The 117,261-nt window shown below is 43.0% G+C and overlaps 3 protein-coding genes and 1 non-coding gene across 7 annotated transcripts; 3 read left to right on the forward strand and 1 right to left on the reverse strand.

The window, feature by feature from the left end:
- Positions 1-9,091: 9,091 nt before the first annotated feature.
- CKAP2 (cytoskeleton associated protein 2) lies at positions 9,092-30,287 on the reverse strand. 2 transcript variants are annotated; one of them, XM_068984513.1, is made up of 9 exons: positions 30,175-30,287; positions 29,042-29,126; positions 18,044-18,122; positions 17,064-17,923; positions 16,183-16,387; positions 14,594-14,764; positions 12,532-12,601; positions 10,649-10,901; positions 9,092-10,220 (listed from the first exon to the last, which is right to left on the reverse strand). In XM_068984513.1, the coding sequence occupies exons 1-9, from the start codon at positions 30,242-30,244 to the stop codon at positions 9,965-9,967; spliced, it is 2,049 nt and encodes a 682-aa protein (XP_068840614.1). In that variant the 5' UTR covers positions 30,245-30,287; the 3' UTR covers positions 9,092-9,964. The 2 variants fall into 2 exon arrangements, with proteins under 2 accessions (XP_068840614.1, XP_068840615.1); XM_068984514.1 differs by lacking the exons at positions 29,042-29,126; positions 30,175-30,287 and adding an exon at positions 24,343-24,358 and having other exon boundaries at positions 18,044-18,114.
- Positions 30,288-35,963: 5,676 nt separating this feature from the next.
- On the forward strand, positions 35,964-65,619 carry VPS36 (vacuolar protein sorting 36 homolog). Of its 2 annotated transcripts, none has more exons than XM_068984452.1 (14): positions 35,964-36,070; positions 45,271-45,339; positions 46,366-46,436; positions 50,185-50,299; positions 51,726-51,815; positions 52,537-52,623; positions 58,598-58,630; positions 58,751-58,828; positions 59,444-59,578; positions 60,920-60,985; positions 62,523-62,587; positions 63,200-63,284; positions 64,429-64,505; positions 64,603-65,619. In XM_068984452.1, the coding sequence occupies exons 1-14, from the start codon at positions 35,975-35,977 to the stop codon at positions 64,694-64,696; spliced, it is 1,161 nt and encodes a 386-aa protein (XP_068840553.1). In that variant the 5' UTR covers positions 35,964-35,974; the 3' UTR covers positions 64,697-65,619. The 2 variants fall into 2 exon arrangements, with proteins under 2 accessions (XP_068840553.1, XP_068840554.1); XM_068984453.1 differs by having other exon boundaries at positions 35,975-36,043.
- Positions 65,620-75,380: 9,761 nt separating this feature from the next.
- THSD1 (thrombospondin type 1 domain containing 1) lies at positions 75,381-99,802 on the forward strand. Of its 2 annotated transcripts, XM_068984544.1 has the most exons (4): positions 75,381-75,490; positions 78,933-79,895; positions 92,903-93,061; positions 98,308-99,802. In XM_068984544.1, exons 1-4 carry the CDS (start codon positions 75,433-75,435, stop codon positions 99,675-99,677), a joined length of 2,550 nt encoding a protein of 849 aa, XP_068840645.1. In that variant the 5' UTR covers positions 75,381-75,432; the 3' UTR covers positions 99,678-99,802. The 2 variants fall into 2 exon arrangements, with proteins under 2 accessions (XP_068840645.1, XP_068840647.1); XM_068984546.1 differs by lacking the exon at positions 92,903-93,061.
- LOC138089380 (U8 small nucleolar RNA) lies at positions 96,750-96,885 on the forward strand. The gene has a single exon (XR_011145808.1). It is a non-coding gene; the product is annotated as a U8 small nucleolar RNA (small nucleolar RNA).
- Positions 99,803-117,261: the final 17,459 nt, after the last annotated feature.

The raw sequence follows: 117,261 nt of genomic DNA on the forward strand, positions 1-117,261 counted from the left end.
CCTGAAAAAATCTCACGGCCCCAGCCATCACTCACATTCCAGGTGAGACCACGGACCTCAAAAATGCAGGATAGGGGGTCTTACAGGAAAAGCCACGCTGGCCTCTGGTAGAGGTATCCTGGGGAATTAGGAAGATGATACTCAGGCTGAAGCCTGAATGGAAGATATCTAGTCAAAGAGGAAGAGTGATGGACGCAGGAGGGAATAGCCTATTTAAGAGCAAAAGAGATTGTTTCAATTCAAGGAATTGAAAGAGGGCAGTAAAGCAGGTAAGGCAGACTGGGCCTAGTAAGCTAAGCTCAGGTTGGTGGATTTTTATCCTGTAGTGATGAACGAGCTCTCTGAATGGTTTAAACTGAGACAGCAGGTTTACATCTTAGAAAAATTACTCATGCTGGCTGCAGAGCAATGGACCAGACAGGGGAGAGGGGAGGAGGGCCAGAGCAGGACTCCTACCATAGAGAAGGCAGGAATGTGATGACGGAACGGAATAGGGTGGTGACAGTGGGGATGAAGGGGGTTTCCCTGGTGGTATAGGGGGTATAGGTGGTAAGGGGGTTTCCTCAGTGGTATAGAATCTGCCTGCCAATGCAAGAGACCTGGGTTTGATCCCTGGGTCAGGAAGATCCCCCAAAGAAGGGAATGGCAACCCACTCCAGTATTCTTGCTTGGGAAATCCCATGGACAGAGGAAGCTGGTGGGCTACAGTCCATGGGGTTGCAGAGTCTGGCACGACTGAGCGCGCACACACACACATACACACACGAAATGGGGATGAAGACAACAGGAAAGAAACATGTGAAAGAACTGGCAAGATTTTGGGTAACGGATTTCTGGGAGACAAGTAGGGAGAAGGGGACTAAGGAGACTCTGGTTTCTGGTGTAAATTGGGCAAGTATTGATACCATTCTCTAAGAAAAAGGAAAGGTATGATGGTTGCACGCCTGTTTTTTTGGTTTGATTTTTCTGACCGTGGGAGTCTGGTAGGGTGTGGTAGGGAAAGATGTGGAGGAGACGTGCTTCTTTGGGGATATGCTGAGTTGGATGTGCCTGGGACAAAGACATGTTAAACAGAGTCCTTGAGCCTCAGTCTTCCTTTATATTTCCTGGGTGAAGCAGCTTCTCGATCTCCTAATACATTAGAGAAGATGAATACTCCCTGGTACATAGGGGGCCCTGAATAAATGGCAGCTATTATTAGTATTTGGGGGCTTCCCAGATGGCACCTAGTGATAAAGAATCACTGTCAGTATAGGACACAGGAGACACGGGTTCCATCCCTGGGTCGGGAAGGGCCCCTGGAGAAGGAAACGGCAACCTACTCCAGAATTCTAGAAAATCCCACTGACAGAGGAATCTGCTGGGCTACAGTCCCTGGGGTCACAGAGTCAGACACAACAGAGCACACATTATTAGTATTAAACTTTAGAAAGGTGATGCTTTTTTTTTTTTTCCCATTACCAAAACACACTGGAATGAGCTTATTCAGTTGTCACAAAACTTACTTGGAGTGTTTTATTTTCATAAAAATCATATCACAAAGATTTATGAGGTCCGGTAAAGCAAAACCACAAACCAAAACCTACAGTTCTTACTAGGAAACTCTCACTAGGAAAATAGAAATATTTTCTCCATATAACAAAATCAAGTGCACAGTCTTCAAAAACAATTCCTTTCTAAGACAGGTCTCTCAGCATATGACCTGAAGGGAAAAAGTTCTTTGCCGCTCTTCTAAGTGACCCCTGGCATTACATGATTTGACAAAGAGATCTAGTTTTCCCATATATTTTGTTATTGTTGTTTACTTGGGGTCTTTATTCCATGAATGGACAATAAATAATAAGCAAGAGCAACCTCTGACTTTTCTTAGCTGAAAATTACATTTGGCCCCTGCTGCCCACATTTGCCCCTGTTACTCAGTGATACGCCCCTAAATTCATTAAGGGCTTCCCCAGCAGCCCCGATAAAGAATCCGCCTGCAATGCAGGGGATCCCTGGGTCGAGAAGATCCTCTGAAGGAGGAAATGGCAACCCACTCCAGTGTTCTTGCCTGGAGAATCCCATGGACAGAGGAGCCTGGCGGGTAAACAACAAACTCATTAAAAAACAACAAACTGTACAGTGTATGCTCTGAATGTGACAAAAAATGTCCCTTCTCAAGACTATACCCATCAAAAGCTAATACAGTGATTTGCAAATGCAAATACAGGATGCCTATGGGGTCGCACAGAGTCGGACACGACTGAAGCGACTTAGCAGCAGCAGCAGCAGCACAGAATGTGTGCGCGGGCCGATCCTCACTGCACGAGAAGCCGCTCCGCCTCGCAGCCCGGCCCGCGCTCGCCCCGCCACCCCTGGGCCTGGGTCCGCAATCGCCGAAGCGCGGGTCCCGCTTGCCCCCTCCCCGCTTGTGCGCCCCCCGCCGCTCTCGCGCCCGCGGAGGGGGTTTGTCCGGCCGGACCGCTCACCCGCTTCCCCTGCGACCCGGGTCGGCTCCCGGGTCCCGAGCCGGGAGCGCTTTTCCGGGGGGCGGGCCAGCGGGTAGTCTCTCGGGTTGCCGGCGAAGGAAGCGTCCCGGGTCGGTCGGGCGGGCGGCGCTGTTGTCAGCGCAGCTGGGCCCACGAAGGGTGCGTTTTCTAAGAGGTGTTCCACGTCGCTCCGTAACAGTGCCAGTAATATTGAGCAGAAGTGTCCTTCTCATAACCTAAGTTCTGTCTCCAGTTTAAGCCAACAGTGCATGTAGGTAAGTTTCATGGGCGCAGCACTCAAGTTCACCTAGTCTCAAAAGTTGGCCGAGTTACAAAGTCTGAAGAGAGCCTATCGTGTTTAGCAACAGAACGTCATAGGTGATCTTGAAGAAAGTAGTCTGGATGCGATGAGGGAGAAGATTACAATAGTTGAAGTGAGACTGTCAGAGGAATCCAGGAGCGTAGGATATTTTCAAGCTACTTGGCCACAGGGATTGGCCATGTGGTCCAGTGGTTAGGACTCTGGGCTCCCAAAGCAGGGAGCCGGGATTTGATCCCTTGTCAGAGGAATAGATCCCACTTGGTGCCACTAAGACCTGGAGCGACCAAAAAAAAACCCTTAGCCATAAAGAGAAGGAGAAAGGGTGATAACCATGGGGTAGAGGAAAGCACAAGCTTATATACAAGTATTCTGTTAATGGGGAAATCGTAGTTATGTGTTGACGGATAATATAAACCGATGAAAAGGAGAGAGAGGCTGAAAATGCTAGAGGCAAGGGAACCAGGACGGTCTGGTTGAGATGAAGAGGTGGCTTCCAGAGCCCAGGAAGAGGGTTAGCACTGGACTAGATGAGGAGCAAACACGTTTGCTTTGGAGACCAGCAGAGGAAGTAAAAATGTGGATGGATGTACATAATATTAGAGAAAAAGAAGGAGAAAGAATCTCGACAGTCTCTGTTTTCTCTATGAAATAGAAAATTGTCATCTATAGACTATGGAAATCTTGAAGCAGATTTTTTTAAGTCAGGATGTTTTTTTTATTTTCTTATACTTATTTATTTTATACAGTGAAATTCTGAGTGGTGAAGTTTTGAGTATTGTTTCCAAAACACAAAGTGAAGCTATTGTGGGCAAAGGTGATAGAGCAGCTAAGAGGTAGTTCCAGTCCGCAGTTATGTAGTTGTTTCCAGGAGTGAGAATTTTGAATCATCCTGAACCTGAGATTATGCAGTTAACAGAACTATACTAGGACTGGGCTTCCCCGGTGGCTCAGCGGTGAAGAAACTGTTTGCAATGCAGGGACCCAGGAGACGCAGTTTTCAAACGCTGGGTCAGGAAGATTCCCCTGGAGAAGGGCATGGCGACGCACTCCAGTATTCTTGCCTGGAGAATCCCATGGACAGAGGAGCCTGGCGGGCTACAGTCCATGGGGTTGCAGAGTTGGACACGACTGAAGCTACTGAACACAAGCATATTAGGACTAGGGAGCTAAGGGTGCTGATGTTAGGGTGACTGACGTGACACACCTCAGGGTCTAGACCAAATATCCCTGTGAAGGAAGTGAAGTGGAGAACGGCACCATCCAGTCTGTAGGCTCTAGACATGCATGGCTCGTGAGCACATGGAAAGTACTGCTGGTGCAAACAGAAATGTGCTGTAAGTGTAAAATACACACAGGATTTCAGAGTGCCCCAGCACTTAAGAAAAAATCAGGTGGTGATGGCTGGCCACAGAATTCCTCTCCGGTGGCTGGGAACAAGGCAAGAGTTCTTGCCAGCCCATTCCTATCAGCATTCTACCGGCCGGGGCGGGGGCGGGGCGGGGGCGGGACGGTGTAACTTGCTCATAAGAGAAAAAAAGGCATAAATATTAGAATGAAAGAATATTGTCATTGCTCACAAATGAGAAGATTATATGTGTGAAAAATAACCTACAAATGTTAGTTACTAAATGAATTTGGCGAGATTAGTAGATGAAAGATAATGCTCAATAAGTGTTTATTTATGCCAGTTTAGAAAAAAGTAAAATATCAAAGTGAAAGCGTCGGTTGCTCAGTTGTGTCCGACTCTTTGCAACCGCCTGGCCTGTAGCCTGCCAGGCTCTTCTGTCCACAGAATTCTCCAGGCAAGAATACTGAAGTGGGTTGCCATTTCCTTCTCCAAGGGGATCTTCTAAACGCAGGGATGGAAACTGAGTCTCCTGCATTGCAAGCAGATTCTTTACCATCTGAGCCATCTGGGCCCAAAATTCAAAAAAAAGAGTAAAATGTTCCATTGATCATTTTGTGTATTGATTAATGAGCTTCCTTGGTGGCTCAGACGGTAAAGAATCTGCTTGCAATGCAGGAGACCTAGGTTCGATCCCTAGGTCGGGAAGATCCCCTAGAGAAGGGAATAGCTACCCACTCCAGTATTCTTGCCTGGAGAATCCCATGGATAGAAGACCCTGGCGTCCATGCAATCACAAAGAATCAAACATGACTGCATGACTTCACTTCATATTGATTAATACTGAACTGACATTTTGAATAAAACATGATGAAATTTAATTGTATCTGAGTTTTGTTTATCTTTTAAAAAATACTAGAGGGAATTCCTGGTGGTACAATGGTTAGGGCTCTGTGCTCTCACTGCCAAGGGCTCAGATTTAATCTCTGGTCGGTAAACTAAAATCCCACAAGCTACTTGGTACAAACAAAAAATAAATGAAAATAGAAATTGGCCTAAATGGTCTCGATGATGAACTAGGTTTGAATGAAGTCAAAGAACCACCATGGAGGGGGCAAGGGAGACAGCTGGCAGGAGAGGAGTCATGAAGAGAAAGGGACCATAGTCTTAGGATTTCAGAGGTGGTGCCAGTCTTTGGGACCCAAAATCCATGTAGGAATCCATGTAGGAATTGCTGAAGTGGGAGGCACAGTTCATTGAAGTGAGAGGGGAGGTTCATCAGAGGGCATTACCAGGGAGAGATGAGCTGGTTCGGGGTTCTCTCAGTCTTGTTGACAGTTTGGACTGGATAATTCTTTGCTATTGTGGTGGGGGAGGGGTGGTTGCCTTGTGCTTTTTAGGTTGTTTAGCAGTATCTCTAGGACTTCCCTCTGGAGAAGGAAAAGGCAACCCACTCCAGTATTCTTGCCTGGAAAATCCCATGGTTGGAGGAGCCTGATAGGTTACAGTCCATGGGGTCGCAGAGTCAGACACGACTGAGTGACTTCACTAGGACTTCCCTGGTGGCTGAGGTGGTAAAGAGTCGGCCTGCGATGCAGGACACCTGGGTTCGATCTCTGGGTCAGGAAGATTCCCCTAGAGAAGGGAATGGCAACCCACTCCAGGATTCTTGTGTGGCGTGTTCTATGGATAGAGGAGGCTGGTGGGCTGTATCTGTGGGGTCGCAAAGAGTGGGACCCAACTCAGCAACTGAACAAGAAATAAGTCTTATCCACTAGTCGACCGAAGTAGTCCTCCATACATTTCAAAATGATCACCACTGTAAGTCTAGGAAAAGAAATGTTCTTTAGGTGGTAATAACATAGTAGGCGATTGCATAGTAGGCGTCCCAGGTGGCGCTTGTGGTAAAGAACCCACTTGCCAATGCAGAAGACACAAGAGACCCGGGTTAGATCCCTGAGTCAGAAAGGTCCCCTGGAGAAGGAAATGGCAACCCACTCCAGTATTCTTGCCTGGAGAATCCCATGGACAGAGGAGCCTGGCAAGCTACAGTCCATGGAGTCGCAAAATCAGACACGACTGAAGCGACTGAGCATGCATGCAGGCAGTTGCAGGCACCACCTTCAGCTTTGCAGCAAATGGGTATACAATGAGCAAGTAGGATCCAATATAAGCCATGTAGTTGCAACATTTTCAAAATATTAAACTGATAATGATGCCTAATGACCTCTGAATCTCAAAGTTAATTTTCCTGAGTTCCTCATGAGATAATAGTTTCAAACTCCAGGCCTTATTGGAAAAAAAAAAGATTGTCTTAATTTTATAAGCTCCACCCTGTGTATCAGGTGAGTTAGGTGATAGCATAGTTTCACTGGAAGCGATGTATTCAGAAATGAGGAAGGTTAGAAGGGCAGTTTCAAGCAAGCATGAAACTTCTGTACTTCTGCAACACTGACAAAAAGGAAGGGAATTGTTCAGACTTGAGGATCAGCTCCACTTGGTGTCAGCTGGGGTAGCTTGAAGGCTGGGAGCTACAGCCATCTGAGCGCTCGCTCACCCATGGCTGGCACTTGGGCCAGGGGGCTAGAGTGGCTGGCGCTAAGCCTTCTGGCTCCGTGTGCTTAACTCTGGAGATGAAAACCCCATCACCCCAAATACCTGCTCCTCTGTAGTGGCTGGAGTTACATTATTTTTTGGTTGGGATCCTTGTATTTTTAAATATAAGGGTATATTCTTTAGAGGTATTGTTGTTTTAGTTGCTAAGTCATGTCCTCTTTGCAACCCCATGGACTGTAGCCCACCAGGCTCCTCTGTCCATGGGGTTTCCCAGGCAAGAACACTGGAGTGGGTTGCTGTTTCCTTCTCCAGATCTTCCTGACCCAAGGATCTAACCCACATCTCCAGCACTGCAGGTGGATTCTTTCAGTCAGCTCATTCGCTCAGTCATCCGACTCTTTGCGACCCCATGGACTGCAGCACGCCAGGCCTCCCTGTCCATCACCAACTCCTGGAGTTTACTCAAACTCATGTCCATTGAGTTGGTGATGCCATCCAACCATCTCATCCTCTGTCGTCCCTTTCTCCTCATGCCTTCAATCTTTCCCAGCATCAGGGTCTTTTCCAATGAGTCAGAAAACAGGTGGATTCTTTACCACTATGCCACCTGGAAAGTCCCTTTTGAGGTATATTTTACATATAAGAAAAAATACTCCCATCTTAAGTGTACACTTCCGTGAGTTTTGACAAAAGCATAACCGTGTAACTACCATTAAGGTACAGAACACTTCCATTTTCCCCACAACTTTCATCTTGTCCTTTTGCAGTCTCCTCTCAGCACGAGGTAACCACTGATCTGCTTTACCAAGATATGGAAATTCTTGTCTTTTCTAGAATTTCACATAAATGAAATCATATAGTATGTAATTTTTCTCACTTCTTTTACTGTTTTTGAGATTCATCTATATTGCTGTGTTCAGTAGCTTCTTTTTCTTAATGCCTGTTTTCTTTTGCTTAATTTCCATCAAATGGATATAGCATACAATCTCAAGTACCAGTTGATGGGCTTTTGTGTTTTTTTTTTTTCCAGTTTGGGCTAATATAAAACAATTATGAATAGCTTTGTGTACAGCCTTTGTGAGGGCATGTTTTCATTTCTCCGGATACTTAGGGATGGAATTGAGTCATCTTACTCTTTATAACACTTAAATTGCTATTAGATGGTGAGAGTAAACATGAATTTCTGTATCCTGCACCAGAACATGACAAGCTTGTTGGCAAGATAATTAGTTTCAATTCTTTTGTTTCTTCTTCCACACCTCTCCTGTTGAAATCATTGGAGTATTTTCATTTTATACAATGTTTTATAGTCTATGGTTAGATAAACTTCAGTTTATTTGATTTGGTGTACTTACTGATGCTTTTAAATTTCACAGGAGGAAAACCTTTAAGGAAACTTTCAGGTAAGATCATGAGCGGTCAACTGAATCTTCGAATGTTTGAAAATGCCCTCAAACTTGAATAATAACTTGGGCATAGAATTCCAGCTTCAGACTCCAGAGGAGAGATTTTGAATGTAGATCTGTTGGGCTCCAAGGTTCATACACCATCCATCATATTCTTGGGAGATATTTAGCTTGGAACAAACCTAGATCAGACACGTGTTAACTGTTCTTAAAATGAAAGAAAGTGAAAGTGAAGTCGCTCAGTTGTGTCTGACTCTATGCCACCCCGTGGACTGTAGCCCACCAGGCTCCTCCGTCCATGGGATTCTCCAGGCAAGAATACTGGAGTGGGTTGCCATTTCCTTCTCCAGGGGATCTTCCCGACCCAAGGTCTCCCACATTGCAGATGCTAAGTCCCAACTTCTTAAGCATATGAAAAGAAGTTATATCTCTTAAGTGTTAGAACTATGACTATTTAGATAGATTTCCCCTCAGTTGAAGGAAAAAAACCCACTCTACAAAACCTATTCAAACAGAGAACAGTTTAGCTCTCTTTCACTGAGATATTATAAGCTATGTTACATGGCCTAACGCATATGGTATGGATTGTGTAAAGGTGACAGTATAGGCCAGCTACATTTCGGAAATTTCTTTCAAAATGGCATGTTTTGCACCATTTATATAAAATATGAAAAAAGAATAAGGTAAAAGTTTTGATAAATAGATTAATTTTTCAAAAGGAAACACACCATTAAACACACACTTTTTTTTATAAGTGTTGAAAAACCTAAAGTCCAGTCTGACTGTAATGTATTTCAAAAGGCAAGGGTTCAAACTTACTCAGTGTGCTTAAATTGCATTTTATATATGTTGAAGGAAATATCATTCCAATATCGTCATGGAGATATTTTACTTTATTGTATATATAGTAGATACATAGTTTAAAAGGAATAAAACTCCTACTCTCTAGAACATGAGACAGTAAATAGAACTAAGATTGGCACTATTATATAAATGGAATTCATGAACATAAATAAGTAGTGATTTTTAACTATATTCATATTATGCAGTTTTAAAATTATCTAATCTTTTACAATGACCAAATCCTTATTGAAACTGTAGAGCTGATGAAGGATATATGCCACTTAGGTATTTGGAGACTTTCAAAACAGCTTTACTTGGTGGTATTTATGTGTGAGAGGAGTCCTACTACTGTGTATGATTATCATGCTTTAGGAGATGTGATTTAACAGCGAAGTTTTTATATTGACATTACAAGGAAGAAATCAGTTTGAAGTTATTAGTTATTTTAGAAATACTACTTAAACTAGAATGACATTTATGAAATAGTATATATTCCTTCTCTAATTCCATTTTAATAGTCTATATAAACTGTTATCAAACGAAGCGATGGGGTTAAAATTTTTTTAGCATTTTAGATAGTCAAGTTAGAAAAGGAACTTAAGAAAGGAACTCAGATTTAAAGTTCCAAAGACCCATCAGCTTTGGCACATTTTCTTCCTTACCACAAATCATTTTCCCTTAGAAATGGAGTAGTTAACTATCCTTCTTATGACCTTGGCTATAATAAAAAGAAAGCAGTCAAGAGACCACAGATGCAGCCACCGGCGCTGATGGAGAGCGGCAGTGAGCAGGCGGGGACACAGGAGACCACAGAACTGGGCGACAGGGTGAGCTAACTCGGCCTTAAGAAATCACTATCTCAGAGAAAAACTCGGTCTGTTGAGATCAGCAAGGCAGGATTAACTTTTTGCCGTGAATACTTAGGTACTTGGCAACTCCTGACCTAAAGGACATACAAAACCACAACCAACCAACCAGCCAACCACTCTTGGAATATAATATAACTCCATTCCTTATTAGAACTTCACTCCTCTTCTGTTGGGTCATGTTCAGAGAACATTCTGCACAGGGCTGTGTTGGGGCGGCACACGAAAGCATCAGTTTCACGTCCCAACTCTGTTAACTGTTCCAACGAAGACACGCAAGGATAATGGTCTTTTAACATATCTGGCAATTTAGAAGTCTTCTCTTGAAGACGTCGAGAACGTCTAACTGGTGTTAGAAACTTTAGCTCTTTATATGCTGAATTTGTTTCATCAAACTGCATCTTCTTTTTTACACTAAAAAAGAATGACCCACAAAATTATTTCCATTTTCACTTCATATTTTTATACTAAATATTTATCCATGTGACTTGTCCTACAGAGAGGGCCTGCCAGCTCCCTGAAATCAGGAACTTTTTCATTTTTCCATTTGTTGTTTGTTACAACTTGGACACACGAGATACTTGAATACCTATAGAATTGGCTAACTGCTCAATTCCAAAACCCACTGTTATTAGTAATACCCAGAAATTAAAGTTTTTCTTTTTTAAAATGGTAATATTTAGGAAAAAGCAAAGTAAGTACAGGTGAAATGTTCCATTCACATTTTGTTTGAAACCTTTCTATTAACAAAGAGTTCTAATTGGGAGCTTAAAGATTTCAAAATACCACATGCACGATCCCTAAGCATAAAAACAAGAGCACATTACATTTTAAAAGTTTACCTTTGCAAGTATGGCGTAGTAGACACGTTATATTTAATTAAGCAACCTGCCCTAGTGTTTGTACTTGGGGTTTTAACATCACTGGTTGGGTCTTTTACTTTGTCATCTTCCTCTTTCTCACAGTCTTGAAACACCACATTTCTAGGATGCTTATTTTCCATTTCCAGTTTTTCTGGTTCTAGATCAACACCTGTATCAGTGTGGGCTTCTTGGATTTCTTCTTTGGCTGCACAAGTCTCCTCAATATTTTCTCCTACAGAGAGATTTATAGACGAAATTTTTGTTTGAATATAAAGAACAAATTCAGAAGACAAGTTTATTTACAGTTAGCCGAATTTGCAAAATCAAAGAACCACACTGCCATCTTGTAACCATTTGCTTTTTCTAAGCAGATACTGGTAACAATTATTTAACAAATATCTAATATTTCCTATGTGTCAGGGATTACAGAAATGAATACCAAAAGGAAATCACCCACACCCTTTAAGAAGTTCACATTCTGTGGAAGAGACATGCTTTAAAATAATTATGTGGAAAATGCGATACATGAGGTTAAAAAAACAAAGGTCACAAGAACCCATACAAAGAAATAACTGAATTTGCTTGAGGGACAGGGAGATGGCAAAGGAAGGCTTCACAAATGACATTTACATGGAGTCTTGAAAAATGAGTACAAGACAGAAGGAAGACAATCTTGGTATGAAGCTTAAAAATGGTCTACTAAGACAAAATTAAAGGGCCAGCGTGCTTAGAATATATAAATTTTAAAAAACTGCAGTATAATTGACATATAATATTTGTTTCAAGTGTACAACATAATGATTTGATATTTGTATATATCATGAAATGACGACCACAATACATTGTGAAATGATAACATCTGTCCCCATACAGAGTTACAAATCTTTTTCTTGTGATGAGGACTTCTAAGGTTTACTCTCTCAACAACTTTCAAATATGCAATACAGTGTTATTACTTCAGATACCACACTGTATTTTGCATCCCCTGGACTTTTGTATCTGTTGACCTCCCTTCACCCATTTCAGTGGGTTAGGCTATTCTTAGACCTTTCTCTGCCCTTGGTTTGTGATACACTAGTCTTTCCTGGTTTTTCCTTCTGTCACCCTGATCACTCCTTCTTAACGTGTGTTATTAGTTGCTCAGTCGTGTCTGATTCTTTGCACCCCACGGACTGTAGCCTGTCAGACTCCTCTGTCCATGGGATTCTCCAGACAAGAATACTGGAGTGGGTTGCCATTCCTTCTCCAGGGGATCTTCCTGACCCAGGGATCAAACCCAGGTCTCTGCACGGCAAGCAGATTCTTAACCATCTGAGCCACCAGGGAAGCCCATTCCCTCTTAAGCTCCTTCATTAAATACAGCCTTTAAGATCAGATCATATACATCTCCTGTATGTGCCACTGGTACTTATTGACAGCAATCATAAATAGAAATATTCTCTGTTGAACTAAAAAATCTTTATAGAGATCATCTAGTCAAAAAAGTGAAAGTATTAGTCATGTCCGACTCTTTGCAACCCATGGACCGTAACCTGCCAGGCTCCTGTCCATGGGATTCTCCAGGCAAGAATACTGGAGTGGGTTGCCATGCCCTACTCCAGGAGACCTTCCTAATCAAGACAGGAAAAGGCTTAGAGAGGTAAGGTAACTTTCACAGATACATGACAACAATTTTGAACCAGATCTCCTAGTTAAGAATTACTTATACTATGTAGTCAATGAATTTCAGAGGTAAATCAACAGAAGTATGAGGAAAGAACCAACTTAAATATTAAAAAGTTTAAAAAGATAAAAATAATTCAGCAAAGAAATTTAAAATTAAATCACAATTTACCTGAAGGAAAGAAAAGAAACTAACTTACCAAATTTAAGTTTTTCTTGACTCTTCTTTGTCAGAATGTCAACAATTGTATGTCGCATCTCTTCGATGGGCTTAATTTTATTTTAATGAAGAAAGCAGACCCATATAAATTTCATATTCTCAGACATTAACTAGGTTATCCAAGTTGAAAATATTAAAACCAGTGATTAAGTTACGTATTTTAAGAGAAAGCAATGGTTCTTAGACCATTTTTCTCAGAATTCTTGCTGCTGCCGCTAAGTCACTTCAGCCATGTCCGACTCTGTGCGACCCCACAGACGGCAGCCCACTGGGGTCCTCGTCCCTGGGATTCTCCAGGCAAGAACACTGGAGTGGGTTGCCATTTCCTTCTCCAAGGCATGAAAGTGAAAAGTGAAAGTGAAGTCACTCAGTCGTGTCCGACTGTTTGTGACCCCATGGACTGTAGCCCACCACGCTTCTCTGTCCATGGGATTCTCTAGGCAAGAATACTGGAGCGAGTTGCCATTTCCTTCTCCAGGGGATCTTCCGGACCCAGGGATTGAACCCAGCTCTCCCATATTGCAGGCAGATGCTTTACCCTCTGAGCCACCAGGGTTAAGGGATAGAATTTCATCAGTTTAAAAAATTTCCCTGTTAATTTTTCTTAAGCCTATGGTAACTATTACTGCTTGCTTGACAGGAACAAAATGAATGAACAAGTAGCAAATTAAGACTATTAATATCTATCAAAGAGCTGATTATATTTTTTACTCTAAATTTGTATTACTTTATTCCTTTTCTCCTACATTCCAGCCCATGGTTATATTTTTGTTTCACATGCTATTAAATGCATCTTTGAAGAGTTCAAAGTAGATTAGTCTAACATTTCATTTATTCAAAAATTCAGCAGTTCAGCAACTACGCATTAAATGTCATATAGTGTAAGTACTTACTATATTCCCTTGAACCACAGTGCCTACTAATGGAGTATATTCAAAGTATGATACAAAAGGGAACCTCAGGGTCACATTGTTAATTCTTGAACTTAGTCCTGAAGGACTCACCCATCAGGTGTTCAGTTTTCTTGCCCAGTTTTGATCCCTGTTCCCCAACTTCTGCTCTGGTCTCACATTTCTTTACTGCTTTCTCTATGAATGCCTGGCTCTAGTTTTGCATCCTAGCTATACTGTCATAAGCACCATTAAGTAACGTCCCTTCTGGCTCAAGTAGTAGGGACCTAACATTCTCTTCCAGGTAAAGTTCGGTGGAATACAGTTATCCTTCAGCAAAGTGTCTTACACATTTAGAGAGAATACCTGCTGAATATATAATATTTTAATTCAGGTGAAAGATCAAATAGTATTTGTTGGCTTTGCTGATACTAAAGGATATAGACCTTTCTTAAGGAAAGGCTGAAAAAGAAAAGTTTTTAAAAACTCTCTTTGTAAACAATTTCCAAGAATGCACTTCCGAGAAACTTGGCCAGAAGGAAATACATTTAGGAATATCTGCCCATAAAAACAAAAAACCAACCAAATAAAAGCTCAGATATGACTTATTCTATACCCCAGGGCTTTTTTGTAGTAGCACAATGGGAAGAGGTAACAGATATGGAAACTAGTTTATTGCCATTTTCTATATGTGATTAGACCAAACATATGGCATAAAAATGGGAGTCCACAGACTTGTAAAGTGAGAGTTCTCTGGTCAGAGAGCTTGCTAACATTTTAAAAGTTAATTTAATTCCATTTGCTTTCTATTAAATAAATACTTTTTAAAACTGAAAATTCAGTCTTTCAGTAGATTTCTCCACTAGAAGATGTCCAAAATGACATGTTGTGGTAAACTATTTCTCACATCACATTTTAGGGAATGCATATTTCAGCTTATATCCATTTTCTAAGGTCTGACTATCCCTAGTACATGAGCAAGTTTTAGAAGGGTAAGAAACAGCCTCTATAATATGTAATTCTGTGGTCTTTAAACATTCATTACTGCCACATAAATAAGCAAAATTGTATCAAGTTATATGGTGATGTGTTCCAAAATAATTCTGAATTATTTACACTGAAATAATAATGACCTGTAAGTTATCATCTCACCTGAGCTCCTGCCAGAATGGCCTTCTCATAGATTGCGATAATATTTTCAATAGGACTTGTGAGTGATTCAATATGTGCAAGGCATATCCAATATTTAACAAGCTTTTTGGCATCCGGAATATTTCTAATCAGGTCATTTAGTGTAACTAATACTTCTTCTTTTGGGCACCCCTAAAACAGCAAGAAATAAAGTGAATGAGGCTGTTTAGTCTACAAATTATGAACAATTAAGTAAGCCTACTACAATCAGGATCAGTGGTAAAGAGAAAAAAAGGCTGGTAGAAAATTATTCATAATATAGTCACCATTGTTTTCCTTACTCCAAACTTATTCTGAATGGTTAGCAAGAAGTAGATCAGTCAAGAGTCAGAAAAAAGAAACATTAGTTGAGAAAAAAATTAGTAACAAAAACAGCTAACACGCTGCTCAGTCTTCATGTTTGCCCTCTTGTGTGTTACGGAATCGATTTGTTGGTGTGTGTCCATATACACTTCCTTCCGCCTGTGCCTGGTCTCTGCTGTGGCTTGCAGGATCTTCTCGTTGCAGCAAGTGGGATCCAGTTGCCCGACCAGAGATGGAATGCAGGTTCCCTGCCATTGGGAGTGCAGGGTCCTAGCCACTGGATCCCCAAGGGAGTCCCTATTTGTTATTACTTTATAATTTTTTAACCTACCAAATGCTTGTGGAAACAGCTCACTAGTTTGTTTTTTTCCCTAATTATCTTTGTCAGGTTTTGATAGTAATATTTTAAAAATGAATCTGTAATGGCTTATGTAATTAACAGGTATATATAGGTAAGTAGTTGGGCAGAAAATTCCACAGTATCAATAAAAAACCTCAGTAGAGTAGATGGGAATAGAATCAGTTTCCCTGACCATAATTTTCACTGGCTTTCAGAACTACAAAAAGTTTAAAGGTATTCATAAAGACTAGAGAAAGGTTTGAAATCACACTCTGTATATTCATTAGTTTTGCTATGTTTAGACACTAGTGAGTGACCAAAGCAAGATTAAGGAGAAGTCAGGAGAAAAAAATACACACACACACACACACACTCTGAAATTATCATACTCATAGGATTCAGGTCCAAATCATTAAATTCTACAGTTCAAGACCATGTTGGTTTAGATTAATGCGATTTGGTTTGCAAATATTTTAGTTAAATTTAATCTGTGATAATAATTTGTGTTGCTAATCTTTGGTAAAGTATAGAATGAGTAGAAAAAATAATTTGTAAATATGTTGACTGAATGTAAAAAACTGAAGTATCAGAGCAAATACCCACCCCCAGCCCACTCTATATTAATATCTTAGAGAAATACAATATTTATAAACTTAATGGAAAAAAAAATCTAAGTATCCCTTTGATACATTTATAGGAACTCAATTAGAATGTAGCCTATTAAAGGCTAAAGACACACAATTTCACAATTAAGTCTCCGTAACACTGCTGACACATTAATTGGTCAAAAAAGACTGATGATATAATTTAATGAGATAACACTGATGAAGGTAATTTGTAAGCTATAAACTTAATTTGTAAGCTATTAAGTTATAAGCTATAAACAAATATAAGATAAAGACTCTACCTCATTAATCAGGTTCAGGCATTCGGAAAATGTCTTGTTCACTTTTTCGGTAAACAGTCGTTGCTCATCTTCTTCTGCCATGGTAGTCCAGAAGGATCCAACAGGTTGTTCATTTTGTGTTTCGGGCTCAGGCCGGGTAACTGCTGAGCTCGGAGGACGCTTCAGAATTCTTCCTTTGCCAGCTTTCCACTCACTCAAACGAGCTCTACAGTCAGAAGCAGCATATAAACACTACTGTGACACTGATGACAGAATTCTGTCAAACACACCAAAAGCTGAACAACACTTCCAGTCTTTAATCCTACACTAGTGCACATATATAGTTCACATGTTTGAAGATAAACAGGGAACATACCAATGTTAACTATATGCACAAAGACCCCAAGAATGCATTTTTAAATGGAGAGGTTATAAATCATTTCCCAATTTCATTAACCATTTTAACTTTGATTACATAAAACAACCTAATTAAACATGTTTTGGTTTGGTTTTAGTCGCTAAGTCATATCCGACTCTTTGCGACCCCGTGGACTGCAGCCCACCAGGCTCCTCTGTCCATGGGATTATCCTGGCAAGAATACTGGAGTGGGTTGCCATTTCCTTCTGCAGGGTTTCTTCCCGACCCAGGGATCAAACCTGTGTCTTCTGCATCGCAGGTGGATTCTTTACCACTGAGCCACCAGGGAAGCCCCATTAAACATACTCAAGCATAGTAACTTAGGATATACTGTTCCACAACATAAATAGGCTTAGACTGATCTGCATATGAAGAGAATCCATGTACAAAAAACTTGGAATACTCTAATATCAAGGAAATGATAAGCCGAATTTACAAATGGTACTCTACTGAAAATTGCGCTAATAAAATCACATCTACTTACTTTCTCTCCTCCGCAGTTTCTTTGGGCTGAGTCCATCTACTGTCAACAGCAGCTTTCACCATAGTGTGTCTGCGCTGCTCAGCGCTCTTTGACTTTTCTATCAGTTTAGTATTAGAAGATGAAGCAGGCCTGGCTGCCATTCCAGCTGCCATGCTTTTTGATAGTGTCTTATCTCCTTTCATGTCCTGTGAAGAACTGGTCTTGATGCCAGACAAAACTGTATTTAACTCTTTCTCTCGAGGCCCTTTCCGAACTGTGACATTGGCTGACATCCTGCTGTTGCCCGGTTTCATGGCGTCCTGGGCTTTACTGTGCTGACTTCTAATAGGAGGTCGCACAAGGTGTCGGATCTGAGATGTAGTGCTTGCAAATTTAGTGGCAGATGTCATATGTGAGGCTCTATCACTTTTCACTGTTACGCTGCTGACGTCTCCAGGCTGAGGCTTTGTGGCTTTAGAGATAGTCGCTGGGAGTTTCTTGGTTGTTGCAGAACTCTCATATTTGACTTGCAATGGTTTTCTAAAGGAATTAATCTTAGACTGAACAATTTGGCCACGATATGCTCCAAGCACAGGTTTCTTGGGCACGTTAGCATCGTGCTTTGGTTTTTCTGTAATCACTGGGTTTTTTTTACTGTTGTTTTTAAGGTGAAATGTTTGGCTTAATGTTCTATGTTGACCTTGGGGGTCATCTTTAACTGGTAACAATGGCAGAGTTTGATTATTATCCTCAGAATTAGGTGGATCCGTGGCTATGGTTGAATTGGTTAATTCATTAGAAGGTTTTAAAGGAATACAGTTTTTTCCCACTGTTAAATTATTTTTGATCCCGATAGGTCTACCGACATTCTCTTTATCAGCCTAAAAGAGTTATTTAAGACAAATCAGTATTTTAGAATTTCTTTCTTTTAGAAAGAGTGTAGGGGAAAAACCTTCTTTAGGGATGAGGGAAAAGGGATGGAGAGCTACTCCGTATCTTACCATTTTTGTCTTTATTTTCAGAACTTTTTTCCCTTCTTGGATCTGGCCTTCAGATGTCCTGACTCTCTGATCTCCATCACTTTAAAAAAAAAAGAAAATCCACATGCTTTTAGATAATGCTTCCTTTTTGGGGGGAGGTATAGGATCATGTAACTATTCTCTGACTTGGTAGTTCTAAATTGAGGCAAGAACTGAGCTGAGATTGACTTGTTCTAAGCAAAACTTTTCTTTATTGTAGGGTGATTTAAAGCGTAAACAACATGGCTAGGAAAAAAGTAAAGATATTTTCTTACAAGATCTTAAACCCTCCCCCCATAATCTCATTCTAAACCATTCTCTAGTTGTTCAAACAAGTCTTCAAAAATCTTTGTTAAGCAACACTTTCTTTGGTTAGTTTTAAGTACCTGATACCAGACTTACCTTGAAAAAAATTCTTTTAAAACAGCTCTCCCAAAAGAAATCCAAAAATTTTCAAACACACAATTTATTAATTAATGTGCATTTTAGTTTCTAGATGGCACTGCATTTAGACTATACATCCCAAGCAAAGGGTTCTTCAAGAATTAAACCTAGGAATAAGATGGCAGATGAGTAGGTGGACGTGGAGTCTCTCTCTCTCCACGGATACATCAGGAACACACCTTCAGACACAGAAGTGCATGCAGAACACCAGCTGAGAGCGGACAGGAGTCCCTGACCTGCATAAAGAATATACAGACCCAAGCAAAACTCAGTAGAATGAAGGAACTAGAAGGAAAAACAGGAGTGTTAGTTAGGACAGGGCCTGCCCTAGGTGGGTAGGGGAACTACAGCAGGGGTCTGATCCCCACACTGGGGCAACTGTCTGAGTCAGAGGAGAAACATTTAAGGCTGAGAGTGAAACAGCTGATCTCTCGCAGCCTAAATGGAACGAGACTCAGACAGTCCTTGCTGCAGCCATACATCCCCCAGACAGGGCCGTAGATCCCCTGGAAGGCACAGTGGCTGGGAGCTGGAGCAATCCCAGGGCAAGGGCTGCTGTTGACTGCAGAGAGATGGGTTGAGGGGATGTGAGGGAGGAGATTGTGGTGGGAAATGCCTGTGGAGGAAAGCCAGGCAGCCATGGAAGCAGGGCGATACTGCTGAGTCATGTGAAGGAGGTGGAGCCATCACCATAGCCTCTCTCCCACCACGTGCCAGCACTGTCCGCTGAACAATAGAGAGGCTGGCCCGTCAAATGCTTGATGCACTGAACTAGAGAGCAGGATCCCACCCAGGGTGCCCCTTTAAGTGCCTGATGCACCAGTCTATAGAGTAGGGCCCCAGCCAGGGGGGGGCCCCTCTATGTGCCTGATGCCCCGAACAACAGAGAAGGGCCCCAGGCAAGGGAGCCCTCTAAGTGCCTGAAGGAACGGAGGTATGGAGACAGACTGGCCAAAGAAGCCTTCTGATCGCCAGCTACAAGAGGCTTGAAAAAAGACCCTGATAGGGCCATAACTCCTGTGACAGAGGCAGTCCGTGTCCCTGCACACTGGTGCCACGAGGGTCCCCCAAGTCAAGCAGCTGTGCCACCTTCACGCTCAACTCTCACAGGGGCAGAGCTGCCACAGGCACAAAAAGCCTTGTGTCTTTCTGCACAGGGTTGCTTTGGTAGTGTCCAACTCTGCAACTCTGTAGACTGTGGCCTGCCAGGCTTCTCTGTCATGGAGGGGTTCTCCATGCAAGAATACTGGAGTGTATTGGCCAGGGCGGGCTGCCATACCCTTCTAGAGCACGATATTCCCTGCTGCCCTAGCCGCCAACTCCCGAGTACCTGGTGCTGCCAGGACCCCTGTGACCCATGCACCACCTCCACACGTGGCCCTCACAGGGGCAAACCCAAGTCTTCCAGGGCAGCCTCAGGAGTAAACCCCAGTGGACGACCCACATGCAGAGGTGGAAATAAAACCACAATGGAAACCCAGGGGCAGTGTGGCGAAGGAAGAAGACCCAAAACCTTCCCACCAGCTGTACAGCTGCAGATTAAATCCACAGGATCAACTATGTAGACTCTATCTATGGAATATATAAAACGTCATTGAGAGCTCCCACAAAAGAAAACGTACTAGTTCTGATAGCTGTGGACATTGGAGGCAGGAACACTGAGTCGGACCAGATTAGCATCTGAGCTCACAGTAGGTCCAGAGATCAGCACAGTGCTGGAGGGCATCCTAGGCAGGTGAGGTGGACTGTCACTCCCAGGGAGGGAAAGGACTCTGACAGCAGCGCCTCAAGAAAAACATTTATTATTCTTATGTTTTGACTTGTTCTGTAGAGTCTTTGGTATTTTTTTTCTTTTCTCTCCCCTCTTTTGTAGTTGTCGATTTTATTGGCACTATGAAATCTAATTGAGCTTTTGAGCTTGTTTTGTTTTCCAGTTTGTTCTTTAGATAGTTTTGTTCTGGTAGAGATAATTTGTGGTTTCCTTTGTCTGCTGGGTCAATCTGTTGTATTTTATTTTTGTTGGACTGTTTTCATTTTGCTTATGGGTATATATGTGTATATTCAGTCACACTTTTATTTTTATTATTGTTACAAACCTCTGCCTTTGCATTGGGCTTTTGCAATTCTGTTGAGTTATGCTTTTTTTCTTTCTTCTTTCTTTTCTTTTCTCTTTTTTATAATTTTAACTTAAATTTTTTTAACATTATTTTTTTCTACATTTATTCCTTTGTTTGCCTTTCCTACTGTTCTTTCCTCTTGCAATTAACCTTTCCTAATATACCTCTATTTAACTTTGCATATCTATTCTTTCTTTTCTTTCCTCTCAACATATTTGTTAGTTTTGTTTTCATTGCTTTATTACCCACTTGACACCTTGCTTTAGTTTTGTTTTCCAGTTTGTGCTTTAGTTAGTTTTATTCTTAACTGGTAAATATAATTTTTTATTTCCTTTGTTCTCTGGGTCAATCTATTGTACTTTACTTTTGTTGGACTATTTTGATTTTGCTCATGGGTATATTCCATTTATTATATTACAGTATATGTATATTCCATTATTCTAATTATTATTTGACTGATTTTGTAACTGCCGTTTGTCTGGAGTTCATCTTTGGTCCCCCGTTTTTGGATATTTGTTTTCATCTCACTTAATGCCATAACAAACCACTTGTAGAATCTTCGATCCTGACCGGAGATCAAGCCTTGAGCTAAGCTTAGGAGTGGGAGCACTGACCCTACACTACCAGAGTAACCTCAGGGAGTATCAAACAGTGAGAACTCACACAAAGGAAACCACCTGAATACAATTCCCAACCAACAGTAGCACACTGTGCAGGAGGCCTCATCTAAACAACAAACAAAACAAAAATACAAACCCAATCATCAGCAGGATTACCACCTCACTCAGCCTTGCCCATCAGAGGAAAAACAAAGACTCAGCACAAATCTCACCCTGTAAGAAGCTTACACAAACCATTGGACCAACCTTAGAAGGGCAGAAACCAAAAGGAAGAATTCAACCTTAAAGCCTGGGAAAAGGAGACTTCAAACACAATAAGTTAAAAACAAAATGGAGAAAATGCAAGAATCAATTAACAAAGACCTAGAAGAATTAAAGAATAAACATACAGAGACAAATAACACAATTAATGAATTTAAAAATATTCTTAAAAAAAAATTCTAGAAGGAATCAATAGTAGAATATCTGAAACAGAATAATGAATCAGTGAGCTGCAAGATAAAGTGGTGGAAATAACTTCAGAAAAGAACTGATATTCTCAGAGACATCTGGAACAATATCAAACGCACCAACATTCAAATTATATGGGTCCCAGAAGAAGAGAAAAAGAAAGAGTATGAGAAAAATTTTGAAGAGATTATAAAAATTTCCCCAACGTGGTAAAAGAAATAGTCAATCAAGTCCAAGAGGCATAAAGAGCCCCATATAGGATAAACCCAAGGAGGAATATGCCAAGACACATAATAATTAAACTGACAGAGACGAAACACAAAGAAAGAATATTAAAAGCAGCAAGGGAGAAGCAACAAGTAACATACAAGGGAAACCCCTTAGGCTTAACAGCTGATCTTTCAGCAGAAACTCTGCAGGCCAGAAGGGAATGGCAGGACATATTTAAAGTACTGAAAGGGAAAAAGAAAAATCTATAATCAAGATTACTGTACCTAGCAAAGATCTCATTCAAAATTGATGGAGAAATAAAAAGTTTCTCAGACAAGCAAAAGTTAAGAGAATTCAGTACCTGCTTTACACCAAATGTTAAAGGGGCTTATATAGTCAAGAAATACAAGAAAAAGAAAAAGATTTACAAAATCAACCCCAAACAATTAAGAAAATGTCAACAGGGACATATGTATTAATAATTACTTTAAATGTAGATGGAGTCAATGCTCCAACCAAAAGACACAGACTGGCTGAATGGATACAAAAACAAGACCCATACAAATGCTGTCTATAAGAAACCCACTTCAGACCTAAAGACACATATAGATGGAAAGTGAGAGGATGGGAAAATATATTCCATGCAAATGGGAAGCAAAAGAAAGCTGGAGTAGCAATCCTCGTATCAGACAAAACAGACTTTAAAATAAAGATTACAAAATATAAGGAAAGACACTGCATAATGATCAAGGGATGGATCCAAAAGGAAGACATAACAATTGTAAATATCTATGCACCCCACATAGGAGCACCTCAGTACATAAGACAAACACTAACAGACACAAAAAGAGAAATGGACAGTAACACAATAATAGTAGGAGACTTTAACACCCCACTCACACCAATGCACAGATCATCAAAACAAAATTAATAAGAAAACAGAAGTCTTAAATGATACACTAGATGAGCTGGATCTCATTAGTATCTTCAGGACATTCCATCCAAATGTAGAAGAATACACCTTCTTCTCAAGTGCACATGGAACATTCTCCAGGATAGACCACATTTTGGGTCACAGATCAAACTTCAATAAATTTAAGAAAACCGAAGTTGTAGCAAGCATCTTCTCTGATCACAATGCTATGAGACTAGATATCAATTACAAGAAAAAAACTGTAAGAAACATAAACACATGGAGATTAAACAACACGTTTCTAAATAACCAACAGGTTCCTGAAGAAATCAAAATGGAAATCAAAAAATTTCTAGAAACAAATGACAATGAAAACACAAGTCAAAACCTATGGGAGCAGCTTTTGCTGTAGTTCTAAGAGGGAAGTTTATAGCAATACAATCCTACCTCAAGAAACAAGAATAACATTGAATAGACAACCTAATTTGACAACTAAAACAACTGGAAAAATAAGAACAAAGAACCCAAAAAATTAGTAGAAGGAAAGAAACATAAAAATCTGAGCAGAAATAAATGAAAAAAAAAAAAAAAAGAAAGAAACAATAGCAAAGATTAATAAAACTAAAAGCTGGTTCTTTGAGAAGATAAACAAAATTGACAAACGTTTAGCCAGACTCATCACGAAAAAAAGAGAAGAATTAAATCAACACAATTAGAAATGAAAAAGGAGAGGTTCCAACAGACAATGCAGAAATACAAAGGATTATAAGAGGCTGTTATGAACAACAATATGGAAATAAAATGGATAACTTGGAAGAAATGGACAGATTCTTAGAAAAGTTCAATCTTCCAGGACTGAACCAGGAAGAAATAGAAATTATGAACAACCCAATTACAAGCACTGAAATTGAAGCTGTGATAAAAAATCTTCCAAAAAACAAAAGCCCAGGACCAGATGGCTTCACAGGAGAATTCTATCAAACATTTTGAGAAGAGCTAATGCCTATCCTTCAAAAAACTCTATCAAAAAATTACAGAGGAAGAAACACTTCCAAACTTAATTCTATGAGGCCACCATCACCCTGATACCAAAACCAAAGACAACACAGAAAAAGAAAACTACAGGCCAATATCACTGATGAACATAGATGCACAAATCCTCAACAAAACATTAGCAGACAGAATTCAGCAACACATCAAAAAGCTCATACACCATGATCAAGTTGGGTTTATTCCAGGAATGCAAGGATTCTTCAATATACGCAAATCAATCGATGTGATACACCATATTAACAAATTAAAAGATAAAAACCATATGATAATCTCAACAGATGCAGAAAAAGCCTTTGAAAAAATTCAGCACCCATTTATGGTTAAAACTCTTCAAAAAAATGGGCATAGAAGGAACCTACCTCAACATAGTAAAGGCCATACATGATAAGCCTACAGCAAGCATTATTCTCAATGATGAAAAACTGAAAGCAATTCCCCTAAGATCAGGAACAAGACAAGGGTGTCCACTTTCACCTCTATTATTCAACATAGTTTGGAAGTCCTAGCTACAGCAATCAGAGAAGAAAAAGAAATAAAAGGAATCCAGATCAGAAAAGAAGAAGTAAAGCTCTCACTATTTGCAGATGACACGATACTGTACATAGAAAACCCTAAAGATAGTATCAGAAAATTACTAGAGCTAATCAGTGAATTTACAAAGTTACAGGATACAAAATCAATATACAGAAGTCACTTGCATTTCTATATACTAACAATGAAAAATCAGAAAAATTAAGGAATCGATCCCATTCACCACTGCAACAAAAAAGAATATCTAGAAATAAACTTACCTAAGGAGACAAAAGTACTGTACATAGAAAATTATAAGACACTGATGAAAGAAATCAAAGATGACATAAACAGACGGAGAGATACTCTATGTTCCTGGGTAGGAAGAATCAATATTGTGAAAATGACTATACTACCAAATGCAGTCTACAGATTGAGTGTGATTCCTATCAAATTACCAATGGCATTTTTCACAGAACTAGAGCAAAAAATTTCACAATTCATAAGGAAACACAAAAGACCCTGAATAGCTGAAGCAGTCTTGAGAAAGAAGAATGGAGCTGGAGGAATCAACCTTCCTGACTTCAGATTATACTACAGGACAGTATGGGACTGGCATGAAAACAGAAACATAGACCAATGGAACAAGATAGAAAGCCCAGAAATAAACCCATGCACCTATGGGTACCTTATTTTTGACAAAGAACGCAAGAATACACAGTGGGGAAAGACAGCCTCTTCAATAAATGGTGCTGGGAAAACTGGACAGCTACATGTAAAAGAATGAAGTTAGAACACCTCCTAACACCATACACAAAGATAAACTCAAAATGGATTAAAGACCTAAATGTAAGACCAGAAATTATAAAATTTTTAGAGGAAAACATAGAATACTTGATGACATAAATCAAAGCAAGATCCTCTATAACCCACCTCCTAGGGTAAAGGAAATAAAAACAAAAGTAAAGAAGTGGGACCTGATTAAACTTAAAAGCTTTTGCACAGCAAAGGAAACTATAAGCAAGGTGAAAACACAACCTTCAGAATGGGAGAAAATAAAAGCAAATAAAACAAATGACAAAGGATTAATTTCCAAAATATACAAGCAGCTCATACAACTCAATACCAGAAAAACAAACAACCCAATCAAAGAGAGGGAAAAAGACCTAAATAGACGTTTCTCCAAAGAAGACCACAGATGGCTAACAAACACATGAAAAGATGCTCAACATCGCTCATTATTAGAGAAATGCAAATCAAAACCACAATGAGATACCACCTCATACCAGTCAGAACTGCCATCATCAAAAAGTCTACAAACAATAAATGCTGGAGAGGGTGTGGAGAAAAGGGAATGCTCTTGCACTGCTGGTGTGAATGTAAATTGATACAGCCACTATGGAAGACAGTATGGAGATTCCTTAAAAAACTAGGAATAAAACCACCATATGACCCAGCAATCCCACTCCTGGCATACACCCTGAGGAAACCAAAATTGAAAAAGACACATGTATCCCATTGTTCATTGCAGCACTATTTACATTAGCTAGAACATGGAAGCAACCTAGACGTCCATGGACAGATGAATGGATAAAGAAGTTGTGGTACATAAACACAATGTAATATTACTCAGCCATAAAATGGAACGTATTTGAGTCAGTTCTGATGAGGTGGATGAACCTAGAACCTATTATACAGAACGAAGTGAGTCAGAAAGAGAAAGACAAATATATTCCAATGCACATATACAGAACCTAGAAAAATGGTACTGAAGGATTTATTTACAGGGCAGCGATGGGGATTCCCTAGTGGCTCAGAGGCTAAAACGTCTGCCTGCAATGCGGGAGACCCGGGTTCAATTCCTGGGTTGGGAAGATCCTCTGGAGAAAGCAATGGCAACCCACTCCAGTATTCTTGCCTGGAAAATCCTATGGGCAGAGGAGCCTGGTAGGCTACAGTCCACGGGGTCGCAAAGAGTAGGACACAACTAACCGACTTCACTAACGGAGACATGAAGAATAGACTTACGGACATGGGGAGAGGAGAGTACAGAGTGAGATGTATGGAAAGAATAACATGGAAACTTACATATGCATATGTAAAAGACAGCCAATGGGAATTTGCTGTATGGCTCAGGAAACTCAAACAGGGGCTCTGTATCAACCTAGAAGGGAGGGATGCAGAGGGAGATGGGAGGAAGGTCTCAAAAGGTAGGGGATATATGTGTACCTCTGGCTGATTCATGTTGAGGTTTAACAGAAAACAACAAAATTCTGTAAAGCAATTATCATTCAATTGCAAAAAAAAAAAAGAATTAAACCCAAACTTCTTTTTACAGAGTTAGTACAGGCCGTGAGACTCTCTTAGCAAGTGATTTCGTAGTCTGTGAATAAAGTGGGGAAAAAAAGGGTCAGTTGGACATCCCTTTGATTCTAAGTCAGATTTCAACTTCAGAGATAAAAATGTGAACAAACTGTATATTTTATGGTCAACAGAGTTTGAGAGCTCTATAGTTGAATTTAGAATGTTCTTTTCTTCCCATTATGTATAAGAGTACTCTAAACCCCATAACCCAGTTGGATTCCTTATTTAAATAAGTACTTGAGAGTCACAGTCACATTTGAATTAATGTTCTTTCTCTGCTTTCCCTCTATTAATTTAATTCCACCTCAAGGTCTTAAATAAATACCATCTACACATTGACAACTCCCAAGTTTTTATCTCTCACCCCTGAACTTCAGACACATCACTGTTTGGCATCTCCACTTAGATGTCTCCTTGCTACCTCAAACTTATCATGGTCAAACAGAGCTCTGGATTCTCCCAATCTTCCCTCACGCTTCCCATCTCAATATACAGGATCACCATCCACCCAGTTATTCAAATCAAAAGTCTAGGATCATCTTTTTGTCTTGAACAAAAAAATTGGGATTTGTGAAAGAAAATGTTTATTCTAAAGTAAAGAAACTATATGCAGGTCAGGAAGAAACAGTTAGAACAGGACATGGAACAACAGACTGGTTCCAAATAGGAAAAGGAGTATGGCAAGGCTGTATACTGTCATCCTGCTTATTTAACTTTTATGCAGAGTACATCATGAGAAACGCTGGGCTGGAGGAAGCACAAGCTGGAATCAAGATTGCCAGGAGAAATATCAATCACCTCAGATATGCAGATGACACCACCCTTATGGCAGAAACTGAAGAGGAACTAAAAAGCCTCTTGATGAAAGTGAAAGAGGAGAGTGAAAAAGTTGGCTTAAAGCTCAACATTCAGAAAACTAAGATCATGGCATCTGGTCCCATCAATTCATAGGAAATAGATGAGGAAACAGTGGAAACAGTGTCAGACTATTTTTTTGGGCTCCAAAATCACTGCAGATGGTGATTGCAGCCATGAAATTAAAAGACGCTTACTCCTTGGAAGGAAAGTTATGACCAACCTAGATAGCATATTGAAAAGCAGAGACATTACTTTGCCAACAAAGGTCCATCTAGTCAAGGCTATGGTTTTTCCAGTGGTCATGTATGGATGTGAGAGTTGGACTGTGAAGAAAGCTGAGCGCCAAAGAATTCATGCTTTTGAACTGTGGTGCTGGAGAAGACTCTTGAGAGTCCCTTGGACTGCAAGGAGATCCAACCAGTCCATCACTGGAAGGACTGATGCTGAAGCTGAAACTCCAATACTTTGGCCACCTCATGTGAAGAGCTGACTCATTGGAAAAGACCCTGATGCTGGGAGGGATTGGGGGCAGGAGGAGAAGGGAACGACAGAGGATGAGATGGCTGCATGGCATCACCGACTCGATGGACATGAGTTTGAGTGAACTCCGGGAGTTGGTGATAGACAGGGAGGCCTGCCGTGCTGTGATTCATGGGGTCACAGAGTCGGACACAACTGAGTGACTGAACTGAACTGAAAGAAACTAATTAATGTACAAAATTTTTTTTTTAATTTTTATTTGGGAACAATGCCAAACTTATATAAAGTTGCAAAATTATAATAAATAATTTAAAGAACATGCATGTATTCTTTACCCAGATTTGCCTACTGTTAACATTTTATCTCATTTGAAATATCATTTGCACTCTTTCTGAACATATCTATGTGTAGAATATACACAACTTTTTACCAGAACCTTTCAAGTTAATACTCACAGAACAGTTATCAAATTCTTAAGTTTACCTTGATTTACCACCTTATTGTTCACAGTTGAAAACTGACCTAATAATGTCCTTCACAGTATTTCCTTTTCACTATCAAACACAGTATAAGAGTCAGGTATTGAACTTAGCGGTCATATCTCTTTAGCCTTCTTTAACCTGGACATTCAGGATCATCTCTGACTCTATTTTTTTCTTTTATATCCCACAGCTAATCCATCACCAAGTCCTGCCAGCTCTATGTCCTAAATATAAGCAGAAGTTTCTACCCTGGAGAAGGGTATGAAGCATTCATCAAGACAAACTATATCAATAAATACAGTACCTATTATAAAGAAATGCAAATTAAAATACTGGATTAAATAAAATGTTATTAATATTCACTTCCTCTTTAAAAATGTGGCTACTATAAAATTTTAAATTACACACGTGGCTCACATTACATCTTTACTAGACAGCTCTAATTTGACAGATGTGAATTGAAAAAAATTTGACCTCACCTGAGTAACATCTGATTTTCCTGTTTGCAGGCAAAGGAAGTTTTTCTTTTTAACAGATGCTCCTTGAGTTTTTGTCTTCTTTGCTCTAAATAACAAAAGAGCTACAGGTCAACATCAGCTACAATAACACCAAATAAAATACTGATTTAACTTCGAAAAATATTCTACTTGAAATCACACATTGTCTATAACCGAAAATTTCCAATTTCAATACTGCCTTTGGGAAATAATCATATTTTTAAATGACTGTTCCTATAACTGGTCCCCATTACCACTCTGTACAAGAATAACATTCCCTAGGGTCCGAAAGTGACAAGTCTGGAGAGCATCACTGTCGACATACAGTTCCTGAAAGCCAAGTTTCAAGAGCTAAATGGTAGAGATGAGACACTTGACTCCAAGTTCTAATTTACCAGAAGTGGGTGAGAATTTGTTTTCCCATCCATAGGCCAAGAAATTGCTATTATTTCTGAAGAACCCGGACAACTCGAGATTTCTCTGAACTCGAAGGCAACATGCATTCGATCCGAAGCATCAGATACGCACACCCTTCGCTCCAGAAATGAACTCCCGACTCGGGAGGCGAGAGTGGACAACTCTAGGTCTCTCTTAACTCGAAGGCAATATGCCTTCAATCTGAAGCATCAAACGCGCACATCTTCGCTGCAGAAATGAACTCCAGACTTGGGAGGCGGGAGGGCCCTGCGCAGGCGCAGCTCCCCGGGCGGACGCGGCCCGGCCCGGCCCGGCCCCGCCCTGCCCCGCCCCGCGGGCCCGGAGCCCCGCACACTCGCACCTACCCTGCCCCCCGGCTAAACGGATTCTCTCACCTGTGGCGCGTCTCCCCCGCCAGCGGGTCACGACCGTACGCAAGACGCTCAACCCATACACTAACACCACACAGCGGGCACCACTCCGATTGTCCAGTTCATAAACGCCGAGAACGCGGCCGCGAGAGGCCAAGCGCCCTGCGCGGGCTTCTCACACAACCGAACCGGGGTTGGGGGCGAGGGAAGCCGGTCTGCAGCCCCGCGGCCCTGACGGCCTTGCCCGAGCCATCCCGGCCCCGCGGCCGCCCCGGCCCCTCAGGCAAACGATCCACGGTCCGGCTCGTGCCACCCCGCGGGCCTCACCTCTGAATGCGGACTGGGCCCTCTGACTCGGGTTCAGCTGCAGGCCCTGGGGGATGGCTGGGGTGCTCATCACAGCTCGGGGCAGCGGGGTACGCGTCTCCGGCGTAGACTTCCTGCGGACGCCGCTGCTGTTCTGTTCTCTGCCTCTGGGCCCGCGGGCTCTGCCTTAGACAGCGCGGCCGCCCATTGGTGCTCGGCGTGAATTAAACGAGCCAATGGGCGCAGAGGGGCGGGGCCTGAGCTACAGTTGCAGAGGCGGGGCTTGCGTCTCCCGACTTCGGTTAGGACAGCTCTGGACTGAGTCCGTGGGTTTTCAAACCTAAACAGCGTGCTTGGGCTTGGGCTTGCACTTGGCCATGTGAGAGGAGTCGGCCTGCTACGTCTCTGCTCAGTAGACGCTCACACTGCATTGAGGAAGGCAGAGGAGAAAAGCGTTGTCTGGTGTGTTTACTGAGGGTTATAAGCGCCCATTGCTGTACCCAGAGCGTGTGTATTTCCCTTTCACTAATACTCATTGCCCCATCACCGCCCTGAAGTGAGAAGTTATCAGGCTCAGTAGTTACATGTCCACGTTGGCACAGATTGCAAAGAGGAACTGCAACTGAGGGTCTACTCTTCCTACAATGCAAGAGACGCAGGTTCCATCCCTGAGAAGATTCCCTGGAGAAAGAAATGGCAACTCACTCCAGTACTCTTGCCTAAAGATACCCATGGACAGAGGAGCCTGGCCGGCCATAGCCCATGGGATCACAAAGAACTGGACACCACCGAACGACTTTCTTTCACCACCACCACTTTTCTTTCACTTTTTCCTCTGTACTACACAATTATCAGGTGCGAAAAAGGGGAGAGGAAGAGAAAAGTTTAAAATGAGGATAGACCCTTGTTTTATCCTGGGAAGGCAAAACCAGCGTTTCTCATAGGCATTTTGTGTATTTGTACGTTTAATTGTGCTGCCATAATCTTTCAGTCCTCATTCAAAAATATTAACTTCATAAAACACTCACAGACACCTAATGGATGAGACGAAATAATTTAGACCTAGATGGTTTTCTGAATGATGAGTGGATGGAGAAATAGGGAGAATTCTGGGCTGTGCCTTTCTGGTTTTGAGTACAGTAATCATACCTTTTCTCTGCCTTGCTATCACTGAACCTAGGTTTGGCTGGAATGTTTCAGCCAGATTTTAAAGGTGGAGAAAGGGACAGGAAGATGCAATTCCAATCTTCCCTGCCCATGTTAGAGGGCTCCACAGATGGCTGTCAACTGTGGTCAGTTTTTCCCATCTTTCTCTGCTTTTTTTTCCTTCCGGCATTTTATGCTAGAATCTTGATAAATTAGTTTGGGAAGTTATTTTGGGATATTCTGTAGTTTTGTTTTTTCTGGATGAAATATCCCATTTTTAGTGTAACTTTGCCTACACTTAAGGCCATCTTTGGGAGAACCAACAGTCAAACAGCACCATCACCAGCCCTAAGACATCACTGCTGTTTAGATATTACTGAGTATTGTTGATTATTTACTAAAGTTTCACCAGACAGGTTGGGTCACCAGGGATTCCCATTAAGTGACAGAAAACAGTTTAACAAAATAGAACAGTTAAAATGTGACTTGATCCTCCAAAGCATTATGCTAAACGAAAGAAGCTAGCCACAAAAGGTCACATAACTTGGTATGATTCCATTTACATAAAATATCCAGAACAGATAAATCCATAGAGACATAGGGCTTCCCTGGTGGCTCAGATGGTAAAGAATCTGCCTGCGATTCAGGAAACTAGGGTTTGATCCCTGGGTTGGGCAGATCCCGCCCAAACTTCTATCCATGGATCTGTCTTTCTGGTGATCAGCCCTCATTCAGGAGCCGTCCAGGAGCTCACCTGGAGTCATCTCATTAAAACAAAATATACTCCTACTGCTATCATCACTATGGAATTTACTAGGGTTTCAGTTCCATGCCAGGTACCTGGGGCAGAGACCAAAATGTATTTTCTATCTGACAATGGATGCATCTCAAAAACATGACATTACATTTAAGAAGTCAGATGCAAAGGACTACAGACCTTATAATTTCATTTATATGAAATTCTAGAAAAGGCAAGACAGTAGTGATAAAAAGCAGATCAGTGATTCTTAGATGCCAGGAAGTATGTGTTGGGGGATTTGAATACAAAGGGATTCAAGGAAACTTTCTGGTGTGATGGTAATATTCTCTACATAATGGCTACACACACACATATACATATATATGTATTGGTAGTTAAAACTCATCAAATTGCATATTTAAAAACCGGTAAGTTTTATTGTATATAAATTATACCTAAATAAATACAAGAACCCAAAAGAGAAGAAAGGAAGGAAATTGTGCTCAACTGCATTTTTGGACAAGACTCTCAATGTTGAATTGCATCAAAAGTCTTTTACAATTTCTTTGGTGATCTTTTAATTTTCTTCTGTGATCTATCAGTGGGTTAAATTTTTTGTTTGTTAGCGCTTTTTAAAAAACTTTTTATTTTGTAGCATAGACAGTTAACAATTTTGTGACAGTTTCAGGTGGAGGGACTCAGCCATATATATGTCCTGTGTATGCTCAGTCACTCGGTTGTGTCTGATTCTTTGGGGACCCTGGGCTATAGCCCACCAGGCTCCTCTGTCCATGGGATTCTCCAGGCAAGAATACTGGAGTGGGTTGCCACTTCCTGCTCCAGCGGATCTTCCTGACCCAGGGATCGAACCCAAGTCTCTTGTGTCTCCTGCATTGGGAGGCGGGTTCTTTACCACTAGCGCCATGTGGGAAGCCCCAGCCATATATATATACACATATTCAATGGGTTAAATTTTGATAATAGTTTTCCTAATACTGAATTGTATTTGTTACTCCTTAGATAAACTGCACTTGAATTGCGCTGTCATTCTTTTACTATTCTGTTTTCTTAATTTTGCTATTAATATTTTAATATATACTTTTGCATTCATACTAATGTGACTGTTTTTTAATATAGATTCCTGTGGTATTTCTGTTGAGTTTTGGGATTAGTGTTTTTCTGGCTTCACAAACAGAATTTGAAAACTTTCCTTTTTTATGCTCTGGAAAACTTTAACTGCTAAAAGAATTATTTTTTTCTGTCAAGGTTTTAAAGAATTCACCTGTGAATCTGTTTGGACCTGAAGTGTTTTCTGGTTGTTTTTTTTTTTTGGTAACTCTTTGATAACTGTCTCAATTTTAGGCTTTAAAAATCCTTTTCTGGGGTTAATTTGAACGTTCATGGTCTCCTAGCACCCACTGCAATCAGGTTTTCACATTCATTTGCACAGGGCTCTGAAAATCATCTTTTATGAGACTCGCAGATGTTCAATCCGAGTCGTCACTCTTAGGGTCTCCGGTCGCCAATGCTCACGTACAGCCTGGAAAAATCGACGTAGAAGCAGTCCTTTCCCACGTTGAAATTTCCGAGTAGGATAAAGCATTTTGTTGTAATGACCCAAAATGTATCTTCCAGAAACTCAGATCGTAGAATTTATCACTGGGAAGGGCATCAAGAAATGATCTGGACTCTGGGAATTCCCTGGCAGTCCAGTGGTTAGGACTCTGTGCGGCTCTGCAGGGGCAGAGGTTCGATTCCCCGTCAGGGACCTAAGATCCCACATGGTGCAAGGCCAGGCCAAAACAATAACAACAACAACAAAAACCAGCCCAGCTCTCACGCAATCTCACTTCCCCTTCTGTTTTTGAGCAAAGAAACCAACCCATTTCTTTGCTTTCCTTGGCAGAAAAATTCCTCAAAAGGATCATCTATGCTCCCTGTCTGTAAGTCCCCCCCTCTTTTTCTCTTTTAAAATCAGATCATGAGGATTTTTTCTTCCACCACCCTATTGGACCACTCCTGCCAAGGCCACCAAAATGTCCACGTGAGAAAAACAGGGATCAGTCCCCCAGCACCTGCCCCACCAGCAGAATTGTCACAGCCCAGCTTTCCTCCTCGCGGTACCCCCTCTTCTCTTGGCTTCCAGAACCCCACACCCTCCTGGTTGTCTCCCTACCTCACCCGCAAGCAGCTTCTTCTCCATCTCTTTCTCCACACCCTTTCCTCCCCCGACCTGTATGCTTCAGTGTAAATGAATATTCCCCAGCTCTTGAGCAGGAGTTGTCCACAGTGTTAGCCACTCTTCAGGATGAAGATCTTCTTTTGATTCAAAGGTATTGAGAAATTGTCTCATTGGTAAGTGAAAATAAGAAAAAAGAATAGAGGGGAGTTGGGTGGAGGGGGTTCAGGATGTGGGGGTCACATCTATCCCTTGGCCGATTCATGTGGATACATGGCCAAAACCAATATGATATTGTAAAGTAATTATCCTCCATTTAAAGTAAATTAAAAAAACCAATACAGTATTGTAAAGTAAAATAAAGTAAAAAATAATAATAATAAATAAATAAAAAGAAAAAGAAAAAAAAATAAAGTAAATTAAAATAATTGTCAAGCGGCAAAAAAAAAAAAAAAAAACCCAAAAATTATAACACCTAATGTAGCCAGGGTAACCTGGCTTGGATGGAGAACAATTTGCTGGTGGCACTACGTTCCACCTCAATAAGTTCCCAATATGTAGCAGGTTTGCAAAACATGGGTTCAAACTCTTAAAAGCAGTCATCCTCCTTTGGGAAGACACTCTAAGAAAATAACCCTAAAGGGGAAAATACATATCAGTTGCAGAAGTACAAATACGGGTGCTTCATGTGTAATGCAAGGTAGAGAAAGAAGTGAAAGGGACAGCAGCCAAGGCCCAGCAGGTGGGAGTGGCAGTCAGGCACTGGTTTGCAGAGACCCATCCACAGGTGAATTATAATAGATCTATATAGTCCTGAAACACTATCTAGAGTAAATTTGTGAAGTCTGTGTTAATACTGGAAATGTTTAAATGAAAAGGATTTTAACTGGAAAAAAGTGGGGCAGAAAATAGTACTTTTTCTTTTTTTTTACAAAATAGTACTTACATATTGATTGAAGCTGTGTGAAAACAAATCAGTCATAAATATTCATCTGGGAAAAAAGTATTCAATGACAGGCTTTAATGAACGCGGCAGCATGCTGGGAAGTGACAAGAAAAGGGCACACATATGCAGGAATAGTGTACAATCAGAAAATCCAAGCTGCGTTCTAGGCTCCCTAAAAGTCTCTTGTAATCTCTGGGTTTGCGGCTGAGGACAAAGACTCTTGAGGGTCTCTTGGACTGCAAGGAGATCAAGCCAGTCAATCCTAAAGAAAGTCAATCGTGAATATTCATTGGAAGGACTGAAGCTGAAGCTCCAATACTTTGGCCACCGGCTGCCAAGAGCCAAAGAGCCGACTCATTAGAAAAGACCCTGATGCTGGGAGAGATTCAAGGCAGGAGAAGAAGGGGACGACAGAGGACGAGATGGTTGGATGGCATCACTGACTCTATGGACACGAGTTTGAGCAAGCTCCGGGAGATGGTGAAGGACAGGGAAGCCTGGTGTGCTGCAGTCCATGGGGTCGCAAAAAGTCCGACACGACTGAGCGACTGAAAAAGGACAAAGGATAGGGTGGACGTCCCCATTGGGACTGTGGCCGATGGATCGCCAGAGGGCGCACCAAGCACGTCTCCACGTCCCCCGGCGCCCCGCGGCCGCGCGCGCTCCGCAGGGCTCCGGGGCCAGACAGCTCCCTCCCTGCCGGCCTCCGCCCCGCCCGCCGCCAGGGGGCGCCGCAGGCTGCCCGGCGGCTCGGCTCGCCGTCCGGGAGCGCCAGCGCGGGCGAGCGGCGGAGGCCGGCCAGGCGGCGGCCATGGACCGCTTCGTGTGGACCAGCGGCCTCCTGGAGATCAACGAGACGCTGGTGATCCAGCAGCGGGGGGTGCGCATCTACGACGGCGAGGAGAAGGTAGGGCGGCGGCCGGCCGGGCCTCGCTCCGCGACCCCAGCTCCCCGGCTGGCCTCGCCGATCGGCGCCGCCCCCGCTGTCCACGCCCGCCCGGCGCCGGGCTCCGGCCCGACTCGGGAACGGCTCCCGGGGGGAGCGCGCGGGCGGCGCCCTTCTCCCAGCCCGGGCAGAGACCCCCGCTCCGGGCGGCACGGCGGACGCGGGCAGGGAACCCCGAGTCCTCGCCCCCGATCGCGCCGGGCAGGCCGGTTCCGCCTTTGTCCCGAGGCCGCCGGGTCCTGCGCTCCCGAACTGGGCGTGGCTTCGGGCGCCGGGACCTGGGGGAACCGGGGGGACAGGGCGGTCCTGGCCGGAGCGGGAGCGGGGCGAACCGAAAGGATTTCCAAAGAGAAAAGCCCGCCTCTCCTGGGACGCCTCGGCCAGAGGCTCTGTGTGTGTGGATTGCTCGTGGTCCGGGAGAGACGTTGGAAAGGAGGTTTGATTGTTTTGTCGAGTGATGGAACAGGCCGTGCCTGGTAATCCAAACGTAAACCATAAAGAGCTGTGTTTGCAGATGGCAAGGAGAAATATTACCTGTGTTTCACGGACACGTTAACATTCACTGGAGACTACCGTCATACTACGAACGATCATCCTGTTCTGAATGAAATGTATGAGCTGGAATTAGGGGGAAAAATTGTTTATGAGCATTTTTAGTTTCCAGAAGTTTTCACTTGCTACCTTGTCCTTCCTTGCAGTTTCCTTAGAGAGAAACTTCCTCCTGTACTTTGGAACTCGTTGCCTGACCCAGAGCTTTTCCTGTCTGTACTTGAAAGTAGCTTGAGGCCTCCTTCCTTCCAGGGCGGGGCTTACACAGCCACCCGAAGCACGCTGACATGCCTGGGGACCCCGGTGCCCTGCCTCTTCGAGGGCATTTTTGCATGTTTGCATTATTGGGTCGAGAGCTTTTCTTTTGTTTGGACCTAGAAACTCTGTTTCGGAGAAGGCAATGGCACCCCACTCCAGTACTCTTGCTTGGAAAATCCCATGGACGGAGGAGCCTGGTGGGCTGCAGTCCATGGGGTCGCTAAGAGTCTAACACGACTGAGCGACTTCACTTTCACTTTCCACTTTCATGCATTGGAGAAGGAAATGGCAACCCACTCTAGTGTTCTTGCCTGGAGACTCCCAGGGACGGGGGAGCCTGGTGGGCTGCCGTCTTGTGGGGTTGCACAGAGTCGGTCACGACTGAAGCGACTTAGCAGCAGCGGCAGCAGAAACTGTTTCCTGGCTTCCTCCGTGGCTCAGCTGGTTAAGAATCCGCCTGCTAAGGCAGGAAACATGGGTTCAATCCTTGGGTCAGGAAGATTCCCCCAGAGAAGGGAATGGCTACCCTCTCCAGTATTCTTGCCTGGAGGATCCCATGGACAGAGGAGCCTGGTGGGCTACAGTCCCTGGGGTCGAAGAGGTGGACACGGGTTATGGAACTAAACAACAGCTCTTTTTACTGCTTCAGTACTTTTATGAACTTGATCTCAAATTGGGTTTACATCTTTTGCTTGGCATGATTAGCTAAATGTCTTTGTTTTTGTAAACCAAGGTTCCGTGTTTGGAACTGTGGTGACTGGGAAGCTTAATCAACATCCCCTTCCTCAGGGGACTGGAACTTCCCCACACAACTGGTTTTCAAACACAGCTCCAAAGTCACCCTCTGACAGCAGTCTTGCTTTTGCAGATCACCACAGTGTTGTTCTCCCGTAATTCCAATATGCAAATTAGAGACATCTTGGCTAACACACAATATAACTATAATATCTTTAAAACAATAAAAAATCAAAACTATTAGTAGTTGGATATGAAAAAAATGCTGAATCAGCAAATTTTAGTTTTTCCTTTATTTGTATTTCTGCTTGTTTTCGGGACAAGTAGATACAGGTATCCGAGGATTAAGAAAAAAGTTATGGGAAAAATTTAGTTGAGCCTTTTAAGTCAATTCTTTTTTTAAAAAATGAACAATTCTTGTTACTGAAGTATAGTTAATTTACAATGCTGTGTCAGTTTCAGGTATGCAGCAAAGTGATTCAATTGTTATATTACAGGCTATTTGTTGTTGTTCAGTTGCTCAGTCATGTGAGACTCTGTGACCCCATGGACTGCAGCATTCGAGGCCTCCCTGTCTTTCACCGTCTCCCAGAGTTTGCTCAAATTCATATCCATTGAGTCGATGATGCCATCCACCCATCTCATCCTCTTTCGCCCACTTCTCCTGCCCTCAATCTTTCCCAGCATTGGGGTCTTTTCCAATGAAGTTATTATGCGATATATAGTTCTCTGTGCTATACAGTAGGTCCTTGTTGTTAGTCAAGAATTCGTGACTGTTCTGCAAGCTGGGGGTGCTGCGGGAGGGCTGTACGGGTCTTGGAATCGAAGCAGAGCTCTAAGGCACTGTGGTCCTCAGGCCAGATCTACTCAGTCACTGCTGAGCCTTCTCGAGTATCACCTAAGGCCAAACTGAGTCCCAGGGGCAGTCTTGTGTCCTGGCTTCCTCGCTCTGCTGGAAGGTGTCCAGATGGCCGTGGTCTGAGGACTCCAGGAAGCTGCACATCAGCTTCCATATGTGAGCAGGAGCCCTTTCAGAATCTCTCACTTGCCCCCTCCTCTCAGCACCGCAGTGCAGACCTCCCAGCCTTCTTAGCTTTGCACTCAACCCATTCCCCCAGCCAGCAGGCTCAGGGCTAAGACCAGTGGGTACTCTCTATTCAACCTTGTATCTTCTGGCTCTTTGTGAGTGTGAAATACATTAAAGCAAGCACACCTTGAATAGACATAGTACCTACTATGTGCCAGAAGCTTTTCATAATTTAATCATCTCAGTGGGCATATGAGGTGACTGTTTTACTGAATGAGAAGAGAAGTCTCAGAGGTAACAATTTGCCTAAGATCCGCTGAAGTAGATTACCAGAAATGTGTGTGCTCAGTTGAGTCCAACTCTTTGAGACCCTATGGACTATAAGTGACCAGGCTCCCCTGTCCATGGGATTTCTCAGGCAAGAATACTGGAGTGGGTTGCCATTTCCTTCTCCAGGGGATCTTCCCAACCCAGGGATTGAACCTGGGTTACCACAGAGCCAGGGGTTAAATCTCTGCTGATCAGATTCCCAGAGCCTGTGCTTTGTTCACAGTGCTGGAGCGCTTCAAAGCACAGCAGTCACCAGTGCCAGCCCCTTTCTGTCCTAATGTGTATCTTCCACATGCAGTGTATTTATGAAATAGTGTATCCTGTGAAAATGAGGACGCCGAGACCTTCAGTGGGTGGTTGGGAAAACTGCAATCTGTCCAAGGTCACACAGTTGGTAATGGTGGAGCCAGACCATTGCTCTTCCCACCGCCCAGGTGCTTTTTGCTTGTTTATACAGGCACAGTTTTCATGGGCTCCTTATGACCGGATAATGTGTTGTTTTCGTAAGCATTGTAGACAGGTCATTTGTTTCAATTCACAGAGGCGTCTGTTAGCCTCAGCTAATTTAAAAAGTAATGTAAGAAGGTTAGTGGTGTGTAAGGTGGGAAGTTGCCAGCTTATACTAGAAGATTTAGAAAATGTATTTTCTTAAGCTGGCTATTTCACTTTTTAGGAATTTCAGGTCAGTTCAGTCGCTCAGTTGTGTCCGACTCTTTGCGACCCCATGGACTACAGCATGCCAGCCTTCTCTGTCCATCACCAACTCCTGAAATTTGCTCAGACTCATGTCCATGGAGTCGGTGATGCCATCCAACCATCTCATCCTCTGTCATCCCCTTCTCCTCCTGCCTTCAGTCTTTCCCAGCATCAAGGTCTTTTCCAATGAGTCAGTTCTTCGCATCAGGTGGCCAAAGTATTGGAGTTTCAGCTTCAGCATCAGTCCTTCCAATGAATATTCAGAACTGGTTTCCTTCAGGATTGACTGGTTTGATCTTCCTAAATTTTAGGAATTTACCCTTGGGAAATAGTCAGGGATGCATAAAACTATAAAAACTATAATGAAATGCACATATGCATATCAGCAATATTATATGTATGGATAGATATAGGCATATCTCTCTCTCTGTATATATATAGATATACATAGGCTTTCCAGGTGGCACTAGTGGTTAAGAACCCACCTGCCAATGCAAGAGTTCGATCCCTGGGTTGGGAAGTTCCCCTGGAAGAGGGCATGGCAACCCACTCCAGTATTCTTGCCTGGAGAATCCCATGGACAGAGGAGCCTGGCGGTCTACAGTCCACTGGGTCACAAAGGGTCAGACACGACTGAAGCAACTTACACAGCACATAGCATATATATATATAATTTATTATTCTGCAATATAGGGAAAAATGTCCACTATGGGGCTTGGTTAATTAAATATGACATGCCCTAACCAGCTTGAGGAATGACTAACAATAGGCTGCTAAGTGAAAAAAGCAAGTTATAAAATTATAAATATCATGGCCTCATTTTAAGTTTATATCCACACATCCTAGCTGGTCTAATTATGAATGATTTCATTTTTGTTTTCAGACTTAAAAAATTGTTTTCAACAGCATATTACTTTTATGACAGAGAAATGTTAAAACAGTAAGAACTTATTCAGCGAATGCCTAAGTTATTTTAACTACTAACTTTTAAGTAGTTGAAATTATTCTAGCTCTGAGTGGTAAGCACAAACCAGCCTAAACTTGTCTGTGGGCTTGAGCTCGTAATCCCTTGCAATCCCTGCAGCCAACGATTATTACACAATGTCTTCACTGAGGGCAGCAACGCTTTTACGCATTGCATGTGCACATTGTTCCCCCCGTAGCAATGAAACGTCCTCTGGCTTCAGCTTTCAACTCACAGCCTGATGCTTGGATTCCAGACAGATAAGGTGCAGTTTCTTAATCAGGACTATTAGGCAGTTATGCTGTGTAATGTGGCATCAGGTACTCTCAAGCTGACAAAATATTTGCTTCTGGGAAAGGGCAGTCTTACTCATTGGCAAAAAAGAGATTTTTAAAAGTAGCTTAACTCAATCATTTGGTTTTGTGTATGCCACATTAACCAAAACATTCGTAGCCAGACCAAAATAGGTGCCAGGAATGAGTATGTGTTACTTCAGATGTTACTTCTCTGAGATGCTGGAGTGCTTGGTGGAGTACTCTTTCTCAGAGTGTCTTCAGCTAGGCAGTGCAGGTTTCTTCCCATGCGTGCTTGTTAACCATATTATTTAAAGTCACCAATGTTAAGATATTAGTAATACAGTCAGTCGGAGAAGCCAGTGGCACCCCACTTCAGTACTCTTGCCTGGAGAATCCCATGGATGGAGGAGCCTGGTAGGCTGCAGTCTATGGGGTCGCTAAGAGTTGGACACGACTGAGCAACTTCACTTTCACTTTTCACTTTCATGCATTGGAGAAGGAAATGGCAATCCACTCCAGTGTTCTTGCCTGGAGAATCCCTGGGACGGGGGAGCCTGGTGGGCTGCCGTCTATGGGGTGGCACAGAGTCGGACACGACTGAAGCGACTTAGCAGCAGCAGCACCGATACAGTCAGTGTTACTCTTAGAAAATAATTTTTTAAAACTCATGTTAAAAAGTATTGGTTATGTATTAGGAGAAGCCCCTGGTGGCTCAGATGGTCAAAAATCTGCCTGCTATGCAGAAGACCCAGGTTTGATCCCTAGGTTGGAAAGATCCCCTGGAGAAGGCAATGGCAACTCACTCCAGTATTCTTGCCTGGAGAATTCCATGTATTAGAAAAGGACTTCTGACAAAAAGAGTGTTTCTGCTTATGCTTGATTTAATAAAAAATAATTTATATACATTTCAGAGTTGCATGAAGTCATATATACCTGTAACAAATTCCTTTGTCTTTTCTTATTGAATAAAGTTGTTTTAAGATGGGTAAGCTGAAAGAAGTAGCTTGAGATAATCAGTATTCCTTACCCATAAACAGTTACTTTTGGCACATTCTGTCTGTGTGATTGTGCATGTGTGTGTGTAACCATGCTATGTGTGTTGCTTCCTTCTTTATTCATATCAAGAGTATCTTGTAATATATTGTCAAGTGCATATATAAGTACATTTATGTATATTTTTACTTAAGAATGATATATAATAATGTTCTAATTGGTTATTTCAAAGAAGGCAATGGCACCCCACTCCAGTACTCTTGCCTGGAAAATCCCATGGGCAGAAGAGCCTGGTAGGCTGCAGTCCATGGGGTCGCACAGAGTCGGACACGACTGAGCGACTCCACTTTCACTTTTCGCTTTCATGCATTGGAGAAGGAAATGGCAACCCACTCCAGTGTTCTTGCCTGGAGAATCCCAGGGGCGGGGGAGCCTGGTGGGCTGCCGTCTCTGGGGTCGCACAGAGTCGGACACGACTGAATCGACTTAGCAGCAGCAGCAGCAATTGGTTATTTACTTGGTATACATTTTTAACCGCATTATCTTAAACTCAAAAGAATTATTATTTGTAATAATCTGGACCCTTACTAAAATCCTTTCCTTTGAGTTTCTATTTTACAAATAAGATCAAGCTTGTATCTTTTGAAATAACTGCCCCTCAAAAGGATAAGAGCATGTCTTACCTATGGCCAGTTCTACTCTCTAGCAATTAGAGTGAATAGATGCTTCCAATGTATTTCTTGCTTTCGACACAAATGAAGAGGTTTGGCTTTTCAGTCTTTTTGGGTTCCAACTCCAAAATTTGTTTATTTATATAATTTACAGTGTATATCAAGAACCCACCCAATACGTTCGTTAGTCACTCAGTCGAGTCCAACTTTGCAAAATACTTCCAGTGCGTAGTAACAAATTATGAAGATTAAAAGTTTGGTTCTAAAGACCTAGCTGGCTTTTTTTGTGATTGTATTATAGTTTTTAAAAACATTTTAACATTTGTATTTTGCATGAATGACACGATTCCATGATAAAAAATAAAAAGTTAAAAGTCTCCCTTCCCATCCTAGGAGGGAGACTTTGTCCCCCTGTGCCCCCTCAGAAGTCACCAGTGCTTCATTCTAGAGTTATGCATTTGTGTCATACATAGGTGTTCATGTAAAGTGCAGTCTTTTCCCTTTTAAAGTATCAACTTATACTATGCATACAAAGTTCTGACACTTTGCTTTTTTCACTTAATCTATGTAGAGAATCTACCATATTTCATTAATTCTAAATGTACATTCCCCTCAACCCCCTTCCCCCCCCACACACATTTTAACAACTCTGGAAGCCAGATGTATCTTATAATTAATGGCATCTTGCTGCTGCTGCTGCTAAGTCGCTTCAGTCGTGTCTGACTCTGTGTGACCCCATAGATGGCAGCCCATCAGGCTCCCCTGTCCCTGGGATTCTCCAGGCAAGAACATTGGAGTGGGTTGCCATTTCCTTCTCCAATGCATGAAAGTGAAGAGTGAAAGTGAAGTCGCTCAGTAGTATCCGACTCTTACCGGCCCCATGGACTGCAGCCTACCAGGCTCCTCCGTCCACAGGATTTTCCAGGCAAGAGTACTGGAGTGGGGTGCCATTGCCTTCTCTGAATGACATCTTAGATTTTATCAAATACAATAAATACACAAGGAGTCTCCTCATTCTTTTTAATGACTAACTTGTCATTCCTTGTGTGGATGTACATTTCCCTGGTGATGGACATTTAAATTGTTTCCTATCTTTTGCTTTTAAAAAACAGCAACGAGTACATGTGTAAATTCATCAGTGGGATACATTTCTAGAAGGACATTGATTGGATCAAAGGGTTGATGTATTTATATTTTTGATAGATGACAATACACTGCCCTCCAGCAATATGTGTAAATGCTTATTTCCCCAACATGTCAGCAGCTCAGTGTTACCGAACTTTTGAACTTCTGCCAATCTCATGGATGAAAAGGGTAGCCTGGTGTTCTCTCAATTTGCCTTTTTCTTATCATCAGTGAGGTTAACCATCAGTTAATGTGTTTAAGAGTCATTTGTAGTTCCTTTTCTGTGAACTTTCTGTTAATAGTCTTTGCCCATTTGTCTAATGGATTATAGAACATTTTCGTACTGATTCGTAAGAGTATTTTATATATTAAGGAGAGGTACATGTTTGTCTCTGATGTGAGTTACAACTATTTCTTCCAGTCTGCCATCTTTGCTCTTGATGATTTTTGCCGTGAAGAAGGTGTGTGTGTGTCTGTGTGTATGTGTGTGTGTGTGTAGGTGAATTGTTCCATCTTTTCCTCTAACGCTTATGGGTTTACTGTTTTTCTTAGAAAGATTTTCTCCCCTCCGAAGTGATTTCAAAAATTCTCTTATGATTTTTCTAGCTTTTATAATTTTTAACTCAAATAATTTTATAATTTTTTAAATAAATTTTCAATTTTTTAACTCTGTCCAGAATTTATTTTGGTACGTTGTGTTAGGTATAAATCCTTTGTGTGTTTTTTTTTTTTTTTTTTTTTGGGTCCCTGCTGAGCAACCCAAGTGTCTTAGTACCCTTCATTGAATCTCTATCCACACTTATTTTGCATGTGTTTGTGTCTTTTTCTGGATTTTCTTGTTATTTAAAGACCATTTAAAAATGTATATGAGTGTTATACACCTTCAGTCTCATGGTAAAAAGTCAACCAATAGTGAGATATATGGCTTTGGAAAAGGGCCCTTTGCTTCTCTTTCTTCCATTCCTTCATACTTTTTCTGAGATAATATTAACAGATCATTGAGTATCGATCCCATTTAGACCTTTTTCTACTATTTATCTGTGTTCATAGTACATATACACATCTATCTATCTGTCTATAGATATATCTCACATGCAGTTTGAGAAATATGGAGTTTATTGATATTTATATCTATCTGTCTATTTGTCTAATTACATTGTATGCAGTATCCTTTGGTTGCTTTCTTCCCCTCTCATCCTTTGTCTTAGAGTTTCATGATAGTTTATATAGCTCCACCTCATCATTCTTATTCATCTCTGCCTGGATTTCATAGCATGAATGTATCACTCCTGATTTAGCCACTCCCCTACTGTTACATAGCTAGGTGGTTTGCAATTTTTTTCCTAATTTTAGCAAGGCTTATGAAGTGTGTAGCATTGCTTCTCTTTGACTTATGACAAACTTAATTCTAAAATGTTTATGTGATTGACTTACTATCGGGCAGTTGATGGGGAAGAAAATCTGGACCATGTTGTGTGATATGTTATTAATAGTTTGTGATGATCTTGTTTTTCTAGATAAAATTTGATCCCGGGACCCTCCTTCTTAGTACGCACCGTCTAATTTGGAGAGATCAGAAGAATCATGTAAGTTTGAATTATTTGCATCAGTTTTAGGTTTTAAGTCACTAATTTCTTTCATTTTTTCTTTCTGGCAAAGCTATAAGTAGATGCGATAAATTTTTGCTTTCCGATGTCAGGAGAATGTGTCCCGTGGTCTCTCTTGATGGAGTGCAGATAGAGGAGTTAAGTTCTAGCCTCTCATTCAACTCTGAGAGTTTTTTTCTGAAAATTACTGTACAGAGAGTCTTGGTGACTCCTGGATTTTAAGTCCAAATCAGATCCTCCCCCGCATTCGAGTGTCCCCATCAGTCAGTAGTCCTTAAAGCAACCCAGTCTCCCTGATTGTTGTTGAGAAACAGGAGGAGGACGCCTGCTGCCAAGGGCATGCTTCCACCTAGATGCTGAGGGGAACTGCCTCTGGGCTCCCGCCCCATTTCTGCATTTCAGTTATAGTATAGACCTGACATCTTTATTTCAAAGAGTTTTAACTTGAAAGTGTGTGTGTGTGTGTCTCTGTGTGTAAGTTTCTGTCGTGTGAAAGAAGCAACACAGCATGCCCCCAACCCCATGAAATTTTAGTTCTACAGGTAAACTATCCATTGTACTGAGGCTCTTGGAAAGGTCACTAACCAGTGCAAATTCTGTCTCTTTTTGCCCTGCAAGAACCAATTTTTTCCCCTTTGGTGGTAATACTGCCCTTGTTGATAATGCATACCTCAGAACTCGTAATTTGCCTAATTCTTTATTTTTAAAGAAATAAGCATTCAAGAAAGACATCTTTTTTTTGGAAGGATAGCTGTCCTCAAGCCATATATTTGTAAATTATTCTTAGTATAATTTTTTTGAGTATCATGGAAGGAAGCTAATATGGCTGTCATTAGACCTGTTCAATGGCCAGTCATTCATAATGAAAGGAAAAGTCATCACAGAACTTTATTCCTATTTCTAGTTGATCATAAGTTTCTCAACTTGCCACACACCCCATGAATTTATAAAACAAGGACTTCTGAGGAATCTTATGGGTCCTGTTTTCTCTTGATTCCCTCCCAGGAATGCTGCATGGCCATTCCTCTTTCCCAAATCGTGTTCATCGAAGAACAGGCAGCTGGAATTGGAAAAAGGTAAGGTCCGTATATGACAGTCTTTATGCACAAAAGTGTCTCCAGTCAAGCCATCCTCATTACCTTGGTCGTCATTGACCAGTCAGTCATGGCCGTGACGCCTATATGCGAGCTAATCTGTTGGTTGTGTTTACCTTGAGAAGGTACTGTCCTGGGGGAATAGAGAAATAGGCGAGGAAGGTTAAGAGGCATAAACTTCTAGTTACAAAATAACTGAGTCATGGGAATGAAAGGGACGGTGTGGGGAATATAGTAAAAAATTAGGTCATCTCTTTGTACGGTGTCATGTAATAGGCAGACTCCTGAGTAGCTCAAACGGTAAAGAGTTTGCTTGCAATGTGGGAGGCCTGGGTTTGATCCTTGGACCAGGAAGATCCCTGGAAAAGGGCATGGTAACCACTCCAGTATTCTTGCCTGGAGAATTCCGTGGACAGAGCCTGGCGGGCTACAGTCAATGGGGTGGCAAAGAGTTGGACACAACTGAGCAAGTTTCACTTTCATATAATAACTAGACTTATCATGGGATGGTTTTGAAATGTGTAGAAACATCAAACCTGTCTGTTGTATAACAGAAACTAACATAGTGTTGGAGGTCAGTTATACTTCAACTAAATTCATGGAAAAAGAGATCAGATTTGTGGTTGCCAGAGGTGGGGCAGGGAGGGAAGGAAAAATTGGATGAAAGTGGTCAAAAGGCACAGACTTCCAGTAATAATATAAATAAGCAATAAGGATATGATGTATGACATGATGAATATAATTATCACTGCTGTACACTATATATGAGAGTTGTTGAGAGTAAATCCTAAGAGTTCTCCTCACAAGGGCAAAAAAAATTTTTTTTTCTATTTAATTTTGTATTGGATGTTCACTGAATTTACTCTGGTAATTGTTTCATGATATGTGTAACTCAAATCATTATGCCCCACACCTTAAACTTCTAGTGTTGTATGTCAGTTATATCTCAAAACTGGGGGAAAATATCTATGTTTACAAAAAGATGTTATCCTACTTTAAACTCATTGATAAATGGAAGTCATTCTTAAAGCATGAATCAAGTACTAAGGTTGTTGTAGTATCCTCGGGTCATAATAAATAAGGGTGGGTCAGCTGTCACTGAATGTATTTTCAGACAGTTGAATCATTTTTTTTGCCCTGACAGATGGCTTGCAGGATCTTAGTTCCTCGACCAGGGATTGAACCCAGGCCCCTGGCAGTGAAAGTGCGGAGTCCCAGCCACTGGACCACCAGGGAACTCCCCTGACATTTGCTTTTACGCATCTTTGTATCTCTCGTGGTCACCTGATGCGAAGAGCTGACTCCTCGGAAAAGACCCTGATGCTGGAAAAGATGGAAGGCAGGAGGAGAAGGGGACGAGATGAGATGGTTAGATAGCATCATCAACCCAGTGGACACGAGTTTGAGCAAACTCTGGGAGATGGTGGCAGACGGAGGATCCTGGCATGGTGCAGATCATGGAGGCACAAAGAGTCTGGCATGACTTAATGGCTGAGCAACAATAACATCTCTCATTCAGTACTTAAGATCAGAAGTGACCCATCTGAGCAAAGTGCCTGACTTTACTCCTAATTCTAGTTGACCATAAGTTTCTCAGCTTCAACTTTTTTAGGCATCAGTGTTGAATAGGGCGTCACAAGAGTTGTTGTCCAAACTGGGACATTTATTAGAATAATAGGGCACCCTACTTATCATTAGACCAGGCAAGTATAAAAAACAGGACTGTCCCCAAGCAAACCAGGAGATGTAGTCACCCTGGTTTAAAGCCACAGGTTGAAATGTTTCTGTTTATTCAAGTATATAAGACATTTTGGCTTATATATACTTGGGCGCATGTAATTGAGGACAACTTGCAAACAGATATTGCTGGTAAGGAGTTTTTCCCCTACCTGGGCTTATCTTTAGCTTTCACGTAGTCAGATCCTGCAGGCAAAGAACCGGGTCCCTCAGCAGCGAGAGCACAGGGTCCTAACCACCGGACTGGCAGGGAATTTCCAGCATGACTCTTTTTATGCTGACTTTGTTTACACTTCATTTTGTATCATCTTTCAGCTTTTCATTGAGTTTCCTTTGAAAAGTCCTGATAGTTAGGGCTCCAGGTTTTTTAGTTTTAAAGGCTGTATGGTGCGTGTGCTCACTCCTAACGATTCTAATTTCATAGTTTGTTTCATTTCAAACAGTCTTGGGATTCTGGTTACACGGCTTTATTTGCTTGCTTCACTTAAAGATAGTCCCCAAGAAGGAACCCATGGAGAGTCCGTCCACGCCTAGCCCCAGTTCACTAACCAAAGCATTTGTGACATCAAGGAGGCCCCACACGTGGTTGTTCAATTTTAGGATGATATTTAGGCAGCTCTGTGTATCTAAACAAAGTAATGCTGCGTAATCGGTATATCCCTTGTGTTGGCCCAAAAGTTCATTTGGGTTTTTCTAGAAGATGTTATAGGAAAACTCGAATGAACGTTGTGGCCAACCCAATATAATGTGGTCATAGAGAAAAAGGTCTAAGCTGGGTATGCAAGATACTTTGAGTTTTTCAGTTTTGCTCATGTTGGTAGGAGATTGTTTATTGAGCTGGTTGGGGGAAAAAAAGACATAGAACTGAACAAATACAGTGGTGTTTTTAATGGCCTAGAAGATAGCAGTTGTCATAAAGATCATAGCAGTTTGTGATCCTGGGGCAGCAGCGTTTTGAGAATTGTTTTTGCTGCAGGATATCTCTCTAAATCATATCATTGACTGAGTGGCATTTTCCAAAAATGACACTGTGGAATGTTAGTTTTGGATGGAGTTTTAATAAAATGTCAACTGGCCAGTTTTACGCAGATAAGTTTTCACATTTTGTTTTCAAATGAGTGCGGTCGTATGCCTTGGCAGAGATAATCAGCCCCCTAGCCACCTTTGGAGATGACGGGGTGGAAAACCTGATTGTCAACCAGCATCATAAACCACCCCATTTCTGCAAGTTTATTTTGAACTGATTTCCTAAAACCACATTTTTATTTAATCTATAGAGCTGGTAACTTGAATTTTTTGGTGCACAGGGTATACATTTTAAGTAGAGAGATTTTTGAGAGGTTCATTAATACTGAATTGATACAGACTTTAAAAGGATTCCTTTCAGGATGTTCTTTGTTTCTACGTGAATTTTTTAAGTGATCTGAAATATGTTAAAAGTTACAAAAATAGAATTAGTGGTTTTTTTTTTTTTTTTTTTTTTACTGCACTGGGTCTCCGTTGCTGCAGGTGGGCTTTCTCTAGCTGGGGTGAGTGAGGGCTTCTCATTGTGGTGGCCTCTCTTGTGGCAGAGCACAGGCTCTAGGGCACGTGGGCTCAGTAGTTGGCGCTCCCAGGCTCTCGAGCGCAGGCTCAGTAGTTGGCGCCCCCGGGCTCTCGAGCGCAGGCTCAGTAGTTGGCGCCCCCGGGCTCTCGAGCGCAGGCTCAGTAGTTGGCGCCCCCGGGCTCTCGAGCGCAGGCTCAGTAGTTGGCGCCCCCGGGCTCTCGAGCGCAGGCTCAGTAGTTGGCGCTCCCGGGCTCTCCAGCGCAGGCTCAGTAGTTGTGGTGCATGGGCTTAGTTGCTCTGTGGCATGTGGGATCTTCCCGGACCGGGGATCAAACCCGTATCCCCTTAGTTGCATGGTGGATTCTTAGCCACTGGACCACCCAGGAAGCTGCCAAATTAGTGATTCTTAAAAGGCAATTAAATACATTCCATCTGCTCTTTCTTCAGTGCGAAAATAGTGGTTCATCTTCACCCAGCTGCTTCTAACAAAGAACCTGGCCCGTTCCAGAGCAGTAAGAACTCCTACGTCAAGCTCTCCTTCAAGGAACATGGCCAGATTGAGGTAAGTCTCCTTATGAATAAAACTGAACTAGGAAAGTGCATTTGTATGAATTCTGGTTGTTGTTTGTTTATAGGGTGGAAGGCAGTATTGCTCAAGGTACCAGTTTTCACCATAAGTTTCCAATAAAGTTTTTATCATCTCTTAAACCTGATCAGTGAAGAATATGAAGTTTAGGTTTCAGTGGGAACAGGAAGCAGGAGGATGTGGGAACAGGAAAGATCGGAGGCTGGAAATGAGCTAAGTCGTGGCACTAGGTGACTAGTGAAGTATTCGGTGCTGTTGTTTGTTTGGATGAAGGGACAGAGGATGATGCAGTGAAATGTGTAACTTCCTCTGTGCCTGAAAGTTCACCAGCCTTACACCAGGCAGTCTACCAGTATTAACTCCATACTGTTGTAAGTTCTTATTCCACGGTATCATGGTTTATATGTTCTGGCTAGTAAGTTGGTATGTAAATATTCTTTAGACATTGATAAGCCTGTGTTTATCTCCCCACCAGGATCATAAAGTGTTTATGTTCTTTTTCTTTATAGCATCTGACCCAGTGTTCTCAATCCACAGGCTCTGAGCAAATTGAAGTGACTAACTCAAGTCATTCTCATTGTAGTTGAAAGATACAGTTGTTGTTGTTTTTTTTTTAACAAGCATAGGCATGTTTTGGCCCTAATATCTGACCTCACATTTTAACTAGACAAATTATTCTCTGCTTCCTTCATGGATAATGGTTGTGTATTTTTCTTGGCACTGGGTCAGTTTCAGTATGGATCGAAAACAATCCACACACGCAGGATTGTTTAAAGTCAGTCTATTTATTTCATTGTCACTCATCTCTTTGTTGAGAATAGTTCACTTTATTGTAGAAGGTCAGTTCCTTCTTTTTTTTTTTCCTTTGTGTTTTCTGAAGTTGATCCAAGAAAAGAACTTCCTTTGATTTCCTTTGATGTCTCTGAGAATTCTAGGCTTGTCACAAATGACCGAACAGACCTCTCAACTAAACAAATGTTAAGTAATGATGTGTATGAGGATGCCACGGCCTGCCTGATTCAGTATCGTGTATTAACACATATATATGGAATCTTGAAAGGTGGCACTGATGAACCCATTTGCAGGGCAGCGGTGGAAATGCAGGCTTGTGGACACAGTGGGGGAAGGAGGGGCAGGACAAACTGAGAGTAGTGTTGAAACATATGCACTCCCATATGTAAAATTAGATCAGCCGTGGAAGCTCAGCTCAGCGCTCTGCGGCAACCTAGAGGGGTGGGATGGTTGGGAGGGGGAGGTTCAGGAGGGAGGGGACATATGTATACCTACGGCTGATTCATGTTGATGTATGGCAGAATCCAGCACAGTGTGGCAAGGCAGTTGTCCTTCAATTAAAAAGAATTAAACAAATTTAAAAAATAAAGTGTTTGTATGTGCATAACAGTTTTACAGGCGTCTATCAGAGGAGATGACACAGCGAAGATGGGAGAATATGCCAGTTTCCCAGTCATTACAAGCAAGTCGAGGACCCCAGGTATTTTTTTTAACTGTTTCCTAATCCAGTGTTTTCAGCTCTGTCTTTGCATCGTCATTAAAGGGAAAAGAATTCTCTGATTTTAGAGCTCGCCAGAACCAAAATGGTGATGTTCTAATTAGAACCTTATTTTCACAGAACCTGACTTAGTACTCTGTAGACAGTAGACACTTAGAAATAACACATGATTAACTACTCACCAAGTTAGATTCCATCTTCTGGCATTCTGTTCTTCATAATTAGTGTGGCATCTGAGAGGACAGACAGTAGTACCACGGGGTGACATTTTCCAAGCCAGTCTCATTCACCCCCAACTCTGGACAGACACTCAAATGTGTAAAAGTAGCTTGTATAATAACTGTCAAGTACCAGAATTTTAACTCTTAATTTTTGCACATTTGAGGCCCTATTAAATATCTGATACATACATGATGACTTGCTAGAAAACAAAAATGAATAGGAAATTTAATTTATACCTGAAATACAGAGTAAAAATATGCCATCTATTGTTGTGTTCAGTTTTTGTTTATAATGATTTGAAGGTCATTATATGTGGCCATAAACCAACAAACGTTTTAAAAGGAAATGGATGTAATTGTGTGCTGTTTTTCTTGGGTTCTTTGTGAGTCCTCTCTCGCCATTGAACACACAGTGTGGTGGGGTTACAAAAGAGTGTGTTCTTGCTATTTGGGACGTTTTATTTTCTACTTTTGTTTTTCAGCCAGGAAGAATAAGGGCTGTAGGAATCGTAGGTATTGAAAGGAAACTGGAAGAAAAAAGAAAAGAAACTGACAAAAACATTTCTGAGGTAATTCTTACACAAGTTCCTGTCAGCTGTCTTTCTCAGCCATCTTGCTTATTCTTTGGGATACAGCTGTGGCTGCCTCCATTCTGTGTATTGGAATATAGCTTTCCTGAAGCCACAGTTTCATTGAATGCGTCTACTTCAGGTTGGCATAATTAAGCCCAAATGTGTTTTAAAAAGGTTTTCCAGAAAGGAATAAAAGAGAAATACAGATTGATTTTGTGATGTTAGAAAACGTCATGAATTATTGTGCATATATTTTAAACCCTAGGTGGCATTGACTGGACGGTACTCATAATGAATTCAAGGTCCCCTGTATAATTATTTTGAATGTTTGGTTAACTTAGTTAAAGGGCAAATGCTATTCTGCGGCCCTTGAGTCTGATTGGACACCACCTGCTTCTGCACTGAGGACCACTCAGGACCAGGCATGGAGATAGTAAGAGTGGTTCAGACCAGCACATTACATCTTCTAGGAGCACAGCTTGCACTTTGGTGTTTCTGAAACCTCATCATATTTGAGGAAATTCAAGTAAAGGGGAGGAGAAGGCAATGGCACCCCACTCCAGTACTCTTGCCTGGAAAATCCCACGGACGGAGGAGCCTGGTAGGCTGCAGTCCATGGGGTCCCAAAGAGTCGGACACGACTGAGCGACTTCACTTTCACTTTTCACTTTCATGCATTGGAGAAGGAAATGGCAACCCACTCCAGTGTTCATTCTTGGAGAATCCCAGGGACGGCGGAGCCTGGTGGGCTGCAGTCTATGGGGTTGCACAGAGTCGGACACGACTGAGCAACTTCACTTTCACTTTTCACTTTCATGCATTGGAGAAGGAAACCCACTCCAGTGTTCTTGCCTTGAGAATCCCAGGGACGGGGGAGCCTGGTGGGCTGCCACTTATGGGGTCACACAGAGTCAGACATGACTGAAGCGACTTAGCAGCAGCAGCAAGTAAAGGGGAAGGAACTCTAGTTTAAAAAATGAGCAATGCATTAGATTTGGGTAGTCAGTTAATATATTTAAAACATAGCATCAGTTTTCCCATGTTTATATGAAAATGGTCTTGCATTTTTATGAAATGATTTTATGAAGTAATTTATCATAGTTTGTAAGTAAAATTCTGTTGATGAGTGCTGTTCATAGAATTTCAAAGATTTACCTCGATCAAATAAAGTCCAAACTGCAAATAGTTACCAGATACTTGTGTTAGTCAACGTTTCTTTTAAGGAGAAGTAGTATTTCAAAACCATAATCTGCCTGCTAGAAATTTGCATCTCTAATTGAGTTGATCTTTATTTGTAGCCGTTTCCACTGGAAAAAGCTAGGATTTTTTTTTTTTTTTTTTTTTAAGTAAAAGTGCCTCAAGAGGTCACACTGATGCTTCTTATTCAAATTCAGGACTACACTAGCGAAGAATTACTAAAACAGTTAAAAAGTATATATATATATATATATATATATATATATATTTTGTATATGTTCTTCCCTTTCTTCCCAAATGTAAAACATAGGTGTGCTGTATCTGTTAATACAGTCTGTGCATTCAGCCACCATGTACCCTCTTCCACTTCCCCTGTCATTCAGCCTCATGTGTGAAAATAACTGTGTGTGATACCCCTAGTCCTCACGTTCACTTCCCTCTGTTCATTTCTGTTGTCTGACGCTCATCCTCTCGTAGATGTTTCAGAAAGTGCTCATGGGAATAATATTCCCTGAATTCTGGCATCTCTGTGTTCCTTGTACACGAAGGGCAGTTTTGCTGGATTTATAGTCCTTGGCTCACGTTTTCTTTCCTGAGTGCCTTCAATATGTCACTTTCACTTTTTCATCTGACATGAAGTGTTGCCGCCAGAGCAGTGAAAACCTGATATTCTCCGTTCTTTAAAGTTCCTTGCTATTTTTACTAGATGCTCAACAGATGTTTTTTGTTTTGTTTTGTTTTTAAAAGAAAGCTTTTGTCGTTTTACTAGAATGTCTAAGTGTTAGTCATTCTGGATTGTTATTCTCAGGGACACAGTATGCTTTTGTATTTGGTTTCAGACATGTTTTCATTTCAGAGAAGTTTTTCTATAGTTTTCAATAATCGCTTTGGTATTTTTTTCTTCTGAGACTCCTATTAGCTGTATGTTGCAGCTTTATCGCCAGTCTTCACTCTTTGTGACTTTCTTTCCAACCCTTTTTAGCTTTTTTATTTTAGAAAAATGTCCTCTTTTTCACCTGCTGTTCCTCTTAAGATATTATCTGCTGTGTTTATTCCTCTTGTGTTCATCTAGTAGTATAGTCTTTTTTTTTTCTTTAACTTTTCATTTTATTTATTTATTTTTGGCCACACCACGTGGCCTGCTAGATGTGGGATCTTAGTTCCCTGACCAGGGATCGAACTTGGTCCCCTTGCATTGGAAGCACAGAGCTTTAACCACTGGACCACCAGGGAAGTCCCTAGTGTAGGCTTTATTTTAAAAATGATTTTTAAAAATTCATTCTTGATTTGTTGTTCTTTCACAACTTCTATCATTTTCTTAACATCTATCAGCTCATTTTGAAACCGAAGGTTAATTTTTGATCCCATCTGTGAAAATGTCTTTCTGGCTTTTTTTCATTATCTGTAATGTTACTCGGCTCCTGATTTTCTTTTCTTCTTGTAATAACCTTGTGTGGGATTTGACCTTGATACTTTGCTGTTGCTAATTTTCGTGTGAAATTAGTTTTCCTGAATTTTTAGAGGAAGGCCTGGCTCAGGGCGGCATCTCTTACTCCACAGAGCTCACTCTTGCGCTCTGTTCATGCAGGATGCACAAGGGAGGTGACTTGCCATCCGTGGTTTCCTGGCCCCGTACCCACCCCTGCTTTTAGCTGCCCGTTTCCCCGCTTCCTCTGTTATCCCTGCCTCTGCTGCTGCTGCTAAGTCGCTTCAGTCGTGTCTGACTCGGTGTGACCCCGTAGACGGCAGCCCACCAGGGTCCCTGGGATTCTCCAGGCAAGAACACTGGAGTGGGTTGCCATTTCCTTCTCCAGTGCATGAAAGTGAAAAGTGAAAGGGAAGTTGCTCAGTCGTGTCTGACTCTTAGCGACCCCATGGACTGCAGCCTACCAGGCTCCTCCGTCTATGGGATTTTCCAGACAAGAGTACTGAGTGGGGCGCCGTTGCCTTCTCCAGTCCCTGTCTCACTCAGGTTTTGATTCCTGTCTTAGTAGTTTCTCCCCAGTGTGGGCTCCTGTCCTGGCCGGGAAGCCTGGGGGTGCGGGGGCCCCCTTTCCAGAGTTTACAGGCTGCTTCAGCCCAGCCTGAGGACCCCTTGCCCACAGGCACTGCTGCAGTGGGCAGAGCTCTCCCCGGCTCATTCCCTGACCTCAGGGTGCCCGCCTGCTCTCGAGTGACGCCCGCTGGCTGGTTCGGGGTCTCCCCTCCTCGGGTCTGTCGGTTGCTCAGTTGCCTCCCTTTTTTCTCTCTGCCTCACTGTTAAGATCAGGCAGCTCTTGGGGCTCTCGGTGGCTTGTCTCCGCTAGCTTGTGTCTTGGGGTTCTTGTGGAGATCTCGTCACTCAGCTTCTTCATATCTGTTGCCTGTGGGTCTTAGAGGTTTTGAGATCTCGTTGCCCCATTTTCATGGTGGGATTTGGAGAGATTCAAAAATGATGCTGCCACAGCCCCCATCTTCCCAGAATCCTCTAGTCCCATAAAATTCCAGCATTTTCTCACGAGACGGAAGGCTTCTTACTATCCAGAGAGGGAATCATCTCAGGGCTGGTGACAAGACTTGGAACCAGGGTTATGAGGACTCGGGTTTCCTGATTCTTAGACAAGTGTGGTCTGCTGTGTCCCGAGCACTCTCTGCCACCCAGAAGGTGCTGTCGCTGTCCTCTTGCGGTGGCTTCTGTAGTCATCCTTCTGTGTGACACTTGGAGGTGGCACGGGGCAATGAACCAATTTTGCATTATCAGTATTCCTTTTTCTAAAGGCTGCCATACTAACTTGGTGTTCAGAATACCGTTTTTCTTAACTTATGCACTGTTATTCCACTTCAGTGTGGTTTTCAGAGTTGCATAGTCAGAGGAGTCTACACAAGCATTGGGCTCTTGTGCAGGTCATTGATCTCTTCACCAGATGGTCCTTCCTCTGCTTCCCAGGTGGCGCAGTGGTAAAGAACCCACCTGCCAATGCAGGAGGCACAAGGGGATGTGGGTTTGATCCCTGGATTGGGAAGATCCCCTGGAGTAGAAAGTGGCAAACCACTCTAGTATTCTTGCCTGGCAAATTCCATGGACAAAGGAGCTGGTGGGCTACAGTCCATGGGGTCACAAGAAGTCAGACACAGCTGAGCAACTCACGTGTTCAACGCTAATACCAAATTTTAGAATAATAATAGAAATAGAAGTGAGGATGCTTTTAATTATGCTTTATAATTACCTAGAATTTTTTGTAGGCACTTCTTCCAAAATACTAAAATATTTGTATTTATTTTTAATGGACTATGCACATTAAGAGTTAATTTGTGTATTCTACATAGACTTACCATTATTTTCAGCAGACTTTTTCTATGAAAATATAATACAGTAAATAAAATGACTTACCATATAAAAATTTAGAAATGTTGTCTTTTCTTTTCACTTAGGTAAAAGAAATCCAGTAACTGTATACGCAAAGTAAAAGTCTTAAGTGTGTAAAGTGTCTATATTTTAATTTTATTTGAAAATGAGGCTGGTATGCGATTTGCCCTCCATTTAAACATTCGAATAGCCTTAGTTTCAGGGCCGTTGCCCAAAGTTTCCCACAAAAGGTTTCCTGCATCTGCTGGCCGCTGCTGATAAGAATCCAGTGTTTAAGCCTTTTGTTTATCTGAGGAAATTCCTGTTAGGTGTGTGCACATTCGTTCCCCTTTGTTTTCAGTAGCAGCCCAGTGAGCTGACCATAAGAACTGTACACAGCACTCTATTCTTTTAGCAAAATCTTTCTGCAGATGGGGGATACGTTCCTGCATGTCATTAAGACGGGCACCAGCCAGGCTGAACCCGTGGACCACTGTTCTCAGTGGATTGAGTTTTCAGTTAATGATAAGCTGCTTAATTGGTTTTAAAAAGTCACATCTGTGCACATCAGTTAGATGCTCTTCTGCACTGGAAGTATGTGAGTGTGTGCTCAGCTGTGTCCAACTCTTTTGTGACCTTATGGACTATAGCCCGCCAGGCTCCTCTGTCCATGGGATTCTCCAGGCAAGAATACTGGAGTGGGTTGCCATGCCTTCCTCCAGGGGATCTTCCTGTCCCAGGGATCGAACCTACATCTCCTGCATTGGCAGGCAACTTCTTTATCATTGAGCCACAAATACTTGAATTATAAATGTATCTGATTAAGTTTGAAGAGGCCTTTGGAGGGGATGGATGTTCATTGTAGTAAATCAAACAGTTGATGGGTTTATTTAGATATTCTTTGGTGGTATTTAAATGTTCTTTTGTGATATCCAGTTTAGCCAAGGCTACAAGTATAATCTGTGTAATATTCAAGCCTGAGGTGTATGGTTTTGGTTAATCACACCTGCTATTAAAGCCGAAATTGTTGGACCCAAAGAAGTATTCCTGCAGCTGCATGTTGCCATTTTCAGCCAGGAAAACTGTATAACACCTGTGATTCCTGACCTCTTATCTGGGAAAAACTGGTGACAAATTTTCTTACTTGTGTCAAAGAAATAATATTTTCTAAACTATTATTTCACCTTTTGTTTGTTTAACCAGTAACTGTTTTCTTTCTGAAAATTTGTTTTCTGTAGTTGGTTTTGGAAATTTGACAGCTTCTAAGCTAAACTGAATTCTTTAGGATAAGGTAGATTTATGACTATATAACTATTCATATAAATAAATTGATATTTGTCAGAAATTTTCATAAATTTCTATCATAGGAAAGAAAATAGAATGCTTCATTGCTTTAAAACATCTCAGTTCTTTAGACAGATTCCAACAAAATCTCATTTCTCATTTCAGGCCTTTGAAGACCTCAGCAAGCTAATGGTCAAGGTATATGTCATTTACATCTATTAAATTCATACCAATTATAATACACTTTTGAAAATATATTTTGTTAGCACACATTTAGGGACATTACTTCTTTTTGCTCTTTTTCTGTTCTCTTGACAGGCTAAGGAAATGGTGGAGTTATCAAAGTCCATTGCTAATAAGATCAAAGACAAGCAAGGTGACATCACAGAAGATGAGGTACACGGGTGGCCTCTTTAAGGCTTTGGGAACTAGATTACAGAGATAATACAAGGGCATTTTGGTGGTTTACCAGCATGCTGTTTCTTAAAATAGTGTTTGATTTCTTTTAGGACTTGAGAATATATGACAATGTGGAAGAAAAAGTCAGCCATAAAAACTTTGATAGCTCTAGCAGAATTAAAGGATATTTCAGTACTTTTTCCTGGAGTGTAGAAAACAAGAGATACTGAAATGTGGAAGAAGTGATTTTTCTTGATATACCCTTAAGTTTGATATGTTTCATTAAATTTATCTACAATCTGGTCACAGCCATTTTCCTAGGTTTTTGGTTTTATCACTTGGTTGACATTAAACAGAGGATGGTTGTTATCTGAGTCTCATCTGCCACCAAGCCTGTGGGGTAAATAGAGACAGCGATACTAAGGCAGGAAAAGAGTAATAATCCAATTTATGCCAGGAAATACTAGGAGTCCACTCATATATTTCACAACATAGAAACACAGTAGAAGAGATGGGTAGATGAGTGGAACTGAATGTCTGATGGATTTCAGATGCTGGGTAGAGAGACTAAATCTGCATAGTCTTTTCGTGTATCTTTTCCTCTCATTATAGACCATCAGGTTTAAATCCTATTTGCTGAGCATGGGGATAGCTAACCCAGTTACCAGGGAAACCTATGGCTCCGGCACACAGTACCACATGCAGCTGGCCAAACAGCTGGCTGGAATACTGCAGGCACCTTTGGAGGTAAAAACAAAATCTTAATGGTCTCTTTAAATTGTGTTAAATTATTTTTGTGTCATCAGAGGTCTTAAGAGCTTAACTCCTTTCATGATGTGGCTACTATTCAACCAACAGTTGATAAATTGCAGTAATAAACTAGTTCAGTGATTCTTTGTCAATAATTTTCTAAATTGTTTTTAATTTCCATTTCAGATATCTAAATCTGTTTGATACAAAAAGTCTTTCTTACCTCTTATTTTCAAAAGGAAATATATAATCTGTATATATTTTAGACACATCTTTTCATATAATGTGTACTATTAATAACTTCATAATAAAGTTTCATGTTCCAGTTTAACATTATTCAGGGAATCAAACTTTATGAAAGCACCTGTATTAAGAAATATTTCAAACATATGACAGAGTAGGATAGCATAATGAATTCCTATGCCCCCATTATCCAGCTCCACTCAAAATTATTTTAAAGAGAATCCCAGCCATCATATCCCTTTACCTGTAAACATTTAACTATGTAATTATAGTGATAAACATGCCTTTAAATGTGATTATAATTCCATTTCACACCTAAAAATTTAAAAATAATTTTTTAGTATTATCGAATACCTAGTTAGTATTCACATTTTCTGTTGCAGTTGATTTGTTCAAGCCAAGATACATTGCAAATGTTTGGTTTCTCTCAAGGATTTTTTTTTTTTTTTTAAATTCTATGGGGTTTTCCCTCTTCCATCTCTTTTTTCCCATCATACGATTTATTTACTGAAGAAGCTAGTCTATCTTATAGAGTGTTTCAGAGTTGGATTTTGCTAACTGTAAGTTACCATGCTTCACTGTCTTATGCGTTCCCTGTAAGCTGGTAGTTATATCTAGAAGTTCTTTTTTTTTGTCCTAATAAGAATATTTCATAGAGGGTTTTGTGCGTTTCTATCAGAAGGTATGTTATATCTGATTATCTTTTTTGTGTGATATTAACAGCTACTGTCAGTCATTATCTGTATCTGTTACTTCATTAGGGGTTGCAAAATGGTGATATTCTTATTTAAGTCCATCATTTATTTAGTTATTAGCTGGAATAACTTAAAACATTTAAATACACTTTTTGAAACATAGTGTCCAACCCCTCTTTTTATTTAAGTAAATGTTAAAACAGTAATTATGGCATTAAAGTCCAAATAGGGAATTTGAAGTGCCTCCTGGTATCTGAACAGGTTCCTGGTGTGTAAATATAGTTTTCAAAAGCTTCGTAAGAAATTTTATAATTTCTGATTTTGCTCTGATTATGATTTCCATTAGGAAGTGCTAACTAGTGCTAATTATAATGTTTCTTTTTATTTCATATTTTAACAGGAACGAGGGGGAATAATGTCCCTTACGGAGGTGTACTGTTTAGTAAACCGAGCTCGAGGAATGGAAGTAAGAAGTTTTAGATACGCTTTTGGCTAAATATAGACTTTCTTGATAGAATACAAATTCTCCTACGATGAATACAATCTGAGGAAGGGCTGTGAATATCAAAAGTATTGATATTTTGAGAAGCAGTGTGGTGCAGTGAGAGGAACACTGCCCTGGGATCTGGAGAGTCGATTCTGTCCCTGGTTTTGCTCAGTGACTTTGAGTAGCTTCCTTAACCTCTCTGGAATACAGGTTTTTTACCTTTACGATAGGGTTTAAATTGAGTGATACCTTAGCGTTCTAATAGCCTATGTCTGTGTCATGATGAGCAAGACTATGCCTGGTGACCTTGCTCTGTGATTGTTAACTGTTTTGAATGAACCTGGCTGGACTCAGACTGCCTGTGGATAACACAGCGGGAAAGCTGCCCCATTCCTTTGGCTTAGAATCAGCCCCTCAGCTCTGGCTGTCCTTTCCTAAGGACCTACCTGTCCTTAGCCTCCAAGGCTCTGTCTGTGCACTCTCTCTGCCCTCCACGCAGACGGCTCACACGTGCGTCTCCAGTGCTCACCCAGGTTCCCCAAGTCAAGGCTCTGCTCTGTGCTTTTTTGTTTTTTTTTTAATTTTTTGACTGTGCCACACGGCATGCGGGATCTTAGCTCCCCAACCAGGAATTGAACCCACACTCCCCTGCATTGGAGGTGTGGAGTCTTAACCACTGGACCACCAGGGAGGTCCCTCTGCTCTGTGTTTTAATTTGAGCAGTCATAGTAATCATCCCCAGTGGGCACTTACTGCCCACCAGGCGCTCTGCATGTGTTCTCTGTTTATCCTCCCCTTCACGCAGTGTGGCAGCTGCTTTCACTCTCCCCGTCTGGGGGACAGTTCGGGGATGAGGACACTGAGGCTCAGAAAGATTCAAAAGCCTGACCATGGCTCTACCTGGAGACAGTCTTTTGACAGAGATTGGGACGCAGGCTGGACTGGCTCCGGAGCTATTCCGTGTGACTCACAGCTGCTGGTCACCACTGTACTGAGCTGATTCTTCAAGGCGGTGTGATCCAGAAGGGTAGCCACTAGGTAGCTACAGGGGATGATCGTAAACTTGAAATGCAGGTAGTCCAAATTGAAGTGTGCTGTAAGTGTAAATTACACCCTGGATTTAGAAGACTTTGTATAGAGTCAAGAAGTGTTAACTATCTTATTAATGATTTTTATATCAATTACATGGCAAAATTTTGGCTCTGTTGGGTTGAATAAAATATATGCATTATAATTAATTTCACCTGTATATTTTTTAATGTGGCTACTAGAAGGTTTTAAGCTACATATATGACTTGTATCATATTTCTTTGGATAGTACCGCTCTAATGAATAGACGTCTTTGCTTCTTTGTTAATCCTTTTCGCCTTGTACATGACTAAGCCACCTAAAATCCTTGATGCATGATCATTTTACACTTAGCTCTTCTGTTTGAGTGGTCATCATAATTACATAGCATCACTCTATTAAATTTGCCGTGTAAATGGTAAACTTGGATTTTTCCCCGCCTCTCTAGTTGCTTTCACCAGAAGATTTAGTAAATGCGTGCAAGATGCTGGAAGCGCTGAAATTACCTCTGAGGTAAACGAACCTTGCGGGAAGTTTGCCATCTGTTGTCACAGTTCCACCCTGAGTAGACAGAACAGCCCTGTAGGTCTGTCCTCCTGTGTGGTGAGCCAGCATATACATCACTCTTCTGGAAGTTTCTCTCACATGTGGGCAGAAGTCACCTGGCACCATGGGCACCTGTCATCCCAGCTTCCATCCTTCTCCGGGCTGTGCAGGGCCTCAGGGGCAGGTGCTCAGACTCTTGCCAATGTGGGCTCCTCCCATGAGGTCACAGCCACCAGTCTTTCTGTCCTTACACAATTTTTTTTGTCTTAGTCTCTGGAGACCTAGAAGTACAAACATTCAGCTGTAAATTGTATTTTCCTTATCTTCAGGTTTAAAAAAAAGTAGCCAGGCATATTTTACTTAGCATGTGGATTGTAGTTCAGAATTTCATGAACTGTTTATTCATGAGCTTTTTTGGTTATGCCTTAGTTACCCATGGTCGTTATATTTGAAATGCTGTTTTGTGTTAATATTGCCCTCAGACCTGGGCATAAATGAAAGTAAAAAAATATTTTCGCCTCCCCGAGGGTCCAAGACCCCAGGTGTTCACGGCTTTGTTCTCCCTTCTGCGACTTTTAGACTCCGCGTGTTTGACAGCGGCGTCATGGTCATTGAACTGCAGTCCCACAAGGAGGAGGAAATGGTGGCCTCAGCCTTGGAGACGGTACGGGGACCCGGCTTCCTCCCTCCCTCGTTAGAGCTTGCCCCCCGAAGCCCCCAGTGCTTAGCAACTTGAGAAACAGGATTTCCTTTTGAATTTAACTTTGCTAAAAAGTAATGTTCACAGACCCAATTGAAAACGGTTGATCATTACCAATGAGTGCTGTTCATCACATTTATACTTCGAAAGCTCTTTGAAACTTGCCAGCGCTCATAACGTCTTGTAAGGAAGGGGAGCTAGAATGAGGGAGGTGCTTACTCCCTTTCTGTTTGAAACTCAGCCTTGAGAGTAAGTTTTTAACTTTGTCAGAGTGTCACCCATGATTGAACTTTTTCTTTTAGCCATACCCATGTAAGCTGCATTGGAAACATTGCAAATTGTTTTGTGAAATAATTGCTTCAAAAAAATATGGAAAGCAACTGTAGTTTAGGTGGATTTTGCTGGCCAAACTGATCATTTGTTAGGACCTTGAAATATTACTGCCTCTTAGCTTCTGTGGTGAGCCTGTGTAATTAGAATAACTCACACTTATTATACCTCTTATTTTAAACTTGATGAAAGTTTCAAGACTATACATATTCCGATCACATACTTAAAACCAATCCTGTGTATAAGGGTCCTTCACTGGAGCGTGTACTATGCACGCGGTTAGAATTTGTTGTGTGTTCCTTTTTAGACTGTGAAGTTCACTGCCTTTATTGGGCTTCACAGGTGGCGCTAGTGGTAAAGAACCCGCCTGCCGATTCAGGGTACTTAAGAGACACGAGTTCAATCCCTGGGTCTGGAGGATCCCCTCAAGGAGGGCATGGCAACCCACTCCAGCATCCTTGCCTAGAAAATTCCATGGACAGAGGAGCCTGTCAGGTTACAGTCCATGGGTTCCCGAAGAGTTGGACACCACTTAAGTGACTTTGCACACACACATACACATTGCCCTATTACACAGTGTTTTAGCCTACAGTGTTTGTTTTGGGTCCTTCCACTTTTGTAGACTTAAGCATTGGTGAAGAAGATTTAGTTCTGGAGTGATTTTAGTAGAAAATTCAGTCAATTATTTCACAGTAGATACACATAGATATTCTCCTCAGGTTAGTACTGAGGTGGCCTAAATGATCACATTTTTTTTCCTGCTCTGTGTTTCTGTTAGGTTTCAGAGAAGGGATCGTTAACATCAGAAGAGTTTGCTAAGCTCGTGGGAATGTCTGTCCTTCTGGCTAAAGAGAGGTAAGCGAGGTCTGTGCTGCTCACTTATAGCTATCATTTGTGTTTCTGAATGGATGGATGGATGGATGATGGTGTTTTTTTCCTCCTTGACTCCTAGGTTGCTTCTTGCCGAGAAGATGGGCCATCTTTGCCGAGATGATTCAGTGGAAGGCTTGCGGTTTTACCCAAATTTATTTATGACACAGAGCTAAGAGTTTTGTATCTGAAATAACTTGTTATCCATATACTTGCATCATGGAGAGGTTGAATGCCATTGAGCTAAGGGTAAACCCTGATAAAGAGAATTTACTGGAACTTTGCAGTATCATACAAGTCCCTTTTAATTTCTCCCTAAATATTATGATCCAGGAAGCTTCTCTAGGATATATATAGGAAAAATACAAAAAGCTGAATGCCAATATTAATTCAAAATCATGCTACTGTTGTATAGAAACCCTCAGAGTTTAACTGGAAATTTGGTGGATTTTAACTTGATGTTCAAATCTGATCATTTTTTAAAGAAAAAAATTTAGTTCATGGGGGAAGAAAGAGAAGTTGCGTGTTTGGACAGGTTAGATGTTATTTTGGTGTGACTGAAATTCACTGAATTATGAAAGAAGTTTTTCTTTGCATTTAGTGTGCACCTTTGGGGGGTTTTCATGAAGAAGTTTAGACCTACAGTGTAGTGTAAGAACCTGACAACATCCAACTGCAGTATGTCACGTGAGGCTCTTCCTAAGGGCTTTTTAGAAGCAGCCATAGGCATGTCTTCAGCAGACCAAATAAAGCAGCTTAAAAAAAAAAGAGAATTTTGCTTGACTTCCATATATATAATCTGACTAGTTTCTTTTTCTTTTTTTTAAGTGATGATTTCATGGCTGGCATTTAAAGAATGCAACTATGTCATTCTGTTTTAAAAACTGCTGTGGATTTTGCTAGTGAATTAAAGAGCTGTACGGACATGCCCAGAGATACGGTTACAAATTTGTAAAGTAGACGGTTCAGGATTTCCCTCAGATTGTTATGTGGGTGGAGGGGCCTGGAAGAACCTTTTAACTAGCTTTACATGAACTTTGGTGCTCTTTTACCTCAAAGCCAAGGATGGACAAATAGAAAGTGGAAATGATAATATGTCTCCTTTTCCTTCCCTTAAGGAGTTTCACTGCTGAACTTTTAAAAACTCTTTCTATCATCCTCTAGCAATATATTTTTCCTTTGCTCCACACGTTATAAGTTGTGTGGAGAAACTCTCTCACTAGAAAGTATTACTGAGATGACTGGCGAATATTGAATCCAGATCGCTTGAGTTTTCTAGTGGACCGCCTGACTTCATTACTGCAACACGGCGTACAGTCCGTTGGCATTACCTCAAACTCAGGGACACCACAGGGAGAGAAGGAGAGCCCCTTTCAAGGCGGAGTTGGCAGTGGAAGGTCACTGATGGGTTTTGACCAAGCCTCTAAAAGGGGTGGTATCTGTACTGAGAGAACCTTTGAGAGCAGGAGGCGGGAATGCTCAGCCTGAGACTCTGGGCTCCCTGAGACATCCTCACTAAGAAGTGGAGGACCACTGCCGGGCCGCTGCAGATGCCCTATGGGCAAGGTCCGGGGACCCTCAGCTGCAGACCCAGGGAAACCCTCCGCGTGCAGCCAGAGTCGATCCCTGACCCCTGCCTGATCCCTGTTGCTGCTTCACATCCTCCAGTGTCACAGGAACTTCGTGGCTGAGGCATCCTGCCTTAGTTCCAAATCCGTCGCTGATTCCATGTGGTGATGATACACCCCTTAACATCCCCTCTCGTTTGTTTTGGGGGAAGTTCAGTGTCTGGCTGCCCAAATCTTTGGAGCCATGGTGTATGGTTGTTTGCATGTCACTCCTCTCTGGGAAGCACTCTGTCTCACACACACACACATACACACTCATCTCATTCACTCAATATCTCATCTGGCCAAGGTTTTTAAAAATTACACAGATAAATAATCTGTTTCACCAGTTGGAATGAGTTGCAACTAAGATTGTTAGAGCTACTAGGTCTTCTAGCTGTAATGGTGTCGATTCGTTACAGCAGACTCATGAGTCAGCATATGTATTTATCCTAGTGTGACAACGCATTAACAAAAATGGAGCAGTCTGAGTTAAATAAAGTGAGCTAAAGTGACATGAATCTAGGTTTGCAAATGTCACATTAATTAAAAAACAGGCATGATTGATTTGATTGTTTTAAAGTGGGCATTCTTCACTGTTTCCAGACCTCTATATGTATATTTTTGTTCTTTTTGTTTTGTTTTTGTCAAATAAGGTGTCATTTTCATTCCTTTGTTGGAAGAGGTTATGTTTAAATACAACCAGTCAGGCCCTAAGTGCAAAAAAAGTTCTGTCTTCTTGGTGCTTATCACTGTTATATTATTATTTTTGCGTTCTAACTTTGCTCTTTGGAGCACAAATCTGTAGCTTTATGATAATGGAATATTTCTAGTCACATACTGTCCAACCTTTGTACATTGTACAAGCGAAGAATGTTTTCAGGGTTAAATGATTGGTATTAATGTATATAGAGTAAAATTATTGCAAAATTTAAAAATGATTTTTCTTAACTTGGTGTTCTTTTTAAATACTGTTTGAAAAATGTATGAAAATGATAAAGGTTTAGTCAGAATAAGCCAGTATGTTAAGATTTTTTCTTTTATATTTTATAATCGAGTTGATTATAAATATTTTCGACCTCAAGGTCTTACTATTTCAGTTATCTTTAAAAAATGGGAAATGACTCATGAACCGTTCTTTTTTATTTTTTTTAATTCTTGATGTGAATTCCACTGTTGATTGACCATGTGTATTTATGTGAAGGTACTATCTCCTGTTCCCTGTTACCAGACTAAGCCAACCAGACATGGATTTATCATGTCATTATTCTCACGTTCAGATACTTAGAATGGTTCTTCCTTGCCCAACAACCTCCGAGTTTCCGTCTGATACAGTAGCGTCACACTTTATAAGATAGGTAGGTTTTAAGGACTGTGCTTAAGGATGGAATCAAGCATGCTCAAAATGATCCGTGAAGATCTCTGAAATTGCCAATAAAGTTCTCTAGATAATCTTACAAGTAGAATGGCTGTAAAGTGATACATGGCCATGAAGATTTTATGACGATAGCAAGTAAAATATGTAATAAAAGACTACATATCAGCAGTAGACTTTTGTAGTTCCAATAATTAAAGTACTTAAATGTGTCTGTTTTTTTTCCTTTTTCTTCACTATGCTGATAGGCGTGGTTGAATTTATGTAAATGTATTGCTGATCCTGCTCCTTATGATGGATCTTAAGTGTCAGCTCCACGGGGGCAGGGATTTTTATCTGCTTTGTTCACGGATGTGCCCTCAGAGCCTAGAGTGAGGCCTGGCACACAGGAAGCATCCAACAAAATGACTACCAAGTGAGTGACCTCCAGTGTGTGTGCCTGCTTATAAATGGGCTTCACTTCACCCTACTTTCACCTCTCATTGAATTCAATAAAAAGAAACATTTCTGAATGCCTGTTGACTTTGTGTGAGGAACTGGGCCACTGGGGGATACAGAAGTGAAGAAGATGCAGCCCCTGCTTTTAAGAGGGACAGAGACATGTGAGCAGCCTTAACTGAAGGTGGGAATGACGTCTGTGCCATTGTAGGGGCACGGGTTCCGTGCTTGGAGGACAGAGGAGGGAGGCTTCTGTTCTGATGGAGGACAGTCTGAGAAGGTCTGTGGGAGAGGAGGAGCTGATCCATTCGGCTCAAGAGAACCAAGAGATGGTCGGGGGAAGGCATTGGGTCAGGCCCTTCCTCTTCCCGGGCCACATTGTCCTTGTTCAGACATCCCTTTGTTATCTCCTCCCATCTACCCACCCCCACCCTAATAATCAAAACTATACTTTTCTCGTTCCCACCTGCTCTAGAAAAATCTGTTTCCAGGGCACAACTCTATTATTCCGAAACCCAATTAACCATATATTGGGTTGGTCAAAAAGTTCATTTGGGTTTTTCCATAAGCTTTTGCCAACTTTTAGGCCAGCCCAACACTTGACTGTTTTTTATCTTGTTCCCTGTTATCTCGATGCCACAAGAAAACAGAGAAATTAGATTTCTTTAAGTTATAAGGAATATCACATAACACCTCTTTGGAATTCCCGGTGACCTACATCAATGATTGTACGTGGTAGATTCCTAGTGAAGTATTCACTCAGTTGAGTGGCTTTTGAATTATAGTGTGTCTTGAGTTGAGTCTGAAACCTTAGTCTGTGTCCTTTACCCTCTTTCCAAGAGGCTTCTTATCCACACTTGTCCGGTCTCAGCCTGTCTGAGATACGCTGTCTTATTCAAATTCCATGACACGGGCCATGATGTGGGAAGCATTCCAGAAAAGTTAGATTAACACACATGTAAGGTCTTATTTTCACAATGTGACAATTGGGTCAGTCACTTTCTTTCTTGTGCTCTAATAATGATGAGTCAGTTAAAGCTTGTCTCTCAGAGTGTTATCTAGCGGAAAAAAATCTCCCTATTTATATAAAGGGTGTTATTGAGATAGTGAACACATTTTACACAATTTGCAAAAGATCCCTTGACCAGTCACTTACTCAAGATATCTTTGTCAGCCAGCTTGTTTTAGTTTAATACAGCTAAGACCATACCACGGTTCTTTCGAAAGCTTTTTTCCTTTAAATTCCTGTTGGCTTCTTTTTAGAAAGGATTAAACTGTCTTAACTGTCTAGCAAACAGTTTGGCAAGAATTCAAATTAAAGCAAAAATGACCAAACATCTCAATAATGCTCTTATTTAAAAACTGACCAAGAGTCTTCTCCAACACCACAGTTCAAAAGCATCAATTCTTCAGTGCTCAGCTTTCTTCACAGTCCAACTCTCAAATCCATACACGACCACTGGAAAACCCATAGCCTTGACTAGACGGACCTTTGTTGGCAAAGTAATGTCTCTGCTTTGATCAGTGATCTCACATTGATCCCAGGCTCTTGCACTTCGATTGAGGCAGAGTGGGTTTCTAGGAAGAGTGTGTGTCTGAGAGATCAACACTGACCAAGTTGCTTTCTATTCATTTCACTCAATCACCACAAAACTTCAGTATATTAGATGTCTTTTGCAGTGGAGGAAAGGAGGGGTTAAGTATTTGCCCAAGGTTACGGAGGCAAAGTGAAGAGAAACTAAAGAGCCTCTTGATGAAAGTGAAAGTGGAGAGTGAAAAAGTTGGCCTAAAGCTCAACATTCAGAAAACTAAGATCATGGCATCTGGTCCCATCACTTCATGGCAAATAGATGGGGAAACAGTGGAAACAGTGTCAGACTTTATTTTTTGGGCTCCAAAATCACTGCAGATGGTGATTGCAGCCATGAAATTAAAAGACGCTTACTCCTTGAAAGGAGAGTTATGACCAACCTAGATAGCATATTCAAAAGCAGAGACATTATTTTGCCAACAAAGGTCCCTCTAGTCAAGGCTTTGGTTTTTCCAGTGGTCATGTACAGATGTGAGAGTTGGACTGTGAAGAAAGCTGAGCGCCGAAGAATTGATGCTTTTGAACTGTGGTGTTGGAGAAGACTCTTGAGGGTCCCTTGGACTGCAAGGAGATCCAACCAGTCCATCCTAAAGGAGATCAGTCCTGGCTGTTCATTGGAAGGACTGATGCTAAAGCTGAAACTCCAATCCTTTGGCCACCTCATGCGAAGAGTTGACTCATTGGAAAGACCCTGATGCTGGGAGGGATTGGGGGCAGGAGGAGAAGGGGACAACAGAGGATGAGATGGCTGGATGGCATCACCGACTCGATAGACATGAGTCTGAGTGAACTCCGGGAGTTGGTGATGGACAGGGAGGCCTGGCGTGCTGTGATTCATGGGGTTGCAAAGAGTCGGACACGACTGAGTGACTGAACTGAACTAAACTGACTGGTGGAGTCAAGGCTGGACTTTATTTCTGCTGCATCTAACTCCCACTTTTAAAATGAGCTCTTGCTTTCAAAACCAAAAATGGCAGGGCTTGTGGCATGTATTTAAAAGGAGTTCTCACTTGGTTGATGAATAGATGTTGGACTAGATAATTCTGACCGTGAAATTGGATGGTGACCTTTGCCAACTAAATTGTCACCTGCTACCTGCCTCTGCAAGGATTTGGTCACCTGTCCCTGCAATCACTGACCCTAACACACCCTTGAAAGGAGTTTAGGGTGGAGATCAAGAATGACACTGCCCTGGAAGGCTACCGGGGTGGCATAGGAGTAAAGAATCAGCCTGCCAATGCAGGAAGCTAGATGCAGGAGATAGGGGTTCGATCCCTGGGTCGGGAAGATCCCCTGGAGGAGGGCATGGCAGCCAACTCCAGTATTCTGGCCTGGAGAATCCCATGGACAGAGGAGCCTGATGGGCAACAGTCCATGGGGTCACAAAGTGTGGGACATGACTGAGCATGCACGCACAGATGTGCGTTGGGAAATAACGGCAGAACAGGCCTTCAGATAATTAGGTATTTTTCAGAAGATTTTATGAGCTCAGTTTCTTGCCTCTTATATCTAGAATAGCACTAAAATTATTAGGAGAGACATCCGTGCCTGGTGACTAGCACAAACCAGGTATATATACAGACCTCCCACCCTACCTCTTGGGAGCATTTCCTCAGAGCTATCTGAGAGGTGAATCCTGGGCTTTAGTCCTCATTTTTCTCCAAATAAAAACAACTCACAACTCACACTGAATATTTTTTTCATTCCACATATTACAGCCTTTTTTGAATCTGGCTGGATTGAATCAGTACAATGCTTTGCAGATTTGGTACCTCTGATAACCGAATAATTGGGCTACCTTTTAAAAGATTAAGTGATTAGATTCAAGGACCTGCAAATGGCACATTTCTGAGTTAAAAATGGAGGTAAAATTTACAAACAGTGAAATGCACGAATCTTAAGTTGGATGTTTTGACAAACACGTAATGAATCCGTGTAATTCACACCTCAACCAACAGAATGTATCTATCCCCACTCCGCACACACCACCCCCTATCCCCGCACAGATTCCTGGAGCCTCGTTCCAATCACCTGCTCCCCAGGGACCACCAAATCTGGGCTCCGATTTCCTTACCACACATTGGTATGCTAATGGTAAACTGTCTTGCACATTACACCCTATTCAAAAACAAGCCCGGCTGTTAAGGTGGAACTCTATCCTCTCCTATTGTTTTAAAAACACAACTTGAACACTTCCGGATTAGAGTTTTTAAAACGTTATTTTTAATGTAAATAACCGCTTCTGGCTCCGGAGAAAAACGAAAAGGCACCTTCGTGAGCTCTTCTCTTTTGAAGCTCTTCAGTGACGTCTGGGAAACCAAGCCTACAGCCAACTTCAATGACTGCCTGGTGGTCCCCCAGAAGATAATGACAAGCGGGCGGAGGAGGGGGCCGGGGGAGAAGAGACTGGATCGCAAATGCGGGGAGACGCGGCGGCTCGCCCTTAAACCCGGCTCCGGGTCGCGGGGTGGTGGTCCGTGCCTCCTCCCCGCAGGCCCCGGCCGGCCGCGCGTTTCCTGCCGGGTTTCCTGTCCAGCCGCGGGCCAGCCGGGCGCGGGCAGGAAAGGATGCGCGGCCCGGAGCGGGCGGGGCGGCTCTGGCGGGCTCCCGGAGGTCCCCGCCCGCCGGGTGCCGCCCTCCCCGCGCCGTCGGGGGCGGTCCCGGGCGGGGCTGCGGGAGCGGCGCGGCGGCCCCGGGCGCAGTCCCGGGACGCGGGATGCTCCGCCGGCTGCCTCGCCGCCCGTGAAGTCGCTCGCCCTCCGCCCGCCTCGCCTTCCCGCCCGCCCGTCCCAGAGGTAAGAGGGACCTCCCGGAAGCGACTTGGGGTGCGCCCTCGCCGCGGGGTTCCCGGAGGCTCCCGGGACCCGGCCGCCCCACTCCCCGCCGCCGGAACGCGCAGGTGGACGGTACTGCCCCCTCCGCACACCCAGTCTGCGACCCTGGCTCCCCGGGGCGCGCTAAAAAGTGTCGTCTCCGCCTCTCCGAGTCCCGACTTCAAGCTGCACCTGGCGCAGGCGTGGCCGAGGGACTCAGGCTGACCGCAGATAGATGGGCATTGAGTCCGGACAGTTTGGGACACTTGAAAATCAGCCTCTGGGATATTCTGCGTTTCAGAACTGGCTTGCGTCTTTCCAGAAAGAAATCCTTTCTGGGATACAAGCAGTATGAGATACGTGCCGTTTTAGGAGGATTTTGGGCTGAGGATACCCGGCCGCCTTAGATTTCCAAAAGTGACCTTGACCTGCGGGCCTGGGAAAAGCTGAGTGGACGCGGGGACAGGCACCGCCAACTCGGCCAAATGCATAGATGCACCCTGCTTGGAATTTCGGGATTTCCTCTTAATAAATATCATTAGACGTACACACGAGCGTGTGCACGTTTGTCAGAAGGGATAGGATCACTTTTCCTTTTATTCTTTTCCTAAGTCATTGGTCTCCTGAATCTTAGCGTAATTCAGTTTCTTTTTCTGAGTTCTGAAGACGCCCTAGGGGACAGATAAGCGTTTATCTTAGCAGATTTCAGCAAAAGTACTGGGATCTGAGTTCTGCGTCATGTCATTAGCCACTGAGAATATGCCTCTACCCTGTAGCTGCTATGTTTAGAATGTCTCTAAACATTTCTGTATGTGAATGCTCTGTGTAAGTTTTTTTCTTTAAATGTGTATAAAGGATGCCCAAGTTCTTATTTTCTCAAAAAACGATTATCAAGCCGAACATTCTTAAGTAGCCAGTCATGGTATTGGGAACACCTGTTGAAAGAAAATAAGCAAGGTTTAAAACAAATTAAAGAAGCTCGCTGTTTTCTTTAAAAAAAAAAAGTAGTGCTTTTTTAAACTCAGCAGTCCATGAAATTCTAGAGTGCTGTGTTAACATCTTCATATTAATGAAAAAAATCAGGATTTATTGTCAAAAGCTTGAGAGTATTTTTTAAAAATCCATAGTATGCAAACCATATTATGTCTTATAAAATAAAACAGCCTGGTTTCAGATAGCCTGGATTATTTTATAATTCCATTTCCACGTAGCTCTAAATATAGATGATCACTATTCCGTTTTACTGATCTTTTTCATAAGAAAGAAAATGTGTTATAATCAGAAAATCAGTTGTGGTTAAGAACTTCTTTGAAAATGTTTGTCATGGCATGGTGAAGTGAAGTGTTAGTTGCTCAGTTGCTGGCCAGTTCTTTGGGACCCAGTGGACTAGCCCACCAGGCTCCTCTGTCCATAGGATTTCCCAGGCAAGAAGACTGTAGTGGGTAGCCATTCCTTTCTCCAAGGGATCTTGCCAACCCAGGAATCAAACCCAGGTCTCTTGCATTGCCAGTGGATTCTTTACCATCTGAGCCACCAAGGAAGCCTGTTTGTCATGCGGAAACAAGGAATTTGGGAGGAGTCAGTTCCACTTTTGGGGGCCAAAAATTGCTTGTTTCTTCTTACTTTGGTTACTGAGTATCAGTGCCTTAAAGGAAGCATTTTAATTGCCCTATGTGCCCACGCTTGCCCCAGAGATGCGGTGATGCTCATCTGCTGTCTTTGGCCAGGTTCCCAATTCATGTAAAAGGGAAGGATTGGGTCAAATCTGTGCCTAATTTCAACAAAACTGAATTTTCTTTTTTGGTTGTTTTTGGAGAGGGCGAGAGCCCTAATTGTCTGCATAATTACACTTTATATCTCTGCTTCTCCTTGAGGAAGTCCAGCATTTCCTTTTGCTCAACCAGCTCCTACAGAGAGAAAGCGAATAGAGACAGACCTGTTTCCTTTCCACTGAATTTCTGATTATTTCAATCAATCTTCTTAATTCCCTTAATTCCTGCCTTATCTGAAGGGATGTGACATACATATATTTTGAATATAATATGCTTTTTAAAAACTTACTAAAAGTAGATTAACTGTGCATAATAGCGGGGAATGTAGATATTAAGGAAATATCTATTTGGTAATGTTTAGCATCCAATAGTTTCCTAGACTCAAGTATGAAAAAACCTGGCTCTTAAATGCCCTGCATCTCATTCTGTTGTGTAATAGTCTGTTTATATCAAAGTAAGTGCCACTTCTCACAAATCATTCTGAACCACTTGCCATCAAGATCTTCCCTGCCCTCCTAGGTGGTCTGGGAAGATTGCTGCCTGAAAGCATACATCTCCTGACGCATGCCAGCCAGCAGCAACAAGTATTGGAAGGCTGCCAAAGATGATAGCTGTTTTGTCTTTAGAATGCCCTAACCAAGGGAAGTCAGGGCCACATGAAGTTCACATTTAATTGCAATAATCTGAGTACCTTTTTTTTTAAGGCTTAATAATTTTGATATAGCTTCTAGGCATGAAGAAATGGAGCAATCCAGATAACACACCAATTGTGTAAGACAGACAATGTTAATATAAGTCCATTTGTGGAAGCAGGGCGGGTCTATACAACAGATGCAAAAATTTGGCAAAATGTTAGTTGGTTAGCCTGCTATGCCATGCATATAAATGTGCGAAGATATATTATCAACGTTGGCTATGAGCTTCAATAAAATTAAGCAAAGAGCAACCAACTGTCCACTTAAGGGTCTGCTATAAAGATAAAAGACATGGTGTTTTGCAGAGAAAGTCTTGCTGTGGGCAGACCTAAATGTTCTTAGCAGGTGAGCTATAATGAAAGGAAAGGAACGTGTATAATTACTGATCATTTCCCTGGGGGCAACAGTAATGTCCTTCCTGTTTTCTTTTCAGTATTAACGAGGAAGTCTGACTTCTTAGAATGGTTTTGTCATCTCAGGGTTACTATTTTATGAATCACATTGAACAGAGCCAATATTGCTTTGAGGTTCTCCTTGCAGGTGTTTTTGAACGAAGACTCCACAATTCGGATGTGAGAAAGGACATGAGGAGACCAAAGACCTGGGATTTTGCTGATCAGAATGAAACAAACGTTGAAAGACTTTTCAAATCTATTGCTGGTGGTGCTCTGTGACTATGGTAAGTGTTGAGTGCACTTATGCTATGGGTCTCAGTGAAGAAACATAAATGGGAGGTTTTTAAATGCATGAATGTTGATGCCTCTCTATGAAGGAGGCAGGACAGGGACTCCAGTTCAGTGCCTTTTAAACCATGATTCTTGCAACCCTAGGTTCTCTTAAGGTTCTGCATTATTAATTCAAGTTTCATTTAAAATATATTTTAAAGTTTTTTTTTTAACTCACTTTCACAAGTTGGAGACAAACATGTTGCCCTCACTTTGATTGATCTCCTAGTGTTTCAGTGTTACACATTTGTGTGTGTACTGTCTTTTAGTTTTGTTTTTGTTTATTGTTTGTTTTCACTGTGTCTCAAAGCATGTGGGATCTTAGTTCCCCAACCAGGGATTGAACCCACACCCCCTGCAGTGGAAACACTGAGTCTTAACCGCTTGACTGCCAGGGAAGTCCCTGGGATTCATTTCTTTTTGTGTGCATACTCATGTATGGTCAGTTGCTTCAGTTGTATCTGACTCTGCAACCCCATGGACTATAGCCTGCCAGACTCCTCCATCCATGGGATTCTCCAGGCAAGAATTCTGGGGTGGGTTGCTATTTCCTTCTCCAGGGGATCTTCCCAACCCAGAGATCGAACCTGCGTCTCCTGCATTGCAGGCAGATTCTTTACCACTGAGCCACTGAGGAAAACATTGCTCTGCATCTAACAGCCTTATACAAAAAACTATAAAAGGGTACTTTGTTTCATATAGATAAAGACATCAAAAATTTTTATTTAAATAGTCTGCAAGGATGCTTGTTATTGTTGAGAACAAAATATTTTACCGGCACATAAAAAAGTTGATGAGCAGAAAATAAAGCATAAAAGTTGAGTGCCAAGGCTGCTACTAAAAAATGGAGGTATTTTCATATATGTGGGGTTTATCCCCTTCTCCATTTGAAATTGATCAAAACACACCATTACCAGTTAGATTTCTTTTGAAATCCACATGCTTATATTGAGGCACCAGTTCCTTTAAAGGAATGGGAGAGAGGAAATGAATGAATGGAGAAAACTGAACTATAGTAGTGAATTTGATGGTATGACCAAATTGTAGTTTTCTAAATGAGAATATATTCTTGCCTGTAGAGACTAGAGTTCAAGTGTAAAGCAGCCAAGTTCCCTCTTCAGTACACCTCTTCTATCTGCTGCTGTTGAGATTCATCAATTGTCTCTTTCCTGTCCATTTCCAAAGGGACATGTGTGTCTCTTTCATTGACTAGCTGCCCAGCAAATTAAAATCTGATCTGCCTGTGTGGTAACCGTATCCTTGACAATAGGTTTTCATTAATTAACTAAGTGTGGTGTGCTTCTCAGTCTTAAAATTCATCACAGAACCATTCTGCCCCATCGGATGCAAATGAATATAAGCTTTGTTCCCAGTCCTTACTCCTTCCTTGGGCTGCAGTGAGCACTGGAGGTCAGCTCTGAACCCGCACAGAAGCTGCATCAAAAGCGACCGCCTTCCTTAACCCTGAGTCACCTTCATCCAACAGGGAGTATTCCTCAATTTGTCTGTTGATGAAAAAAAAAAACCTATTATGGTCTTTCAAGTGTCCAGATCTATCCAAGTTTTACACATCTTATTTCCCCTTATCTTAAATAAGAAATGAGTGAAGTGCTGAGGCGATCAAAACAAACCTTCATGGGCCAGTATTTCATGTGCTGATTCTAATAACCATTTTTTAATATCCTTGAATTGTCTACCTTTTCTTTTTGAAAAAAATTTTTATTGGCGTAGTGTTGATTTACAGTGTTGATTGTTTTCTGCTGTATAGCCAAGTGAATTTATTTTGTATTGAAGTATAGTTGATTTACAATACTGTGTCAGACTCTGCTGTAGATTAAATGTATTTAAGGACCACCAGCCCAGATAACACATTGAGGTCCTTTGGGCATATATGACATATATAATTACTGTTATTATATTATCATGTAATATATTTTATTATCATGTATATAGAAGAAGACTTACAAATTCCTACTTACATGTTGTTTTTCAGACCAAAGGGCACTGCACTTTCTCAAATCTAGAATGCTTCTTACCCTAGCCACAGGCCAGTTGATTGTTGTATTGCCAAATTCTGTCTCTTTGGTATGTATTTGGATAGGGTTCAAAATAGAAACAAGGATTCTTGTGTGTCTGTGTTCTTTCTGCTTTTTACTTCAGCTGCTCCAGTGGGTCTCTTTTTAAAAAAAAAAAATGATTATCCTAACTAAGTGATACTTTTGGGCCAGTAGTCATCTATCTTGTCTAGGCCTGTTACTGTAATGTCATTAAAATCACCAAGGACATGCTTAGCTATTCCGTGAATGTTCACTCTGTCCCCTGGATTAATCCATGTAGGATAGAATGTCAACATTTCTTATTCATCTAAAAATTTCTGCCTTATACAAACAAAAGGCAGTTTCTTTACTGGTAAAAATACTCACACACCTATCTTCAATGTCAGAAAGCAGTAACTTACAGGTACAGCTGATCATTGGACAACATGGGGTTTAAGGAGTCTAATCCTCTGCACAGTTGAAAATCCTGATATAACTTATAGTTGGCCCTCCATATCTGCTGTTTGCATCTGCAGATTCAGCCAACCACGGATCATCGAGTTACTATTTACTGTTGGAACAAATCTGGGCATAAGTGGACCCTTGCAGTTCAAACCCGTGTTGTTCAAGCATCAACTGTATATTTAGAATCGTCTATGTTAAGTAATCTAGAGTACTTCATATTCTGTCATTTAAATCAGGCTTTCTTTCACTTCACCGTAAACCTGTGGATGTGTGTATGTGTGTGCACGCACGTGCTAAGTCGCTTCAGTCATTTCCGACTCTTGGCAATCCTATGGACTGTAGCCCGCCAGGCTCCTCTGTCCATGGGATTCTCCAGGCAGGAGTGCTGGAGTGGGTAGCCATGCCCTCCTCCAGGGGATCTTCCTGACCCAGGGATCAAACCTGCGCCTCCTGTGTCTCCAGCGTTGCAGGTGGATTCTTGACCACTGGGGAAGCCCTTGCTGTAAACCTATTTCCGGCAAATACCTAAATCCTGCAATATGACTAAAGTGGGCAAAGTGAAGTGCCGGAGTTTTATCATGAGAGTTGTCACTGGTTACTCTTGCCTTATTAGGTTTCCTTCACGGATAGATTCCATTGTTGACTGTTGAGAATTCAGAGTATCCATTCATTATTTTGAACGAGAATCATGAAAGATGGAGATGAAGGACCTGAGCCATTTTAGAATGGGAGAGGCTCAGGGCCCAGCTCCCAGGGTTAGCACTCAGCATCATTTTATGTCATCCTTGGCTCAGTTCAAACTTCTCCTGTGTCTAAAATGGTGTTTTCCTCGATGTCACCAGTACTGCCGCTCAGATGTCCCTTTTTAAAACTCACTATGACCGTTTCCTTTCAGTTCTTGGAGAGGCTGAGTATCTCGTGCTGGGGGAGCCGGGCCATGTAGCACTGAGCAACAGCACGGTGACTGTGGATTTCCATGGTGCCAACGGGACGCTGAGGAATGTGTCTGTCCTGCTGGTGGAGGCCAGCTCCAACCAGACTCTTACAACCAAATACCTCCTGACCAACCAGTCCCAGGGGACCCTCGAGTTTGAGTGCTTCTACTTCAAGGAGGCGGGCGACTACTGGTTCATGATGACCCGGGAAGCGACAAACAGCAGCCTCCCGGTCCCCTCGAGGGAGAGGAGCGCCTTTCTCAAGGTGGAATGGCCCGTCTTCCACGTTGACCTGAGCAGGACGTCCAAGGCGGCTGAAGGCACCTTCCAGGTGGGCCTTTTCACCAGTCAGCCACTGTGCCCGTTCCCCGGGGACAAGCCCGACATCTTGTTGGAGGTCACCTTCACCAACAGCCTCCCGGAGGCGAGGGCGAGTCAGGCCCTGCCGCTAGAGATTAGGGCCAGCAAGAGGGTGGCGCTCGCTCAAGGCCAGTGGGTTGAGTTCGATTGTCCCCCTGTGGGGCCGGAAGCCTACGTCACGGTCACCGTGGTGCTGAAGCTGCTGGGCCGAGACTCGGTCATTATGTCCACAGGCCCCATTGACCTGGCCCAGAAATTTGGGTACAAACTGGTGATGGAGCCGGAGCTCACCTGCGAGGCTGGGGTGGAGGTCACAGTGCTGCCTCCGCCGTGCATCTTCGTCCAAGGGGTGATCACCGTCTTCAAGGAAGCCCCTAGACTCCCCGGGGAGAGGACCAATCGGTTGGCTGAAAACAGCCTGGCCTTGGGAGAGAGGAGAACAGTATTCAACTGCACTTTGTTTGACATGGGGAGGAATAAATACTGCTTTGACTTTGGTGTTTCAAGCCGAAGCCAGTTTTCTGCAAAGGAGAAGGAGTGCATGCTAATTCGGAGAAGTATAGGTTGGTATTGCAATTTTAAGACCTTTTTTTTTTTTTAATGAAATTGGTATCTTCATGCAATCAAAATTATTCTTTTGAATTTAGATGAACTTGATTTTCTGTGAACTTCAGTACAGTCACTCAGTCGTGTCCGACTCTTTGCGACCCCATGAACCGTAGCATGCCAGGCCTCCCTGTCCATCACCAACTCCCAGAGTCCACCTAAACCCATGTCCATGTGTCGGTGATGCCATCCAACCATCTCATCCTCCGTTGTCCCCTTCTCCTCCTGCCCTCAATCTTTCCCAGCATCAGGATCTTTTCAAATGAGTTAGCTCTTTGCATCAGGTGGCCAAAGTATTGGAGTTTCAGCTTCAACATCAGTCCTTCCAATGAACACCCAGGACTGATCTCCTTTAGGATGGACTGGTTGGATCTCCTTGCAGTCCAAGGGACCCTCAAGAGTCTTCTCCAACACCACAGTTCAAAAGCATCAATTCTTCTCCGCTCACCTTTTTTATAGTCCAACTCTCACGTCCATATATAACTACTGGAAAAACCATAGCATAGCCTTGACTAGATGGACATTTGTTAGCAAAGTAATGTCTCTGCTTTTTAATATGCTGTCTAGGTTGGTCGTCTTTTAATTTTCATGGCTGCAGTCACCATCTGCAGTGATTTTGGAGCCCAGAAAAATAGTCTGACACTGTTTCCACTATTTCCCTATCATTTGCCATGAAGTGATGGGACCAGATGCCATGATCTTAGTTTTCTGAATGCGGAGCTTTAAGCCAGCTCTTAAACTCTCTTTTACTTTCATCAAGAGGCTCTTTAGTTCTTCACTTTCTGCTGTAAGGGTGGTGTCATCTGCATATCTGAGGTTATTGATATTTCTCCCAGCAGTCTTGATTCCAGCTTGTGCTTCCTCCAGCCCAGCGTTTCTCATGATGTACTCTGCATAGAAGTTAAATAAGCAGGGTGACAATATACAGCCTTGACGTACTCCTTTTCCTACTTGGAACCAGTCTGTTGTTCCATGTCCAGTTCTAACTGTTGCTTCCTGACCTGCATACAGGTTCTTAAGAGGCAGGTCAGGTGGTCTGATATGCCCATCTGTTTCAGAATTTTCCACAGTGTATTGTGATCCACACAGTCAAAGGCTTTGGCATAGTCAAGAAAGCAGAAATAGATGTTTTTCTGGAACTCTCTTGCTTTTTCCATGATCCAGCAGACGTTGGCAATTTGATCTCTGGTTCCTCTGCCTTTTCTAAAACCAGCTTGAACATCTGAAAGTTCACGGTTCACGTATTGCTGAAGCCTGGCTTGGAGAATTTTGAGTATTACTTTACTAGCGTGTGAGATGAGTGCAATTGTGCGGTAGTTTGAGCCTTCTTTGGCATTGCCTTTCTTTGGGATTGGAATGAAAACTGACCTTCTCCAGTCCTGTGGCCACTGCTGAGTTTTCCAAATTTGCTGGCATATTGAGTGCAGCAGTTTCACGGCATCCTCTTTTAGGATTTGAAATAGCTCAACTGGAATTCCATCACCTCCACTAGCTTTGTTCATAGTGATGCTTCCTAAGGCCCACTTGACTTCACATTCCAGGATGTCTGCCTCTAGATGAGTGATCACACCATCACTCAGATGGGTCGTGAAGATCTTTTTTGTACAGTTCTTCTGTGTATTCTTGCCACCTCTTCTTAATATCTTCTGCTTCTGTTAGGTCCATACCATTTCTGTCCTTTATCAAGCCCATCTTTTCATGAAATGTTCCCTTGGTATCTCTAATTTTCTTGAAGAGATCTCTAGTCTTTCCCATTCTATCGTTTTCCTCTATTTCTTTGCATTGATCGCTGAGGAAAGCTTTCTTATCTCTCCTTGCTATTCTTTGGAAGTCTGCATTCAAATGGGTGTATCTTTCCTTTTCTCCTTTGCTTTTTGCTTCTCTTCTTTTCACAGCTATTTGTAAGGCCTCCTCAGACAGCCATTTTGCTTCTTTGCATTTCTTTTTCTTGGGGATGGTCTTGCTCCCTGTCTCCTGTACAATGTCACAAACCTCTGTCCATAGTTCATCAGGCACTCTGTGTATCAGATCTAGGCCCTTAAATCTATTTCCCACTTCCACTGTATAGTCATAAGGGATTTGATTTAGGTCATGCCTGAATGTTCTGTGAACTGTGCCATCAGTTTTATGCTTCACTCCTCGTAATATTCCAAATGATGTTAACATCCTTATCTGAAAAATGAAGAATATTGGTAAGCATACCCAGCTCACTGCTAACTGCTGCAGGTCTCAGTTTCCCCATCAGTAAAGTGGGGATAATAAGAGTATCTGCCTCGGAGAGTTGTGAGAATTAAGGGAAATCAGTGTGTACATTTCTTAGTACGGTGCCTGGCATGTAGGAAGCACTGGTAAACTTCAGCTATGATTACACTGTATTTTATTTTTTAGGTATGTTTATCCTTTTATTGTATATTGGAGTATAGCTGATTTACAATATTAGGTTCAGGTGTACAGCAAAATAAATCAGCGTATATATATGTTTATCTCCCTTCTTTTTCAGATTCTTTTCCCATACAGGTTATTAAAGAATACTGAGTTCCCTGTGCTATGCAGTAGGTTCTTGTTGATCATCTTTTTTATATATAGTGTGTACATGTTAATCCCAACGTTCTAATTTATCCTCCCGCCACCTTTCCACTTTAGTAACCATAAGTTTGTTTTAAAAGTTGGTAGGTCTGTTTTCTGCTTTGTAAATAAGTTTATTTGTATCATTTTTTTCGATTCCACATTTAAGTCAGATCATATGATACTTGTCTTTCTCTGGATTTACTTCGTTTAGGATGATAATCTCTAGGTCTATCCATGTTGCTGCAAATGGCATGATTTCATTCTTCTTTGTGGCTGAGTAGTATTCCATTGTATATATACTGTTGCTGTTGTTCAGTCACTAAGTCATGTCCAACTCTTTGTGACCCCATGGACTGCAGCACACCAGGGCTCTCTGTCACTATCTCCCAGAGATTGCCCAAGTTCATGTCCATTGAATTGGTGATGCTATCCGACCATCTCAACCTCTGCTGCCCTCTTCTCCTTTTACCTTCAATCATTCCCAGAATCAGGGTCTTTTCTAGTGAGTTGGCTCTTTGCATCAAGTGGCCAAAGTATCGGAGCTTCATCTTCAGCATCAGTCCTTCCAATGAGTATTCAGGGTTTATTTCCTTTAGGATTGGCTGGTTTGGTTTGTAGCACATCTTTTCATTCATCTCTCTGTTGATGGACATTTAGGTTGCTTTCATGTCTTGGCTATTGTGAATGGTCCTGCATGAACCTTGGGGTGCATATATCTTTTGAATTACAGTTTGCTCCAGATACATGCCCTGGAGTGTGACTACTGGGTCACATGGTGGTTCCAATTTCAGTTTTTTAAGGAATCTCCGTACGGTTCTCCCTAGTGGTTGTACCAATTTACATTCCCACCAACAGTGTAGGAGGATTTCCCTGCAACCTCTCCAGCATTTATTATTTGTAGATTTTTTGATGATAACCATTCTGACAGGTGTGAAGTGATACCTCATTGAAGTTTAAATTTGCGTTTCTCTAATAATTAGTGATATTGAGCATCTTTTCATATGTTTATTGGTCATCTGTGTGTCTTCCTTGGAGAAATGTCTGTTTCGATTTTCTGCCCACTTTTTGATTGGGTTGTTTGTTTGATATTGAGCTACACGAGCGATTTGTGTATTTTGGAGTCTGTTGCTTCATTTGCAAATATTTTCTCCCATTCTGTGGGTTGTTTTTCATTTTGTTTATGGTTTCCTTTGCTGTGCAAAAGCTTTTAAGCTTAATTAGTTCCCATTTGTTTATTTTTGTTTATATTTTCACTACACTAGGACGTGGGTCCAAAAAGATATTACTGAAATTTATATCAAAGAGTGTTCTGCCTGTGTTTTCCTCTAAGCGTTTTATAGTAGCCTGTCTTACATTTAGGTCTTTAATCCATTTTGAGTTTGTTTTTGTGTATGGTTTTAGAGAATGTTCTAGTTTCATCCTTTTGTATGTATTTAAAGATTATATGATTATATCATGGGGCTTCCCTGGTGGCTCAGAGGTTAAAGCGTCTGCCTATGGCAACTCAGAATTCAAAGCTAAATTCCAAATTGTAGTGAGTAATGTTGTGTCTCCTCTAGAGAGTGTCATCAAGGTTGTCTCTTTGCTGTCATGCGTCCCTTGTTATAAGAATGACACCTCTTTAGTGAGAGTTCACAGGCAGATTTTTAGAAACTTCTTCAGATTCTTAATTCTTTGCACAAAGAAGTAGGGTTATTATGGTTCCACCCAGGCCCCAGGCTCCTCTTTGCATTTCTTTCTCTTTTCCTGGGTGCAGGCCTCGTCTTGGCAAGAGGTTAATCCAGCAGAGACGTTTCTGATCACGTACCCATTCCCTTATCTACTTTCCCACTAGGCCCTGTGCTCCCTGATGGCCCAGGCCTCTGAGGATCTTTGGTGCTCCACCTGTTTCTTGCTCCAGATTTGCTTACTTCTCCTGAGAGATGCTTGTGACTCCGTCCCTACCACTGGCGCTTCCCTGCTTGTGGTTACCTCGCTCTAGCTTACGTTCCGCGGCCTGTTCCTTTGACAGCTCCCCTACCAATACCCCAAATGCCCCTGCCCCGTTGTCCTGATGCCCCTGCCAGCTGCCCTCTGCACCCAGGCGGAGCGGGGCCCCTGGGGGTGCACGTGCCTCCACTCCTGCTGGACCCAGCGTACCACCCCCTGCTGCCCGCGCCCCTGCTGTTCCGCTCTGCTCTGCTGGCCCTCCCCTGTCCTCACCTCCACCCCTGCCTCATGCTCAGAGCTCACTCAGCCACACAGAGCAGCTGGAAGCCATCAGGGACGTGCCTCTCACTCTCCTACCGAGATCCCCATAAGCCTGCCGGCAGCCGTCCTATCCTCTCCTTTGCTGTCCCCAGAGAAGCAGCGTCATTCCTCCAGTGCGAGGTCAGCACTCCCCTGCCCTGGGGATCCCAGCCCCTCTGCTCTCTCCGGAACCTTCTGTTAATCGTGATTACCCTCCTCTCCCCCATCTCTAACCGTCCCTTCTTTACTGGCTCATCCGCATCCACTTTGAGATGTCCTTAGTCATCTCATCTGAGAACAAAACAAACTTGCCCGTCGCCTCTTCATTCTCCCCAGAACACTCCGTCTTCCCCTCGTCTTCCTTGTGTAGCCCTGGGTCTTGAAAAAGTCACCTGTGCTTTGGATTTTACTTCCTCACCCCCGTTCACTTTGCACCCCACTCCTGACTCACACCTGCCCTGCAAATGCTCTCAATAAAGCAGCCAGTGAATGACTTCGAGGCCCCCAAACCTGGGATGCTTCTCGTCAGTGTCTTCGCTGACCTTGATTCTAGGACATCACACTCGCCTGTTTGCCTCCTACCTCCCTGGCTGTTCCTTCCCTTGCCAGCCTGTTCTACCACTCCTCACATCCCTTAAGCCTCAGACTTCCGAGTCTTCTGTTTGGCCTTCTGCATCTTCTCTCGGAACCTCTGCGTTTTTCATTGTTCTCACAGTTGCTAGGTGATCGCTGTCCTGTTGCTGACGGCTCCAGGCTAGCGTCTCTCGCCTGCATCTAAGCTGAACAGATGTCTTCCAGGCCCCTCAAAAGCAGCGTGGAATTGGACTCAGCAGCTTACCCCGCAACACTGCTCCTCAGTACAAGGCTCTGCCCATTTCATTGTTTGAACCCCAAACTCAGGAGCCTTCCTCTTCTTCACCTCCTATGAACGAATCACTAGGTCCTATGGATTTTGTCTCTTCAAAAAAATCCCTGAGTCTCTCCATGTCTCTTCATTTCCACCGACACCCCTTGCTTTAAGCCTCCACCATCTCCCAGCTGAACTCTGGTTTTGGCTGTGCTGTGCAGCTTGTGGGATCTTAGTTCCCAGTGCGTGTGTGCTCGGGTACTTCCATCCTGTCCGACTCTTTGCGACCCCATGGGCTGTAGCCCGCCAGGCTCCTCTGTTCGTGGGATTCTCCAGGCAAGAATGCTGGAGTGGGTTGCCATGCCCTCCTCCAGGGGATCGTCCCCACCTGGGGATCAAACCCACATCTCATCTCCTGCCCTGGGAGGCAGGTTCTTTACCACTAGCCCCATCTGGGAAGCTGATCACCTGGACTCTTTTAATAGATCCCTAATTGTTTTTCCCGCATCCCCTTCATTCTCTCCAGGCAGCCAGAGAGGGACTGTTGAAAATTCAGGTCAACTGAGGGCTGTTCTCTTCCTTGAAACTTGTCAATCACCTCACTTGACACCTCACCTATGAGATGAGCATCCATGCCCCCTCTGTGGCCAGCTGTCCCCCACCTCCTACAGTCACCATCCATGGGCTGGAGACTGGGTACCCCTCTGCCCACCTTCACTTGGTTACATGAACCCATCCCCCAAGTCTCCTCCTGGGCACTCTTCCTCGATCCCGGGCTCGGTAAACTCCCTGGTATGAACTGGCCCAGCGTCCATAGACCCTCCTTCCTGGCATTTACCCATCTGTCATTGCTTGTTCAGTGTCCTTCTCCCACATTTCCACACCTCCCTGAACTCTAGGTTGCAGAAGCTCATTTTGTGACAAAAGCCTACTTGTGCTGCCATGAAGCTATTTATGATCTTTGTTTGGCCCACTTCATATACCTGGCACATTAACAGGTGCTCAGTACATATTTAGTAAAGGGAAAGTTGTACTCTGATGTGACAGGTCTCAGCTAGGTGTCGGTGGAAAAACAATTATGTTAATTTAATCATTCAAGATGTGGTTGCCGTCTCAAAAGAAGTTGCTAAGGGGAAAAAAAATTCTAGTTGACTGAATTTAATGGAAGCAAGGGCTTCCCAGGTGGCCCTTTCCCGTGGTAAAGAACGTGCTTGCCATTGCAGGAAATGTAAGAGACTCGGGTTCAATCCCTGGGTCAGGAAGAACCCCATGGAGAAGGAAATGGCAACCCACTCCAGTATTCTTGCTTGGGAAATCCCATGGACAGAGGAGTCTGGTGGGCTACAGTCCATGGGGTTGCAAAGAGTCAGACATGACTGTGCACCTGAGCACACACACAACGGAAACAAACCATGGGCGGGCAAAGGCGTTCAGGCCACTTGAAGGACCCTGGGAGCAGGAGGTCTCCGTGTTGGTTCGTTCTCCCAACTGTGGGGCTTCCCGCTGACTCCTCCACTGGTGTCTAAAGACTGAGTGCCCCCCAGCGGCAGAGGGAAGACCCTGGGATGGGGGATGGGCAGAACAGGGAGTAGAGCTGTGTCCAGGCTGAGGGTGCTCAGGGTTCCCTCTGGGGCTGCAGCCACTAGACGCAATTGGGCAGTAGGGCTGGAAGGAGAACCTTGAGGGGCTAAACGGTCCTGGAAACCCCAGATTCTCTGTGTGTGGCCACCCAGCAGGGCTCTGCTTGGCTGGTCAATGAAATTTATGCTAGTGATGGAAACTCAGTGCCTTTGTGTTTCTGGTATAAAAGTTAATGACTAAATCAAGTTCTTTTCATTTTCCATTTAAATTGCTGGCTCTGACCAGTAAAGACGGTCCTTGTTGCCAAATGGCATCATTCAGGGGCCCCGCCACCCCCACTGAGCCCATCATGAGCTGTGATTCACTGATGCACAGTGCATTTCCCATTAGTTCCTTTTGAAAAGGGAAAATGGGTTTGATATGTTTGTCTGTTTTTCCAAATATGTCTTAGGACCTTAAACATGTACATACTAATTTATAGGAATAGGATAATGTCAAAAGTGATTATTTGCGATCTTCATTTATCCTACTTAGTGTGAATGTTTATGAGTTTCTCTGCAGAAATGTTATATGTGTGGTTACGAGATGCTGCGAGGGGAATGTTAGTAATATCGGGCACAAGCGCTGCAGTAATATGCAAAAATCTAAATTGAGAAATTCTAAATTCTGGACTCATCTGCCCCAATGGTGTCAGATAAGGGATAATGGATCCTGTTTCTCAAGGCAAATATATATATAATTTAGGGCTAAGTTGAGAATTACTGATAGAGGGTATAAATTCATAGTCACATAGTGTTTTTGACAAGTAAAAATTGTAAATGTTCAGTACATAGTTTTCTTGATAATTTAAGTCTGTTGGCTATCTTCTTGTTTCTCTGATTAGATAGATGGTCTTGTTTTTCATTCCCAGTGTGACTGGACAAGAGCTTTTGTCAAGAACAGGAGTACTGTCATCCTGTTATTGTTGTCTTATTTGCAGGTGCTTAATCACTGTTTCATCTTTAATTCTTTGCCAGGATCTTTTTAAACTACTCATCCAGTTAGTTTACCTAAAACTGGAAAATACAATTTAATATAAGCAGGCCCTTAGATGCTTTAATACTCTGCAGTTCTCTGACAATGAAGGAACCAGTAAACCCTTCCACTTGGTGGAACTCCTGCTCTTCCTTTGGGATTTTTTAAGAATAGCTGACATACTCTTAGTGACCATTTGGCATAATCACATTTATATAGTGATTACTTTGCATCAAGAGCTGTTTTGGGTGCTTTATGAATATTAGCCCATTTAATCCTTACAATAACTGTATGAGTTAGGTTTATTTTATTGTCAACCGTACAGGTAAAGAAAGGGAGGCATAGAAAGGTTAGGTTGGTGGCTTAAAAACTGCTGGTGATTAGCTGGCTTGAGCCTTTTTTTGGCTGTGCTGGGTCTTCATTGCCACGTGCAGACTTTCTCTAGTTGTGGCAAGTAGGGGCCCCTCTCTAGTTGGAGTGGCTTCTCGTTGCAGAGCACATGCTCTAGGGTGCAGCCTCCGTAATGTGTCACACAGGCTTAGGTGCCCTGTGGCATGTGGAATCTTCCTGGACCAAGGATCGAACCCATGTCCCCTGAATTGGCAGGTGGATTGCCACCAGGGAAGTCCAGCATTTGTTACGTTACTGATATTACGTGCTGCCTACTATACAGTCATCTATCAATCCATATATTAAGTAATAGGAAACCTTTTGATTGAAAAAAAGTTCCAGTATTTTCCTCCTCACCTCATTGGTTCATCTTGTGCTGCCCACCCCTCTTGAAGACATCTTACCCACTTTGGAACCCTCTGGCCCAGGTATAAACGTGCGTGGTCCCACGTGACTGAGCCTGTGTCCCCCACAGAAAATCTGAACTGCTGATCCAAGAGTCTTTGCTCCCACGGCTGCTCTTAGCTACTCACTAAAGTCTCTTGAATTTTCTTATAAGCATGTTTTGTTTAGTTATGTTAGACTCATAAGCAAAATGTCTTGCAAATGTGAATACTTCCTACTCTTCAAATATGCTTGGAGTGGAAACAAATCTCCCTTTTCATATTCTGAACACATTTTGCTCATTCAGATTTAATATCCTATAGAGTGGCCTGTAAAGCATTTATCCTGGCCAAACAGGTTTGCTATGTAGTATGATGTCTGGACATCTAAACAGGACAAAACAAACAGCCTGTCATTCATGAAGGAAGACTATTTAGAAAATTGGTCATCTTACTCTTCATTTCTACCACATTTATTATAGCTATCCAGTCAGTCCCCATTTTGCTAAGCATTTTCTTCAGTGTTATTAACAGAAATCTTTAGGTAACAGATAGAGTTATTAAAGCATTAAAAATTTTGCCTCATTAAATTTGTTTATTGCTTTGAGTGATTTCTCTTGTTTTCTGTTTGATTCGTTTGGTTTAGAAGTTTAAGAACTAAAACTTAGTTTAAATGTTTATTTTTTTCCAATGGCTAATGATCCTACCAGTCATGATTTTACTTTCAAAGGAAAAAGGCACATTTCATAATGAGATTTTTGACATTAAGATTCATGCTTTTACCAGAACTTTGATTTTTTTTTCCTGGCTCCTACTAATGGAATTTTTCTTTTTGTTTGACATATGACTATATATTTAAATAATAATCTATGTGATATAAAGGGTGGGCTTCCCTGGTGGCTTAATGGTAAAGAATCTGCCTGCCAATGCAAGAGATTTGGGTTCGATTCCTGGTTTGGGAAGATACCCTGGAGAAGGGAATGGCAACCTACTCCAGTGTTCTTGCCTGGAAATCCCATGGACAGAGGAGCCTGGCAGGCCACAAGTCCATAGGGTCCCAAAAGAGTCCGACGGGACTTAAGAGATTAAAAAACGAAAACAGCGCGTGTGAAGTAGAAGAGTTAAGAAAGAATAACAAAAAGATTCTTGGCTTTTGTAGTCTACCTTTTGTGGTCTTAAATACAAGCACAAGAGAAGGATAAACTATACTTTGACTTAATTTGCCATTTAGAAGTTACAGTAGTGGAATTCCCAGGAGGTTTTTCAGAAATAAATCACAGTACTTTAGCTCAGAGAGACTTACTAGGAGCTTCCCAAAGCTTTACAAGCCCTGGAAGCTTAGTGTCTGAACAGCTCTGAAGCTCGAGGACAAAGCTGGCTTGTTGTTCAACCATTTGAGGAGCTGCAGTGTGATCTGGGAGACACAGAACCAATATTGTGTTCAGTTGGAACTCTGGATGGAACATAATTACCACACCTCACTTGACATTGGTCCAGGATACTGGTTTGTAATGCTCCCACTCTTGTGAAAATCCGAGACTTTTAATTGCTGTAAAGTCATATTCCGTGACTCACTCCAAGGATTGCACCACTTGGCTCTCCTGAGAATGTATCTGCCCTGCGTGTTCTCCTTATGGTTTTGTAGTGCTTTCTAGACCCTTGACTGCATGATGAGTTTTTGTCCGTAATGAAGAGAGACTTTTATGCACAGGATGTTTTGGTGCCTAGTGTGGGCATGACCTGATAGATCTTGGTATTGAATGGGTGTTGATAGAGAAGGGACGAAGGATAATTATTTATAGAGGGTTATTCAATTATTCTATCTGGCAGTGATTACGTGTATGCTTGGGGAAGAAGGTTGCATTTGCCAATCAATAATGACTGTGTTGGATGTGTTCTGTATGTATTTTGAAGCTCTGATGTTAGTGCGTGCGTGCTCAATCACTCAGATGTCTTGAGTCTCTGCAAGCCCTCTGGTGTTAGGTGCATCCCTATTTAGGGTTGTTAAGTCTCCTTGCTGAATTGACCCTTTTATCATTATGTAAATGTCTTTCTTTATCCCTGGTAATACTCCTTGTTCTGCAGTGGGCATCCCTGGTGGCTCAGAGGGTAAAAAGCGTCTGCCTGCAATGAGGAAGACCTGGGTTTGATCCCTGGGTTGGGAAGAGCCCCTGGAGAAGGAAATGGCAACCCACCCCAGTACTCTTGCGTGGAAAATCCCATGGACAGAGAAGCCTGGTAGGCTATACAGTCCATGGCGTTGCAAAGAGTCAGACATGACTGAGCAACTTCACTTTCTTTCTAATACTCCTTGTTCTGCAGGCTACTTTGTCTGATACTAATATAGCCACTGAGTTTTCTTTTCATTAATGTTTATGAAGTATAACTTCTTCTATCCTTTTACTTTTAACCTGTTTCTGTATTTATACTTAAAGTGTGTTTCTTTTAAACAGCATGTAGTTGTATCTCTTTTTTTTGGCCACACTGGGCAGCATGCAGGTGTCTTAGTTCCCTGACCAGGGATTGAACTCGTGCCCCCTGCAGTGAAAGTGTGGAATCTTAACCACCGGGCCACCAGGAAGTCCCTGGGTTATGCTTTTTTATCCAGCCGCACAGTCTTTGTCTTTTGGTTGGTCTTTAGGTTATTTATGTTTAACATTATCACCACGTGGGGTCTTTGTGATGATGCCGCCCCTCCCCAGGGGTAGAAACTCTGTGTTAGTCTCGGCCCTGGGTCTGTCTCTAAGGGTGAAGCTTTCTCTTCTTTTTCCATTCCTTGAGAGCACTAGGTCTCAGCTGGTGCTCTTAGAATGACGGGGTTTCCCCCCCTGTCCCTAGTGGCTGGGGCTCTTGTTGACAGATGCAGAGGAGGATCTGGATGAGGTCTGTCTTTCCCACAAGCTGCCCCTCCCCTCCTCGGCCTCCGCCTCAGGGAGGCTCTCTCCGGTCTTGAACCTGCCCTCAGACCTCCTTGTGAACATCTGGTGAGCTCGGTGGCAAAGAGCCTGCCAGTGGGTACAAATCCCCCGTGGGTAGTGTGGCTCCCGGGGGTTCTGTATTCTCCTGCTGGCCTGCGCCAGGCCTCTGACAGTTTGCTACATTTTTTTTAACTTAATTAATTAATGTGTGGCCCTGCGGGGTCTTTGTTGCCGCGTGTGGACCTCCTCCGATGGCGGTAAGCTCTGCTTGGGCTTCTCACTGTACTGCTTTCTCTCGTTGTGGAGCACGGGCTCTCGGGCCTGCGGGCTTCAGTAGTTACAGCATGTGGGCTCAGTAGCTGTGGCTCACGGGCCTAGTGTGGGATCTTCCCAGACCAGGGATCGAACCCATGTGCCCTGCATTGGCAGGTGGATTCTTCACCACTGAACCACCTGGGAAGCCCCTTCGTTACATTTTTAGATGACGTCTTTTCACCAGCTTGTATGAGGCCTGCTGTCTGCCCCAGGAAATAATGTTTCATCCTGACTTTCCTGGGAGGAGTCTGTCTTTCCTTATAATTCAGGCCATTTGGTTGTCCTGTGACCTTTGCTGACTGATGAGTTCTAGAATGGTTGCTATTTTATAAATTATACAGGCTTCCCTGGTGGCTCAGATGGTAAAGAATCCGCCTGCAATGCAGGAGAACCTGGGTTTGATCTCTGGGTCGGGAAGATCCCCTGGAGAAGGGGATGGCCACCCACTCCAGTGTCCTTGCCTGGAGAATCCCAGGGACAGAGGAGCCTGGAGGGCACATGGGGTCGCACAGAGCCAGACACAACTGAGCTACTCACATTTTCACTTTCCTTTGTTGTAAGGGTAGCAGCAATATTCCAGCTTTGCCCATCTTTGGGAATGTTCTGTGTTACTGACTTTTCATGGCCTGAGATTTGAGTTTTGCCGCTTTCTTTGGGTGCGCTGACATTCTGATTCTCCAAGTGAGTTGGCATTAAAAGCCTGGCCGGTGTCCTTGCAGAAACTTGGGGGCTGTGGCAGCCGTGGAGCCAGTGTAGCGCCTCGTGCGGGGATGGTGTCAGAGAGCGTCGCCGCGTGTGCCTGACCTCCTCCCCCTCCCGACCTGGCTGCCCCGGAATGTCCTCGGAGACCTCCCCGTGTTCCCTGGAGGACTGTGCTGGTAGGTATCCATCCTCCCGCCCGAGCCTCTCCCGGAGGGGCTGCTGCACTCAGGCCTGCCTGGCAGTCGCCGCCAGGCTGAGTTCAGGAGTGGACTCAGCTGCACTGTCGCTGCTGCTGGCTGCACGGACTCTGTGCCCCTCAGTGTGTCCACAGCTGGGGCTGGCTTCCGGGGACGTAACACTGTCAAATGGGAACATGACAAGGACATCGGTCTAAATGAAAGGTTCAGACATACAAAATCATTTTTAAAAATGCAAAAAATGGGAGGGATGATCATTTCTCCCAGGATTTCTTGCTGTTTCTCCCTCCTTTAACTTCTCTCCATCAAAACTGTGGGGAAACATTAAAACATTGTTTTTCTCCTCCTCATCTCCAAGAAGTCCCAGGGAACCATATAGATCAATTGTCCAAAATGAGGCAAGACGCCCTGCCTTATCCCCTGAAGGGCCCTATATTTATTCTTCACTCCCCTGCCCAGGAAGAGAAGGTGGGGCATTTCATGTTACCATCACCTGGAGACTGGCCCGTCCTTCATCCTCCTGAGCATCTCGAAGGCCCACACCAGCAGGTGCTCAGTGAGGACTTGATGTGGATGGTCTGTGGTGGGGTGCTCAGGTCACTCAGCTGGGTTTGCCGCAGCTTATGGAGCTGAATCCCATTCATTTCCCACAGGTTACAGTAAAAGGGAATCTTTGCTCTTTGCACACACCATCCCCCATCTGAGACACAGCCAGCTCCCCATTTAGTTGACCAGCCTTTGCTCTGGTCCTGACCCTTAGGTGAGGCCCCTCTCTCCAGTCCTGACTTCTTCCATTCTCCAATGCCAGGTTGAAAACCATCCGCGGTTCCTGCCCCTTTGGGGCCTGGAGGAGTTAGATGTTTTCTGTGTTTGACCTCAGAGCACCTTGTTGAGCAAACCACCAGCATCTGGCAGCACCTTGACCGGTGTCCCCACCTGTGACCTTCAGAATCCTGCTGTCTCCTCTTTGCAGCAAGTGCTGTAGGCCTTGTTCCCTTTATTCCAGCCTCCGAAGGCCATTCTGTCTTCTGTGGTTTTCCTATTACAGCTTCAGACGCAGGCTCTCCTCCCAGACCCCAGCTTTCCCGCCCTCTTTCAGCAGCCCTGGGCCCCACCCCAAATCTGTTTCTCCAGTTGTGTCTCATACTGTCTTCTAAGGCTTTCTCCTCCATCTGCCCTTTTCTTTATAAGTCCCCTTACTCTCCATAGCTCCTTCCTTGTGTGTAACTTCTTGCTTTTCATTCTGGGAGGGCATGCTGTGTTAAGCTATTCCGTCTAGAGTTCCATGATACTCAAATGAATTAAAAATCAACTGCCTCTGACTTTTGCTGCACATTTAGCAGCGACAGTGATATCAACCATTTATTACATGTCTCACTCAAAATTCATAGTAATTCTACAAGACAAGGATTCTTATGGTGGGCTCAGATCTTGAGAGCTTGATGCTACCAGGCATTTTTTTTTTTAAAGTGCCTTGCATGTATAAAGTCGGTCCATTATTGTCTCCATATACAGGTAAGAACTTGGTAGCAGAGAGAGGATAAGCCGCCTGCCCAAGGCCATAGAGCTAGAAAGCAAGGGACTAGATCTGGCCTCACCCTAGGCTCCCTATCTTGAATACTTTGCCTCTAAATATTACAGGTCAGTCTAGCTTTCTAAAAGCATCCTGGAATTAGCAATCAGTTTTTGCGGCTGTGTGGTATTATTTCATGTTCTGGCATCTTAATCTCTTTAATCCTGGGTGGGAACTAGAAATTTGTGCATTATAAATTAGCAAAAAGGGTAAGTGTTACAAACACCCCTGCTTCTACTATCAGTGGTCCTCAGATAAATGTTCATGTGGATAAAAATGATCATTTCTCCCAAGTGTTTCTGTCTCTGGTTGAGGCTGTTTTCCACTCCTTGGAAGTGTAAAGACCTGTTTGCAGGCTGCTTAGCATCAGGAAGCTCTCCTTCACTTCAGGGAAAGACGAGATGAGACAGAGATGGGTGAGGTCAGCACCTCTGGGGCTTTTCTCCAGCTGTGGTTTTGAAGGATTCCAACCAGAGTCCAAGGTGACAGCTAAGAGGTCTGTCACGTATGTTTGCCACTGATGGGGCAGTCGCTGCAGACGAAGACATGATCAGCCAGGAAACAAATCTTTCATCATGTGACTATTTTCACTTGTTTCAAAGTCTAGAGTTCTGTTTGGTTTTGAAAGGATGTTTTTATGCCAAGGTCTGAGTGAAGTTCTACATTAATTTGGCCCTTCTTGTTCACCGCAGGAGTGGGTGGATCCAGTTGCCGTGTACCCACATTCCGTCAGATGGGATGTTGAACATTTTGTTACTACCTTTAAAATAATGAATCAATTACTGAATGTTAACATTGATTGAGTACCAGCTCTGTGCCAGTTATTGATTAGAGTTGGAAATATATAGGTAAGCCATGTCTCGGTCTGGAAGGGGCGGATGATATAGTAACTTAGCAGACACAGAAGCAGGTGTAGCGTCCAGCACAATAGAAGATATCCACAGCTTGCTGTGACAACCCAGGCTGGGAACACCTCTGTTCTTGGAAGAAGTGATATGGGAGCTGAAGTTTGAAAGCTGAATAAGTGTCACCTGGTGAACTAGGTGAGAAAGGGAGTTTTAGGAAAGGGAGCAATGGATGAAAGTTCGGCAAATGATGGGCACCTTAAGAAACCCAGAGAACTGACAACAGTTTGATGTGGCTGCAGGACAGTGTCAGGAAAGAGGGATAAAAATGAGGCTGGACAGGGGGATTCCCTGGCAGTCCAGTGATTAGGACTCAGTGTTTTCACTGCCAAGGGCCTGGGTTCAATCCCTGGTCAGGGAACTAAGATGTTGCAAGCTGCATAGCGTTGCAAAATACACACACACACACAATGAGGCTGGACAAGCCAGATCCTAAGTGCCCCTGAAAGATTGGACCTGTGCTGTAGAGGGCTTTTTCTGCTGCAGTGTGGAGTAGAAATCAGAAAGGGCAGGAATGGCTGCAGGGAGGCCTGTTAAAAGAGTTCGTCAGTCACCCAAGGCAGTGGGATGCGGAGGAGAGGATTTAGCAACTCTGGATGTGGCAAGCATGGAGAGGGGAGCATCCCAGGTGACAGTTAGGATTCTGTTGCTGGCAACTGCATGGATGGGTCCCAGCTCTGGGGATGGTGAGGGAGACTGGACCCGGGTACCGCTGACTGATGAGTGCCTGGAAGTGGGGAGATGACACGAGTTGAGGGAGGGGTAGGGGAGTGTCTAGGTAGATGGACATGGGCATCAGAAGAGTAGAACTTATACACGGAGGTGAAAGAGTTGGTTGAGATGGCAGCCAGGGATGAGGAGGCTGAGGGACACGCCCTGCTGCTGGCTCTGCTTCTAATAAAGCTCCCACCCAAGAGTGGGTGGAGGAGGCTCTGCCCTGCGGGAGGGCCCATCCTCAGGTCAGGCAAGTAGACAAACAGTGTTTTGTGGAAAGTTTCTGGATGGTGAGGTCTTTGCCTATAGGTGTCTCATAGGGTGCAGTGGAAAGGGGAGGGGAGCGTTGGGGATGGGTCCAGGAGATGACTCACACAGCTGGGGGTACGACTGGGGGAGAAAGACACCAGACGAAACCAGCACAGCGTTGTGGCTGTGAAGCAATTACCCTCCGATTAAAAATAAATTTAAAAAATCATCTGGTAGGCTAATCCGTACCTGTTCCCCCTTTTGGAGGGCAGAATAGAATGTGGTGATTGGAGCTCGCATGATTCGCGATTAATGGCTCTACGTGATCATGACTTGCAAGACCCTGATTGCTCCTTATACATACATTAACTCAATTCGGTTCAGTTCAGTTGCTCATTCGTGTCTGACTCTTTGTGACCCCATGAATCACAGCACGCCACATAAGAGAGAGGGGACAGGTGATTGGAAGGACTTAAATGATGGACAGTGGCCTAAGAGTTGAAAGAGAGGTCCTGCCGGGTGGAACTGGGTAGTCTCAGGTTCCTGAGTACTTTAGTGGCAGTACAGGCTGAGGTCCCAGGTGGTGTCTGAGTCTTGGTGAAACATTTAGATGACTGTGGGACAAACCAGATTGAGAGACCAGGGAAGAAGGAGGAAAATCAGCGCCACGTGGAAGGCAGTGAGGAGATAAGAGAGCTGAGAAAGCAGAAGTGGGAAAACAGAGGCTCCAGTACCTAGGAAAGACAGTTCCCGGACACGGGAGAGAAAAATTGAGTTGTAGTATATTGCCAAAAGACCTGTTTTCACCTATCAATTTCTCTTGAGATGTGCACATGTAGCTGCAACCTGTCTAAATTACTTTGCGTTTCAAGTGTTACTGGAAATTTTCCAACATTCATCTCAAAGGTACATTTAACTGTTGATATCCCATGTTTACCTTGCTCTAGTGCTCAGTTGTGGAGAAGGCAATGGCAGCCCACTCCAGTGTTCTTGCCTGGAAGAATCCCAGGGGTGGGGGAGCCTGCTGGGCTGCCGTCTATGGGGTCGCACAGAGGCGGACACAACTGAAGCGACTTAGCAGTAGCAGTGCTCAGTTGCAGAGATGGCAACGGCCACCCAGTCCAGTGTTCTTGCCTGGAGAATCCCAGGGATGGGGGAGCCTGCTGGGCTGCCGTATCTGGGGTCGCACAGAGTTGGACACGACTGAAGCGACATAGCAGCAGCAGCAGCAGCAGCCCAGTGCTCAGTTGTGTCCAACTCTCTGCAACCCTTTGGACTATAGCCCGCCAGGCTCCTCTGTCCAAGGAGTTTTTCAGGCAAGAATACTGGAGTGGCTTGCCATTTCCTCCTCCAGGGGAACTTCCCCACTCAGGGATTGAACCCACATCTCCTAAGTCTCCTGCATTGCACACAGATTCTTTACCACTGAGCCACTGGGGAAGCCCATATTTACCTTACCTTAAGTGAAAAACCTTGATTTTTTACCTTGAAAGACTCCTCCTGAGGCTTCTATGTAGAAATTTGGGCTCAAGTGTCAGCAGACGCTGAGTGTGGCCAGGAGTCACCCTGATCGTGGCCCATCTGGGCACCACACTTCTTTCTACCGGTCTATGGTTTTCAGTTTGACTTAAGTTGTCTGTAGAAATATGTATGACCAGAAGTCCTAGTCCTTGTTTATTTCACTTCCTTAAGTGCTAGCCACCCAGAGACCTTAGACCCACACAGAGAGAACGATACCAGAGGATGCATTTGTCCTTTTTTTTTCCTTTTTTTTTTTTTGGTAGCTTTCCAACCATCCAGCCCATCTCCTCTCCAGCCCCAGGCTCCCGTGAAGTCCAACAACGTCGTGACGGTCACCGGCATATCCCTGTGCCTGTTCATCATCGTGGCCACCGTGCTCATCACGCTCTGGCGGAAGCTGGGCCGGGCCCCCAAGTGCAGCACGCCCGCCCGCCACAACTCGCTGCACGGGCCGGGCTGCCGGAAGAACTCCGACGAGGAGAACATCTGTGAGCTGAGCGAGACGCGCGGCAGCTTCTCGGATGTGGGTGATGGGCCGGCGGGGAGCCCCGGGGACCCAGGCATCCCGCTGACCTACCGGCGGAGCGTGCCAGCGCCCCCCGATGAGGAAGCCTCGGGGAGCGAGAGCTTCCAGGCCAACGCCCAGAAGATTATCCCGCCCTTGTTCAGCTACCGCCTGGCCCAGCAGCAGCTGAAGGAGATGAAGAAGAAAGGCCTGACGGAGACCACCAAGGTGTACCACGTGTCCCAGAGCCCCCTGACGGACACGGCCATCGATGCCGCCGCCGCTGCCGCCGCCGCAGCAGCAGCATCCCCCGGAGGGCCCGAGAGCCCCGAGGAAGCCACGGCCGGCAAGTTCCGGATCAAATCCCCGTTCCTGGAGCAGCCCCCTGCAGTGGGCGCCGGAGAGAGGCCCCCCTCCCGGCTGGACCATCCACTCTCGGCGGCCAGCTGCGCGGTCAGCCCCAGCCAGACCCTCCTCCGCAAGTCGCAGGTGAGGAGCCACTCCCGGGGGTCCCACTTCCGCAGGACGGCGAGCTTCCACGAGGCCAGGCAGGCCCGGCCGTTCCGGGAGAGGAGCCTGTCCACACTGACTCCTCGGCCGACCCCCGCCCACGGCCCCAGGGCCCGGACCTGGGACCAGGCCGGAGAACGAGGCCGGCCTCCGAGTCGAGGCGCTGCGCTGTTCCCCGAGAAGCGGGACCACGGCCCAGGGGCCGCGGGGGCCAGTGGTCCCTTAAGCCCTCTCCCCAAACCCCACTCCCTGGGGCCGCCCCCAAGGAAACCGGACCTGGGGGATCGCCAGGCCAGGTTCGTGGGGGCAGGTGAGAGACCGGAGCCTCCCCGGGCTCGGAGGGGGCCGTCCCCCAGTCACAGGAGTGTCTCAAGGAAGCAGCCTTCCCCCCCGGCGCCCAAAGATGGTTACCAGAGGGTCAGCCCTCTGAGCCCTTCTCAGGGCAGAAAAGACAAGTGTCAGAGCTTCCCCACCCACCCGGAGTTCGCCTTCTACGATAATACATCCTTTGGCCTCACCGAGGCAGAGCAGCGGATGCTGGATCTCCCGGGATACTTTGGGTCAAATGAAGAAGATGAAACCACAAGTACGCTGAGTGTGGAGAAGCTGGTTATCTAGACCGACATCACCCTCGAGACTTCACACAGCGGGGTCCTGGGCCCAGATCCAGGGATCGGCTGCTTACAATGTTCTGTGGACTCTTTAGTACAGCAGGGCAGGATGTGGGCCAGGTGGTAACTCACAAGTGTGCACGTGTGTTTCAGTTCATAAGAAGTTATTTATCTCAAACTTCTTCCCTTCCTTAGCCTGTTTCTGTCAGCTTATCACTACTAACTATGATAATAAAATTTAAACAAGAGCAAAATAGGGCTCGGTCTCTCATGTGAGCATGAAAAATGACAAGATACAGCATGTGAGTGTGAAATGCTATGAACACTTCGTTGGCAGCTTCCAACTGGAAACACATCTGAGCGTTTCAACTGTAAGAAGTGCTGGAACAAAGTAAGCTTGCTAACACAACTGGATTGTAATTTATTAAGTTAGAAACATTTCAGAATTTGACTCCTGCACAGGCGGTGTTGAATAGGTTTCATATTTGGCTGATTGTCATTGATGACTGTTTCTAGGCTACCTAGAAATAATGATACCATAGATATTCCAGAATAGCTTTCAGGTGAGAATTGGGTGATGTCTGAGCCTCCCTGGTGGCTCAGACTATAAAGATTCTTCCTGCAATTATGGAGACCTGGGTTCAATCCCTGGATTGGGAAGATCCCTTGGAGAAGGCAATGGCTACCCACTCCTGGAGAATCCCATGGACAGAGGAGCCTGGCAGGCTGCAGCCCATAGGGTTTCAGAGTTGGACACAACTGAGCAACTTAGCACACATGTTGTCACTCAGTCGTGTCTGACTCTTTGTCACCCATAGACTGTAGCTGCCAGGCTCCTTTGTCCATAGAACTTAGCAGGCAAAAAGGCTGGAGTGGGTTTCCTTTTCCTACTCCAGAGGATCTTCCCAACCCAGGGATCGAACCCATGTCTTTTGTGTCTCTTGCACTGGCAGACAGGTTCTTTACCACTAGTGCCACCTGGAAAGATAGTTTTTATAGGGGTGGGTAATTTCATAAGCTAAGAAGTGGAAGGAGTTTTCCAGCTATTTTGGAAAGAGGTGGGGATTTCCAGAAATTGGGCCACCACCCACTTTTTGATCTTTATGATCAGCCTTGGAACTGTCATGATGCCTGTGAGTGTGTCATTTAGCATGCTGATGTGTTACAATGAGCATACACTGAGGCTCAAAGTCTAGTGGAACTGGACTCGTCTGCCATCTTGGACCTATTTGGTTCTAATCAGTTTATGTCCAGTCCTCGGAGTGTGTCATTCTTTTAAATGCTGTGCTTGCCCCCTTCCCTCCTGTTTGAGAAGAACCTAGAGGTTGGGCTCTGTCCCTGGAGGTCTGTCATCAGGTGCCATGTGGCCACTGCAATCTGCTGTACTTCCTCTCAGACCTTGAACTTGACGACTTATCTGCATACACTTGAGTGACTGCACTTTCTTCTTTGTTCATCCTGACCTTTGTTAGCTGCCGCACCCACCCTGCCTTTTAGACTCTGTTTTCCTTCTTCCTTTTAGAGTTTATCAGGCTGTCAGCCTGCTGGCTAGGTTTCAGGGACCATTGGAGAGAGTGCAATTAGATGGGGAAAAGGAAAAATCACAAATGCAATTACTGTACCTTAAAAAGTTTATTTTGTCACAGTACCACTTCATTTGTTCCATTATTAATGAAAACCAAAATATATTTCCTTTTGGAAATGCTTTAATAATAGCTATCTACTTTTCAGGAACAAGAGAAATCAATTATTCAGTGGTGTCTGACAGCTGATGGGAAGAGGAGGAAATCAGACTTCTTAATCTCCCTTTTCTTTGTTTGTCCTACTGGAAAGCTCTGTTCTCTTTCCGAGTTCACAGGATTATGTGCCAACCTTTAACAGAGGGTGTGCTTGCTTCTTCTGGACTTCACGATGGATTTCCAAAAAATTGTTTCATCTGACTGAGGTAAAAGCAGCTATGGGGAAGGTGAAAATTAGAGAAAAACACTGTGAACGGAAAGATTTTCTGTTAACTTATGTCTTTCCCCTGTATATCATGCATCTAAATTAATGTCACAGTGAGTTAATGTCACAGTGAGTTGATAACAACATGTAATATATTCACCTACCACCTAGCCCAGTTTTCTGTGGGTCAGTCTCTACGTTTCAGAATTAAGCTAATTTGGCCTCTTCTGAAAGAGAAAAGTGGATGTTTCAGCACTGTCTTTGATGGAGAAGTGGTTAACTTCCTTAGAAATAATCTATTCCTCCACCACCACATGTCCCTAGGTCCTAGCCCCAGTGGCTGCCGTAGAGTAGGAGCTCCATAAAGATTTGTTGAATAAATGACCAGCTATTCAAAAACCCTCAAACTGTATTTGTGGTTGAATTGGGACAATTCTTACGACACTTTAAATCTTAAACCATTCTGAATGGGATGGGTTCCTGTGAGATGTGGGTTTTTTAATTTCTGGAAGCATCCCAAAATGAAGAAATCCTTAACTTTTCCGGATAATGCTTTACCAAAGAGATGAAGGCATCTGTAGAGCATTTTGCAGTGTCTGTGCAAGTAAGGAAGTATTGAGCGTATATGAGAGAGTGGCTTCCACATGGACAGGGTGCCCTGTCTTCCTAGCAAGTCTTCTTTTCACCCCACTGCCTGGAGTCCACACCATCTCGTTTGGTCAATTGCTGCCCAGATGTGACTTCTAAAGGGGATTTATTTCATAGAACCAAGAACACTCAGTGTGCCAAGCCCTGGCCACTACTGCCCAAATGATGACCTATGCTTCCTCCCAATTTTCTCTCCTCGAGGTCTGTTCCACTCCAACCTGATCCACAAAATATCAAACTGCTGTTTTACTACTTTAATGATTTTTTTTCATTTTATTCTAGGTACATAACTTGTAAAAATTGTACAATTTTTAGTCTGGGAAGTTTATGAGTCATTTTTATACACAGATGACAGTGTATTTTAAACATATCGTATTATGTAAGGGCTTGTTTCTCCAGGTCATACCAGCTGAGTCATGATTTGTACAAAAAGAAGTATTTGGCATAGTCAAAAGCACACAGGTTTAATTCTGGCCCCTCCCTTTCTAGCTGTGTGATCTTAGGTAAGTCACTTAATCACATGAGCCTCTTTTTTTCCCCATTGTAAAATGGAAATGTTCATTCCTGGTTCAAGATGGGGACTTCAGCATATATATTTATTTCCTCACCCTCCTAGGATTCGAACATAAAACATATAATACCAAAAGCAGTTGAGAGAACAAGAGATGAAGTGATTTCCATGGATTTCTAGAGGACAAAGTACACGGAAGAACACGAAATGGAAGAAGCTCTAGCCCAGGATGTGTTTAGAGGGTCTTCCAGAAGATGGGGCCCCTACCTCTGTGCTAGCCCCTAACTGAGGTTGGGGACTCAGAAAAGTCATTGGAGAGAAGAGAAGATGGAAGAATAGTGAAGATCTCCGTACGAAACGGTCATCCTCCATTCCTACGCTTCAGCACTGGTGCCAAGAGCTCCCAGCAACTGGATGTTCAACCACAGACCAAACCAAAACCAACCAACCAATGACCAGAGGGGAGTTTTATAAAGACAGCAAAGCCTGTTTCCAAGGAAACTTGAACAGCAGTAGTTGTCGTTGGTAACTTGGCACAAAGCCATCTCATTCCAGCATTTGAGAAGCCTCAGCACTCAGATCTCAGACTGTTCACCCTCAGCTGAAGCCTGCCACTCAGCACGTCCTGCACATGTACTCGGTGTCCTAGTCGGCCTTTCTCCTCGCTCATTCATAAGAAGACCCTGACAACTACTGGATTCATGAAACATTTGAGAACAGTATGGCAAAGAAAGGTCTTTAAAAAGAGAAAAACTGACCCCAGAAGAAATGTATAATTCAGGGAATATGAGAAGAATCAAATAAAAACCCTACAAAATGAATTCCTTATCACTAAAGAGATGTGAAATGATGTTGCATCTGTTAAACATGATGCTGTGAAAAGGAAGAGTCGGAAAATGAGAAGGAACCCTTGGGAAAGGAACTCGAGCTCAACAGCTAGATCAGTAGATGAATGAAACAAGTACAGCAAATGTTAACAGTTGTTGAAGTCTCCTGGTGGATGTCTGTGTTATTGTACTATTTTTTTTCCAGCTTTTCTGGACACTTGGGAATTTCATTAATAAAACTTTGAAATAGCAAAATTAAAAAAAGGTAATAGTTTCACATAAAAATGCACTGTCTTGCTTTTGACACTTAGTAGCTGTATGATAGGGCTTCCCAGGTGGCTCAGTGGTAAACAATATGCCTGCCAATGCAGGAGACACAGGTTCAATTCCCTAGGTCAGGAAAATGCCCTGGAAGAGGAAATGGTAACTCGCTCCAGTATTCTTGCTTAGAGAATTTCCATGGACAAGAGGAGCTTGATGGGTGGCAAAGAGTCACACACACAGCTGTATGACAGCAGTGATGCCAAGGGAAGAAGTTTCTTGGGGAGGGAAGGGGAACTGGGGAATGCTTGATTCTACCCGGATCCTCCATGATGCCTCCCCAGAAGCATAACAGCATGTTTTGGAACCAACCTAAACACTAGATTTTGGCTCCTAAAGCCCACCCACCAAAAACTGTGTGACCTGGGTGAAGTACTTAATTTATCCATGGACCTAGTGTTGAGCAAATCTGAAGACTGAAGAGGAAAGCATGGCTTCTAGATTTCTGGCCAGCATGACATCTCAGGAAGAGGAGGTGTAAGAATCCAAAGGGAGCTGGGAATCATTTCAGGACACAGGACTCAGAGGAAAGAATGACCTCTTCTGTAAAAGTGGTGTAGGGACTCCGAGTCATCTAATTTTAACAAAACAGGATGTCTGCTTGTATCCCAAGCTGATGAAGAGGAATGAAGCAATTATGTTTCTTTTTCAAATGATAGCTTATATTGCTTTATTTGTAAGGAGAGATTCTTTTAAAGCAGTCCTTTGGGGTAAAGTTCAGAAACAGCAAAAACTGCTATGAAGTGTTGTATATTATTAGCTACACTTTTAATTGAGTATTTATATGATGGTGTGGAGGAGGAAATGGCAATCCATTCCAGTATTCTGTCTGGGAAGATCCCATGGACGGAGGAGCCTGGAGGGCTACAGTACCTAGGATCGCAGAGAGTTGGACATGACTTAGCAACTAAACAAAATGTATGCTAAAGTTAAGTTTTCAAGTGCATGCATTTGAACTGATAAATTTATATCAGTCGATGTGTAATAATAAGACACAGCTTGATGTGCGTTGGCAACAGTTGAGGGAGACAAGTGGCAGGAGCTGTAAGCACAGGATGGGAACTCACTCACCCCAGCAGCAGAGGTGGCATCAGAGTAGAGGTGGGCAGTGATAGCCCATTCTCGAAGCTGGAGTGCTGCAGAAACAGTAGGCTTGACAGGGCAGCTGGGCAGTGGATCCATCTGGGATCCCCAGGGAAGGAACAAATGTAGGATGAGGGAGGTTGGACATCCAATAATAACACTAGGAGAAAATCCCACTCCTAACAGTTACAAGATGGCCCTGATTAAATTTCCAGGCTTTCATAATAGATTATCCCTGACCATCACCATAACCCTGTAAGATATGATTGTTATGTTTGGTTTGGTCTGGTCAGAGTTTTTAAAAAGACAAATAGTACAGGAAAATTTACAACAGGAAGCAATGGTTCCTTTTAATTCTGTAGCCTCAGTTCCACTTTGCAAGGGCACCAATGCTGAAGCTCTCCAACTGTGTTAAAATGATGGAGCTGCTATTTTATGACATTGCTTACTGACTCTTGTTGCTAAAGATTCATCTTCATATCACCCCTGTACACATGATTGTTACATCACTATTTTTAGCTCTGTTCACTTTTGCATCTTTAATTTCCTTGAACTTTTGTTTTTTCTTCTCCTAAATATAGACAACATCTCTTGGCTTTCTATTTCATGAGAAGAGGGTATTTGAGCTCCTGACTTCTAGACTCTCCACCTGTCCTTCCACCTCCAAACTTTTCATCAAGCTGTGCTCTAACTCTTAGATTTCTGTGGCTGAGGATATTTGCATTCTAGTCTGTAAGCACAGTTAAGTCTTAGAAAATTTGTCCTCAGGTGAGAGTCTGGTAGCCTCTACTGTCAGAGGTCTAGTCTGACAGTAACCGATAAACAGCTTGAAGGCTAATTTGTTGATGATATAAATTCATTGCAGAGACAAGAAGTACGTTTCCTGCTCTGTAACGTATCACAACCCTATGCTTCTCAATTGCTCAAAATCTAGGTTAAATTTTTTTTTTCTTTTCCTAGTGTTTTCTTGTTGAAAGAGGACATCTGTACCTTCTTCCCATTCTATCTATTGCTTGGAATAATTTTTTTTCCTTTTTGAAGTCCTTTGATTTCCTCTTCTAACTTGATTCATATTTGTACTGAGACTTTTGTCTAGAGTCTTTAAAAGAAATTCTAGTTGCTTTTCTTCTTTCCAGGCATCCTCTGCTTGTAGTGCATGTGTAAGTTCTTTTGATTCTATATCTTATGAAACCCCTTTCTTTCCTGGAGCCCTTCTCTTGGCTCAACTATGAACTGGTGGCTCATCTACTCAAACAGCAGACGATCTTGGTCACGTTGTTCTGCTGATGGAGTAGGTGCTCAAATAACTTCTCAAGAAAAGGTTTGTGGCAAGGAAGCTTTCTGGGTATTTGCACGACTAAAAAAATCTTCCATTTTGCCTTCACAAATAATTTGACTAGGTATGGGTTTTCCAGATTTAAAACCAGTGTTCCCCCTGAATTCTGAAGCTATTAGACCTGTGCTTCTAGTGTAGCTAATGAGAAATCAAATGCCACTGTTAACCTTGTTTCTTCTTGTTCAGTCGTTAAATTCCGTCCAATTCTTGCAACTCCCTGGACTGTAACTTCCCAGGCTCCTCTGTCCGTGGGTTGTCATTTCCTAATCCAGGGGATCTTCCTGACCCAGGGATTGAATTTGAGTCTTCTGCGTTGGCAGGCAGATTATTTACCACTGAGCCACTGGGGAAGCCCCTTCTTTCTTGTAGAAGTTGATTTTTCCCAGTCCCAGGAAAACTCCTAAGACCTCTCCGGTAAAACCTCCTTAATATCTTCCAAATGAAATGTGGCTTTTTCCATTCCCCCTAATTAAAACTCAGGAGGCCCTTTTTAATGGAAAGCATGTCTCTTTAGTTCTGAAAATTTTCTTTGTGATGTATCTTTGGTGTCTTTCTCCCCTCAGTCTTCTCTATTCTTCCTGGAATTGTTATTTCTGTCTTATTGGACCCCCTGGATTGATCTTGTGTGTGTGTTTCATACTTTCATGTTTTACATATTTTTGCTCCAACTGGGAAATTTCTTCTATTTATTAGGTTGGACCATATGAAATCATAATAGAAAATAGTTGAATATAAATAATTTCCTATAGTTCAATCCTGTGTGTGTGTGTGTGTGTTACTGAACAATTTAAAAATACGTTGCAGGGAATTCCCTGGAATTCCAGTGGTTAGGATTCCATGCTTCTACTGCAGGGGACAGGGGTTCCATCCCTAATCTTGGGGAACTAAGTTCCCACAAACTCTAAGGTGTGACCAAGAAAAAAGAAAAGGAAAAATAATATGTTGCGAATACACATGATCCTTTAAAATGTATCTACTAACAATAAAGACATTCTTCTACAAAACCCATATTATTATCAACACCTAAGAAAACAAGACCCTGATGCTGGGAAAGATTGAAGGCAGGAGGAGATGGGGACGACAGAGGATGAGATGGTTGGATGGCATCACTGACTCAATGGACATGAGTTTGAGCAAATTCCGGGAGATGGTGAAGGACAGAGAAGCCTGGTGTGCTGCAGTCTGTGAGGGTGCAGAGTCGGACACTGAGCAACTGAACAACAAAGAAAATGATTCCCCCAAATAATATCCAGTCCATGTCAGATTTCCCCAGTTGTCCCCTAAAAGTCTTTTTCTGACTCAGAATCTAGTTGAGGTTCTTGCTTTGCATTTGATTATATTTTCTTGTGTCCTGGATTGTTCCTCCACATACATAAAAAAATGACACTGACTTTGCCAGTTGTCCTGTCAAATGTAGATTTGTCTGATTGCCTGCTGACAGTGGTAATGTGTTCCTCTTTCTCTGTCTTTCTTGTAACCAGGAAGTCATGTCTAAAGCCCTGCTTGGATTCATTTGAAGACTCCTGGGGAGTTGGGGTGTTCTGTGTCCCATCACAGCAGGAGGCACAGGTGTCCCATAATTAGCAATGCTGAAACACTCAAAAGTGGTGATGGCCACCTTCCTCTCCATAAACTCATGGGGTTTTAAAAAGTCAATATTTTATAATCATTTATTCCTTTCTCACTCTCCCTCCCTGCCAAGTATACAGCTGCCTGGGAGAATTTCTAAACCTGTGTTCCCACAGTACTTTGCTCATAAACCAGTTTGGCATTCATCTCATTGCTTTATGGTTATTTGTATGCTATTGTTCCCAAGAGCATGTGAGAGCTGGGGGCAGGGATCGGACACACTATTCCTCTGTGTCTCAAGCAGCACTTGAAGCACTCAAAGGGGGAAGCTTCATTGTCTCTGGGGTCTTGGCTCTGCCAAGTTCCCCAACTGCGTGAACTTGCATGTGGACTTCACCACTGTGGACTTAAGGTTTCTTATCCATAAAGGAAGAACCATCTCTTCTTGCTAGACTGTTGATACTATTGAGTGAGAAGTTGTGAGTGAAGGACCCCGGTGTGTGGTCCAGCCATCTTCCAAGCTCTTGGTGTCCCTTGGCCACAATTTGACGTCCCAAGATTCAACTCCCATGTCCTCCCATGACATCAACTCTTTTGATAGACTTGACATATTTGAAAGTATAGTTTTAGTCACTCAGTTGTGTCTGACGCTTTGCGACCCCATGGACTATAAATATAGCCCACTGGTTCCTCTGTCCGTAGAATTCTCCAAGCAAGAATACTGGAGTGGGTAGGCATTCCCTTCTCCAGGGGATCTTCTTCCTGACCCAGGGATCAAAACTCAGGTCTCCTGCATTGGCAGGCGGATTTGATATCGTATGAGCCACCAGGAAAGCATGAAAGAGATCATATTTCTTTATTACCTTGTCCCAACCAGGCAACTACCATCATGATTATCCCTGTGCTCTCTCTGTTGGAAATAGGTGTTCTTCTTCTTTTTTTTCTTACTTCTTAATTTTAGCTAAAATGGAGTTAATGGAGAGAGTGAGATGGAAACACCCAATTTCACAACTCTGGGGCACAACATGCCCACTGTCTACACCGTGAACCAAGTCCTCAGGAGCTGTGCAACCTTGAAGCCCTGCTTTCTGGTCTCCAACTACTAACTATCTGCTTCCAAACCCTTCTCAGTTTACATTTTTGCTGTCCCTTCTACCTGTGCTAAGGATCGCATGCCTTCTCTGATCCCACTGGGCTTCTTGGAGGAGTTATCTATGCTATTTTCTTCCGTTTTATCAGCTCTTTTCTTCTCTCCCTGCCCCACTCCCTCTTTAGTTCATTGTATCTGGCTTTTACCTCCAGGAGACTGAAACTGAGATCCAGTAAAAAATCACTCTAATTTCAAGATCTTTGCCCTTGCTCACTGGAACTTTATAATCATTATTTTACATTGCATCCCAACAGGTCTATTGTGACAACCAGTGTATACATTTTACCATTCTAAAATCTCTGTATTTTGCCTGCTTTTGTAGGGCATTTATAATTCCATTTATCCATTTTGTGTTCACCAGAGTCATAGGTGGTCATGTTAGATCACAAACTCCAGCAGGGCATAAAGCCTTGCAGTGCTTGAGCAGAGTGCCTGGTGCCTCGTTTCTACTGGCTGGGGTGACTTAAGCAGAGTTCAGAACAACTTTCAAACAAGCTCAGAAAGGGCAAGATGAGGAATTTCTCTGGTGGTACAGTGGCTAAGACTCTGCACTGCCAATGCAGGGGGCCAGGGTTCGATCCCTGGCCAGGGAGCTAGATCCTGCATGCCCCAACTAAGGGTTCGTATGCTAAAGTTCATCTGCCGCAACTTAAGACCTGGTGCAGCCAGATAAATAGAATAAATATTTAAAAAGCAAAAGAAATGACAAGATTAGAAGCAGATTTACTGGGATTCTACTTATAAATAACAACAAAACATTTTGCTGCTGATAACTGGAAGGTGCCTGTTTATTTAAAGGAATAAGAAACTGATGACATGACTTGCTAATCTTGCTAAATCTAAATCCTTGGAGTAAAATAGGGGCTGAAAAGTAGGAAAACCTGCCTAGATGCATGTGTGGTGTGTGGTTCTGCTCAGGGTAGGTGCTCTACAAATTCCTGTTGAATGAGTCCAGTTACTCTGCCGGATAAGGCTTGAATGAGCTCCCAGGAGCAGCTGGCCACACATCCTTTAATAATGTCTTCCTGCTGACAGCTGCAAGACGTGTTAGCATACTGGCTAGATGATGGAGGAGGAGAAAGGCCAAACCTGAGTAAGCATCTAGGAATGTAGTACTCAAAGTTTAGCAAAGCACTGTGTATGACTACAAGACTGAATGTCAGTTAATGCCCACTTCATCCTGTTAAGGTATACCCATTAAAGAACAAAAGCAGGGCTTCCCTGGTGGTCCAGGGGCTAAGAATTTGCATTGGACACAGGTTCAGTCCCTGGTCCGAGAACATCCCATGTGTCACAAGACAACTGAGTCTGTGTGCCACAACTGCTGAGCCCGTGTACCCTAGAGCCCCGTGGTCCGCAACAAGAGGAGCCACCACAGGGAAAGCCTGTGAATCGCAACTAGAGTAGCCCCTGCTCGCCACAACTAGAGAAAGCCTGAGCGCAGCAGCAACGACCCAGTACAGCCATAAATAAATAAAAAAATTTTTTGAAAAGCTAATGTCTGCTTGCCTGAGACTTGGCCTTAGCCTACAGGTGAGTTTTGGACAAAATGTTTGAATTAGAATCTTTTTTTTTTTTTTGATGGGGCCGATACAGTCCAATTTTCCACAGTTCCTAATACTCCCTGTGATCTTGCTTCACTCATTTACAGACTGCACGAGACTCCTGAAGGCAGGAAACCCAGGCTTACAGGAAGCAGAAACCAGAGAGGGACCTCTGGGCGTCAAACTGGCCTAAAATTAAAATTTAGTCTTCAACATTGGTTTAATCAAGATTTCAGAACTTATGGGCATTGTGTCTTTATCTGATTTCTCTTAAGAGCTTTGTTGATTGCTACAGCCTATGGAAACAGTTTACAAAGAAGGGCTTGTTATGAGTGATTTCCCAGAAGACTCTACAGAGATGTGTTTTTTTCCCAGTAATGAAGATGCACTTATTATGTGTTTTCTATTAATAGGTAGCTGCATAGGTGTATGCTGTCTTATTGAATTTGTGTGGCCGTGGAAGGCTCAGAAAACAAGAACTTGCTCAAGGGTACAACCATCGTCTAGGCCAGGAACGATCTCCTGGACCAAATACCATGTCCTTTCCATAGGTCCCTGAGGCAACACGTGATTTCCCATCATTCTGGGGGACGCTGAAAAGTGGAAGTTGGTGATGGACAGGGAAGCCTGGCATGCTGCAGTCCATGGGGTCACAGAGACACCACTGAGCGGCTGAGCTGACTAAAGAGCAGAAGAGTAATTTTATAATCTATACGTGATCAGCAGTGCAAGAGCCCCAGCGCTGCTCCCAGGAGGTCACCAGCTGTTTGTCCAACCATCGCTGAGTCCAGATGCTCCAAACCTCCAAGCACAGACCCTGCAGTTAATGTTTTCCAACTGAAATTTCTTTGTTCAAGAACATCCAGGCAGAGCAGTATTTTATGGAGGTTGGACTTTGGCTATTTTGAGCCATGCTTTATTAAAACACAATTCGTCTGAGGCATTTGTGCTGTGTTCTCAATCAGTCGTGTGACCCCTTTGGGTTTTAGCATGACAGAAAAAAAATATTATTTTTTTATTATTATTATTTTTTAAGATTTTCTTTTTTTTGATGTGGACCATTTTTGAAGTCTTTATTCAACGTGTTACAATATTGTTCCTGTTTCCCGTTTTGTTGTTTTGGCTGAGAAGCATATGGAATCTTAGCTCCTCAACAAGGGATGGAATCTGCACCCCCTGCATTGGAAGGTGAAGTCCCAAACACTGGACCACCAGGGAAGTCCCAGGAAAAAAAAATTTAAATTTCTAGTCTGAGCTATTGCAGGAAAGACTTCTTCTAAAATAGAAGGGGTAGCAGGAACTTACTATGGGTTCCTTGCTCACTGTCGTGAAAAAAATATATATGTTATGACAAAGATGTTTGTTTGACCTACCTTTAAAAAAAACCAATTGATTCTGATGTTTAAAAAGGTGAGAGTCATGAATAGTGAATGTTTGAAATTTACATGGGTCAAGAGAGAAAAGTCATTATGAGTAACTTTAACTTAATTTCCATATATTTAAAATCTGGTTTAAGACTCAAAGAAGCTTTTGAAGAAGAGAAAAGATATCCCAGATCCCTAACACTGCTTTTCATTTTGGGGTGTTCCTTTCCAGCCTCTAATAACATCAGGAAGTGATTAGTGGATGGAATACAGGATATACTTTTGGTGCTAGGGTGACCTATCCAAAGTTCTATTACCTAGTTTAAGTTTTATGACCCATCCCATAAGAAACAACTTAAGTGAAAGAGGAGGCTTTCCCCCATTTATAAACAATCTTAAAGCACAAAATTTACTTTCATGGAATTTGACTGTTTTCTAGAGTTTAGAAGGATGTGGTAACTATAAAAACAGCTGCTTATTAACTGTAGGCAGAAGTTATACAAGCTTGGCAAAGCAGAAATTCTGAGAGTATTTTTTAAAAAGCTAAGCAAGTAGTCATGTACGGATGTGAGAGTTGGACCATAAAGAATGTGAATACTGAAGAACTGTCGGTTTTGAATTGTGGTGCCGGAGAAGACTCTTGAGAGTCCGTTAGACTCCAAGAAGACCAAAGCAGTTAATTCTAAAGGAAATCAACCCTGAATATTCACTGGAAGGACTGATGCTGAAGCTGAAGCTCCAATACTTTGGCCACCTGATGTGAAGAGCCAGCTCACTGGAAAAGACCCTGATGCTGGGAAAGATTGAGGGCAAGAGGAGAAGGGGGCACCAGAGGACAAGATGGTTGGATGTCAGTACTGACTCAATGGACATGAGTCTGAGCAAACTCCAGGAGATGGTGATGGACAGGGAAGCTTGGTGTGCTGCAGTTTATGGGGTGGCAAAGAGTCAGACGTGACTGAGCAACTGACCAACAACAAAGCTGGAAAAAAAACCCCAGCAGCAGCAGTACTAGGGAATGTTTGAATTTGGGAGGGGCTGGAAACCCTCCCGAGGCAGTGTTTGGCAGCAATGGGCCAGTGGCTGGAGATAAGAATGGAGGACAGGAAGGGGGTGCTAGGCCAAGTTGGAATAAATGAAATTAGCTTGAAATGCTTGAAATTAGCATGTAGAGTTACACGTCTATGAATAAGTAGCTGCAAAGTGATATACTATATATACTTAGATTTCCAGAATGTTAAAGAAATAACCTGCCAGTGTTTGTACCAAAGATCAATACCACTGTTTTTATATCTAAATGTTAGAGCTCAATGGGTATAACTTGGACATTTAAAGGTTAAGTCCAAAGAGGCTTGTCTGCTTGGGATTTGCTGCAGGGATCAGTGTTTGACTCTAACACAGTTGATATCTGTTGGGAGCTTGCTACTTATGAGACACTGGTAAAGGCACTTACATGTGTTAAATAATTTAATCTTTACATCAACCTTGTCAGGTACATGTTTTCAGGCAAGGACACTGAGACCCAGCGAGGGTCAAGAGCTCGTCCAAGTTCACACTGGGAGAATGATGGAATCAAGCTAGTACTCCAGCCATTTCCTCCAGAGCTCTCACTGTTAGCCAGGGTTACATCTGCCTCTCTGATGCGTGGCTTCTAGCATGGTGAATCAGGGATGCTCACCCCTGAAAGGACTCACAGCAAAGTTATTCACAGAATCCCTTCCTAGGGGCTTCCCCGGTGGCGCTAGTCATAAGGAGCCTGCCTGACTGCAGGAGACATAAGAGACGTGGGTTTGATCCCTGGGTTGGGACGATCCCCTGGAGGAGGGCATGGCAACCCACTTCAGTTCTTGCCTGGAGAATCCCATGCCCAGAGGGGCCTGGTGGAGTTGGACACAACGGAAGTGACTTAGCACACACACGTTCTCTCCTAACAGATTCACGACCAACATTAGCATGGTGCGTGACCGGTTCATTCACTAAGATGCCTCCTTCAGCCTGGCTTTGTGTGGGGTACAGTCTGAGTCCCACCTGCTCAATCCTCGGACTGTGTCTGCTGGCTCCCTGGGATGTTCCAGCCAGCAGGATTAGTGTGAACATTAGCTTATCCATTGGATTTGTTTTCTAGTCCTTTCTGGTCCTCTTACTAGTTTTACCCCAGTCTCAATTTAGTGCAGTTGCTTGGTCATGTCCGACTCTTTTCAACCCCATGGACTGCAGCTCACCAGGCCTCACTGTCCATCACCAACTCCCGGAGTTTGCTCAGACTCGTGTCCATGGAGTTAGTGATGCCATCCAACCATCTCATCCTCTGTCGTCCCGTTCTCCTCCTGCCTTCAATCTTTCCCGGCATCAGGGTCTTTTCCAATGAGTCGGTTCTTCACATCAGGTGGCCAAAGTATTGGAGTTTTGGTTTTAGCATCAGTCCTTCCAATGAATATATCAAGACTGATTGGATGGACTTTAGGATGGACTGGTTGGATCTCCTTGCAGTTCAAGGGACTCTCAGGAGTCTTCTCAATTCAAAAGCATCAATTCTTCAGCGCTCAACTTTATAGTCCAACTCTCACATCCATACATAAAAACCATAGCTTTGACTAGACAGACCTTTGTTGGCAAAGGCATGTCTCTGCTTTTTAATATGCTGTCTAGGTTGGTCCTAGCTTTTCTTCCAAGGAGCAAGTGTCTTTTAATTTCATGGCTGCAGTCACCATCTGCAGTGATTTTGGACCCCATCTAGCTTTTAAAATTATGTTTTCTGTTGTAACATATTTACAGTTTTTGGTAGCAGCATTTTTAGATGCTCTATACTGGAAAAAGTGATGGAATGTTTACTCCTCGATATTTCCCCTCAGTTATCTGACATGGTCTTCTCTAATATTACTGTGAAACAGCTTGGATTCATCAAGATATAAATACATTATCCCAACAGCAAAAGGAATTCAGGCCAGAAAGGAATGGTGGGTGTTTTTGCTTTGCAGAGGCATGCATTAATTAGAGCAATGCTTCTCAACATAGTCTGGGCATTATCATCTAGAGAATAGCTTAAAATGCAAATCCCCGCCCCCACCCTCCTTGAGGCCGAGGTTCAGTAGCCCTAGGGTGGAACTCAGAATTCACATTTGAAATAATCACATCCAAATGCTTCTGACTCAAGTGGACAGTTGATCCACTTTTGAAAAACATACTAGCAGAAGTTTGGGGAAAGCATATTAATATGGAGAGAGAAGTATAGCAATCACATCCACGCACGTTGGGAGATGCTTCTTCTTTGGGAGGAAAGAGCAGAGACTTTGTCACCAGATTGACTAATTTGAATATTATTCCATTATAATTATTAATATCCGACCTTGAGTAGGAATTGTAACCATGCTTGTACCTTGGTTTCCTTATGTTCAGTTCAGTTCAGTCACTCAGTCATGTCTGACTCTTTGTGACCCCATGGACTGCAGCACCCAGGCCTCCCTGTCCATCACCAACTCACAGAGTTTACTCACACTCATGTCGATTGAGTCAGTGATGCCATCCAATCATCTCATCCCCTGTCGTCCCCTTCTCCTTCAGCCTTCTATCTTTCCTAGTATCACGGTCTTCTCAAATGAGTCAGTTCTTCACATCAGGTGGCCAAAGTATTGGAGTTTCAGCTTCAGCATCAGTCCTTCCAATGAATATTCAGGACTGATTTCCTTTAGGATGGACTGGTTGGATCTCCTTGCAGTCCAAGGGACTCTCAAGAGTCTTCTCCAACACCACACTCTAAAAGCATCAATTCTTCGGCACTCATCTTTCTTCACAGTCCAACTCTCACATCCATACATGACCACTGGAAAAACCATAGCCTTGACTAAACAGACCTTTGTTGGCAAAGTCATGTCTCTGCTTTTGAATATGCTATCTAGGTTGGTCATCACTTTCCTTCCAAGGAGTAAGCGGCTTTTAATTTCATGGCTGCAATTACCATCTGCAGTGGTTTTGGAGCCCCCCAAAAATAAAGTCTGGCACTGTTTCCCCTGTTTCCCCATCTATTTGCCATGAAGTGATGGGACCAGATGCCATGATCTTCGTTTTCTGAATGTTGAGCTTTAAGCCAACTTTTTCACTCTCCGCAATAATACCTTTCTCGTAAGGGTGGTATAAGGAGCGAATGTGATAACAGAATAGAGCATCTTGTAGACTTTTTGCTAAACATAGCTTTTCAATGCATACTGAAATCCCAGCAAATGATAGTAAAGCATGCACCTAAGGACAAGCAGAATGGGCAGGAGACAGCAGTAAACCAGAAATGTTATCAGAGTTCGAAGGAAAATGAGTGGATGGAGGAGGGCAGATGTGTAGGTGGTACCCGCAGTCCATGCTAGGATACCCCTGTTGGTTATTTATAGGCAGTGTCCTTGCAGTGCTCATGCCCTCCCAGTGGTTAAGTGTTTCTGTGGTCACTACTGGACGGAGGAAGTTCATTTGTAGAGCATGTTTGTCATTCTTTAGATTGTATATTTTGGGGGGAGCTTTGATAGGGGTAATGAAGATTATGGGGGTGACCAAAGCTTCCTTATTCTACCCTTTTGGCACTGCCACTGGTAGATTCCAATTGCATGAGTCCAGTGAAATATATGTGTTTAATTTTTTTTCCAGCTTTATTGAAACATAATTGACATTTATCATTGTGTAAGTTTCAGGTGTACGAGTGTTGATTGGAAACACTCATTGCAAAGTGATTGCCACCATCGCATTAGTTAATACTTGCATCCTGTCGCATACTTCCCATTTCTTTTATGTGATGTCATTTTCTTTTTTGTTTTGTGGTGGGAACATTTACGATCTACTTTTCTTATCAACTGCCGAGTATGTACTACATTCTTATTAACTATGATCACCGAGCTGTACCTTACATCCCCAGAACTTATTCATCCTGTAACTGGTAGGTTGCGTTAATACTATTTGACCAGCACCTCCTTTTCCCCCACCACTCAGCTCCTGGTGACCACCATTCTAGTCTGTTTCTGTGAGTGCAGCTTTTTTAGGTTTGACATACAAGTGATACAATATAGTATTTGTCTTTCTTTGTCTGACCTATTTCACTGTAAAAAAAAATGTGTTTTAGAGTGATTTCAGATGCACATGCTATAAATGTATTTTGGGAACATTATCACTTCTACACCACTGTGTAGTAGAGGGCTTGGATGTTTCCCTATTTCACTAAAGATGCAGATGTGAAACCAAAAGAAGAAATAGGTCTCTGAGCCCAGCCATTTAGAAAACTTAATGAGCCTGGGCTACAATAAGGTACCATTCATTGT

The sequence above is a fragment of the Capricornis sumatraensis genome, chromosome 12, assembly GCF_032405125.1.
Source record: "Capricornis sumatraensis isolate serow.1 chromosome 12, serow.2, whole genome shotgun sequence".
In the NCBI taxonomy this organism is placed as follows: Eukaryota; Metazoa; Chordata; class Mammalia; order Artiodactyla; family Bovidae; genus Capricornis; species Capricornis sumatraensis.

What these genes read in the sequence shown, in the direction of transcription:
- CKAP2 (XM_068984513.1), bottom strand. Translation starts at nt 30,244, where the DNA reads ATGAGCACCCCAGCCATCCCCCAGGGCCTGCAGCTGAACCCGAGTCAG. An exon ending in GAAAATCAGATGTTACTCAG is followed by an intron (nt 18,123 to 29,041) that starts GTGAGGTCAAAT and finishes TTTTTTTTAAAG; the next exon opens with TGATGGAGATCAGAGAGTCA. An exon ending in TGAAAATAAAGACAAAAATG is followed by an intron (nt 17,924 to 18,043) that starts GTAAGATACGGA and finishes TAACTCTTTTAG; the next exon opens with GCTGATAAAGAGAATGTCGG.
- VPS36 (XM_068984452.1), top strand. Translation starts at nt 35,975, where the DNA reads ATGGACCGCTTCGTGTGGACCAGCGGCCTCCTGGAGATCAACGAGACG. An exon ending in TCAGCAAGCTAATGGTCAAG is followed by an intron (nt 58,631 to 58,750) that starts GTATATGTCATT and finishes TTCTCTTGACAG; the next exon opens with GCTAAGGAAATGGTGGAGTT. An exon ending in TGGCCTCAGCCTTGGAGACG is followed by an intron (nt 63,285 to 64,428) that starts GTACGGGGACCC and finishes TGTTTCTGTTAG; the next exon opens with GTTTCAGAGAAGGGATCGTT.
- THSD1 (XM_068984544.1), top strand. Translation starts at nt 75,433, where the DNA reads ATGAAACAAACGTTGAAAGACTTTTCAAATCTATTGCTGGTGGTGCTC. An exon ending in GGTGGTGCTCTGTGACTATG is followed by an intron (nt 75,491 to 78,932) that starts GTAAGTGTTGAG and finishes GTTTCCTTTCAG; the next exon opens with TTCTTGGAGAGGCTGAGTAT. An exon ending in TTCCCTGGAGGACTGTGCTG is followed by an intron (nt 93,062 to 98,307) that starts GTAGGTATCCAT and finishes TTTTTTTGGTAG; the next exon opens with CTTTCCAACCATCCAGCCCA.